At 46.2% G+C, this 118743-nt stretch overlaps 6 protein-coding genes and 1 long non-coding RNA gene across 8 annotated transcripts; 6 read left to right on the top strand and 1 right to left on the bottom strand.

Annotated features, from left to right (window-relative positions):
- The first annotated feature begins 13248 nt into the window (after positions 1-13248).
- Positions 13249-14382, top strand: LOC135389255 (uncharacterized). The gene has a single exon (XM_064619320.1). The coding sequence runs from the start codon at positions 13249-13251 to the stop codon at positions 14380-14382; it is 1134 nt and encodes a 377-aa protein (XP_064475390.1).
- Positions 14383-21224: 6842 nt separating this feature from the next.
- LOC135390149 (uncharacterized) lies at positions 21225-29062 on the top strand. 2 transcript variants are annotated; one of them, XM_064620137.1, is made up of 3 exons: positions 21225-21640; positions 25994-26210; positions 27116-29062. In XM_064620137.1, exons 1-3 carry the CDS (start codon positions 21366-21368, stop codon positions 27209-27211), a joined length of 588 nt encoding a protein of 195 aa, XP_064476207.1. In that variant the 5' UTR covers positions 21225-21365; the 3' UTR covers positions 27212-29062. The 2 variants fall into 2 exon arrangements, with proteins under 2 accessions (XP_064476207.1, XP_064476208.1); XM_064620138.1 differs by lacking the exon at positions 27116-29062 and having other exon boundaries at positions 25994-26451.
- Positions 29063-29250: 188 nt separating this feature from the next.
- Positions 29251-36577, top strand: LOC135390148 (uncharacterized). Its single transcript, XM_064620136.1, has 2 exons — positions 29251-32265; positions 36119-36577. The coding sequence occupies exons 1-2, from the start codon at positions 31991-31993 to the stop codon at positions 36357-36359; spliced, it is 516 nt and encodes a 171-aa protein (XP_064476206.1). The 5' UTR covers positions 29251-31990; the 3' UTR covers positions 36360-36577.
- A 6835-nt stretch (positions 36578-43412) lies between these two features.
- On the top strand, positions 43413-50356 carry LOC135390147 (uncharacterized). Its single transcript, XM_064620135.1, has 2 exons — positions 43413-43803; positions 49840-50356. The coding sequence occupies exons 1-2, from the start codon at positions 43529-43531 to the stop codon at positions 50078-50080; spliced, it is 516 nt and encodes a 171-aa protein (XP_064476205.1). The 5' UTR covers positions 43413-43528; the 3' UTR covers positions 50081-50356.
- A 10431-nt stretch (positions 50357-60787) lies between these two features.
- On the top strand, positions 60788-61708 carry LOC135389254 (uncharacterized). The gene has a single exon (XM_064619319.1). The coding sequence runs from the start codon at positions 60788-60790 to the stop codon at positions 61706-61708; it is 921 nt and encodes a 306-aa protein (XP_064475389.1).
- Positions 61709-62405: 697 nt separating this feature from the next.
- LOC135390146 (uncharacterized) lies at positions 62406-62889 on the bottom strand. The gene is made up of 3 exons (XR_010421732.1): positions 62762-62889; positions 62588-62652; positions 62406-62529 (listed from the first exon to the last, which is right to left on the bottom strand). It is a non-coding gene; the product is annotated as an uncharacterized LOC135390146 (long non-coding RNA).
- A 4012-nt stretch (positions 62890-66901) lies between these two features.
- On the top strand, positions 66902-71918 carry LOC135390145 (uncharacterized). Its single transcript, XM_064620134.1, has 2 exons — positions 66902-67387; positions 71461-71918. The coding sequence occupies exons 1-2, from the start codon at positions 67113-67115 to the stop codon at positions 71699-71701; spliced, it is 516 nt and encodes a 171-aa protein (XP_064476204.1). The 5' UTR covers positions 66902-67112; the 3' UTR covers positions 71702-71918.
- Positions 71919-118743: the final 46825 nt, after the last annotated feature.

The raw sequence follows: 118743 nt of genomic DNA, 5'->3' as shown, positions 1-118743 counted from the left end.
AGTCTCTGGTTTTTAAGTTATGAATCATATCAAGGATATCTTTGTTAGCATTTCTATGTTTCAAATGGGTTCAGGGCTCGGTGTCACCAACGCAAGTTAACAGTTGAACTAAGATTAGACGTCTCTAAACATGGTGTGTGTGTTACCAACGGCTCTGTGACTCTGAGGGAAATCTCGCTATCCAGCTTTGGTGCAACCGGGTTGACGATTAATAACAAGTTTAGGGAAGACTGATCTCGGTTCAAGTGTCAACTCTAGTTGGTGGAACTGAGCCAATATTATGTATCTTCACTCCAAAGTGTGGTAGATATAATTTACATATTTATTAGTAGGACCTGACTTTCGAGTTGAATCTGAATCCTCCAGATTATTCCTTCCAATATGTTCTGGACCAGTTCGACTTAAATCATACCCCCCCCCCCCGAATTCCAATGTCATTTCATACTATTTTGTAGTATTCTGTATGCACGCCTGACGCAAATTATGGGATGTAGGGGTCTTGGATAACAGAGACCGACGACGGACGAAGTGGACACAGATAGGGACTTACAAACGACGGCTGCCCGCTTCACGGATCCAGCAGCTCACTTGCATTTCACTGTTTTGTTCTTGGAGAATCTACTTGCAAAAGGGTACAGGAGCAATAGGTAGCCTGACGAAATGGCGTTGTACCGTGAAAAAATGGGATGTACCTATAGTCTTAGCATAGGAAAAAGAGGGAAAGGAAGGGTAGCAAGCTGGTCACGAACTGGGAACAAAGTCAACCGAGAGCAAGAGTTACAAAAGGTGTCGGTAAGCTGAATGAATAGCCACAGAGCAGGGGCCGCTGCTAGGGGTGTGCGGGGCCTGAGACAAAGGCACACCGCGTGGGCTGTTTCACACGATTAAGTGCACACTTTATATTTTAAAAAAAAGGTAATCCCTGGTTGAGGATTCGCCTCCCATCGCCGGCCCTGCCACACAGGCATCACTAGCACAGTTTCCCGCATTGCAGGTTGCCAAAGTCAGTATCAGAAGTTGCCTTCTGAGAGAGGCTTTGGCAATCATCCGAATTCCTTTGGCAATTAGAATTAACTCGACAACAACGTAACGAATGTGTTTCCTACTGCTTTTGGCGCGGGACACCAAGTAGGTCGATCAAAAGCCATTGTCTGCGTCATGTCGCTGGTTTCTGTGATCATCAAGCCGACGTCGTCAACCGCTCTGGGATGTCGGCCGCAAGTTGGCATTGTCAGAGTCATCTCGCTGCTGTCGGTCAACATCAAGCCGCCACTGCTAACTTCTGCTGGATGTCGGTCGGAAGTTGGCAATGTCGGCCACATGTCACTTCTTTCGGTCAACACCACGCCAACATTGCCAACTTCAACGTGATATCGGTTGCAAGTTGGCATTGTCGGCTATATGTCGCTTGTTTCGGCAAACACCGAACCGACATTGCCAACTTGGCGTCATGTTGCGTTTTTCCGTCAACATCGGGCCGACATAGGCAACTGTCTTGTGTCGGTGGGACACCCGGTATACTATGGAGGCTATGGTTTATCGAGCCAAAGATGCGGCAATAGCCGCAGTAGCCCCCTCTCGCATTTACGGTTGGGTCGCCGCGGGAGGGAGACCCCCACGTCTAGCTGTGCGTGGCCCTCCCGTGTCTGGGGAAAAGGGGATCCTGGCGGTTGAGTGGCCCCGGAGGATGTTTAGGACCCTTAGCGGCCCTCCGGGAAAGCAACACACCGATTTGGCCCCAGCTTCCCATAGACGGGTGGTCCTGGATGGCCCGGCCAGGGCTATCCAGCTTAGTCACTGCGGCGCCGGCATAGGTGGGGAAGTTACTTTTATTTTGTAGTGCACTACCGTTACTTACTACTTTTTCAAAAAGTAACGCGTTATGTTATTCGTTACTGTTGCGATAGTAGTTAACGCGTTACTAACGCCGTTACTTCTAATAAGTAATGCCGTTACTTTTGCATTACTTCACCAGTTGTCGTTATAATATGTACCATTTTGGTTGAGTTACAGTGTGCATTCCGCAAACCAATACAAGAAATGTTGCGCACAACCAAAAGTCACGCATGAACACAACTTACATGTCCGATTTATTGCAACGCAGAAGTAGTTGATGTTCAAAATTGAGCTTCGCCCGTTTGTCTGAGAGGACGCCTAATGAACAGTGGTGCTCCTTGTGAAGGTTGGTAGAGATGGTGACCTTTTATCTCACACAGTACAAATCCAGACAGCCAATGCCTGGGTACTTTGTTACTTGTTCAGAGGGCAGAGGCTATTTTTCTGTCGCTTTTACTCCATTCATCCGAGAAATACCAGAGGGAGTGTGGTAAACATAGGTGAACAAAACAAAACAGAGTTGACTAACAAAGGTGCCATCTCAATCAGGGTAGGTCAATAGCCTTTCTTTTGCGTTCTTCGTGGGTGCCGATGTGACCTTCTTCTCATTGTTGAAGATGAATAGAAAAAATCGGGGATTTTCCCGTATTCTGCAGGCACTATATCCTCACTCAAGCTTTCAAGTTTAGATGATGAACCAATGTTCCCGAACACGCAATAACGCATAACGCCGTTACGCGTTAGTTAGTAAAAATGTAGTGACGTTACGTTACTCGTTACTTTTCTCCCAAATGTAACGCGTTACCATATTTCACTACTCCAATGTTACGCGTTACTGGTAACGCACTACTTTGTAACGCGTTGCTCCCCACCTATGTGCGGCGGCAAGGGTCAACCTCGTGCAGATCTACCCGCCTGCGCCTGGGTATAGTGTGAGGGCACGTGCCACCGTGCGGAGCACGGTCCCCTGGTTGGGCTCGGTGGTGGGCGGCACGGCCTCCGCACTGAATCACACACACAACACATATGGCAAACAAATCCCTTAAAAAACCCCATGATCGGCGCCTGAAGAGGCGCTGCACCGAAGATAATCCAGCAACCGAGTTTTTCTACCAAAAACAGCCAGCATGGTTCCCCAAAGTCTTAGTTATACACGCAGATGAATCGACCCAGTCACTGTCAAAGCCATTCCCAGCTTTCGTGGACAGCGACGCCTTGCGCCCTCTCGCGACCATTGAGTGAAACTTGCCGCCAAGACAATAGAAAAGTGCTGTAGCAGCTGTTCTATCCAAGGTATCGTAATATTCCCGAGGATGCACGTTCAGACATCTATTCTAAGCTTATACAAACGAAAAATATCGCTATACATGAAATACATTTGGTTCCCCAGACGTCCCGCTTTTCGGACCGTGAATACATGGGAGGTATGGGAATTTTCACGCAGGAAACGATTTCATCGCATCGATATCTCTGACAATGTATGATGCACTGTAATATTCCCGTGGATATGCGCTGTAGGGTACCTCTAGATTCAACATTTAGCAGAAGTCTCAGAGTCACTCAATCGTCTGCGGTTCCCCTGCACGGCAAACTTGGCCCAAATGCCAAAATTCGGAAACAGTCAAAGTGGCTTCTCCGCGTTGCAGCGGTATGCAGCAGGGAAGTTACCTTTACGCGTCAGTTGAACTTTTCTCTGTTTATTTAGATTTAGAAACTGCTTTTGACCTCATTTCTTAAGTTAGATATAATTTTGAGAGCATGGTTGGTACATTATGCGCCCCCGGGTGGAACACGAATTTTGAAGCGTTATCTTTTGTCATATTAATTATTAAGATGTCGCTGTTCGATGAATTCGTTTAACGTATTTGAGAAAGTTTTAGCAGTATACTTTTTGTTTATCACCAATTGCCGTTCGGTTTTAAGAACATCTGACAACACAACAGTGCATGTTCACGTGATTATATTGCACACACTGATAATAACTTCCTAAAGCATTCCCAGAAGTGCGGGACATAACTTCTTAAAGTTGGCTTGACCGGCGTACTCACTGCCCTCCATTGAAGCAATGCATCCCATCTGGTTTTGTTAGAATATCTGGTGACCCTGAGCTTTAGAAAGAAATGCCCACACATGGTGTTGTTGTGAGAGGCCCCTCGATGGCGTACAAGTGGAATGGAAGCGCAAGAACGTCACGTTTTGTTCCTGGAGGACTTATTTTCGCCGTGTTGGCTTCGTGGCAGAATGCATTAGTGTACTATTTTTCAGTGATGGCCAGTAGTTCACTACATGTAGTTAAACTACTAGTTAAACTACCTGATTGTAGTTAAAAAGTAGTTATCAACTACTTGCAGAAATGTAGTGGCAACTACTAGTTAAACTACTATTTTAAGTAGTTAACTACAGTAGTTAGGTTACTGAAGGCGCCAACTACTTCCAATTTTGCCGTAACCTTTACGGCACGATTGTGCTTCCGACTTTTACCTTGAGCTACTTGTTTGATGAGAACGGAGGTGCAGAGCAGTTGTGTCGTGCATGTGTACTAAATCTTCACTTTTAATGCTTTAAAACAGGTTGCTTGAAAAACAATGTTTAAAACTCTGTTCGAAATGTCGGCGGCTTCTGTCCTGAGGCAACTCCCTTCCTTATGTTTAAAACAGGTTGTTGAACGTACACCATAGCTGATCTGTTCTGTTTCCCACCACTGTACTACCGCACATGCTTTATCTGTTTTTTTTTGTTGTTTTTTTGTAATGTCCGCAGTTTGATTCCAAAGCGTAAGGATTTGTGTAGTTTGTTGCAATCATGTGAATGTGACCCTGTTGCACTTACTGACACTTGGTTATCGCCAGATATAAGAGACAGTGAGCTGTTACCAGAGTGTCCTGGCTTTACCTTCTATCGCTGTGATCGCAAAATAGACGAGGAGGTGGTGTTTGACTCGTCGTTAAAAACTGTTTTAAATCATATGCTGTTCATTGTACATTTCCTATCGGAGTAACGTGGGTATTGATTGACTGCGTCACGTGTAGATTATTAGTTGGTGCATGCTATCGACCTCCCTCAAGCAATGCATTCATCTCAAAATTACACAAATCACTACATCATATATTTCACAAATTCCCAAATTCAAAGGTTATTCTTCTTGGTGATTTCAACTACCCCTCAATTAATTGGAGATCCACCTCAGCCTCTGGCAGTGAAGAACGTTCTTTCATTGATTTGTGTCATGTGTTTGACCTTCATCAGGTGGTTCATGAACCCACCCGTGTAACTCCCACCTCGTCAAACATCCTAGACCTAATCCTCACTAACGACTCAGATACAGTAGGTTCTGTATTTTCTTCATGCGCCTTGAGTGATCACAAAGTACTACACTTTACAATATCTGTCCCATCTGTCCCCAGCGTGCCCCGTCGTTTCTCGTGCAAACGCATAAGATTATACGATAAGGGTAACTACGACCAAATAAATTCTGAATTAACCAATTACTTGGCTAACTTTCTCGATAATTTTGAAGTACGGACAGTCGAGGAAAACTGGTATTTATACAAATCCAAGATTAATGCACTTATTGAAGCCTATATACCGTCCATTATCATCAAGACACATTGTCATGCCCCATGGTACAATCATGAAATCAAACTGCTCGCCCGTAAAAAGAAACGTCTGTACAGGCTTGCTCAGCGCTGTAAGTCTGCATCATCACTGCTAAAATATCAAGAGTGCGCCCGGAAATAAAAATCATTGGTGACTTCTTCAAAATGCATGTTCTATAGCGAGGGCCTCGTTAACCTCTTGAAGCACAACCCCAAAGCATTCTACAAAGCTATAAACCCAAAATCTCCATCGGCAAACATCCAACTGAAAAATCGTGATGGTAATTTTGTTAGAGATAACCAAAGTTCTCTTATCTTCAATAACGCATTTGCAAGCGTGTTCACCAACGACGACACAACTCCCCCTGCCGTGCCTCCCACATCCATCTTCAATAGCATGCCACCGATAGCGATATCTCCTGCTGGCATTGAAAAGGTTATCTCTTCCATTAAGGTTTCCTCCTCTGCTGGTTTCGATGGAATAAACAGCAAAATTCTTAAAAACACAAAGGCTCACTCGAGCAGATTTCTTGCTGCAATATTCCAACAATCACTTAATAGTTCATAGATTGGTAGAAATCCAGCGAACCGGTACAGATGTAGGAAGGGAGTTGCCTCAGGACAGAAGCCGCCGATATTCCGAACAGAGACTGTTCTTCTTCAGGGCACCGTCCTCATCATTGGCATGGTTTAAAGGGACAATTCGCATGAACCTTTAAACACGTCACACCTAACCCTTTATATACCATGCCAATGATGAGGACGGTGTCCAGAAAAAGAACAGTCTCTGTTCGAAATATCGGCGGCTTCTCTCCTGAGGCAACTCCCTTCCTACTTTATAGTTCAGTTCTGCCAGAAGACTGACGTCGGGGAATGATAATACCAGTGCATAAAAGTGGTGTCACTCATTCACCGTTGAACTATAGACCAATCTCCGTTACCAGCGTCCCCTGCAAAATCATGGAACACATTATATATTCGCAGGTAATCAACTTCCCAGAGTCAAATGCTTACTTTTCCCCCTGCCAGCATGGCTTCCGTAAAAATTTCTCACAACTAGCTGCTTTTATCCGCAACCTCCACTCAAATATGGACAGTTCTACTCAAACAGATGCCGTGTTCCTGGACTTTGCTAAAGCCTTTGATTCTGTACCGCACGCTAGATTAATGGTTAAACTCTCACAACTAGGCCTTGATGCACATGTTCTCTCCTCGATTCATATGTTCTTAACTGACCGCCTCCAGTCCACTTTCGTGAACGACCATTCCTCGTCCTTTTGTCACGTATCATCTGGTGTCCCCCAGGGTATGGCCTTTGGGGTATGTGAATAAATAAATAAATAATGCTTGTCTAGTGAAGCCTCATTTGCTGTGAAATAATTCTGCAATTTAGTTTATCGCGTAGGCACAAAAAGAATTTCGCCGCAAGCTTTGTATTTGACGATCGTAGCAATGGCTTGAGCCAAAGTTTATCATTGCTTGTGATTCATATTTAGGTGTCCAAGAACACTACAAGGGATTGGTGTTGATGGACAACGTTAAGTAGTTATAGATGTAGTTAAACTACATTGCAGTAGTTAAAGAAGTAGTTTTAACTACTCCCCTGAAAAGTAGTTGAACTACTAGTTAAACTACTCAATCGCAAAGTAGTTAGTAGTTATAGTTAAACTACTGTAGAAGTAGTTAGTGGCCATCACTGCTATTTTTCTCATACTTGGCCAAAACAATGGGTTGTGCATAAAATGCCCATGTCAGACATGAAAGCTGAAGTTGTCTGTTACGCTTTGCAACTTTGTGCGCAACTGTGGGCCGCTCCAATGTTGTTCCCACGACAAAAGAAGTGTTGACAAGCTCAGTCGAACAACAAGCTCAGTCGAACAAGACAACAGCGAAGCGTCTGTGTCTTCATTCCTGAAGGTGACAGCAACGGGCGGTGTTGGCCCACTGGCGACGATTTTGGTTATAGCTTTCGAGGGCCGTGGTTCGATCCGCGGCCTGCTTAGTGTTTATTATTATTATTATTATATTCATGTATTTTCTATTTTTAATTTTTTTGTAGTGGGAGTTACGAGAGTAACGGCAGGGCGAGAGCGTCAGAGTCTTGGCTTAATAATGTCGTACTGGCTCTATGTCATACTGCATGCTGTTCGTTTTGACTTACTTCACCGTTACAGGAATCTCCGTTTTGCACAGTGCCGCGCGTTTTTGTTATAATGTAGATGATTGTCAATCCTCTAACATGAAATTCGAACTTGTGGTTTAACTTGCATTATTCCCCAACTCGCCAAAACTTTCGTTCTCAGCATTGCGCAAGGCGGTAATCTCCTTACGGGTTAACTCGTTCTAGGTTCCAAAGTAATGAATATGTTAAAAATACATGCGTGCTTATTGTCATATATACAGGGTACGTGACGTACGACCGACTAAATTTTATTAAATCCGCGATTGAATTTTTTTTTCGTCAAGGTCGTTGAAAATATCTATTCCCGACGGAATCTACTCAATGGTGGTGGTGTATCAGTAAATAGCGCAGCCGTTAATTATCTTTCGTAATTAATCTTTGTAATTAATGAAAATACGTTGACTGCGTGATTGCTAAGATGTAGAGTACAACTCTGGAGGGTGTACCCCACAAGAACCGACACGACAGCGCCTTTTTGTGCTGTATTAAAAATGTGCGGAAATACAAAATAATTGAGCATTGTGCGGTTTTTGCGGCCAATTTCTCCTCTACCTGTCTCGGTGTCACTCCTTTTCAACTGACATCAGGTTGTTCCTGAAATCATGGAACAGCCCGCTTTGTCCACAGAAGTAAACGTGAGGGGAACTAGTGATGCCATTTCTCAGTCTACGTTATCCTAAAACATGCCGTCTTTGATCTTCTTTCCGTCATTATCTCCTTTGGTCTGCTCAGCGCCGTCCAAGGCAGTTCGCGATTTGATGTGACAACTGTCACGCTATAAAACTACGAATGTACCACGGAGATAACAAAAATAAAATCACCGATTCTGCTGCTCGATAAGTGTGTACGTTCTGCCAGAAAAGAAAAACGACGCTATCTATCAGGATGCTATAAAGCGGGGGTGCCCTATGTTTTGCGATGTCAGTGTTGTCAAAGGTTGACAGTGAGAGAACGACAGGAAAAAGCGGCCGCCGAACTCGCCCAACGCTCGACGATAGGGCATCTTCTCGTAATCTTTAAATGCACACAAAACTACTATACTGTTTCGATTCTTGCTGACTAGACTTCTCAGGGTTGTGCTATACAAATCTGGAATTGCGCGTTCAACTTGTTTTCAGGAATTGTGAAGATTCATTACACAAGTAGTTTTTTTTTTTACCCGTTCTTTTTTTTTACCCCTGTGGTTGTTTTTAGGTACCCGAACAAAAATAAAGTATTATTATTATTTACACGACGAAAGAAGTAACGGCTGCTGAGTGTGCGTTCCAAAGCGGTTGCGTCTTGGTCTCTCACGATGACAACATTCTGGGCTGGTGGTTCAGTGATGCAGATGTCGATTCTACCTTTCATGTTCCCTGGTTCGATCTGAGGGTCTTGCCTTTCTTCTTTTTTATAAAGAGAGTTTTAAGATTACGGCAAGGCAAGATAATCACAATTTTTATCCTGGATGGCCTATTTATTAGGCACTATGACATAACATGACTAGTATGTGAAAGGTAGACCACTTTTCATTGCATCCGAACCTACTATAGTCGACCCGCGTTTATCCGGACGGACTCGTTTCCTGTGAAAATGTCCAGATTCCGTGGGAACCGGATAAGTGAAACACGAAAATCCAGAGTGATCCTAAAAGGACATTCACCATTGACATATCTTTATTGACCATTACACATAAAACTATCCATTGTCATCTGTTTCATTCTAATACACGCTTTCAGTTCTTTCAAACCTTTGCTAATGGCATTAACTTGCAAAATATTGTTTTGTTGCTCGAAAAATACTAGCGCTGTTCTCAGTGCCGCCCGCGGATTTTCTACCGTCACAGCTGGTCCCCCCCCCCCCCCGCCCTATCCCCACTTCCATCATCAGATTCTTCTCGAACACAATCGCAAGCGACGACACCGACGATGTCGTCATCTGTGATTGCAGCGCAGGGGTCCTCGTTGCGGACCTTCTCAGTCTGAAATTATTAGACTGTTCAGTGGATTGCTTTAGTGTAATGTGCAAAGTCGGAAAGGGAGAAAATCCTTCATAGCAACACCCTCTTTGTGTCAGTAAAAAGGAGGCCACGACCAGGGTGCTCGGCCTCCCTTGACTAGGTGTGGGCCAGTGTCCTTCCTGGACAATGACCGGAAAACTGCCGATTGTTGGGTAGTAGTCACTTCTCTTCCCTGGAATTCTACTCCAAGTCCGGAAGCTGAAGTCCGGATAAACGAGGGCGAAATACATGGGGAAAAGTCTGTCCCATGCTTTTTTGTCCAGATAGCGCAGGATCCAGATAAACGAAGTCCGGATAAACGCAGGTCGACTGTACATCGTTATAGGAAGTCCCCTCACGAAGAAGTTATGAGTTGACCTTTCATGTCATCTACACTTCACCCACCTTCGTTATCTTATATTCGGTTTTGCTCCATCTTTGTGCTATATTTTTGTTTTAGGAATAGCAAGCCGACCTTCGATCAGGCTGACCTTTCCGAAATAAACGTATATCTATCCCCACCCCCACGCCCTCTGCAGAATGCCAAGGTGTTAACATTTCAGAACAGATGCAGACGGAGCACCTTTAACCGACATCGTTACAACAGCAAGGCGCGTGGGGTCGAACTTCTTGTTTCTCTTTTTAAATTGTATTTGTTCACCCTTAACAGTGTGCTCTCGTGCGCACCCACAAGGCTTCCCATGCATTTTAATCAAACTGTCATGTCAAGTCATGCACGTCCCACGGAGAATGCGGATTAAGCATTACAGTGCTTCCGACGGGTGAGAAAACTTGTACTTGAATCCGCGTTTTTCCTTACCGCTTCTCGCATATTATAAAGTGTCTTCATATGGGATTGCGATAACTGTCGTTGCTTGCTAGTTTGAAGTCTCTTATTTCAGGTTATCAATAGCAAGCGCGTAAAAGCAGTTTTAGCAGACCATTTATAAGGTTATCATGCTTATCGGTGCCAATTTGCAGTTATGCAAGACTCAGAATCTTATCCACTGGCAATCCATGTTCAGGCAAGGCACGTTATGAACGGTTTGCTAAAATTTTCTACCATGTTCACCTCATTCCACAATGAAGCGAGTAGGACGCCCACAAAAATTCCAGAAGAATGGCGATTATCTGCGCGGAACATCACGGACATTTGCGCGACTCTGCTCTCGGTGCGGCGAAATGAAACTTTGGTATGACGTCCGTTGCTCCCTACCATCTTATCTCCACAGTTTGCGATTGCACCTTTCTTCCTTTTTCTTGGTTTCGCGTACTTATTTGAGCAGAGTTTACCCAACACCTCCAAGATGAGGAGAAGGTCCGCGCCCTACGTCACACAGGAAGGCCCGCTGTTACTATTGTGGATGCTGTTATGAAGTACATGAAAGAGCGAACGAGAAGAAAGCTCGAAGCAGATCGCAAAGTATAGGAAAGTCCTCCATAGGTGACGTAAGCGCGCATCCCGACGCTATCTAGGAGCTGTTGGTTTACCAAACCGCTTGACACCTGCTGCCACCTATATAGATGTTCTGAAAATAAGCACTCTTCCGCTTGTTTGTTTCTTTATTTTAATTTTTTTAGGGGAGGGCGTTGGTAGCCGACAAGCCTTCTTGATGGTGTCGGGAAGAGACTGTAATACGTAAAATTTGGAATTAAGCATTGAAAGGCCCTCATGATAAGGCCGAGAACAAACTGAAGTGTATGACACAGTGATAACGGAGTAACAAGGTACAAGTAACAAAGTGAAGTGCAGTTACTGAATTCGTCTTAGTAGCCTATAGAGTATTTTTTTTTGTCATAATTTTGGGTAATTTCTGAGGTTTTCTTCCGACTCTGTCACACATACACAGGCACAGTCCCCTTAGAAGTCGCCACAGGACGCACATTTCTCATCGTCGACGGCATCCCCATTTCTCACAGAGAGAACAAAAATATATATTGACCAGCCTTACGAGTGCCGGTCATCCCGTTCCACACGCTACGAGTTGCAGCCCAGAATTATGAGCAGCAGTACAGCAAAGAAAGGATTGGCAAAAGTTATCAGAACTGATTATCACGTTTTCATTCTGCGTTAGGCAATTGCTGCTGATAGCCAGGCTTCGCGTGCCATATGTGATGTTCCCTTTCTCGTATGCCCACGCCTCTTTCCATCTTGATTGATTGATTGATTGAAAGAAAGAAAAAAATGGGGATTGTAGCCCTCATCACGAGGGCCGGCTACCCCAGATCACCTAAGCAAAGGAATGCCAGACACATCCACCCACACCCACTGGAGATGTCGCGAAGCGGCGACGAACGCCACAGACAGGTCATAGCCCATCTAACAGCTTGGTGTCCCTTAAAAACTGTGTAACGGCTCGCAAAGCTGGCAGTTGAGTGCTCATTGGCCATGGGCCCAGCACCTTCTGCACTCCGAAGGGTCGATTGTCAACCCGGCCTAACGCGGCTACAAGTCTGTCACGACACTCAGAGTATCTTGGGCACGTAACTATAATATGTTCGACGTCTTCGATTGAGCCACAGACTGGACAATTAGGAGAGTCCGCCTTCCCAAGCCTGTACAGGAGTCTTGCACTGTATGGTACATTGAGCCGGAGCCTGTGAAACAATGACGTAATCTGCCGTGGCATGGATGTTGGGAGGACCAGAGCTAGTTCGGGGTCAACCCGGTGCAGAAGGGAAGATCCAGCCTCGCCACAAAACCATTGATCTTTTGACAGCTTATGGCTCAGAGACTTTAAGGCACTCTTGGCGTCCACCTTCGTGAAGTAAACACTGCGGAATGTACTATTTCCATGTGCTTTCCCGGCGTTGTGATCGGCCGCATCATGTCCGGTGATCCCACAGTGGCCAGGTATCCACCGGAAAATCACGTCATGGCCAGCGATCACTGCTTTTTGGTGCGCTACTAGTATGTCATTCAGTACAGGAGCTGAGAGGTGGTGTGTACCCGGTGTCATAAGGGTCTGTAAAGCGGCTTTAGAATCACAGAAAATCACCCATTTTCCCTGGGAAGGCGCGCACGAGATATGCTCTATGGCTAGAAGAAGAGCGTGTAGCTCTGCTGCTGTCGATGAAGTACGATGCGATAGTCGAGCACTGCGCGCAGTATTCGACGCTGGTACAACGAAGGCACAGGCGGATCCTGTAGATATTGTGGAGCCATCCGTATATACCGCCGTGCGATCATCCAGACGTTGGATCAATTCTAAGCTCAGCTGTCGCTGCATGCAAGGGGGTGAGGACTTCTTCGACGAAAGGCCTGGAACTTCTGCATTGACTCTGAGAGGCACAACACTCCACCATGGCAAAGGCGATGCTGGAATGCGTTTATATGATGGTGAGATGCCTCGGTATGGCAGAATGGCCTGGTGAAAAGTGGAATTATCTCTCTTATTAATTGCTTCAACAAGGTGGTGCCGACGATGACGCGTTGACAGTCGGATGAAGTGACGAAGTGATTCCTGAACTCTTAGAGCTGGTACCGGAGGTTCCTTCGCTTCTCCAACTGTGAGCTGGTTAGAAGCTGACCGATGAACCCCCAAGCACATTTTTAGGCTCCTTGCAACCACACTCTCGAGGATAGATTCTGAGGTGGGTCTTTCCATCTTCCTTCTTCCTCACCTCATACTTTTCTTTCAAGTTGGCTTTCCTAGATGTTCTTCTGCTATCAGGCAGAACCTGCATCAAAGGAGGTGTCCCTGAATTCTGGTCATGTGTCTCCATTTGCAACTGCTAAAGTTCTGGAACAGACGATTGGCAAAAATTACACTGCTCGAAAGCTCCGCTGTGGTGACATCCAGGTGGAGGTCCAAGAAAAGGAACAGAGCGTATCCCTCCAATCCCTGAAGGCAATTGCCGCCATACCTGTCACAGTCACTGAGCACAAGACACTAAACATCGTAAAAGGCGTCATCTCAGAAGAAGAGCTCCTGATGTGCTCTGACTCTGAAATTGAGGAAGGCCTCAGAGAGCATGGAGTGGTCAGTGCACGGAGAATAATTATGCGTAGAGACAGCAAAGAAATACCAACAAAACATGTCGTACTATCATTCCAACTCCACACTCTTCCAACTACAATACATGCTGGCTACCTCAACTGTAATGTACGGCACTACGTTCCAAACCCAAGGCGCTGTTTTAAATGCCAGCGCTTTGGGCATGGCTCACAGACATGCCGTGGACAAACGACATGTGCAAAGTGTGCAGGGAAAGACCACGAGTCGCCAACATGTGAAAATGCCGTAAAATGCATCAACTGTAGTGGTAGCCACCCAGCATATTCCAGGTCCTGCCCACAGTGGAAGGACGAAAAAGGAATCCTGAAAGTTAAGGTTGAGCAGAATCTTTCTTATACTGCAGCGAAGGCACAGGTAGCATTTTCTAGAAAGGGCTCGTACTCCGAGGTAATGCGCAGGGGAGTGGCGCCACCTCGGAAATCTGTGGAGACTCAGACTGAGTCTCCACACAACACTCCCAACACAAACGTTGGGGACACAGCTGATGTGTCTCCCAAGGAAAACGTGGCCTGCCCAAGGGCTGGCCACAAGGAGGTCGCCAGCCCCAATCAGACTGGCAATACCTCTTCCGAAGGGAATGGGGGCGGTGAGGGCTCGGTCCAAACCGTACCCCAGTCGATGGATGTCGATGACTGCTGCACGCCGCAGAAGTTATCGCCAACCCCTCAGCATTCCCCAGACCAACAGAAGGGGAAACAGCCGGGTCGAGGCAGAGGACATTCGCAGAAGGTGCCACCGAAGGCACCTCCAGCCAGGGTGCAAGCACCCTAAGTACACAAAACATGCTGAATACGCAAAAGATTGATGATGAGATTGATGATTGAAGATTGATTGATTGATTGATGATTGAAATGTTGATGATGTGCATGACCTCCTGGAGGCGCACAGGCCAATTGGCGTCTGCCTCCAAGAGACGTATTTGAACTCTGGACACACAAATCCGTTCCAACAATACCAAATGTTTCGGAGGGATCGCCCGGTGGTTTCGCGATCCTCAGGTGGGGTGGCAATTCTAGCATCCCGGTCTGTTGCAGCAGCTGAGGTGCCGTTGACAACAACATTGGAAGCTGTGGCTGTTCGATTGAATCTCTCTACACCACTTACGCTCTGCTCCATATATCTTCCTCCCGCAGCAGATGTGCAGCGACAGGATATCGAAGATCTCTTAGACCACCTGGCAGCCCCATTCCTCATTATGGGGGATTTTAATGCACACAGCCGTTTGTGGGGATGTTCAGACTTGGACTCGAGGAGCAGACTTCTTGAGGATTTACTCCTCCGCGACTCCATCACACTCCTGAACACAACACAACCAACATACTGCAGCACATCAACACGGACTTTCTCTGCATTGGATCTTTCCATCTGTAGTGGGACCATAGGGTGAAACGCCTCGGCCAGGTGGCGTGCAAGTTCACTGCGTACAGCGCCACTCGCGGTGGCGGAGTAATTACCGTCTCGCGCCAGCCAGGCCATAGGCGCAGCTGTTTCCAGCGAAAGCAAGTGAACGGCTACTTCTGCGTTGTGCCGCAGTGCTTTCCTAGCTATGGCAATGTTGCGTCTATTTTGTGGATTCGGCAAGGTGGAGAACGTGGAAGCATACTTCACCGGAGCGTTAATTTTGAAGATGGTGCACGATGTTTGGTAGAATATCTAGAGCTGTGTGATGGACGGGTATCACTAAGGTATCAACATTGCTACTACACTCAAATCCAAGTTCAGTTATATGTTCTCAACCTCTCCAAGGGTGTTTTGTTTGTGTACAGTTCGAAGGAGACACAGACGGTGGTAGTCACTCGCGATGACTCGTTTCTTTCAGAATTAATCCCAAAGCTAGAGTATTTTTACTTCACATATCTCCTCAATGAGCTCAGTGAGACCAAATAAACTTGTGGCTTATATTATCTGAATATCAACATTTGCTTTATTCTGTAGCAATTGTTCTAACAACTGAATAAATGATGCTCAAGTGGAAGCCAAATGTGTGTTACAGATTTCAGTGGTTAAAAGGGCAGTCTCGTGAAAACACTGTTGTTTTAAAGCCCCACTGAAATTACGTTCCATGGGGTTTAGAGACATATTCACTGCACTGTGATACATTTATTTGACTGGAGTGCACGAGTTGACGATAGGACGCTCAGGACCTGTCCTCGCTACAAAAGCTATGCCGCTCCGGGGTTTTCACTGTCAGAACGAAAGACAGGAAGTCGCCCGTGCGGATGAAGTTTGGTGACAGCGTTTTTTGTTGGTCTTTTTCTTTTCTTTTTGTGGTCGTAATACCCTCTACTACAACAAAATTATTTTCTCCTGTATACGAAAAAACACCCTCGAGATTTTTTAATATGTTCTAGAGGAAGGCTCGTTCTATAAAACTGCGTTGGTTTCAGGCGTATCTTCCGACCTCTTCATTGCGTGTTACAACAATCGAGCTTACGCTCGATTGTAGCGAATTTTGGAAAAATCGCATACTTCCTCTTTTTTTCCTGCAATGACTATGAAAGTTACGTGTCTGGCGATTTTTCCTGTTGAAGTATTCCTTCGTGCCTTGGCAGGAAAAAAATGTTCACTAAAATTTAATGGTTTGATTGTCCACAAAAAAATCGCGAAGTAGGAGGAAAATTACGAAACTTCCGGCCTTTGTATACCTGCACCGATTACAGCACGACAACCGGGATATGGATGCTGTGTAGAGCATAGTTTCCTCTATCCGCAAAAGAAAACCACACAGTTCTAGGTGCTTTCTATGAGCCGCACCTGCCGTTCACGCCAGGCACGGTTTTCGCCAGCGCTGCGAACTTTGCTCGTGTCCAGCACCCGCCACATTGAGATTTGGGAAGAAATGTTTCGTGGTGTGTCGTTTTGCACTATTAGTGACTGCTAAAAAATTTTTCGTAAAAATTCGGGATCGTTTTGTAGGGGCCGAGCAGGTCAGCTGGATCATTTCGCGTGGAATCACCCAGCCGCACACTCCGGCACACACGGGACGGTAGTTTCGCCTTCCGTTGACAGGGGAGAAATTGGCGCTGACGTCGTTCCGCTAAACTCCAGGCGCGCGCCCCTAGTGGCACTTGATCCAAAACCCCTATGGCAGTGACCATTTTCCAACTTGGGTCGAGTATCAGTGTGATGATGCTGTGCTGTGTACGCGAAGACCCCGCTGGAGGCTGCAGGACGCGAACTGGGCGGTGTTCAGCGTGCTGGCTGACCTGACCCTACACAACACTGACAACATGAGTATCGACGAGGCCAACGAATTCATAACAAACACGATAATACATGCTGCTACATAATCCATATCCAACACGTCGTCCTCTCTGCCGAAGCGTTCAAAGCTTTGGTGGAACGACGACTGTAAACAGACGCGCAAGGAACAACAAAAGGCGTGGGCTCGTTTGCGTCGATACCCGACAGTTGACAACATGATCGAATACAAAAGGAAGCGTGCTATAGCCAAACGCACAAGGGAGGAGGCCAAGCACAATTCGTGGAAGGAGTTCGTGAGTACATTGAAGTCGCGAACTCCAGCCAAAGTTGTGTGGGACCGTATCAATAAGATCTCCGGGAAATACAAAGGGTTTACTGTGCCTTGTCTTTCACAGAATGGCGTTCCCTGTACGTCCTTGGAGGAACAGGCTAACGTGCTTGGCGGACACTTTGAACACGTGTCTAGCTCCTCACATTACAGCCAGCGTTTCCTGTTACACAAAACTGCTGCTGAAAAACGCATCATTAAACAGCTTAACCAAGATACAGCACCTTACAATGTACCCTTCAACGCACATGAACTTCAGAGAGCCTTACACAGAGGCGGAGAGTTGTCATTTTCCCAGGGGGGGCGAGGGGCCAAGGGCGCTCCGCGAAATAAGTTCTCTGGCGGGGGGGGGGGGGGGGGGGGCGGGGATATGTTTATTAAGAAAAAAAGAAAGGTAAGCCAGATGGATGACGGTGTGTTATTCCAAAAAAAAGAGTGAAATGGGGAAGACAAAAAGGCAAAGAAAAAAGAAAGCAAAAGGAAACAAAAAGAAGGAAAGAAAAGGAAAAGAAAAATGAAGAACACAAAACTAAAGCTGAAGAATCACACACTCTGGCGGAATCTTATGATGTATGCAGAACTGGTATAGAAATAAGAGGAAGGAAGAAAAAAAGAAAAAACAGAGAGAACGTAAACAGTGAACATGTGCACAACTGAAGTACGCCTTTGAAAACTGAGTGCAAAAGGAACAAAATGCATTGAATCCCCTGTGTTTGACTCGAAATGCGCGCAATATTATGAATATGGTCAATGAAATGGAGCAGCGGGAGTTGAACCCGCTCCCAACGGATATGCGTTCCGAGGATTCTACCGTTACACCTTACTGGCAGCTGCTGGTACCTTTTCGACTCCTTCGTTTCACTGATTTGACTGCTTCGGGCGAAATTCAGGCTATGTGTTGTGTCATCCTCTGTGTTTCTTCGCCTCAACTTCTATACTGTGATAATGAGTATGGTGGGCGGATACATATTTTACAAATTGCAAGATGCATTTTTGGGGTTGGTGCCTCTTCGCTCGTTTGACCCGGGCGCGCCCAGCCCCAAAGGTTGGTGTCAGTCTCTTAGCGGGACTTCCCGGGGGAGGCGGCGCCCCCCCTAGTTCATGTTCCGGGGGGGCAAGGGCCCCCCCCCCCCCCCCCGCAGTCGGCGCCTATGGCCTTACATGCACAAAAGAACACTGCACCTGGCCCTGACGGCATACACTATGACATGTTGCGGCATTTAACACCCCCAGTCGCAACATATCTTACTCCACTTTTTTAACCGTGTGTGGAAAGAAGGAACTCTTCCGTTGTCCTTGAAGCTAGCCGAGGTGGTTCCGGTTCTCAAGCCAGGGAAAGACCCGTCTACTGCTATTAGTTATCACCCCATCGCATTAACCAGCTGCCTTGGGAAGACTTTTGAGCGCATGGTAAATGCAAGGCTCGTATATGTTTTGGAAGAGGCAGGTATCTTTGACAAACACCAAAGTGGTTTTCGTTCCGGCCGAAGCACCCAGGACAACCTACTCCACCTAGAATCACAAATCAGAGAGGCTTTTGTTCGTGGGCAGTTCTGCGTGTCCGTGTTTTTTGATCTCGAAAAGGCGTACGATACCACATGGCGCTTCGGGATTCTGCAAGATCTACACGCATGTGGTATCACAGGGTGCATGTACAGGTGCATTGAGAATTTCCTTAGGGATAGAAAGTTTCGTATCCGTCTGGGCTCCACTTTATCTAACATCTTTGTACAAGAGAACGGGGTTCCACATGGGTCTGTGCTGAGCGTTACGCTATTCGTTGTGAAAATGAACTCGATAACGAGAGCCATCCCACCTGGCGTCCAGTACTCCCTTTACGTAGACGATGTCCAGGTTTCCTACTCAGCATCAAGTCTTTCGACAGCTGAGAGACAAGTGCAGCTCACGATCAACAGTCTTTCTAAGTGGCTGATGAAAACGGCTTCAGGTTTTCCGCGCAAAAGACAGCGTGTGTTGTCTTTACGAGGAGGTGAGGCACATTTGCTGAGCCCTCGCTGCTCCTCGGTGGCAGCACATTACCAGTTTCTGATGAGCAAAAATTTCTGGGGGTGGTGTTTGACAAGAATCTGTCTTTTGTGCCACACATAAACTACATAAAGCAGAAGTGCCTGAAATCCTCCAACATACTCAAAGTTTTATCCCATCGATCGTAGGGAGCCGACAAAGTCATACTGTTGCGGGTCTACGACTCGGTTGTACGATCAGTAATTGAGAAAGGGAGTGTCGTGTATGGCTCGACGCGGCCTTCAGCATTGAAGGTTTTGGACCCCATCCACCGCGAAGGCATCCGACTCGCCACCGGTGCCTTCCGGACGTCCCCTGTGAAGAGTTTATATGTTGAGGGCAATGAATGGTCGCTCGAGAGACGGAGACAATTTGAACATGTGAAGGCTGCGCTAAAGTACAGATGCCAGGGCAATGACCCAGTTGTACACTGTAGAAAAACCCCGCTCTGGAGCGACTCTTCCTTGCAAAGCCCTCTGTTGTACCCACGTTTCCGCTTCGCGTGCAGGCGGCGAGTTCCCGTGTAGGATTCAGCCCCTCAGGCGTTCCCCTGCAGCAGGCAGTCCTCGATGCTGCGCCTTGGCAGAGACATCTAATACAATCCAATTTAAAAATGACACAGTTTGACGAACAATCCACTGCACACACTGTCATTCTCCAGGAATTCCTGGAGATTCACCATAACTTCGGGAACCACCATGCAACCTACACTGATGGGACCAAAGTAAGCAATGGTGTGGCGGCCGTTGCCCTTGAAGGTGATTCCATTATGACGGCACGCCTGAACACGAACGCCGTAGTTTTCACCGCAGAGCTTTTATGCGATTCTCCTGGATCTGCGGCACATTCAACAAAACGACCTTCAAAATTCAGTAATTTATTCCGATTCGCTAAGCTCTGTGCGTGCGCTGCTTTCATGCTATGAAAGCAAGAATCACCTCGTCAAGCGAGTACGAGCGCTTGCGACCCAACTTTGTTCCCGAGGCTTTTCAATCTGTCTCTGCTGGGTCCCCAGCCACACTGGGATCCCGGGGAATGAACGAGCCGACCGTGAGGCTCGGCGAGCGTTGGCACAAGAGGAGTCAGCTCTAGGACTACCCTACCAAGACATCCTGCCAGTGTTAAAGAGAGCTGTCTGCACACAGTGGCAGCAGGAGTGGGGCATGGAAGAAAATAACAAGCTACACCTCACACAGACACATGTTTCGCCCCCGCATCGGACTGAACACATCAACAGATCCTCCGAAGTTCTTTACGCGAGACTGAGGATTGGACACACATGGCTCACGCATCACCACCTACTCAGAGGTCAGGATCCGCCAGCTTGTGCGCACTGCGGTGACAGCCTGACTGTCTTGCACGTACTGGCATCCTGCCCTCACTTCGAACACCAACGCCAACAGCATTTCGCCGCATTCTACAGATACCATGTCCCACTCCACCAAGCCCTTCTACTGGGTGACACTCCTCTTGTGACGTTTAATAATGTCATCCAATTTTTGACCATGTGTGGGTTAGTTAGTCAGATGTAGACGTTAGGTATTACTCCGCTTTTATCCAATATCACCGAACTCCTCATGTAAATATCTCATCCTGGATCACTTGATCGCTCACACTTGTAGATAGCTTTAACTGCCATACTCACTTGTTATCGTCAGCCTCCTCTCTCTCTTATCCTGGTCCATCTCATCGCTCATACCTGTAGATAACTTTTAACTACCACACACTCTCTCTCTCTCACATCATCATCATCTCTCACATACTCACCGTAGTTTTGGCGCTCTATGGACTTTGTTGCCTCTCTCCTTCCCATCTTGACAAGTGAGACACCAGTACAGGTGCAATAAATATTTTTCAAGAGAACAATGAAAACAGGAATGGCGACTCTATACATTGTCGTCACTAATCAATTTCTGTAGCCCACTGTGCTTGATGATCTTGTGACGTAGCTCTGATTTGCGACTCAGGAGAAAAAAACACGTCACTTTATTTCCACTTCTCATTCATTCACTCATGCCCACAGTCATCGCCATCACCTGAAGCACGTGCCTTTCAGCCTAATCCAGGTCCGAAACGTTCGATCCAGTACCGCCTCACTCGCCCACACTTGTTTATCGTGTCACGGTTCTACTGGCTCCGTTCCCCGTCAAACGTGTAGTATATTGCCGCATGATAACCACCGAACCATCGCTCCCCCATGTCGTCATCCCCGAAAGAAGAGTCTATGTCCCCGGAACTGCCCACGGGTATACAAGAGATCTCCGGGGAATATGCTACGGGCACCCTCTTCACCTCTGGCCTGTCCAAGGGCCCATCCACGAGCACAACGACGAGCAATGTACGCAACAAAATATCCTCTGCAGATGCCGAAGAACAATCCCCTGCGGCGTCCAGGCCTGCAATCAATCCCAGGATCGCCCTCATCACTGCCGCACTCATGGGACATTCAATCTACAAATCTAAAATCTTGCGGTATGTGTTTCTTTTCTCATTGCTTCTTTACTGAGGTACCCTACCTGGGGAAGCATTAAATATACTGCGGAGACTAAGACTTTACGCTTTTTTTCCTACAATCAAACTCAAACTTTACGCTTCTCTAAGACACTTTTCTGCAAGAATAGAGCTTGGCCGAACTGGGGGAAATCTTAACAAGAAAATACCGCAGATCGGCCCATTGGCATCACAGGGCTCGACCTTCCGGTAAGCGCGGAGTCGGCCTCACGCAGAATGGGCCATTTCATAAAATGTTAACGGAGCATGCCCAAGACAGTGGCGTATTCTATCGGGACTTTGACTAGACAATGAGGCTGTCATTCGTCATCTGCCATTCGTATCCACACGATATCGTGTGTGTGTGTGGGGGGGGAGGGGGGGAGGGATATGTTTATGTTATCGGGTTGCACATATTTGTGGTGAGAGACAACATTTCGTGAACTTATGGAGCGGAAGGATTTTTGATGCCAGTAGCATATTCGTTCAGCATTTGCGAAGATAAATGCAGCAAGGAATGTTTGGCTTTTTTCTTTATCTATGCAAACGACTGAACCCAGAGCAGAATTCCTCCCAGAATGAGTACCCCTCCCCCCCCCAGGTAAACTGTTGCATCCCGGACGGTCCATGAACTTCAGGTTATGTCCAGTTACCCTAATTGTTTATGGTTTTAGTTGACGCCATGATTGACAACCGTTCTACTAAGCCAGTTAGCCGAGCGGTGGCGCCAGCTCTCTGAAAAGGCGGGTTGATTGTGGCAGTCGATATGCGCGTCCCGCTTTTTTTTCCTTTTAGCTATTACCATTGGAGTAGGAATTGTAATGGAGTGGGCGTAAATCCGAGATGCGAGAGACGTGCATTTTTCGGCTGAAAAATATACGTTGATTTGCAAATTTCAGAATTCAATTCACGAACTTTAATCTAGCAATGGAGTAGATTATCGCCCCTGGCGATGAAACTCGCCATTCATCATCTCAGAATACAGTCATTGAATCTCTTTCAACTGAAATTTGAGAAAATTGCTTGTAGTATAGGACGCGAAAGTTCACAAGAGATAAATGCCGTGGGTTGCATATTTCTCTATAGCGTGCTTTCCTGTATGTATGTACATACAGGATGTCTTTTTTAGGCGATACAGATTTTTCATGAAAAACTATAAGGGCTATAGACATGCTGTTTTCACTTTTATCATCTCTAGGCCAGCGGGCGTTCTTGGCCATATGTTGCTCGACCGACAAATAATTAATTACCGAAAAATCGTTAATTAACTTTTTAATTATAGAAGCTGTCCCAGGGAGAACATCCGTTGCTTTCGGTGACCTGATATCGTAGCCGTTTTCAGAACAAAAACCCGGTCGGTAGATCGTCCGCCAAAAATTCGTGAAGGAACACCTGCTTTTTTTTTTTTCATTTAGTTTGTTGATTGCGCATCTTCGGAGACCAGGCTTTCCTTTGCCCCCAATATGAGAGGCGATCAGCCTCATCAGCCATATTGGGCCATCGTCAGCAGTGCGCAGGTGGGCCCACCTGCGCACTGCTGACGATGGCCTAATAAAGTCGGAACAGCTGTCCAGTGCTGATTTGGCGACGTTTGGGGCTTATAAACACATGTTCTACGTGCAGCCAAAGAGCTTCGGCTACATTTCCTCCCTATATATATATGGTTGATGAAACACCTAGTAAAGCTGTCACCAGAAACTGTGTTCGTTGACGTATTGTTGTATACTGTCATATACTGTCATACTGAAGTATTGCGCAACCCATTTTGAGACAGGTTACTAATTCCTATTAGACCTGTTTTGGATAATAATAGCAATTCTTGAGATGTTCGATTGAAACTGTTGCAACCTGTAAGAAATATCTGCGATGTGCGCCATCTGTTGGCCTTCCTCTCTCTCTCCCTCTCTCCGCGTCTCCGTATCGCTTCTCATCTACCGTTACCCTCCGCCCTGGCGTGAGCAGACAGCAGAGTGACCAGAAGATAAAAACTGTGGAAGTCATTTGACATCGCTGTAGTGTGCGAAACCTCGCGTCCAGGCGGTTTCTACGGATGTCTGGCTTACATTCTAGTATTCCGGAATGCACCAAACGTGCACGTTCGACCACGAAGCTCATATTGCAGTTTTCCATGACCTGCCAGATCGCTAGCCTAGCAGGGTTGCGGAGTTGCCACTTCGGAGTTGGAATGATTCCGGAATCATTCCAGATTTATCAGAGCCCGGAATGGAAGTGGAATGGAATGGCGGAAACTGTCCTGGGAATGGAATTAGGCATTTTTTCGCAGGCGGAATGGAATTGGAATGTAATGGTCTAGGTTCCACACGGTCAAGGGCGATGGTTTGGTTTGGTTTTAAGAAAAAATAACATGGAGATTTTGGCTTCACTAGTGTGAGGCCCGCAACCCCATATCACTTGCACCAGTTACTTTAGTGGAAACCACCTGTAATGATGATGCCAATGAAGAGGAGGAAGAAGAGGAGGAAGGCGAAATAACCTTGTCTTCGTGCTTCTTCTGTGCTGGGTAATGTCAATCTCCTCTACAGCACTACTGTACCGGCCCTAATTCTTTTATTGGTGGAATTAAAGGAATGGAATGGGGTTGCCAAGCCATTCTACGAGTGGGAATTGACCATACCTTTTCATTCCGATGAATTGAAAGGAATGAAATTATCACAAATCTTCATTCCTCGGAATGAAATGGGTGATCCCATTCCGCAACCCTGTAGCCTAGTCGCTTGCGTTTTCAATAGATGAAGGTGTGTGCTTCGCCTCAGGTCTTGGAGTCCGCAAATTTCGCTTGGCCCAGCAATCTTTGAAATTATTTTTCTAAAAAAAACGTAATCGCTCAGTGTACAGCAGAGCTGACGTATCTGAAGCTTTCAGAAAATCAAGGAGTTTCTTTCCCACTCACTTACAGTCCCTTTAATGACTAATTTTGACCCAAATGCGCTGTTCTCTCCTATATTCACTTGAAATTGTTATTTAGGAAATATTTAGAATAGGGGTATCAAACACTTTGGGGCGTGAAAGCAAAGCGTCGTCCCCACTCCGTATGCTTTGAGTTTTGAGTGCGCCCTGCGATTTTTCAAAAATGACGCGAAGACACTCCACTGGGTTGAGTACTTCTCCGTCAAAAATCAATGTGGGCGGGTCGTCTGCAAACAACCCAAAACATTGACGGCATACCAATTAATTATAGAATTAACGAAGCAGTGTCTTGACGATTTTTGTTATTTCTTTTTCTTTTCCAAGTCTTGGTTGTTAGCAGCGGTGCCGCAAGCGAGGACGCAGACCCAACGTTCTGCAGACCATATTCTACAAGGCGTGCGCGGGGAAAGGCCGCAACTTGTGTTAGAGCGCTTGAATTTTGGTCCACCTACGTAAAACTCTGTATTATCAACCACATAAAATGCGCACATATTGCGCAAGGTACGAACATTCATTCGCATGTTGCACCATATGTAGTTCAAGTCAACATGAAGAAGATACAGAAAGTACGCATTTTTTGTCCCATTTAATCAGCTTTTCGTTACGTATTACGAAATAAGGTAAACGAAACCTGAAATTGATTTGGTGATTTTATGATGATGTTTGTACAGCTAAAATCGCATGAAAGTTTACTATTGTGATCATCATCATCATCATCATCACTGCCGCCGACCAATCGTCGTCTTCATCGTGGCATCGCCCATCCACAAAAGCGATGGGCGCGAGCGAGGCCACGGGAGTTCATCGGCCAGCGTCGACATTAACATCGGCAAGCGTAACATTTATATGAACTCTTTGATTCGGCCGTTTACCAACCTGAAGCCTTAATAAACGTGTGTCTTGCCTTTGGTAAATCGCCTGATGTTCCTGCCCAAATGGGGCCGCCACTGGCCGATACCGACCAGCGGGGCCACGCCATCTTCCCATTTGTGCCTGACATGGCGCAGTCAACAGGATCAGCTGGATTCCATTCTGTTACGAGGCAAGGTCGCTCCATTTTCATTCGCCCTGGCATGAGGCATGTTCTAAATTCATGGGGTCCGATTCTCCCGCGACATCATTTTGTATTTTTCAGTAATCACTGATATGTTCATCTCCTATTCGGAGCATGATAGGACTTTCTCGAATTTGTCTCTGAAGCGGTAACCTCTGGGAGAACAGCGTCTTTTCTTCGTCATGTGGACCGCCACTTTGTCATCACAGGCCGTCATCGACCAGCGTCTTCCCATTTTTGTGCCAGACATTACAAGTCAACTTGATAGTTTAACGTGTCTAGTCCTGTGTCGAGCTCGACGAAAGGTGCTATGAATGTGGACCGACTATAGTTCTTACACTTTTTCGTTCCAGACTGTGCATGGCTCTCTCTGGAATATCGATCGTGACGGCAGCTTTAGCCTTTATCGCCGTCAAGTACATGAAGGACAGCGTCAAGCCTAACGTAGATTCCAATACTGAGGTGCGTAACGAGACTACCACCGCAGGAAACATCGAATCCACCCGTGGGAACCGAAGCAACGCATCTCTTCCGCTCGCAATCTTCAACCAGATGGAACATGGGGAGACGGTATATGTATTCGACCTCGACTAGGCCGCTTTTCACAAATCGTTTCAATAGTAATTGTAAATGAGAAAATGGGAAGGAATGTCTTTCCGTAGTTTTGTGCGAACAGTTTGTTTCGTTTTCTTGTATAGCATTCAGTGATGTATCACGCCGTCTGCCAGGCCTCTTACACTTGACAAAGCCGATTGGACCAAGACATATACATATGTATTTGCTCAGCAATACAAAATGCTTAATAACGTTATGACAATTTGCATTTTCGATGTTCCGTTGTGAGGTCTTCAATATAGTATACTGATCATCAGTGTTTGTCCTTGTTATGTAGTCGAGTTGGGGGTAGAAGGCGGTAAATGCAAACCGCAACACATCAAAAGCTTCGACCACGTCATTCGTGAATTCAAGAAAGTTAAGATGTCGGGAACATGTGTATGAAATATCTCGCTCCAAGACTGCGCATATTTCATTCAAACGTATTTATTACGAAGCGAGCGCTTCACCTTTGTGAAGCGAGAGGGCACTGAAAGCAACACAATGTTGACTAGCGTAACCTAGAAGACAGAGTAGGGCGAACGGGCAGCTTTTCGTGAAGCCGCTCCATGTAGACGCCGAGCGGTGGCGCGGTCATAGCGCCATAGCGGCGGCGCTGCGTTGCTTTTAAAGATCCTTGCTCCAGGTGAAGGCCAATCACTGACAACCAGTTCTGTTGGTCTTCACACGTGTCACGCTGCGGTTGCTTCCGGGATGCTCAGCACAAGTCTGAGCTGTGGAAACTTCACCCGTGTAGCAGATAGGAGAGAAATGCTAACGAACCTGTAGACTGATATACAGAGAGTTGTTAGATGCAGTCGACAAGCGCTGCTGCTGCTATATTGATTTATCATCTCGTAACAGTATATATGCCTTTGTAGGGCTGCCTCTGCGAAAGACACTACACACAGAGGCTGCAAACTTTTTTGAAGCATCATTTCTTTTGGATGCTGGTGGTGGTGGTGGTGGTGACGTAAACCGGCTTGCCGTTGTTGGCCTCACGAATGTGGGCTGCGTCACGACTGTACCCAGGATGAGCTGAGATGATGTGATAACAGATGAAGGAATGATGACGTGCGAAAGGCGGACGGATGTTAACTATTGCAGGCACATAACCAGGACCAGTCACTGACATCGCTTCTGCATAGTATAAGCACAGATCTTCTGGAGATCCTTTCTTAAAAATTATCTTTTATGAATTCATTTCATCACAGCAACTTTGTATTTGTGAGCTTTTTGTTTATATTCAGACAATATAGGCTACTACGTGGTTCCACAAGGATGACTTTTTTCATAGAAGCGTGCACTCTCGATATCCTGCTCATTTAGTTGCCAAGGTCACACGAGAAGATAAGTGAGCAATGGCGCACAAGGGAAAAAAATGCTTGCACAAGAGAAGTTGCTCAGTCGACAACCGCTTATGCCATTGTGGCGTCGTTGCGACCACGGCGGCCAAGGGATTTACACGGTGTGACATCTGAAGGCGCGCCCTCTCTCACGGCGAGGGTGGTGGTGGTGGACCTGATTTCCATGGTTAGCAACACTCAGGGGACGTCACGACTATCGCAGAGGGGAGCGTGCATCCTGGGACGACTTCACAGGGAGCTGTGCTGACATTCGTTGTGAAGCATCTCAGGAATTCAACCAACTCAGGAAAATAGGTATTTTCCCTAAGATATTCAATTCGTTAATTTCTGGGCGTTTGAGGCTTACGTGTCTGAGACGTCCCTAATTGCGATCTACCTCGGCCAATTCTTGTTGATTATATCTAAGCAATATGATTGCTAGAGGTATATGATTCTAAGTTATATGATTATATCAGGCAAAACCCCAGGAAAGCAGAGCCGGCGCCCGGATTCGAACCTGGGTCGCCTCAGAGTCTCAGTGTGGAATGCCATCATTGTAGGAAGTTAACTAGGCCACTGGACCTGGCCGTGGGATATCTCTCACGGCAGTTTTTAGCCGCGCTTGAACACGTGATCTAAAAGTCGATCTCCATTTGTCAGTTGAGTCTGGGGCTGTCTAGGCCTCAGAACTAGACCCCAGAAATAGAGATACCCTGATGTGCTGTTCGTGTAATTAGAAAAGAATACCCATAATAATCATATCAATAACGAGAGGATATAGAGGTAGCAAGCGAGCTGCTGGTATAGATCCATAACTTAAACCTCAACTATAACTTCGTTTTTTGTCCCCTGGTCTCTGGTTTTTAAGTTATGAATCATATCAAGGATATCTTTGTTAGCATTTCTATGTTTCAACTGGGTTCAGGGCTCGGTGTCACCAACGCAAGTTAACAGTTGAACTAAGATTAGACGTCTCTAAACATGGTGTGTGTGTTACCAACGGCTCTGTGACCCTGAGGGAAATCTCGCTATTCAGCTTTGGTGCAATCGTGTTGACGATTAACAACAAGTTTAGGGAAGACTGATCTCGGTTAAAGTGTCAACTCAAGTTGGTGGAACTGAGCCAATACTATGTATCTTCACTCCAAAGTGTAGTAGGTATAATTTACATATTTATTAGTAGGACCTGACTCTCGAGTTGAATCTGAATCCTCCAGATTATTCCTTCCAATATGTTTTGGACCAGTTCGACTTAAATCATATCCCCCCCCCCCGAATTCCAATCATATTTCATACTATTTTGTAGTATTCTGTATGCACGCCTGACGCAAATTTTATTTGACGAACAATATGAAGCACATCTGATGCTGATTTGAGGGAACAAATCGGATTTAAATCAAATCCGCAGTTTGCAGAGTGTGCTAAATCAAATCCAGTCAAGGCTTAAAAATGTCGGACGATCTCCCCTGACAAATCCGTGAGAAATTTTGAACCCGAAAGTCAGACCCTTATGTATGGGTTGTATGCAGTTATATAAAATTGTATGCGCAAATAGAAGTCTGAATGTATGCGACTGCACACACTATACGGTAAGAGCACGGTTTACGGTATAGGGTAAAAGGTTATAATGAGTCCATTGGCACCACACTGTGTTTGTCGAAGCTTCTGTATCACACTCCTCTGGTATGTAATAAATATTTCTTGTATTATCTAAACCCCTATACCCCATATACACATCTCAAGAATTGATATATCTTTCCTGTGATGTGATCATGAAACTTCATGCTCAGCAAAAATGATTATGAAATGCCATTTTAAGTTCGATTGTTACTGCCAAGTGTCAAAACAAGCGAAACAAAATGTCAATATAAAATTTATATCCTCCTACGTACGTCCAGCGACGGCGAAGTCTATAGTATTTCCATAGCTTCCAGAATGCCGTCTAGTTCTCCAGGACACCGGACTGCAAAAAAAAAAAAGAAAAAAAGAAGAAGAAATTGAACTTTAATCAAAGTAGAGCATTGCCACGCAGTGTACTATGCAGCGGGTTGACATGTCTCTCTATGAAGCATTGAGTGGTCCTAAAAAGTCCGTTCTTTTTTTTCTGGTAACATGTCTTGCGCTGAAGTGCAGAATGGTCAGAGTTCCGTGACATTTAATCGAACGCCATCATCGACGTTTCATCGACATGGAACCGACATTTCATGACGTTTCATCGAATTGGCGGCCGCCGCTTTTTCTTGCGGCAACGTGTGAAATACGTAAAAGGCTCGTCAGACTGGTCAGGTGTCGATGAAACGGCATTCGATGACACCAGTGGCCAGAGGTCAGCATCCGAAGTGGACACGTACTGCCTTTACTCCTGGAATGCAGATGGCACAAGCAAAGTGGAACTGCATGTACAAAATTGATCATAAGAAGTAAGCGACCCCGCAGAAGCGATGTTCACAAACCTAGCTTGTTCGGTGCTGTTCCACAGCTTGTGCAAGGGTTATTTTCACTGTACGTGGCTAAACATGGCGACAGGCCTTCCACAGCTGCTGCTATAGTTTTCGGCGCTCCTGAATGCTTCGACATCCAGCGTATCCAGTTGAATGAGATAACATGAGTCTGCCATGAAATTGTTCAAAGTCTTGACACATTGGATTTAAGAAATTGATAAGACGCATGTAATAGCTGAGTAACAAACAGAACCTTTTGAAGCGGGCAGCATTTGCTGGAGATGTAGGGGTCTTGGATAACATAGACCGACGACGGACGAAGTGCATGGACACAGATAGGGACTTACAAACGAAGGCTGCCCGCTTCACGGATCCAGCAGCTCGCTTGCATTTCACTGTTTTGTGCTTGGAGAATCTACTTGCAAAAGGGTACAGGAGCAATAAGTAGCCTGACGAAATGGCGTTGTACCGTGACAAAATGGGATGTACCTATAGTCTTAGCATAGGAAAAAGAGGGAAAGGAAAGGTAGCAAGCTGGTCACAAACTGGGAACAAAGTCAACCGAGAGCAAGTGTTACAAAAGGCGTCGGTAAGCTGGATGAATAGCCACAGAGCAGGGGCCGGTGCTAGGGGTGTGCGGGGCCTGAGACAAAGGCACATCGCGGGGCCTGTTTCACACGATTAAGTGTATACTTGATATTTAAAAAAAAGGTAATCCCTGGTTGAGGGCTTCGTGCGCGGGGCCAAACGCGGTCGCTTTACGCCCCCCGCGCAATCGCCGGCCCTGCCACACAGGCATCACTAACACAGTTTCCCGCATTGCAGATTGCCAAAGTCTGCCTCAGAAGTTGCCTTCTGAGAGAGGCTTTGGCAATCCGAATTCCTTTGGCAATTAGAATTAACTCGACAACAACGTAACGAATGTGTTTCCTACTGCTCTTGGCGCGGGACACCAAGTAGGTCGATCAAAAGCCATTGTCTGCGTCATATCGCTGGTTTCTGTGATCATCAAGCCGACATCGTCAACCGCTGTGGGATGTCGGTCGCAAGTTGGCATTGTCAGAGTCATCTCGCTGCTGTCGGTCAACATCAAGCCGCCACTGCTAACTTCTGCTGGATGTCGGTCGGAAGTTGGCAATGTGGGCCACATGTCACTTGTTTCGGTCAACACCATGCCAACATTGCCAACTTCAACGTGATATCGGTCGCAAGTTGGCATTGTCGGCTACATGTCGCTTGTTTCGGCAAACACCGAACCGACATTCCTAACTTCAACGTGATATCGGTCACAAGGTGGCAGTGTCGGCGTCATGTTGCGTTTTTCCGTCAACATCGGGCCGACATTGGCAACTGTCTTATATCCGTGGGACACCCGGCGTACTATGGAGGCTATGGTTTATCGAACCAAAGATCCTTCCCATCTTGACAAGTGAGACACCAGTACAGGCGCAATAAATATTTATCAAGAGAACAATGAAAACAGGAATGGCGACTATACATTATCGTCACTCATCAATTTCTGTGGCCCACTGTGCTTGATGATCTTGTGGCGTAGCCCTGATTTGCGACTGAGCAGAAAAAACACGTCACTTTATTTCCACTTCTGATTCATTCCTCAGACGCTTTCAGACATATGTCGGCACAGTTCCCTTAGAAGTCGGCCCAGGACGCACATTCCCCCAGGGCGTGAGTCGTGACGTTGCCCACATACGTGAGGCCGACAACGGCAAGCCCTATCACCACCACCACCACCACCACCACCACCACCATCTCATTCATTCACTCATGCCCACAATCATCGCCAACACCTGAAGCACGTGCCTTTCAGCCTAATCCAGGTCGGAAACGTTCGATCCAGTGCCGCCTCACTCGCCCATACTTGTTTATCGTGTCACGGTTCTACTGGCTCCGTTCCCCGTCAAACCTGTAGTATATTGCCGCATGATAACCACCGAACCATCGCTCCCCCATGTCGTCATCCCCGAAAGAAGAGTCTATGTCCCCGGAACTGCCCACGGGTATACAAGAGATCTCCGGCGAATATGCTACGGGCACCCTCTTCAACTCTGGCCTGTCCAAGGGCCCATCCACGAGCACAACGACGAGCAATGTACGCAACAAAATATCCTCCGCAGATGCCGAAGAACAGTCCCCTGCGGCGTCCAGGCCTGCAATCAATCCCAGGATCGCCCTCATCACTGCCGCACTCATGGGACATTCAATCTACAAATCTAAAATCTTGCGGTATGTGATTCTTTTCTCATTGCTTCTTTACTGAGGTACCCTATCTGGGGAAGCATTAAATATACTGCGGAGACTGTAAGACCTTACGCTTTTTTTCCTACAATCAAACTCAATCAAATTTTACGCTTCTCTGACACTCTTCTGCAAGAATAGAGCTTGGCCGAACTGGGGGAAATCTTAACAAGAAAATACCGCAGATCGGCCCATTGGCATCACAGGGCTCGACCTTCCGGGAAGCGCGGAGTCGGCCTCACGCAGAATGGGCCATTTCATAAAATGTTAACGGAGCATGCGCAAGACAGTGGCGTATTCTATCGGGACTTTGGCTAAACAATGAGACTGTCCTTCGTCATCTGCCATTCGTATCCACACGGTATCGGGTTGCACATAGTTGTGGTGAGAGACAACATTTCGTGAACTTATGGAGCGGAAGACTTTTTTATGCCAGTAGCATGTTCGTTCAGCATTTGCAAAGATAAATGCAGCAAGGGATGTTTGGCTTTTTTCGTTATCTGTGCAAACGACTGAACCCACAGCAGAAGAATTCCCCCTTAGAGTACCCCCCCCCCCGTCCCCCTTAGGTAAACTGTTGCATCCCGGACGGTCCATGAACTTCAGGTTATGTCCAGTTACCCTAATTGATTATGGTTTTAGTTGACGCCATGATTAACAACCGTTCTACTAAGCCAGTTAGCCGAGCGGTGGCGCCAGCTCTCTGAAAAGGCGGGCTGATTGTGACAGTCGATATGCGCGTCCCGCTTTTTTTCCTTCCAGCTATTACCATTGGAGTAGGAATTGGAATGGAGTGGGCGTAAATCCGAGATGCGAGAGACGTGCATTTTTCGGCTGAAAAATATACGTTGATTTGCAAATTTCAGAATTCAATTCACGAACTTTAATCTAGCAATGGGGTAGATTATCGCCCCTGGCGATGAAACTCGCCATTCATCATCTCAGAATACAGTCGTCGAATCTCTCTCAACTGAAATTTGAGAAAATTGCTTGTAGTATAGGAGGCGAAAGTTCACTAGAGATAAATGCCGTGGGTTGCATATTTCTCTATAGCGTGCTTTCCTGTATGTATGTATATACAGGATGTCTTTTTTTAGGCGATACTGATTTTTCATGAAAAACTATAAGGGCTATAGACATGCTGTTTTCACTTTTATCACCTCTAGGCCAGCGGGCGTTCTTGGCCATATGTTGCTCGACCGACAAATAACTAATTACCGAAAAATCGTTAATTAACTTTTTAATTATAGAAGCTGTCCCAATGAGAACATCCGTTCCTTTTGGTGACCTGATATCGTAGCCGCTTTCAGAACAAAAATCCGATCGGTAGATCGTCCGCCAAAAATTCGTGAAGGAACACCTTTTTTTTTTTCATTTATTTTGTTGATTGCGCATCTTCGGAGACCAGTCTTTCCTTTGCCCCCAATATGCGCAGCCTCATCAGCCTTATTGGGCCATCGTCAGCAGTGCGCAGGTGGGCCCACCTGCGCTGACGATGGCCTAATAAAGCCGGAACAGCTGTCCAGTGCTGATTTGGCGACGTTTGGGGCTTATAAACACATGTTCTACGTGCAGCCAAAGAGCTTCGGCTACATTTCCTCCCTATATATATAGTTGATGAAACACCTAGTAAAGCTGTCACCAGAAACTGTGTTCGTTGACGTACAAGAAGACGTGGTCGTTGTGTTTGACATCGGGGTTGATAAGCCCCAAGGTTAGCCTCGGACACCGCGCGATAGTCTAGAGTGACACTCAAATATTGCACGCTAGGTAGGCGTAGGTAGGCGTAACGCAGTTGATCGTTTACTGTAGAGTCGATTGAAACTGTACAGTTTCGTTAGTAACTGAACTCAATGCATTTGAAAGGGACTGTTGAGTGAAATATAACCACCAAGGTTTAGGATACCATCATGTAGAGCTTGCCTATCAGTTCGCCGTACTTTCCTTACTAATTATTTTAAACGCTTTTGAAACTGAACGGTGGCGACCTTCTGCATTAACTGAGGGAACTAATGGGAGCCAGCTCCGGATTGGCGGCCAGGTATCATGTCATACTGAAGTATTACGCAAGTCATTTGGTATCGCTGTAGTGTGCGAAACCTCGCGTCCAGGCGGTTTCTACCAGAGTTCGAGGTAACTCGTTACAAGTAACTCGTTACAAGTAACTCGTTACTGTAACTAAGTTCCTTTTTTCGGTAACTTGTAACTTAACTCGGTACTTTTGCGCCGTGGTAACTTTCAGAAGAACTCGTTCCTTTTTCAGGTAACTTTGCCAAAGTAACTTAGATTAAGTTCCAAGTTACTTTTAACTCGCTTTTCCCTCTTGTCCACATATTTTCTTGCTTTCTCTCTGGTTCCTTCATGGCATTTTTTGCCATAAAACAACATATTCAATCAATGACAGTATTTTATTCAGGAAGTAAGAACCTCTGCCATTGAAATGAAGCTGAACCATTGTGCGCCCACAGGGAGTAAGATGCAAAGGGTTCGAATAGACCTCTATCAGAGAAACGTCATCATGACATTGGTAGACAGACTGAAACCGAAACAAATCGGAAGGAGAGGGCTGGGTTCCACGAACGGGCACCTGTTCGCTGCCTCCCATTGAAAGAAAAGCAGGACCGAGGGTCGCGTCCCTTTAAGGGACCATATCGTAATCCCCTCAAGACCGTGGCCTTCGGGCGCAACCTTGTTCACCTCTAGCTTCGAGCGTAGTTCAATTCTACCAAATTTGTGGCGCTGTCGAACACTATGACGTCATTTGTTTACAAACAGGGAGAGGTCTATTGTTGGACATAAACTAAGCGTGTTGCACTCCTCGGCAGGCAACTCAATGTCTAATACCCCTGTCACACGGGCATTTCGATCCTTCTCGAATCCGATCTGCATCGAGCTTCCCGAGCACGCTCGAGTTTTGACGCTGCTACACGGCCACTTTCAATGCGTATTGAATGGTTGACCTGTGCAAATGAATAAACGGAACTCATTAATTTCGCGTTTCCTATATAACAGCGATATTAGTGGTAATTTATCGTATCCCGATGTAAGCATCATTTGTAGCTTCGCGCGCATGTCCGTCTTAAGTTATGACAGTTCACCGGGGTCGAGGATGCATCTGGCGTCCGTCGAGCCGTCTTGAAATTCTCAATCCTGTTATGGGAACTGTCTTGAGTCAAGCAGGATCAAAGTTCGATCCTGCTTGGAAGCGGCCGTGTAGCACCATCCGGTCTGCATTGGGTTCAAGCAGGTTCGGTCGAGCAGGATCGAAAATGCCCGTGTGACAGGGGTATAACTCAAGTGCTAACGCGCGCTGCACCTGCGTAATGCTATTTTGTGTCCGAAGTAACTTGGAAGTAACTCGTTCTTTTCTTTAAGTAACTCAGTAACTGCGAGTTACATTTCAGGCTAAATAACTTTTTTATTAACTTAGTTACATTTTGCACACGGTAACTTAACTTGTAACGAGTTCTTTTTGACGGGTAACTTGTCGATCTATGGTTTCTACGGGTGTCTGGCTTACATTCTAGTATTCCGAAATGCACCAAACGTGCACGTTCGACCACTAAGCCCATATTGCAGTTTTTTCCGTATTCGGAGCATGATAGGACTTTCTCGAATTTGTCTCTGAAGCGGTAACCTCTGGGAGGACAGCGTCTTTTCTTCGTCATCTGGACCGCCACTTTGTCATCACAGGCCGTTATCGACCAGCGTCTTACCATTTTTGTGCCAGACACTATAAGTCAACTTGATAGTCTAACGTGTCTAGTCCTGTGTCGAGCTCGACGAAAGGTGCTATGAATGTGGACCGACTATATATAGTTCTTACACTTTTTCGTTCCAGACTGTGCATGGCTCTCTCTGGAATATCGATCGTGACGGCAGCCTTAGCCTTTATCGCCGTCAAGTACATAAAGGACAGCGTCAAGCCTAACGTAGATTCTAATACTGAGGTGCGTAACGAGACCACCACCGCAGGAAACATCGAATCCACCCGTGGGAACCGAAGCAACGCATCTCTTCCGCTCGCAATCTTCAACCAGATGGAACATGGGGAGACGGTATATGTATTCGACCTCGACTAGGCCGCTTTTCACAAATCGTTTCAATAGTAATTGTAAATGAGAAAATGGGAAGGGAATGTCTTTCCGTAGTTTTGTGCGAACAGTTTGTTTCGTTTTCTTGTATAGCATTCAGTCATGTATCACGCCGTCTGCCAGGCCTCTTACACTTGACAAAGCCGATTGGACCAAGACATATACATATGTATTTGCTCAGCAATACAAAATGCTTAATAACGTTATGACAATTTGCATTTTCGATGTTCCGTTGTGAGGTCTTCAATATAGTGTAGTGATCATCAGTGTTTGTCCTTGTTATGTAGTCGAGTTGGGGGTAGAAGGCGGTAAATGCAAACCGCAACACATCAAAAGCTTCGACCACGTCATTCGTGAATTCAAGAAAGTTAAGATGTCGGGAACATGTGTGTGAAATATCTCGCTCCAAGACTGCGCATATTTCATTCAAACGTATTTATTACGAAGCAAGCGCTTCAACTTTGTGAAGCGAGAGGGCACTGAAAGCAACACAATGTTGACTAGCGTAACCTAGAAGACAGAGTAGGGCGAACGGGCAGCTTTTCGTGAAGCCGCTCCATGTAGACGCCGAGCGGTGGCGCGGTCATAGCGCCATAGCGGCGGCGCTGCGTTGCTTTTAAAGATCCTTGCTCCAGGTGAAGGCCAATCACTGACAACCAGTTCTGTTGGTCTTCACACGTGTCACGCAGCGGTTGCTTCCGGGATGCTCAGCACAAGTCTGAGCTGTGGAAACTTCACCCGTGTAGCAGATAGGAGAGAAATGCTAACGAACCTGTAGACTGATATACAGAGAGTTGTTAGATGCAGTCGACCATAGGTGGGGAGTAACGCGTTACAAAGTAGTGCGTTACCGGTAACGCGTTACATTCGGGTAGTGCAATATGGTAACGCATTACATTTGGGAGAGAAGTAATGAGTAACGTAACGTCATTACATTTTTACTAACTAACGCGTAACGGCGTTATGCGTTACTGCGTGTTCGGAAACATTGCTTCAGCGTCTAAGCTTGAGCGAGGACCGTACCTGCAGAATCCTGGAAAATCCCCGATTTTTTCTATTCATCTTCAACAATGACAAGAGGGTCACCTCGGCACCCACGAAGAACGCAAAAGAATGATCATTGACCTACGCTGGTTGAGATGTCACCTTTGTTTACCACCTCTATTTTTCACTCTCGCTGGTAAGCGACAGCAACATAGCCTCTACCCTCTGAACAAGTAACAAAGTACCAAGGGATTGGCTGTTTGGATTTGTACTGTGTCAGATAAAAGGTCACCGTCTCTATCAACCTTGACAAGGAGCACTCACTGGTCATTAGATGTCCTCTCAGCCAAACGGGCGAAGCTCACAGATGAAAAATTTGAACATCAACTACTTCTGCGTTGCAATAAATCGTACATGTAAGTTGTGTGCATGCGTGGCCCTTGTTTGTGCTCAACATTGCTTGTATTGGTTTGCGGAATGCACTTATGTGACTCAACCACAAATGGTACATATTATGAGGACAACTGGTGAAGTAATGCAAAAGTAACGGCATTACTTATCAGAAGTAACGGCGTTAGTAACGCGTTACCTACTACCGCAACAGTAACGAATAACGTAACGCGTTACTTTTTGAAGAAGTAGTGAGTAACGGTAGTGCACTACAAAATAAAAGTAACTTCCCCACCTATGCAGTCGACAAGCGCTGCTGCTGCTATATTGATTTATCATTTCGTAACAGTATATATGCCTTTGTAGGACTGCCTCTGCGAAAGACACTACACACAGAGGCTGCAAACTTTTTTGAAGCATCATTTCTTTTGGATGCTGGTGGTGGTGGTGGTGGTGACGTAAACCGGCTTGCCGTTGTTGGCCTCACGAATGTGGGCTGCGTCACGACTGTACCCAGGATGAGCTGAGATGATGTGATAACAGATGAAGGAATGATGACGTGCGAAAGGCGGACGGATGTTAACTATTGCAGGCACATAACCAGGACCAGTCACTGACATCGCTTCTGCATTGTATAAGCACAGATCTTCTGGAGATCCTTTCTTAAAAATTATCTTTTATGAATTCATTTCATCACAGCAACTTTGTATTTGTGAGCTTTTTGTTTATATTCAGACAATATAGGCTACTACGTGGTTCCACAACGATGACTTTTTTCATAGAAGCGTGCACTCTCGATATCCTGATCATTTAGTTGCCAAGGTCACACGAGAAGATAAGTGAGCAATGGCGCACAAGGGGAAAAAATGCTTGCACAAGAGAAGTTGCTCAGTCGACAACCGCTTATGCCATTGTGGCGTCGTTGCGACCACGGCGGCCAAGGGATTTACACGGTGTGACATCTGAATGCGCGCCCTCTCTCACGGCGAGGGTGGTGGTGGTGGACCTGATTTCCATGGTTAGCAACACTCGGGGGACGTCACGACTATCGCAGAGGGGAGCGTGCATCCTGGGACGACTTCACAGGGAGCTGTGCTGACATTCGTTGTGAAGCATCTCAGGAATTCAACCAACTCAGGAAAATGAGTATTTTCCCTAAGATATTGAATTCGTTAATTTCTGGGCGTTTGAGGCTTACGTGTCTGAGACGTCCCTAATTGCGATCTACCTCGGCCAATTCTTGTTGATTATATCTAAGCAATATGATTGCTAGAGGTATATGATTCTAAGTTATATGATTATATCAGGCAAAACCCCAGGAAAGCAGAGCCGGCGCCCGGATTCGAACCTGGGTCGCCTCAGAGTCTCAGTGTGGAATGCCATCATTGTAGGAAGTTAACTTGGCCACTGGACCTGGCCGTGGGATATCTCTCACGGCAGTTTTTAGCCGCGCTTGAACACGTGATCTAAAAGTCGATCTCCATTTGTCAGTTGAGTCTGGGGCTGTCTAGGCCTCAGAACTAGACCCCAGAAATAGAGATACCCTGATGTGCTGTTCGTGTAATTAGAAAAGAATACCCATAATAATCATATCAATAACGAGAGGATATAGAGGTAGCAAGCGAGCTGCTGGTATAGATCCATAACTTAAACCTCAACTATAACTTCGTTTTTTGTCCTCTGGTCTCTGGTTTTTAAATTATGAATCATATCAAGGATATCTTTGTTAGCATTTCTATGTTTCAACTGGGTTCAGGGCTCGGTGTCACCAACGCAAGTTAACAGTTGAACTAAGATTAGACGTCTCTAAACATGGTGTGTGTGTTACCAACGGCTCTGTGACCCTGAGGGAAATCTCGCTATTCAGCTTTGGTGCAATCGTGTTGACGATTAACAACAAGTTTAGGGAAGACTGATCTCGGTTAAAGTGTCAACTCAAGTTGGTGGAACTGAGCCAATATTATGTATCTTCACTCCAAAGTGTAGTAGGTATAATTTACATATTTATTAGTAGGACCTGACTCTCAAGTTGAATCTGAATCTTCCAGATTATTCCTTCCAATATGTTTTGGACCAGTTCGACTTAAATCATTCCCCCCCCCCCCCGAATTCCAATCATATTTCATACTATTTTGTAGTATTCTGTATGCACGCCTGACGCAAATTTTATTTGACGAACAATATGAAGCACATCTGATGCTGATTTGAGGGAACAAATCCGATTTAAATCAAATCCGCAGTTTGCAGAGTGTGCTAAATCAAATCCAGTCAAGGCTTAAAAATGTCGAACGATCTCCCCTGACAAATCCGTTAGAAATTTTGAACCCGAAAGTCAGACCCTTATGTATGGGTTGTATGCAGTTATATAAAATTGTATGCACAAATAGAAGTTTTGAATGTATGCGACTGCACACAGTATACGGTAAGAGCACGGTTTACGGTATAGGGTAAAAGGTTATAATGAGTCCATTGGCACCACACTGTGTTTGTCGAAGCTTCTGTATCACACTCCCCTGGTATGTAATAAATATTTCTTCTATTATCTAAACCCCTATACCCCATATACACATCTCAAGAATTGATATATCTTTCCTGTGATGTGATCATGAAACTTCATGCTCAGCAAAAATGATTATGAAATTCCATTTTAAGTTCGATTGTTACTGCCAAGTGTCAAAACAAGCGAAACAAAATGTCAATATAAAGTTTATATCCTCCTACGTACGTCCAGCGACGGCGAAGTCTATAGTATTTCCATAGCTTCCAGAATGCCGTCTAGTTCTCCAGGACACCGGACTGCAAAAAAAAAAAAGAAAAAAAGAAGAAGAAATTGAACTTTAATCAAAGTAGAGCATTGCCACGCAGTGTACTATGCAGCGGGTTGACATGTCTCTCTATGAAGCATTGAGTGGTCCTAAAAAGTCCGTTCTTTTTCTTTTTTTTCTGGTAACATGTCTTGCGCTGAAGTGCAGAATGGTCAGAGTTCCGTGACATTTAATCGAACGCCATCATCGACGTTTCATCTACATGGAACCGACATTTCATGACGTTTCATCGAATTGGCGGCCGCCGCTTTTTCTTGCGGGAACGTGTGAAATACGTAAAAGGCTCGTCAGACTGGTCAGGTGTCGATGAAACGGCGTTCGATGACACCAGTGGCCAGAGGTCAGCATCCGAAGTGGACACGTACTGCCTTTACTCCTGGAATGCAGATGGCACAAGCAAAGTGGAACTGCATGTACAAAATTGATCATAAGAAGTAAGCGACCCCGCAGAAGCGATGTTCACAAACCTAGGTTGTTCGGTGCTGTTCCACAGCTTGTGCAAGGGTTCTTTTCACTGTACGTGGCTAAACATGGCGACAGGCCTTCCACAGCTGCTGCTATAGTTTTCGGCGCTCCTGAATGCTTCGACATCCAGCGTATCCAGTTGAATGAGATAACATGAGTCTGCCATGAAATTGTTCAAAGTCTTGACACATTGGATTTAAGAAATTGATAAGACGCATGTAATAGCTGAGTAACAAACAGAACCTTTTGAAGCGGGCAGCATTTGCTGGAGATGTAGGGGTCTTGGATAACATAGACCGACGACGGACGAAGTGCATGGACACAGATAGGGACTTACAAACGAAGGCTGCCCGCTTCACGGATCCAGCAGCTCGCTTGCATTTCACTGTTTTGTGCTTGGAGAATCTACTTGCAAAAGGGTACAGGAGCAATAAGTAGCCTGACGAAATGGCGTTGTACCGTGACAAAATGGGATGTACCTATAGTCTTAGCATAGGAAAAAGAGGGAAAGGAAAGGTAGCAAGCTGGTCACAAACTGGGAACAAAGTCAACCGAGAGCAAGTGTTACAAAAGGCGTCGGTAAGCTGGATGAATAGCCACAGAGCAGGGGCCGGTGCTAGGGGTGTGCGGGGCCTGAGACAAAGGCACATCGCGGGGCCTGTTTCACACGATTAAGTGTATACTTGATATTTAAAAAAAAGGTAATCCCTGGTTGAGGGCTTCGTGCGCGGGGCCAAAGGCGGTCGCTTTACGCCCCCCGCGCAATCGCCGGCCCTGCCACACAGTCATCACTAACACAGTTTCCCGCATTGCAGAGTGCCAAAGTCTGTCTCAGAAGTTGCCTTCTGAGAGAGGCTTTGGCAATCATCCGAATCCCTTTGGCAATTAGAATTAACTCGACAACAACGTAACGAATGTGTTTCCTACTGCTTTTGGCGCGGGACACCAAGTAGGTCGATCAAAAGCCATTGTCTGCGTCATGTCGCTGGTTTCTGTGATCATCAAGCCGACATCGTCAACCGCTGTGAGATGTCGGTCGCAAGTTGGCATTGTCAGAGTCATCTCGCTGCTGTCGGTCAACATCAAGCCGCCACTGCTAACTTCTGCTGGATGTCGGCTCACCCTCGAATGGGTCCCTAGCCACATTGGAATAAGAGGCAATGAGGTAGCGGATCGGGCAGCTGCTGCAGCTCACCATCGCCGCTCAGCAGTCTCCATCATACTTTCGAATGGAGATAGGCGCTCCCTCTTGTCCGCGTTGACGTCGCCTTAGGCCCATCAGGAATGGTGTCATGACATCACCCGGTGGTCGCTTCTGTATACTGTTGACCCAACGCTTTCATTTGAAATGCCAGGCGGTTTCCCTCGCCTCTTTACGTCTCTTGTGCGTCGTTTACGACTTAGCGTCGCATTCACCCCTGCACTCCGGTATAGGCTGGGCCACAGCACCACGGTGCTGTGTACAACTTTTGGTTTCCCGGCAACAATCCGACACATTCTCGAAGACTGCAGCCAGTACGTACGCGAGCGACGGGCCTTTAAATCTCAACTTGAAATGCTGGATCAGAGGCCATTCAACATCACATCTGCAAAGTTCTCGGCCCATGGAGTAACCCTGGACACCAGTGCCGTGCACTTGGCGCTCTTCTTTCCTTTCTGAGGGCCACCGGCCTCCTTCACGATTTCCTTCCCTCGTCATCCTTTCATGTGAACCTTTTTGGAATGGGGTAGGGTCCTGCACTCAACGCAGGGAAACATCCCACATCATCATCATCCATTCATCTATGTTGTTGTTGTTGTTGGATGTCGGTCGGAAGTTGGCAGTGTCGGCCACATGTCGGTTGTTTCGGTCAACACCGTGCCAACTTTGCCAACTTCAACGTGATATCGGTCGGAAGTTGGCATTGTCGGCTACATGTCGCTTGTTTCGGCAAACACCGAACCGACATTGCCAACTTCAACGTGATATCGGTCACAAGGTGGCAGTGTCGGCGTCATGTTGCGTTTTTTCGTCAACATCGGGCCGACGTTGGCAACTGTCTTATATCCGTGGGACACCCGGTATACTATGGAGGCTATGGTTTATCGAACCAAAGATCCTTCCCATCTTGACAAGTGAGACACCAGCAGTACAGGCGCAATAAATATTTTTCAAGAGAACAATGAAAACAGGAATGGCGACTCTATACATTGTCGTCACTCATCAATTTCTGTGGCCCACTGTGCTTGATGATCTTGTGGCGTAGCTCTGATTTGCGACTGAGCAGAAAAAACACGTCACTTTATTTCCACTTCTCATTCATTCACTCATGCCCACAATCATCGCCATCACCTGAAGCACGTGCCTTTCAGCCTAATCCAGGTCCGAAACGTTCGATCCAGTGCCGCCTCACTCGCCCACACTTGTTTATCGTGTCACGGCTCTACTGGCTCCGTTCCCCGTCAAACGTGTAGTATATTGCCGCATGATAACCACCGAACCATCGCTCCCCCATGTCGTCATCCCCGAAAGAAGAGTCTATGTCCCCGGAACTGCCCACGGGTATACAAGAGATCTCCGGGGAATATGCTACGGGCACCCTCTTCACCTCTGGCCTGTCCAAGGGCCCATCCACGAGAACAACGACGAGCAATGTACGCAACAAAATATCCTCTGCAGATGCCGAAGAACAGTCCCCTGCGGCGTCCAGGCCTGCAATCAATCCCAGGATCGCCCTCATCACTGCCGCACTCATGGGACATTCAATCTACAAATCTAAAATCTTGCGGTATGTGATTCTTTTATCATTGCTTCTTTACTGAGGTACCCTATCTGAGGAAGCATTAAATATACTGCGGAGACTAAGACTTTTTCCTACAATCAAACTCAATCAAACTTTACGCTTTTCTGAGACACTCTTCTGCAAGAATAGAGCTTGGCCGAACTGTGGGAAATCTTAACAAGAAAATATCACAGATCGGCCCATTGGCACCACAGGGCACGACCTTCCGGGAAGCGCGGAGTCGGCCTCACGCAGAATGGGCCATTTCATAAAATGTTAACGGAGCATGCGCAAGACAGTGGCGTATTCTATCGGGACTTTGGCTAAACAATGAGACTGTCATTCGTCATCTGCCAATCGTATCCACATGGTATCGGGTTGCACATAGTTGTGGTGAGGGACAACATTTCGTGAACTTATGGAGCGGAAGAATTTTTGATGCCAGTGGCATGTTCGTTCAGCATTTGAAAGATAAATGCAGCAAGGGATATTTGGCTTTTTTCGTTATCTGTGCAAACGACTGAACCCACAGCAGAAGAATTTCCCCCCAGAATGAGTACCCCTCCCCCCCCCCCAGGTAAACTGTTGCATCCCGGACGGTCCATGAACTTCAGGTTATGTCCAGTTACCCTAATTAATTATGGTTTTAGTTGACGCCATGGTTAACAACCGTTCTACTAAGCCAGTTAGCCGAGCGGTGGCGCCAGCTCTCTGAAAAGGCGGGTTGATTGTGACAGTCGATATGCGCGTCCCGCATTTTTCCTTCCCGCTATTACCATTGGAGTAGGAATTGTAATGGAGTGGGCGTAAATCCCAGATGCGAGAGACATGCATTTTTCGGCTGAAAAATATACGTTGATTTGCAAATTTCAGAATTCAATTCACGAACTTTAATCTAGCAATGGGGTAGATTATCGCCCCTGGCAATGAAACTCGCCATTCATCATCTCAGAATAAAGTTGTTGAACCTCTTTCAACTGAAATTTGAGAAAATTGCTTGTAATATAGGAGGCGAAAGTTCACTAGAGATAAATGCCGTGGGTTGCATATTTCTCTATAGCGTGCTTTCCTGTATGTATGTATGTACAGGGTGTCTTTTTTTAGGCGATACAGATTTTTCATGAAAAACTAAGGGCTATAGACATGCTGTTTTCACTTCTATCATCTCTAGGCCAGCGGACGTTCTTGGCCATATGTTGCTCGACCGACAAATGACTAATTACCTAAAAATCGTTAATTAACTTTTTAATTATAGAAGCTGTCCCAATGCAAACATCTGTTCCTTTCGGTGACCTGATATCGTAGCCGTTTTCAGAACAAAAATCCGGTCGGTAGATCGTCCGCCAAAAATTCGTGAAGGAACACCTTTTGTTGTTGTTGTTGTTGTTGATTGCGCATCTTCGGAGACCAGTCTTTCCTTTGCCCCAATGTGAGAGGTGATCAGCCTCATCAGCCTTATTGGGCCATCGTCAGCAGTGCGCAGGTGGGCCCACCTGCGCACTAATAAAGCGGAACAGCTGCCCAGTGCTGATTTGGCGACGTTTGGGGCCTATAAACATATGTTCTACGTGCAGCCAGAGAGCTTCGGCTACATTTCCTCCCTATATATATGGTTGATGAAACACCTAGTATAGCTGTCACCAGAAACTGTGTTTGTTGACGTATTGTTGTACAAGAAGACGTGGTCGTTGTGTTTGACATCGGGGTTGATAATCCCCAAGGTGAGCCTCGGACACCGCGCGATAGTCTAGAGTGACACTCAAATATTGCACGCTAGGTAGGCGTAGGTAGGCGTAACGCAGTAGATCGTTTACTGTAGAGTCGATTGAAACTGTACAGGTTCGTTACTAGCTGAACTCAATGCATTTGAAAGGGACTGTAGAGTGAAATATAACCACCAAGGTTTAGGATACCATCATGTAGAGCTTGCCTCTCAGTTCGCCGTACTTTCCTTACTAATTATTTTGAACGCTCCTAGAAACTGAACGGTGGCGACCTTCTGCATTAACTGAGGAAACTAATGGGAGCCAGCTCCGGATTGGCGGCCAGGTATCATGTCATACTGAAGTATAACGCAACCCATTTTGAGACAGGTTACTAATTCCTATTAGACCAGTTTTGAATAATAATACAGTCGACCCCCGTTTATCCGGACTTCATTTATCCGGATCCCGTGGTATCCGGACAAAAGGCACGGGAACGGATTTTCCTCCATGTATTTTGTTCTCGTTTATCCGGACTTCAGCTTCCGGACTCGGACAAGAATTCCAGGGAACGAAAGTCGAAAATTCTTGTAATCCAGCTTCAGATATCCGGACTACCGTGAGTAAGAGGAGACGCTGACCCCGCTTCGTCACCCTTTTCGCTGTGTTGGGGTTATTCCCGTCACACGTCAGGGACCTACATTCCTCCGTAGGGGAGACAACCGTGCACGATGACCCCATTTTCTATTAGTGTGCGTTGGGTCACGTTGACCAGTCGAGTCATTTGGAAATATCTCGAGCAACTGTCCCGTTCTAGAGGGGAAAACTCCAACCCGAGGGCCTGCTGCTTACGGCCCGTTGGCGGATGAAGGCATTCCCCTAGCTGAGCTGCGATCCCTGATGCAGAGGCTCACTGCGACTGCCGTACATGATGCTGCGGTTTCTGATTACGTTGACAAGGATGATGACGCGTGTGCAGCTATGATTGATGACGGTGTGATTGCTGCTGTTGCCTCCAATGATGTGCAGCAAGACAGTGCCGATGACGCCAGTGAGAAACAAGGCTCCGACATTGACACTTTGCGTCCGCACTGACATTCTTCGAGCAGCGCAACAGCGTGGCTCAACTCTATGCAATTAGTAAAAGTTTGCAGGAATCGAGTGCCTACACTACTATATAACAGCTGTCATTGACGAGATTTCTGTGTTTTATTAAACCTTGCTCTGTAGGACGTTTCTATTCGGTCGTTTCATTTATCCGGATGCCCCGGTATCCGGACGATTTCGCCGGGAACGGCACCGTCCGGATAAACGGGGGTCGACTGTAGCAATTTTTGAGATGTTCGATTTAAACTGTTGCAACCTGTAAGAAATATCTGCGATGTGCGCCATCTGTTGGCCTTCCTCTCTCTCTCTCTCTCTCCGCGTCTCCGTATCGCCTGCTCGTCTACCGTTATTCTCGGCCCTGGCGTGAGCAGACAGCAGAGTGACCAGAAAACTGTGAAAGTCACTTGGTATCGCTGTAGTGTGCGAAACCTCGCGTCCAGGCGGTTTCTACGGAAGTCTGGCTTACATTCTAGTATTCCGGAATGCCCCAAACGTGCATGTTCGACCACGAAGCTCAGGTTGCAGTTTTCCACGACCTGCCAGATCGCTAGCCTAGCAGGGTTGCGGAGTTGCCACTCCGGAGTTGGAATGATTCCGGAATCATTCCAGATTTATCAGAGCCCGGAATGGAATTGGAATGAAATGGCGGAAACTGTCCTGGGATTGGAATGGGAATGGAATTGGGCATTTTTTCGCAGGCGGAATGGAATTGGAATGTAATGGTATATTGTACCACACGGTCAAGGGCGATGGTTTGGTTTGGTTTCAAGAAAAAATAAAATGGAGATTTTGGCTTCACTAGTGTGAGGCCCGCAACCCCATATCACTTGCACCAGTTACTTTAGTGGGAACCACCTGTAATGATGATGCCAATGAAGAGGAGGAAGAAGAGGAGGAAGGCGAAATTACCTAGCACAGAAAAAGCACAAAGACAAGGTTATGTCAATCTCCTCTATAGCACTACTGTACCGGTCCTAATTCTTTTATTGGTGTAATTAAAGGAATGGAATGGGGTTGCCAAGCCATTCCAGGTGTGCGAATTGACCATTCCTTTTCATTCCGAGGAATTGAAAGGAATGAAATTATCACAAATCTTCATTCCTCGGAATAAAATGGGTGATCCCATTTCGCAACCCTGTAGCCTAGTCGCTTGCGTTTTCAATAGATGAAGGCGTGTGCTCCGCCTCAGGGTTGCCGCGTCTTGGAGTCTGCAAATTTTGCTTGGCCCAGCAATCTTTGAAATTATTTTTCTAAAAAAAAACGTAATCGCTCAGTGTACAGCAGAGCTGACGTATCTGAAGCTTTCAGAAAATCAAGGAGTTTCTTTCCCACTCACTTCCAGTCCCTTTAATCACTAATTTTGACCCAAATGCGCTGTTCTCTCCTATATTCACTTGCAGTGGTTCTTTAGGAAATATTTAGAATAGGGATATCAAACACTTTGGGGCGTGAAAGCAAAGCGTCGTTCCCACTCCGTATGCTTTGAGTTTTGACTGCGCCCCGCGATTTTTCAAAGATGACGCGAAGACACTCCACTGGGTTGAGTACTTCTCCGGCAAAAATCAATGTGGGCGGGTCGTCCGCAAACAACCCAAAACATTGACGGCATACCAATTAATTATAGAATTAACGAAGCAGTGTCTTGACGATTTTTGTTATTTCTTTTTCTTTTGTAAGTCTTGGCTGTTAGCAGCGGTGCCGCAAGCGAGGACGCAGACCCAGCGTTCTGCAGACCATATTCTACAAGGCGTGCGCGGGGAAAGGCCGCAACTTGTGTTAGAGCGCTTGAATTTTGGTCCACCTACGTAAAACAAACAAACAAAACAAATATATACATAAAAAAAAAACCTTTGCTGGTTCTGGTATTTTCCCCGCGTAACCACTAACCTCCTTATCTTTCTCTATGCTTGCCAATTCTTGCCTGTTGTCCCGTTTCGTCCACGTGTTCGTGAACCTTCCATTTTTCTGTAACCGGTCTGTAGCCTAGATCACTACGTTCACATAATCCCCTCCACACTCTAACAAAGCAGCCATTCACTCCGGCCGTAAAAACCCGTACGGAACCTTTCTTCCCTCCGGGCTGTTGACCCACAATTCGCATGAACCTTTAAACACGTCACACCTAACCCTTTAAATACCATGCCAATGATGAGGACGGTGCCCAGAAGAAGAACAGTCTCTGTTCGAAATATCGGCGGCTTCTGTCCTGAGGCAACTCCCTTCCTACATTCTACCGGTTCGCTGGATTTCTACCCATCTACGTAAAACTCTGTATTATCAACCACATAAAATGCGCAAAAAAACCACATATTGCGCAAGGTACGAACGACAAACATTCATTCGCATGTTGCACCATATGTAGTTCAAGTCAACATGAAGAAGATACAGAAAGTACGCATTTTTTGTCCCATTTAATCAGCTTTTCATTACGTATTACGAAATAAGGACAACGAAACCTGAAATTGATTTGATGATGTTTTTATGATGATGTTTGTACAGCTAAAATCGCATGAAAGTTTACTATTGTGATCAGCATCAGCATCATCATCACTGCCACCGACCAATCGTCGTCTTCATCGTGGCATCGCCCATCCACAAAAGCGATGGGCGCGAGCGAGGCCACGGGAGTTCATCGGCCAGCGTCGACATTAACATCGGCCAGCGTAACATTTATATGAACTCTTTGATTCGGCCGTTTACCAACCTGAAGCCTTAATAAACGTGTGTCTTGCCTTTGGTAAATCGCCTGCTGTTCCTGCCCAAATGGGGCCGCCACTGGCCGATACCGACCAGCGGGGTCACGCCATCTTCCCATTTGTGCCTGACATGGCGCAGTCAACAGGATCAGCTGGATTCCATTCTGTTACGAGGCAAAGTCGCTCCATTTTCATTCGCCCTGGCATGAGGCATGTTCTAAATTCATGGGGTCCGATTCTCCTGCGACATTTTGTATTTTCCAGTAATCACTGATATGTTCATCTCCTATTCGGAGCATGATAGGACTTTCTCGAATTTGTCTCTGAAGCGGTAACCTCTGGGAGGACAGCGTCTTTTCTTCGTCATGTGGACCGCCACTTTGTCATCACAGGCCGTCATCGACCAGCGTCTTCCCATTTTTGTGCCAGACACTATAAGTCAACTTGATAGTCGAACGTGTCTGGTCCTGTGTCGAGCTCGACGAAAGGTGCTATGAATGTGGACCGACTATAGTTCTTACACTTTTTCGTTCCAGACTGTGCATGGCTCTCTCTGGAATATCGATCGTGACGGCAGCCTTAGCCTTTATCGCCGTCAAGTACATAAAGGACAGCGTCAAGCCTAACGTAGATACCAATACTGAGGTGCGTAACGAGACCACCACCGCAGGAAACATCGAATCCACCCGTGGGAACCGAAGCAACGCATCTCTTCCGCTCGCAATCTTCAACCAGATGGAACATGGGGAGACGGTATATGTATTCGACCTCGACTAGGCCGCTTTTCACAAATCGTTTCAATAGTAATTGTAAATGAGAAAATGGGAAGGAATGTCTTCCCGTAGTTTTGTGCGAACAGTTTGTTTCGTTTTCTTGTATAGCATTCAGTCATGTATCCGCCGTCTGCCAGGCCTCTTACACTTGACAAAGCCGATTGGACCAAGACATATACATATGTATTTGCTCAGCAATACAAAATGCTTAATAACGTTATGACAATTTGCATTTTCGATGTTCCGTTGTGAGGTTTTCAATATAGTGTACTGATCATCAGTGTTTGTCCTTGTTATGTAGTCGAGTTGGGGGTAGAAGGCGGTAAATGCAAACCGCAACACATCAAATGCTTCGACCACGTCATTCGTGAATTCAAGAGAGTTAACGGTACTGTAAAGCAGTAGGCAAGCAGGATATGCTGGCGACGTGGCTTGAGACTTTGTTGCTTGTAAATCCCTTATGCGAAATCATACGGCCGACAACGCTCTCTAAATATTTTTAATTTATAATTAAAAATCCGGCATTGTGCAGTGGCGCGACGCCTGGTGTCGAACGACCCCCTGTGCAGCGGGCAACACTGTCGAATATGTATTATGTATGCAGCACTATTTGTCGCGTTTTGTTCTTTTGGTGGCTATATTTCGTATCATATTTCAATAGGAATGCAGAGACCCCACTTTAGTGTGTTTTTTTAGAAATAAAATCAAAAACAAACGCAGCGCTGTTCGGCTGTCGGGCCCAGTGTTATACGCATGCAACGTGGTTGCCGCCGTATGCGGCTGAGAGTACGGATCCCTTCCGAATACTAATACAGTGTTGCCCGCAATCTTTAGTTTGAATGAAATTTGCACCGTTTTTGAACTGATGGTTTGGACTATCGAATAGCCACGCTAAATGAAATTCTGCCTCTGCTGCTTTACAGTTCCTTTAAGATGTCGCGAACATGTGTACGAAATATCTCGCTCTAAATCTGCGCATATTTCATTCAAACGTATTTATTACGAAGCGAGCGCTTCACCTTTGTGAAACGAGAGGGCACTGAAAGCAACACAATGTTGACTAGCGTAACCTAGAAGACCGAGTAATGCGAACGGGCAGCTTTTCGTGAAGCCGCTGCATGTAGACGCCGAGCGGTGGGGCTGTCATAGCTTTCCCTTGAAGGTTTTGCGTTGTCGTCCGCCGCGCGGTCGCTCTGTTTCTGCGATATTTCGCGTGCTTGTGATGTTGGGACTGTTGTATTGACTTTTTTTTTTGCTTTCTAATGATGCTGTATTATCGCCCTGAATCAGTGAAAAGTACAAGGAACGAGGACAGTTACGGGACACAGGTCGGAAGCGTGGGTCTACGTAACACCGCGGCATAGAAAAACTACAACTTTGTGTAAAAATTTATGGTCGCCAGACGGAAAAGATCCGTTGCTGAGGATCCAATATTGTTGTAGCTTTCCCTTGAACGATTTCAGTATGACGGTCCCCGTTTGTCGTACTCTGGGAGTGATTTTATGTTCCGTAATGACTTCTGTTACCCGTAATCACCACTCACCAGTAAAGACGTTCTCGGCAAGGCTATATTGACTGACGTGGAATTAAGCAATGTTTTTCTCATGGATTTTCTGAAGCACTGCTGGGAGGCACTGGCACTTTCTTTTTTTTCCATGGGTGTAGCTGGAAACTTGTAAAACCATTGGTTGTGTGTATAATTTTTGAGAGGTGGTGAAAGCCGGCGACAAAAACGTGCCAAGGGGCCCCGACGACGTTCTCCCGCTGGAGGAACAAGAAGACGACGACATCGATCAAAGCTGCGGTGTTGGAGCTTACTGAGCTGGATCACGACAAGGAGGCGAACAGAGATTTTTAATCATTACCAGACCTCCTGTGCTCTTCTGGCTTTTGATTAGACAGCCAACCTACGGCGGAGGCCCTATATGCAGTGGCTGAGCTTACCTACGTACCTCGCAGTAGCGCGCTTAGCTCCCGTGCATTTGTTCAGTGCCTTAGTGCCAAAATGCAGTCGAATTACAATGTAGAACGCCACAATCTCTGATGTCAGCCACTCGCGATGATCCAAGCAGCCAACGGCTCGTTGGGACCTTGACTTGATCATGGTGAGACTTTATCATGGTGAGAATGTCAAATATGCTGTCGCGATACAGCACTTGGGTGCTGAAACAGCTGGTAAAGACACGCCCTAGGTCGTTCACAAAAGTGGAAAGGTGTATACGGAGGGATATAGAAGTCCGCCTCTATTACAAAGCGATGTAAACGTGGATTCACTGACGTCGTCTGCCAGTCCTTTCTCCGCGGTGAGCTGTGTTATGCACTCGTCACACTTAGTGCTCAGAATGGACCTTAGCGCCACATAATATGCTCAGTGTCACAGACGTTCCTTCCATAAAAGTCCAACTTTTCCATTTCTGGCACCACGTATATTTTGTAGAGTGTCAATTCACTCAATCCAGTACAGTGAAATTTTCTGTGTGCTACAAAGCCTGTCGTGACATCCATAATTTCAATATATAACTCAAAAAATTGCGTGTCAGATCCTTCTTACCCTCTCCCCTTTTTCGATCGCTATTCATTAACTCTTATAATTTTCCCGAGTGCTCTGAAATTTTCCGCACAGTTTTTGATCATTACTACATGAAGTGTGGCAAGGAAAAATCCAGTCACCTGAATTGGCAACAGTTGATGTGCACTACTTGCTGTGGACAACGTCATGTGATGGCACAACAGATTTCTGCAACCGTTCAGTCGATCTCCAGTTACAGTGACAAAATTCGCAGCTCGTCATTCCACCCGTGCATAGGAATGCGGCGTCAGCTTCCTGCAGGACCCGCTCTGCCTGCGAGACTGTGAGCCCAGTCCTTTCGTCAAAACACTTTCTCAAATAGTAGCAGTGTGCATCGAATCCCTTGTCATCGTTTGCGCAGAAGGACACAACCTTGGGATTCGTGATCTCGTGCGGGTGCTTGCTTACTTCTGATGTCACATAAATAACCCCATCATGCAAGTCCACTATGCTGAGCTTCGACCAGTGCTCTGGTACCCTCAGTTGCCCTGCTAGCTCCAAAGTCAATTTAGTGTCCTCATTTGTGCTGTAGTCGTCCTGTCCCATATGCGACGTCTCAGCCTCCGCCTCATCAAAACCTCGCCTGGATCTTTTTCTTGAGCTTCTGGCGCACTAGCTTGCAGTGTTTCTTGTTCTTTCGGGACGCGGACGTGGCGTTTTCTTCGAGTAGTGCTCGAGTAAGAAAATCTGGAAGAAGTGTGGGGACAGCACCCGGAGCTAATGCGGGCTTGCCGCGAAGAACTCTCACTTCTTGCCCGTTCACGAAGTGGACGTAATCGCGCAGTATAAACCTCGGCTCGAAACGTCACTCACATACCGCTGATATATCTTTCAGCGGCTTGTCCAGCCGCTTTAAGTTCCTCTCCCATTCCTTTCTGAGGTTCTCCTGTTTTGGGACAGAGAACAGCGAAGAACTTATGTTCGTGATGCGTGCGGGCGTAGCCGGTGCTGCAGCCGGGTGCAAAGCAAAACGTCCGTGTTTTCTTTTTCCGCTCCGCCGTTTATTCTGGCACGTGGGACAATATACTAACTGTCGTTCATAAAAGGAACGAATTGGCGTTCAAAACTCACAAATGTAACAGCCATCACACAGCAAGCGCGCAAAACACCGCGAAATCAGAGCAACGGAGCAGACGACAGCCAAAATCTTCAAGTGAAAGCTACCGCAGCGCCGCCGCTCGGCGTTTACATGCAGCGGCTTCTCGCGCTCCATTGGAAAACCGGTCGCCGTACTCGGTTTTCTAGGTTACTGTAATGCTGACATCATCCCGCGGAATGCAGGCTTCGTAGCAGACGACAGTGCGGGGGACCAGCTCCGGTGGCGCAGCGGTGGCGCAGCGGTAACGCGTGCGCTTGGAGACTGGGAGGTCCGCGGTTCGAATCCACGGGCCGGCTGTGCCGTCTGGGGTTTTTCCTGGGTTTCCCTCAGATGTGTAATAGGCGTATGCCAGCACAGTTCCCCTGAAATCGGTCCATGGACGCAGCTATCCTCCCCCCGAGCGGATTCCGCTCGGTCTTCCACTTCACCCTTTCCTCTCCTCCTCTCCACCATGCCGCCTAATCAGGCAGGCAGACCTCTCGGGTTCCTCCCAACGACACTCCTCCCCCTCCTCCTCGACAGTGCTGGGTGACATGACGGTATCCTCCTCCGGACGAACCGCCGTTGTATGGAGCTCTGTTTTCTCCTCTTCGCATTTCGGTTTCGGTTTGGTATTGTCATCATTTACGAATTAATTACTCGCACAATGTGTATTCGGTATCGAAGGGGTGGTTCGTTTTCGGTATGATGCTCACCTTTTTTATCTTTTTCGGATCCTTGCCAAATCTCCTTTTAAGTAACCCCTGACACAAATCCAAAGACGTCCGTGATTGGCTCATGTACGCATGCGATGCCTCCAAGTCACGGCGTATCGTGACGTTAGTCGGGCGTTAGTCGTGACGTTGCCCACATTTGTGAGGCCGACAACGGCGAGCCCTTTCACCATCACCACCACCACCACAGCGTATCGCGCCAACGTGCTTCGAACGGCTGTGTGTTTAATTAATTATGTATTAAATGAATATGAACAATGGAATATGTGTTAAATGAACAACGTTTTGAATGAAATTTATAAAAGATAGGAATTTCGAAAAGTTTTCGGAAACATGCGTAGCAATATATTTTGCCGGCTGCAAAAACAAAAGGTAAATGACTTTTCCGCAGCAAAATCGCAGCGCAGTCATAATCTGCTATACCATAACATGCCGCTCTATGTGACGTCTGCAACAATCAAACGAAAAACCAAACATGGTTTATAAACGAAATCCTACAGATATTATTGAACTGTTTTCTTTCGGCACTACGTATATTAGGAGCATAGCGATAGTGTTATAACGTAATGACCGATGCGCCTAGTTTCTACTCACTCGGTGACATGAAAGGATGTCGTCATTAGTAATGGGTTCATTCAGTTTTTAACATATCGATTTCACTAGTTCCATGACGTCGTCCTCGCTGCTTTCCGGAACACCCTTGATATCGATATTTGAACGTCGGCTGTACTGCTCAGGGCAGTAATTCTTAGTTCTTTGTCTTTTATTTGTTCTTTCAGCGTAGTGCATTCTTCTGCCAGAGATCTGTTAATTTTCTTTAGCTCATTATTTTCCTCAAGTAGCCCAAGTAGTTTCGAGTTGATTTCATCGAGTTGCTTTTTCATGTGTCCTTTCATATCGCGCGTGTTTTTACGCACTTCTCTGTCGAAACCTTCGCGGAGTTGTTTAAATTCCGCGGGAATCTCTTAGCTCAGTTCAGAGCACAATTCGTTGATGTCTTTAGACATGTTTCTTTGGACCACACAAAGTGTCTCAGCAGCAGCACTGTATATATATAACAGAATAAAAAGGTATAGACAGGCTTGTAGATTGATATACACAGACTTGTTAGATGCAGTCTACAATCGCTGCTGCTGCTCAATGAAGTGGTTCGGAAGCTGCGTTGCTTTTAAAGATCCGTGATCCAGGTCAAGGCCAATCACTGACAACCAGTTCTGTTGGTCGCCACACGTGTCACGCTGCGGTTGCTTCCGGGATGCTCAGCATAAGTCTGAGCTGTGGAAACTTCACCCGTGTAGCAGATAGGAGAGAAATGCTAACGAACCTGTAGATTGATATACAGAGACTTGTTAGATGCAGTCGACAAGCGCTGCTGCTGCTGCTATATTGATTTATCATCTCGTAACAGTATACGTATATGGCTTTGTAGGGCTGCCTCTGCGAAAGACACTACAGAGCCTAAAAGAGGCTGCAAACCTTTTTGAAGCATCATTACTTTTGGATGCTGCTGGTGGTGGTGGTGGTGGCGACGTAAACCGGCTTGCCGTTGCTGGCCTCGCGAATGTGGGCTGCGTCACGACTGTACCCAGGATGAGATGAGATGATGTGATAACAGATGAAGGAATGATGACGGGCGAAAGGCGGACGGATGTTAACTATTGCAGGCACATAACCATGACCAGTCACTGACAACGCTTGTGCATTGTATAAGCACAGATCTTCTGGAGATCCTTTATCTTTTATGAATTCATTTCATCACAGCAACTTTGTATTTGTGAGCTTTTTGTTTATATTCAGACAATATAGGCTACTACGTGGTACCACAAGGATGACTTTTTTTCATAGAAGCGTGCACTCTCGATATACTGCCAGTTTAGTTTATCCATATATCCATTTAGTTGCCAAGGTCACATGAGAAGATGAGTGAGCAATGGCGCACAAGGGAAAAAAATGCTTGCACAAGAGAAGTTGCTCAGCCGACAACCGCTTATGCCATTGTGGCGTCGTTGCGACCACTGCAGCCAAGGGCTTTACACGGTGTGACATCTGAAGGCGCGCCCTCTCTCACAGCTAAAGGTGGTGGTGGTGGACACTGATTCCCATAGTTAGCAACACTCAGGGGACGTCACAACTATCGCAGGGGCGAGCGTGCATCCTGGGACGACTTCACAAGGAACTGTGGTGACATTCGTTGTGAAGCATCTTAGGAATTCAACCAACTCAGGGGAAAGAGGTATTTTCCCTGAGTTATTGAATTCGTTAATTTCTGGATGTTTGAGGCTTACGTGTCTGAGACGTCCCTAATTGCGATCTACCTCGGCCAATTCTTGTTTATTATATTGTCACGAAGCGAAATGGGCCGGCGAGTCGTCGAATAAACAGCAAACGGTTTATTAAACTACTTGGTAGCAAATAGTCTAGCAAATAGTCTAACACAAGAGTGATAGCTCTCTGAACACAACTAAGTCCAAAGCATGAATGCTCCAGCCTGGAGCGCACTAGCATTTAAGCGTCGCGCCGAAAAGTCTAGAAACAGCACGTGCGTTTGCCAGAGAGCGGGCGATGTGTCTGGAAGCTTCTTGCTTCTTCTTCAGCATGCGCCGGGATGAGATGTACCGTTTAGTGCCTGCCCTGGAAGTTTCGCGAAGATGATTCGTGGCATTGCCCCCTCCGTAGACGGGGCATCGTCTCGATGCCGTTTCTTCTCCTTCTTTTTCTTTCTTTTTTTTTCATGAATAAACATCGCGGTCACCACGGAACACGAGGCCGAACATTTCGACGTAAACTCTCAACTCAATACAACTCAAAAGCAAACCCTTCTCCAGATGCTCAACGATTTCAGTGACTGCTTCGCTGCATCGTCGAAAGTAAGACAAACGCCCATTGCGAAGCACCGCATCATCGTCGACGAAAAGGCCCGTCCAATTCACCGCATGCCGTACCGGGTCTCCTGCAAAGAGCGAGAAACGATCCGAACGCAAGTAGAAGAGATGCTAAGAGATGACATTATCCAGCCGTCGACCAGTTCGTGGGCATCGCCGGTGGTACTAGTGAAGAAGAAGGACGGAACACTCAGGTTCTGCGTCGACTACCGGAAACTCAATGAAATAACGAAGAAGGACGTCTACCCGTTACCGCGCATCGACGACACGCTCGATCGCCTTCAAAACGCAAAATTTTTCTCTTCCATGGACCTCAAGACGGGGTACTGGCAAATTGAAGTCGACGAACGGGACCGTGAGAAGACTGCCTTCGTCACTCCGGATGGACTTCACGAATTCAAGGTTATGCCTTTCGGCCTTTGCACAGCACCAGCGACGTTCCAGCGTGTTATGGATACAGTTCTCGCCGGGTTGAAGTGGCAAACCTGCCTGGTGTACCTCGACGATGTTGTCGTCTTCGCAAGAACATTCGAAGAACATGTTGAACGACTAAAGCAAGTCCTCGAGGCTATCAGAACTGCAGGGCTGACGTTGAAGCCTCAGAAGTGTCGATTCGGCTACAAGGAGCTCAGATTTCTCAGCCATCTCGTGAGCAGTGACGGCGTAAGTCCCGACCCCGACAAGAGGGCGGCCATCGCAAATTACCGTGTTCCTTCTAACGTGAAAGACGTTCGAAGCTTTCTTGGCCTTTGCGGCTACTACCGACGGTTCATTCCGAACTTTTCAAGAATTGCGTCACCCCTGAATGCCCCGCACCTCCACCAGAAGTGTCACGAAGCGAAATGGGCCGGCGAGTCGTCGAATAAACAGCAAACGGTTTATTAGACTACTTGGTAGCAAATAGTCTAGCAAATAGTCTAACACAAGAGTGATAGCTCTCTGAACACAACTAAGTCCAAAGCATGAATGCTCCAGCCTGGAGCGCACAAGCATTTAAGCGTCGCGCCGAAAAGTCTAGAAACAGCACGTGCGTTTGCCAGAGAGCACGCGATGTGTCTGGAAGCTTCTTGCTTCTTCTTCAGCATGCGCCGGGATGAGATATACCGTTTAATGCCTGCCCTGGAAGTTTCGCGATGATGATTCGTGGCAATATCTAAGGAAAACCCATGCAAAACCCCCAGAAAGCAGAGCCGGCGCCCGGATTCGAACCTGGGTCGCCTTAGAGTCTCAGTCTGGAATGCCATCATTGTAGGAAGTTAACTAGGCCACTAGACCTGGCAGTGGGATATCTCTCACGGCAGGTTTTAGCCGCGCTTGAACACGTGATCTAAAAGTTGATCTCCATTTGTCAGTTGAGTCTGGGGCTATCTAGGCCTCAGAACTAGACCCCAGAAATAGAGATACCCTGGTGGGCTGTTCGTGTAATTAGAAAAGTATACCCATAATAATCATATCAATAACGAGAGGATAGAGAGGTAGCAAGCGAGCTGCTGGTATAGATCCGTAACTTAAACCTTAACCATAACCTCGTTTTTTGTCCCCTAGTCTCAGGTTTTTAAGTTATGAATCATATCAAGGATATCTTTGTTAGCATTTCTATGTTTCAAATGGGGTCAGGGCTCGGTGTCACCAACGCAAGTTAACAGTTGAACTAAGATTAGACGTCTCTAAACATGGTGTGTGTTACCAACGGCTCTGTGACCCTGAGGGAAATATCGCTATCCAGCTTTGGTGCAACCGGGTTGACGATTAAAAACAAGTTTAGAGAAGACTGATCTCGGTTCAAGTGTTAACTCAAGTTGGTAGAACTGAACCAATATTATGTATCTTCACTCCAAAGTGTGGTAGGTATAATTTACATATTTATTAGTAGGACCTGACTTTCGAATTGAATCTGAATCCTCCAGATTATTCCTTCCAATATGTTTTGGACCAGTTCGACTTAAATCATACCCCCCCCCCCTTCCCCGAATTCCAATCACATTTCATACTATTTTGTAGTATTCTATATGCACGCCTGACGCAAATTTTATTTGACGAACAACATGAAGCACATCTGATGCTGATTTGAGGGAACAAATCGGATTTAAATCAAATTCGCAGTTTGCAGAGTGCGCTAAATCCAATCCAATCAAGGCTTAAAAATGTCGGACGATCTCCCCTGACAAATCCGTGAGAGATTTTGAACCCGAAAGTCAGACCCACATGTATGGGTTGTATGCAGTTATATAAAATTGTATGCATAAATAGAAGTCTGAATGTATGCAACTGCACATACTACACGGTAAAAGCACGGTTTACGGTATAGGCACCGCACGCTAAAGTTTTCGGCCGACGCCCGCGCCCCCACCAGGCGGAATGTGGCGTAATCTCCCGGTACCTGCTGTGCAGGCTTGTACAGCTGCAGCCATTTGGATCGTTGCACGAAACGCTTAAAGCTGGTTGCGATACCAAGGCAGGACGCAATAAGAGTCAGGTGGCCCAGGGAGTTTTGTCTTCACATACTGTGAATGGATTCTAGGCGAAAACGGAAGAACGGCAGTTATTGCTGCGTAGTAGGCTGCCACAACAACTGGGCTGCCGCCAAGGGAAAGCAACCTGCCTTGAAGTTTTATACTTTCCCTACGAAGTGGTATGAACAAGAACGCCGTCGGTTGTGGATAGCTGCTGTACGTCGGGTGAAGTAAGTGAAATTTCCAATTACATGTCATTCCCTTGCTTTTCGTTTCGCTGCTCGTCTCATCAAATGACATATTTGTGCAGCGAAGATGGCACCCCGTGGGAGCCGACATGCAGCACGGTCATATGCAGCGCGCACTTCGTGGGAAATGCCAAAAGTTCTGAACAAGCTCACCCATCGTACATTCCCACAATATTTCCTGCCGTCTACAAGAAGCAGTCAATGGCTGTGTGCTCAACGTCCGTCGACCGCTACGAAAGGTAGGCAGCTGTCTGCCTTCGCCGTATTAACTGGGGTCCGTTGCGTTTGCTTTCGCTGTCACTTGTTACCTTGTAGTGCCCTGATGTTAGCCATAAATTACAGGTCCAAGAGGCGGTCACAGCACATTGATAGAAATGCGGTGTACGCGAACACGGGTGACTTTGGCTGTGATGATCTGTCCGATAGCATGCAAGATAACAGCAGTGGTGACACTGCTCCTCTGTTGCCCGATGGTGAAACTCAGTCTGGCATATTATCAGTGGTAAGTATGCTCCCTAATCGATTTAACAGAGAGATGACATCTTTATTTTTTATTTTGCAAGAGTAACAGGAACAACAATAAAGATTTTTTTTTCTTATGTTTTGCAGGGAACACAGACAGAGGTGGCCAGTGATGATGCCAGGAGTGACTTCACAGTTCTCATCTGTACAACTAGCAACGGCACCAGCTGCACACAGATCAGCCACCGTACCCAGACTGACAAAGAAGTTCAAGCTGTCCCCGACATGAAGTCAAGTTTCGCTGGACCCTCTCAGCGCACTTGCCTATTTCAGGGCTATGAGACAGTTCATGAGGACTCCACTACACTGCAGGACTTATGTGGCACAAGCCCACAGGCATTTGCCCTGCTCCTCAGTCTCCTCAGCAACCTCCGTGTAAGGGAAGTGGACGTGACTGTACCCAACAAGCTGCTGCTATTTCTTATGAAACTGAAGCTGGGGATAACATTTACCAGCCTTGGTGCACTGTTTGGTGTCCGACGCTACACAGCAGCAAGGATATTTTTCCTCATCCTGGCAAACTTGGTAGAAGCTACAAGGAAACTGATATTTGCACCTTCAAGAGACACCGTCCGAGCAACGCTTCCCCAGTGCTTCTTGGAACACTATCATACGTGTAGGTACATTATTGACTGCACAGAAGTCAGGACCGAGTCTCCAGCTTCAGTAGAAAAACAGCGAACCCTCTACTCCAACTACAAGGGGGGCATGACTCTCAAGTTTCTTGTTGCTATTGTTCCCAATGGACAAATCGCATTTGTTTCGGGGGCATACGGAGGACGTGAAAGTGACACTGCAATAACCGTGCAGTCTGGCTTTCTGGACCTTATTGAATCAGGGGACCTCGTTCTAGCTGACAAGGGATTCCCTGGCATAAACTCACACCTAGGTGATAAAGGTGCAATTCTTGTAATGCCCCCATTCTCATCGGGAAGTGCACAGTTCAGTAGCTCGGAAATGGATACCACATATCACATTGCCCAAGTCAGAGTCCATGTGGAGCGTGTTATTCAAAGGTTAAAAATTTACAATATTCTTAACCGTACTGTGCCTGCAGACCTTGTCCCGTACATGCCTGACATTTTCCGCATCTGTGCGGTGCTTGTTAATTTGCAGCCACCAGTTTTTAAACATGAAAGCAATTAGCATTACCATTTCCATATTTGACATGTAAGCTCGTGAAAATTTTAATGGTGGTTGCTTTGTGATCGGATAGAGGTGAACAGTTACCAAAGAATGCTGGGATAGTTGTGATCCTGCTCAGGGACAAGACAGTGATGACGTGTGGTATTGTTAACTTTGCTGAAGGTTGTACAGTCTGTGTACTGGTGTTGTGAGGTAAAAGTTCTAGTTATCAGTGTTCATTAATGACTGCACTCAAGAAGTTTGAAAGGAGTTTCAGTTGACGCCAACAAATTATGCAGGGAACCGTATATTTACATGATCAGACGACAAGTCTATTCACATTCTACTATGTACAACAGTCTGTGAAAATTCAGGAAAACAGATTCAGGGATATAGAGGAGTAACTTGTGTGCACAGACAAATGCCTGATACAGCTAAATTTTGTTTTTACACCTCTGCACAATCCGTGGTAACATAAATGTGAAGTAGAATGTCTCTAGCTTGGGAATCAGTTCACTGAGGAATTCATCATCTCGTTCAACCATCACGTTAATGGACTGTGCCTCGGAATATACAAAAAAGAAAGTTTCTGCTACATTCATGACATACATTCCTATCTGTATCTGGGTGTAATACTGATGAGACTTCTTCAAGCAGAGATTGCCATCATCGTAGTACAGATACTGGACGTAGCTGGTGGCACTCGTATGGTCGATAATTGACTGTCCCTTCCGACCAAACGGGCATTTCACTTCCAGAAGGTACAGCCGGTCGTCCAGTCGCACTACGCCATCTGGGCTTGCGCAGAGCCATTGCTGTCCAGGATGAATCAGAAGCCCAGCCTGAAATATTTGATGAATCTGATGTACTCTCCATTATTAAGGTGTGTGACGTTCATACCTGATATACAATTGCAGGAAACTTCTTCTGAAATTCTCTCACTGCACTGCTTTCCATCTGCGTGCCTTTAAAAGATTCCAAACACTAGGTAGACAGTCACTAGGCAGACACAATGACAGTCACCATCAATACTATCCATTCAAGTACCCAATGTCCACAGTCGGATTCACTTACCGTACGCAGTGGCTGCCGTTTTCAGTGGCCGAGCAGTTTTCAAGCTTGCGGCAAGTTTCTCGAAATCTGCTACTCTTGTGCGGACCCTATGGCATTCCGTGCTGGTGAGACGTGTCAACCTCTCCTGAAACCACGTGCGCATGTAAGCGTTGCTCCCTTAGTGTAATTTGAGGCTGTACAGCTGTACACACTAAACCTAACACGTACACAGCAAAATCACTGTACTTCATCAGAGATGAGCAGCAAATACATGAAAAGACGACATCATGCACACATAGTTCACCTTCCATTTGTCCTCTGCCCACGTGTGTTCATGCCCACAGTAACTGGGTTATCAGCGGCTACAATATCTCTGTAAAATGTGGCTCTCTCTCTAGATATTTCTTCCAACCAATTTTTCCTCACAAAGAGGAACTTGTTGTCCGGGTAAAGCCTTACAGCCGTCATTGCATGGAACTGTGCTCTCCCTGCATTACTGCTCGAAAGCAGCTCGGTCAATAGCCCCTCGTCATGCATGTCAACAGCACTGTCAACAAGGGAAGCTAAAACGCTTCTGCACGCCTTTTCGTCTGGATCTTGGTACTCGAACTCCGCGTTTTGGCTCAGTGAAGTGCACATGCCTGGAAAGTGCCTGAGGACGTACGTTGGGGACACTGGTCTGCAGCTTGCTTTGGATGATCCAGGTGGTTCTTGAACGTTGAGAGAATAGATTAAATCTTACAACATGCAATCACAGGGTAGGCTCTTGAAACAGATGAAAGTACTGGAACATAATACACCTGGTTTAATGGCCCTGAGAGCTCCACATGTAAATTAGTTCACGTAGACACTGCTTTCCGTCGGCATTAAATTAAAGCATGCTGCGTGATATCCGTGTTTCGCATTTGACATTTAGCTAAGTTTACAAAGCAGCTCATTCCAAAGTGCGGAGAAACTTAGTCGGGTAAACCTCTTCAAATGGTCGCCGCAAGCCGCTGTCCGCTGCCCTGTACCCAGGTCGACCCCACGCCTGCGGTAGTCCAGTGCACGAATCATCTTCAGGGCAGTTCACCGTCGCAACAACAGCCGCAACACGTTTGCAGCGGCCGTCAACACCACCCTTGCACGTGCAATGTGCAGAGTCGATCACACGAGGAGTAGAGGGTTGAAGCTGGATAATAATAATTTAACGTTAATGTGCTGCATTCAACGCATGCAACGGCAACTCACCTGAAGCGTAACGCCGTACGTACGTATACTCGTCTGCGCCAGGCATTGAGCCGTCAGTTTCGACCTTCCGTCGCTAAACACTTCCTCGCGTACAGCTTTCACGTGGTTTGCGTTCCGCAGAAGATTTCCTTTCTTGACATTACTTCCACGGAGGTGGATTCCGGGATCAATGGGAGGAAACCCACCGTATAAAACTCGCGTGACCATCGGTCCGCACGCTCTGAAAGCCTTCTCAAAGCAATGGCTGGCTCGTTGGTACAAAGTCAAAATGCGCGGAGTCACCACAGAGGGCGCGCTCAGGCAAACGAACAGGGCGCCCTCAAGCTAGCGTGCGGTGCCTATAGGGTAAAAGGCTATAATGAGTCCATTGGCACCACACTGTGTATGTCGAAGCTTCTGTATCACACTCCTCTGGTATGTAATAAATAATATTTCTTGTATTATCTAAACCCCTATACCCCATATACACATCTAAAAAATTGACATAACTTTCCTGTGATGTGATCATGAAAGTTCATGCTCAGCAAAAATGATTATGAAATACCATTTAAAGTTCTCATTGTTACTGCCAAGTGTCAAGACAAGCAAAACAAAATGTCAATATAAAATTTATATCCTCCTACGTACGTCCAGCGACGGCGAAGTCTGTAGTATTTCCAGAGTGCTTCCAGAATGCCGTCTAATTCTCCAGGACACCGAACTGCAAAAAAAAAAAAGAAAATAAGAAGAAACTCAACTTTAATCCAATTAGAGCATTGCAATGCAGTGTACTATGCAGCGGGTTGACATGTCTCTCTATGAAGCCATGGGTGGTCCTAAAAAGTCCGTTCTTTTTCTTTTTTTCTGGTAACATGTCTTGTGCTGAAGTGCAGAATGGTCAGAGTTCCGTGACATTTAATCGAACGCCATCATCGACGTTTCATCGACATGAAATCGACATTTCATGACGTTTCATCGAATCGGCAGCCGCCGCTTTTTCTTGCGGCAACGTGTGAAATACGTAAAAGGCTCGTCAGGCTGGTCAGGTGTCGATGAAACGGCGTTCGATGAAATGGGCGGACACCAGTGGCCAGAGGTCAGCATCCGAAGTGGACACGTACTGCCTTTACTCCTGGAATGCAGATCGCACAAGCAGAGTGGAACTGCACGTACAAAATTGATCATAAGAAGTAAGCGACCCCGCAGAAGCGATGTTCACAAACCTAGCTTGTTCGGTGCTTGTGGAAAGGGTTCTTTTCACTGTACGTGGCTAAACATGGCGACAGGCCTTCCACAGCTGCTGCTATAGTTTTCGGCGCTCCTGAATGCTTCGACATCCAATGTATCCAGTTGAATGAGATAACATGAGTCTGCCATGAAATTGTTCAAAGTCTTGACACATTGGATTTAAGAAATTGACAAGACGCATGTAATAGCTGAGTAACAAACAGAACCTTTTGAAGCGGGCAGCATTTGCTGGAGATGTAGGGGTCTTGAATAACAGAGGCCGACGACGGACGGAGTGGACACAGATAGGGACTTACAAACGAAGGCTGCCCGCTTCACGGATCCAGCAGCTCGCTTGCATTTCATTGTTTTGTCCTTGGAGAATCTACTTGCAAAAGGGTACAGGAGCAATAAGGAGCCTGACGAAACGGCGTTGTACCGTGACAAAATGGGATGTACCTATAGTCACAGCATAGGAAAAAGAGGGAAAGGAAAGGCAGCAAGCTGGTCACGAACTGGGAACAAAGTTAACCAAGAGCAAGAGTTACAAAAGGCGTCGGTAAGCTGGATGAATAGCCACAGAGCAGGGGCCGGTGCTAGGGGTGTGCGGGGCCTGAGACAAAGGCACATCGCGGGGCCTGTTTCACACGATTAAGTGCATACTTGATATTTTAAAAAAAAGGTAATCCCTGGTTGAGGGCTTCGTGTGCGGGGCCTTAGGAGGTCGCCTTACGCCCCCCCCCCCCCCATCGCCGGCCCTGCCACACAGGCATCATCAGGCAGTTTCCCGCATTGCAGATTGCCAAAGTCTGCCTCAGAAGTTGCCTTCTGAGAGAGGCTTTGACAATCCGAATTCCTTTGGCAATTAGAATGAACTCGACAACAACGTAACGAATGTGTTTCCTACTGCTCTTGGCGCGGGACACCAAGTAGGTCGATCAAAAGCCATTGTCTGCGTCATGTCGCTGGTTTCTGTGATCATCAAGCCGACATCGTCAACCGCTGTGGGATGTCGGTCGCAAGTTGGCATTGTCAGAGTCATCTCGCTGCTGTCGGTCAACATCAAGCCGCCACTGCTAACTTCTGCTGGATGTCGGTCGGAAGTTGGCAATGTCGGCCACATGTCACTTGTTTCGGTCAACACCATGCCAACATTGCCAACTTCAACGTGATATCGGTCGCAAGTTGGCATTGTCGGCTACATGTCGCTTGTTTCGGCAAACACCGAACCGACATTCCCAACTTCAACGTGATATCGGTCACAAGGTGGCAGTGTCGGCGTCATGTTGCGTATTTCCGTCAACATCGGGCCGACATTGGCAACTGTCTTATATCCGTGGGACACCCGGCGTACTATGGAGGCTATGGTTTATCGAACCAAAGATCCTTCCCATCTTGACAAGTGAGACACCAGTACAGGCGCAATAAATATTTATCAAGAGAACAATGAAAACAGGAATGGCGACTATACATTATCGTCACTCATCAATTTCTGTGGCCCACTGTGCTTGATGATCTTGTGGCGTAGCCCTGATTTGCGACTGAGCAGAAAAAACACGTCACTTTATTTCCACTTCTGATTCATTCCTCAGACGCTTTCAGACATATGTCGGCTCAGTTCCCTTAGAAGTCGGCCCAGGACGCACATTCCCCCAGGGCGTGAGTCGTGACGTTGCCCACATACGTGAGGCCGACAACGGCAAGCCCTATCACCACCACCACCACCACCACCACCATCTCATTCATTCACTCATGCCCACAATCATCGCCAACACCTGAAGCACGTGCCTTTCAGCCTAATCCAGGTCGGAAACGTTCGATCCAGTGCCGCCTCACTCGCCCATACTTGTTTATCGTGTCACGGTTCTACTGGCTCCGTTCCCCGTCAAACCTGTAGTATATTGCCGCATGATAACCACCGAACCATCGCTCCCCCATGTCGTCATCCCCGAAAGAAGAGTCTATGTCCCCGGAACTGCCCACGGGTATACAAGAGATCTCCGGCGAATATGCTACGGGCACCCTCTTCAACTCTGGCCTGTCCAAGGGCCCATCCACGAGCACAACGACGAGCAATGTACGCAACAAAATATCCTCCGCAGATGCCGAAGAACAGTCCCCTGCGGCGTCCAGGCCTGCAATCAATCCCAGGATCGCCCTCATCACTGCCGCACTCATGGGACATTCAATCTACAAATCTAAAATCTTGCGGTATGTGATTCTTTTCTCATTGCTTCTTTACTGAGGTACCCTATCTGGGGAAGCATTAAATATACTGCGGAGACTGTAAGACCTTACGCTTTTTTTCCTACAATCAAACTCAATCAAATTTTACGCTTCTCTGACACTCTTCTGCAAGAATAGAGCTTGGCCGAACTGGGGGAAATCTTAACAAGAAAATACCGCAGATCGGCCCATTGGCATCACAGGGCTCGACCTTCCGGGAAGCGCGGAGTCGGCCTCACGCAGAATGGGCCATTTCATAAAATGTTAACGGAGCATGCGCAAGACAGTGGCGTATTCTATCGGGACTTTGGCTAAACAATGAGACTGTCCTTCGTCATCTGCCATTCGTATCCACACGGTATCGGGTTGCACATAGTTGTGGTGAGAGACAACATTTCGTGAACTTATGGAGCGGAAGACTTTTTTATGCCAGTAGCATGTTCGTTCAGCATTTGCAAAGATAAATGCATCAAGGGATGTTTGGCTTTTTTCGTTATCTGTGCAAACGACTGAACCCACAGCAGAAGAATTCCCCCTTAGAGTACCCCCCCCCCCCGTCCCCCTTAGGTAAACTGTTGCATCCCGGACGGTCCATGAACTTCAGGTTATGTCCAGTTACCCTAATTGATTATGGTTTTAGTTGACGCCATGATTAACAACCGTTCTACTAAGCCAGTTAGCCGAGCGGTGGCGCCAGCTCTCTGAAAAGGCGGGCTGATTGTGACAGTCGATATGCGCGTCCCGCTTTTTTTCCTTCCAGCTATTACCATTGGAGTAGGAATTGGAATGGAGTGGGCGTAAATCCGAGATGCGAGAGACGTGCATTTTTCGGCTGAAAAATATACGTTGATTTGCAAATTTCAGAATTCAATTCACGAACTTTAATCTAGCAATGGGGTAGATTATCGCCCCTGGCGATGAAACTCGCCATTCATCATCTCAGAATACAGTCGTCGAATCTCTCTCAACTGAAATTTGAGAAAATTGCTTGTAGTATAGGAGGCGAAAGTTCACTAGAGATAAATGCCGTGGGTTGCATATTTCTCTATAGCGTGCTTTCCTGTATGTATGTATATACAGGATGTCTTTTTTTAGGCGATACTGATTTTTCATGAAAAACTATAAGGGCTATAGACATGCTGTTTTCACTTTTATCACCTCTAGGCCAGCGGGCGTTCTTGGCCATATGTTGCTCGACCGACAAATAACTAATTACCGAAAAATCGTTAATTAATTTTTTAATTATAGAAGCTGTCCCAATGAGAACATCCGTTCCTTTTGGTGACCTGATATCGTAGCCGCTTTCAGAACAAAAATCCGATCGGTAGATCGTCCGCCAAAAATTCGTGAAGGAACACCTTTTTTTTTTCATTTATTTTGTTGATTGCGCATCTTCGGAGACCAGTCTTTCCTTTGCCCCCAATATGCGCAGCCTCATCAGCCTTATTGGGCCATCGTCAGCAGTGCGCAGGTGGGCCCACCTGCGCTGACGATGGCCTAATAAAGCCGGAACAGCTGTCCAGTGCTGATTTGGCGACGTTTGGGGCTTATAAACACATGTTCTACGTGCAGCCAAAGAGCTTCGGCTACATTTCCTCCCTATATATATAGTTGATGAAACACCTAGTAAAGCTGTCACCAGAAACTGTGTTCGTTGACGTACAAGAAGACGTGGTCGTTGTGTTTGACATCGGGGTTGATAAGCCCCAAGGTTAGCCTCGGACACCGCGCGATAGTCTAGAGTGACACTCAAATATTGCACGCTAGGTAGGCGTAGGTAGGCGTAACGCAGTTGATCGTTTACTGTAGAGTCGATTGAAACTGTACAGTTTCGTTAGTAACTGAACTCAATGCATTTGAAAGGGACTGTTGAGTGAAATATAACCACCGAGGTTTAGGATATCATCATGTAGAGCTTGCCTATCAGTTCGCCGTACTTTCCTTACTAATTATTTTAAACGCTTCTAGAAACTGAACGGTGGCGACCTTCTGCATTAACTGAGGGAACTAATGGGAGCCAGCTCCGGATTGGCGGCCAGGTATCATGTCATACTGAAGTATTACGCAACCCATTTTGAGACAGGTTACTAATTCCTGTTAGACCTGTTTTGGATAATAATAGCAATTCTTGAGACGTTCGATTGAAACTGTTGCAACCTGTAAGAAATATCTGCGATGTGCGCCATCTGTTGGCCTTCCTCTCTCTCTCTCTCTCCGCGTCTCCGTATCGCTTCTCATCTACCGTTACCCTCGGCCCTGGCGTGAGCAGACAGCAGAGTGACCAGAAGATAAAAACTGTGAAAGTCATTTGGTATCGCTGTAGTGTGCGAAACCTCGCGTCCAGGCGGTTTCTACCAGAGTTCGAGGTAACTCGTTACAAGTAACTCGTTACTGTAACTAAGTTCCTTTTTTCGGTAACTTGTAACTTAACTCGGTACTTTTGCGCCGTGGTAACTTTCAGAAGAACTCGTTCCTTTTCCAGGTAACTTTGCCAAAGTAACTTAGATTAAGTTCCAAGTTACTTTTAACTCGCTTTTCCCTCTTGTCCACATATTTTCTTGCTTTCTCTCTGGTTCCTTCATGGCATTTTTTGCCATAAAACAACATATTCAATCAATGACAGTATTTTATTCAGGAAGTAAGAACCTCTGCCATTGAAATGAAGCTGAACCATTGTGCGCCCACAGGGAGTAAGATGCAAAGGGTTCGAATAGACCTCTATCAGAGAAACGTCATCATGACATTGGTAGACAGACTGAAACCGAAACAAATCGGAAGGAGAGGGCTGGGTTCCACGAACGGGCACCTGTTCGCTGCCTCCCATTGAAAGAAAAGCAGGACCGAGGGTCGCGTCCCTTTAAGGGACCATATCGTAATCCCCTCAAGACCGTGGCCTTCGGGCGCAACCTTGTTCACCTCTAGCTTCGAGCGTAGTTCAATTCTACCAAATTTGTGGCTCTGTCGAACACTATGACGTCATTTGTTTACAAACAGGGAGAGGTCTATTGTTGGACATAAACTAAGCGTGTTGCACTCCTCGGCAGGCAACTCAATGTCTAATACCCCTGTCACACGGGCATTTCGATCCTTCTCGAATCCGATCTGCATTGAGCTTCCCGAGCACGCTCGAGTTTTGACGCTGCTACACGGCCACTTTCAATGCGTATTGAATGGTTGACCTGTGCAAATGAATAAACGGAACTCATTAATTTCGCGTTTCCTATATAACAGCGATATTAGTGGTAATTTATCGTATCCCGATGTAAGCATCATTTGTAGCTTCGCGCGCATGTCCGTCTTAAGTTATGACAGTTCACCGGGGTCGAGGATGCATCTGGCGTCCGTCGAGCCGTCTTGAAATTCTCAATCCTGTTATGGGAACTGTCTTGAGTCAAGCAGGATCAAAGTTCGATCCTGCTTGGAAGCGGCCGTGTAGCACCATCCGGTCTGCATTGGGTTCAAGCAGGTTCGGTCGAGCAGGATCGAAAATGCCCGTGTGACAGGGGTATAACTCAAGTGCTAACGCGCGCTGCACCTGCGTAATGCTATTTTGTGTCCGAAGTAACTTGGAAGTAACTCGTTCTTTTCTTTAAGTAACTCAGTAACTGCGAGTTACATTTCAGGCTAAATAACTTTTTTATTAACTTAGTTACATTTTGCACACGGTAACTTAACTTGTAACGAGTTCTTTTTGAAGGGTAACTTGTCGATCTATGGTTTCTACGGGTGTCTGGCTTACATTCTAGTATTCCGAAATGCACCAAACGTGCACGTTCGACCACTAAGCCCATATTGCAGTTTTTTCCGTATTCGGAGCATGATAGGACTTTCTCGAATTTGTCTCTGAAGCGGTAACCTCTGGGAGGACAGCGTCTTTTCTTCGTCATCTGGACCGCCACTTTGTCATCACAGGCCGTCATCGACCAGCGTCTTACCATTTTTGTGCCAGACACTATAAGTCAACTTGATAGTCTAACGTGTCTAGTCCTGTGTCGAGCTCGACGAAAGGTGCTATGAATGTGGACCGACTATATAGTTCTTACACTTTTTCGTTCCAGACTGTGCATGGCTCTCTCTGGAATATCGATCGTGACGGCAGCCTTAGCCTTTATCGCCGTCAAGTACATAAAGGACAGCGTCAAGCCTAACGTAGATACCAATACTGAGGTGCGTAACGAGACCACCACCGCAGGAAACATCGAATCCACCCGTGGGAACCGAAGCAACGCATCTCTTCCGCTCGCAATCTTCAACCAGATGGAACATGGGGAGACGGTATATGTATTCGACCTCGACTAGGCCGCTTTTCACAAATCGTTTCAATAGTAATTGTAAATGAGAAAATGGGAAGGAATGTCTTCCCGTAGTTTTGTGCGAACAGTTTGTTTCGTTTTCTTGTATAGCATTCAGTCATGTATCACGCCGTCTGCCAGGCCTCTTACACTTGACAAAGCCGATTGGACCAAGACATATACATATGTATTTGCTCAGCAATACAAAATGCTTAATAACGTTATGACAATTTGCATTTTCGATGTTCCGTTGTGAGGTATTCAATATAGTGTACTGATCATCAGTGTTTGTCCTTGTTATGTAGTCGAGTTGGGGGTAGAAGGCGGTAAATGCAAACCACAACACATCAAATGCTTCGACCACGTCATTCGTGAATTCAAGAGAGTTAAAGGTACTGCAAACCAGAAGACAAGCAGGATATGCTGGCGACGTGGCTAGAGACTTTGTTGCTTGTAAATCCCATATGCGAAACCATACGACCGACAACGCTCTCTAAATATTTTTAATTTATCATTAAAAATTCGGCATTGTGCAGCGGCGCGACGCCTGGTGTCGAACGACCCCCTGTGCAGCGGGCAAAACTGTCGAATATGTATTATGTATGCAGCACTATTTTGTCGCGTTTTGTTCTTTTGGTAGCTATATTATTTCGTATCATATTTCAATAGGAATGCAGAGACCCCATTTTAGTGTGTTTTTTTAGAAATAAAATAAAAAAGAAACGCAGCGCTGTTCGGCTGTCGGGCCGTGTTATACGCATGCAACGTGGTTGCCGAATACTAATACAGTGTTGCCCGTAATCTTTAGTTTTAATTTTCTAATTAACTGCACCACCGATTGGAACGAAATTTGCACCGTTTTTGTACTGATGGCTTGGACTATCGAATAGCCACGCTAAATGAAATTCTGCCTCTGCTGCTTTACAGTTCCTTTAAGATGTCGCGAACATGTGTACGAAATATCTCGCTCCAAATCTGCGCATATTTCATTCAAACGTATTTATTACGAAGCGAGCGCTTCACCTTTGTGAAACGAGAGGGCACTGAAAGCAACACAATGTTGACTAGCATAACCTAGAAGACCTAGTAATGCCAACGGGCAGCTTTTCGTGAAGCCGCTGCATGTAGACTCCGAGCGGTGGGGCTGTCATAGCTTTCCCTTGAAGGTTTTGCGTTGTCGTCCGCCGCGCGGTCGCTCTGTTTCTGCGATATTTCGCGTGCTTGTGATATTGGGACTGTTGTATTGACTTTTTTTTTGCTTTCTAATGATGCTGCATTATCGCCCTGAATCAGTGAAAAGTACAAGGAACGAGGACAGTTACGGGACACATGTCGGAAGCGTGGGTCTACGTAACACCGCGGCCGTAGAAAAACTACAACTTTGTGTAAAAATTTATGATCGCCAGACGGAAAAGATCCGTTGCTGAGGATCCAATATTGTTGTAGCTTTCCCTTGAACGATTTCAGTATGACGGTCCCCGTTTGTCGCATTCTGGGAGTGATTTTATGTTTCGTAGTGACTTCTCTTACCCGTAATCACCACTCACCAGTAAAGGCGTTCTCGGCAAGGCTATATTGACTGACGTGGAATTAAACAATGTTTTTCTCATGAATTTTCTGAAGCACTGCTGGGAGGCACTGGCACTTTATTTTTTTTTCCATGGGTGTAGCTGGACACTTGTAAAACCATTAGTTGTGTGTATAATTTTTGAGAGGTGGTGAAAAGCCGGCGACAAAAACGTGCCAAGGGGCCCCGACGACGTTCTCCCGATGGAGGAACAAGAAGACGACGACATCGACCAAAGCTGCGGTGTTGGAGCTTACTGAGCTGGATCACGACAAGGAGGCGAACAGAGATTTTTAATCATTACCAGACCTCCTGTGCTCTTCTGGCTTTTGATTAGACAGCCAACGTACGGCGGAGGCCCTATATGCAGTGGCTGAGCTTACCTACGTACCTCGCAGTAGCGCGCTTAGCTCCCGTGCATTTGTTCAGTGCCTTAGTGCCAAAATGCAGTCGAATTACAATGTAGAACGCCACAATCTCTGATGTCAGCCACTCGCGATGATCCAAGCAGCCAACGGCTCGTTGGGACCTTGACTTGATCATGGTGAGACTTTATCATGGTGAGAATGTCAAATATGCTGTCGCGATACAGCTCTTGGGTGCTGAAACAGCTGGTAAAGACACGCCCTAGGTCGTCCACAAAAGTGAAAAGGTGTATACGGAGGGATATAGAAGTCCGCCTCTATTACAAAGCAATGTAAACGTGGATTCACTGACGTCGTCTGCCAGTCCTTTCTCCACGGTGAGCTGTGTTATGCACTCGTCACACTTAGTGCTCAGAATGGACCTTAGCGCCACATAATATGCTTAGTGTCACAGACGTGACATAAAAGTCCCATAAAAGTTCCCATAAGTATTCCCATAAGTTCCCATAAAAGTAAACTTCCATAAAAGTCCCACTTTTCCATTTCTGGCATCACGTATATTTTGTAGAGTGTCAATTCACTCAATCCAATACAATGAAATTTTCTGTGTGCGGCTACAAAGCCTGTCGTGACATCCATAATCTCAATATATAACTCAAAAAATTGTGTGTCAGATCCTTATTACCCTCTCCCCTCTTTCGATCGCTATTCATTAACTCTTATAATTTTCTCGAGTGATCTGAATTTTTGCGCACAATTTTTGATCATTACTACATGAAGTGTGGCAAGGAAAAATCCAGTCACCTGAAATTGGCAACTGTTGATGTGCACTACTCGCTGTGGACAACGTCATGTGGTGGCACAACAGATTTCTGCAACCGTTCAGTCGATCTCCAGTTACAGTGTCAAAATTCGCAGCTCGTCATTCCACCCTTGCATAGGAATGCGGCGTCAGCTTCCTGCAGGACCCGCTCTGCCTGCGAGACTGTGAGCAGAGTCCTTTCGTCAAGACACTTTCTCAAATAGTAGCAGTGTGCATCGAATCCCTTGTCGTGGTTTGCGCAGAAGGACACAACGTTGGGATTCGTGATCTCGTGCGGGTGCTTGCTTACTTCTGATGTCACATAAATAACCCCATCATGCAAGTCCACATGCTGAGCTTCGACCAGTGCTCTGGTACCCTCAGTTGCCCTGCTAGCTCCACAGTTAGTTTAGTGTCCTCATTTGTGCTGTAGTCGTCCTGTCCCATGTGCGACGTCCCAGCCTCCGCCTCATCAAAACCTCGCCTGGATCTTTTTCTTGAGCTTCTGGCGCACTAGCTTGCAGTGTTTCTTGTTCTTTCGGGACGCGTACGTGGCGTTTTCTTCGAGTAGTGCTCGAGCAGGAAAATCTGGAAGAAGTGTGGGGACAGCACCCGGAGCTAATGCGGGCTTGCCGCGAAGAACTCTCACTTCTTGCCCGTTCACGAAGTAGACGTAATCGCGCAGTATAAACCTCGGCTCGAAATGTCACTCACATACCGCTGATATATCTTTCAGCGGCTTGTCCAGCCGCTTTAAGTTCCTCTCCCATTCCTTTCTGAGGTTCTCCTGTTTTGGGAGAGAGAACAGCGAAGAACTTATGTTCGTGATGCGTGCGGGCGTAGCCGGTGCTGCAGCCGGGTGCAAAGCAAAACGTCCGTGTTTTCTTTTTCCTCTCCGCCGTTTATTCTGGCACGTGGCACAATATACTAACTGTCGTTCATAAAAGGAACGAATTGGCGTTCAAAACTCACAAATGTAACAGCCATCACACAGCAAGCGCGCAAAACACCGCGAGATCAGAGCAACGGAGCAGACGACAGCCAAAATCTTCAAGTGAAAGCTACCGCAGCGCCGCCGCTCGGCGTTTACATGCAGCGGCTTCTCGCGCTCCATTGGAAAACCGGTCGCCGTACTCGGTTTTCTAGGTTACTCTAATGCTGACATCATCCCGCAGAATGCAGGCTTCGTAGCAGACGACAGTGCTGGGGTACATGACGGTATCCTGCTGGTGGGGGAGAGGCGTGCATTCGGGCCGCCATGTTGGGAGGCCCTAAAGCGCAGTGTGTGCCCATAGAAAACAATAGGAGCCAACGGAGATTGTGAGTATTTATTGCGCTGCAGGCGTTGATCGTTGTTTGTCATCACACAATTTTGTAAGGTGCCAGTATACTGGTGTATCCTAACAGTGTTTCACAGGTGTCCTGCCATTCGACTCTTAATTACGTTATGTTTTGCATTCCGAAACTAGACCGTCACTGCAGTGCAACGCTGGGGATTGTACTATAGCACGATTCCCAGCCAATATTTCAATAAGAAACGATGTGAGGTTAACAACAACCATGTAAATAATATCCCGTGTTGCGTTCTGGACAAAAACTGTTCCACAAAGAACGGTCCCAGAAAGGATATACCCGCATGGTAGAAAGCCATCGCCCCGTAGAATCACAGCCGTTGTTTTAGACAGGCGTATGCGTTTAGTGTGATTTATATCAAGCAAGAAAGGGTCTTTCAGTGAACGACAGTGGTGTCTTCGACGTAATGCCTCGCAAATATGAACACACCGAAGCATCCCAAACAATTACTTCAGGCAATTAGATCACGCTTAGGCCAGTTAATCTAGGTATTGATGTAAACTTAAATCAAGTTACTTGGTAGTGATAACACCTCCCTGAGACACAAGACTTTTGAAGTACAACACTTCTTTTTCTTTTTTTCTTCCTTCATTTCCTCTGATTATTTGCAGGTGAAATTGAATGTCCTTCTCGCGTACTCACATGCTTTTGCTGAATAGAACTGCAGCGTGAACAAAGCTGCGTAGGGACGGGGGCTTGCCATCCACTTGCTATGTGGAGCACGTTGCAAAAAATGCTGCTGCACATCTGAAACTCCAATCATTATCATCGTCATCTAAAAGGGAGTGTGGTAACACTGCCCTGAAACCAGCACGATTTCTGAAGATCTTCTCTATGACACTTTCCTCAGTTTGCACACTTTTCTTCTGCGTCAGTCTCTCTCATAGGAGTCACTTTGCATTAACAATGACTCCCATCTTACATTTTAATGTGCGAGGGCTCTCTTGCACTACACATGTACGGTTTTCAAACTGCAACATGACGATTTGGAGCTTGAATCTGGAGCACTGGTGTAGCCTGTCTATGAAATGATATCAACTGAATCATGTCAAACGTAATGTTTAGTGGAAGATGGCTTTCTTGGTTGTGCATTCTGCGTGACAAAGATGTAACACGATATGCTCTTCTAAACAAGATAAGTGATGTTATGCTCTATGAATAAAGAGAACATACATTTTTCAAGTTCAACATTTATTCTTGCATATATGCATTTCAAAATACAATGAATGTGCAGGGAGGTGGCAAAACAATACGTTTATTGTTTTGTGACCTCCCCGCAATCACAATATATATCTCAGGAATGACAATGTACAGGTACACTATGTAAATTTGTTGCACCCAATTTTCATACATGCTGAATTTTAAATTTTTGTTTTGCTGCCTATGTGTTCAGTGTATTACAAATTGCTTAATGCAAACAACACTTTGTTAATTTCAAGCTTTTTGCTCACATCTAAGATATTCCTATCCTGAAGGAACCGCCACTTCGACACCCTGAAATATTCAGTAGGTTTCACTCTGGCAGGCCCTGCCACTGCAAACTTCCTGAATTCAAATCCTTCAAACTGTGTCATAATCTTAAATACGTCAATATTTTTGCAAGTAGTTGACATGCTGGAGGACACTCCTCCTGCAGCTAAGGCAACTACAGAGAGTTCCAAGAGGCCGAAGGTAATCCTACAGCTGCATGAGTGTGATCAACAGTAGTGCATTCTCAAGAAATAATTTTCTTATAGCATATATGTGCATGCCTATTAACTGAAACAATTATCACAGTTCCCTGACAAGTTTTAATTTCTGAGAGTGTACTGTGGAAGCTGCTTAGATCTACAACAGTTCATACAAGGTATTATATACTGTGAATGCCTTTAAAAATCCCATGTGACACATATCCCTTTACTTCCTGGAGGTGCTGTGGTAGTCAAAGTTTGTGGGCACTACGCAGGTTCTGCACCCATTTTTTGAGTATGTCGAGGCAGCTGTGAAGTAACCTGTATTGATGATGATTATTCCAACTTTTATGGTGCATCGACAACAAAGGAAATAATACATCAGAACATTGGTTTGGGTGCAACCAGTTAAAAATGAATATGTTGTTTAATAAATGCATTGGACACATGTTAAAACACCAGTTTAAAACAGGGTTCACAATCCCTGTATCTTCTGAAAATTGAAAAGATTAAAAACTATTCTAAAAGGAATATGGGGAACTCTTCTAAAAAGAATTATAATCTCTAATTATTATATTGCTGGGTGAACGAGCCTAAAGTGTAAGGTGTGTTTCTGATGTGAACATGTAAGAAAATATGCAAAACTGAGAGAGGCTAACCACAGTGCGTGCACTGAGGTTGTTCCTTCCTGTAAAGTAGAAACCAGTTGATGAGGAACGTGATACTTACCTGTACACCCAGCCGTATCACACTGCACAGATTATTCACTGGGCAGCCCTCATGAGGAAACCTGTATTGAGAGACCACTTTTGCCTTAAAACTGTTACAAATAGCACGACACGCTACAAATTATTACTATCGTAACAAGCTGGCGATACAGCTCAGACACAAAGGCGTTATTCAAGTCGCGCCACACCACCGTTACGTAGGATTCTTTGTCACAAATCAAACCAAGGCACAAAACAATACCAATACATGAAAAAATGTGACAATCGTGGTCTTATTATGACGTAATACCGAACTTGTGCGCGAAAGTAATTCAACGAAATGAATGTGGCACTTGCTTCCGCAGAGAACACCGTGTACCATTCTAGCAATGCATGCAAAAAAGCGCTCGAGTGCTCGCACATATATTGAAGACAACACTAACTGTGTAGTGTAACATGTTCTTTCAAGCATATTATGCACTCAAACTGTATTTGCCGCCGGGTAAAATGCAAGTGTGCTCGATTGAACGTCGGAAGAGCGATCAAGCAACCTGCATCCAGTGCTCGTTTTGGGCAAAAAAACACTTCATAATGGTCAAACAAATGTACAGAATGGACGCCTATTTATTCCTTGATGAAGAGTGACTCACCTGTATAAATTTAGGCCCTGTAACCTTGCCAGTACGGTTGGTACGACCGTAATTGTAAGAAGTTGCCATGATCGCTGCTGCGGCTGTTGTGGGCACCGTAAGATGGCGGCCTGTTTCTTCACGCTCGCGCTCCCTATCCGTGATCCAGCCTTTTACAATCGAGATCAGTGGTGCTAACAACATGCTGAGTGACAGGAACCGGAAGCGTACTCGGCTCTGTCTATAATCTTACGTATTACTGGCAGACCGGGCGAATTGCTATATTAAAAATATGCATATTGGATTAGTACACACATTATTCGCGCCTCCGATCAAATTATTTTTGTTTACCTTCGTAGTTTGCCCCTCAACCACGCTCGCATGTGTATAATGAAGGGCGCAGGGTTGCTAACACAGATTTGGATTTTTTTCTCGCCTTCGCTACCATTTATATGTACCTTGGATCGCCCGCAGCCTTCTCCTTGGCATAGCGGGAAAATCGCGGAAGACGGCCGCTAGGAGCGCTGTTCTACGGATGTATGCTACGTGCTCCGTCTTTTCCATGCTGTCTGTTGCGCGCTGGTCTGCTTATTGCAAGGATATCTATATATTTTTAATGATTTCAGCGTGCTCCTTTGGTGGCTGTGACTGATGAGTGATACCGAAAGAACATCTACCCTACCTGTGAAGAAAAAGGAAAGCGCAAAAACTTGTTTTGCCGTGAGATCCAACACTGGCTACCGCACGTGTGAGCAGGGTTGTTTTATCCAGTAGATTCTTCGGATTTTATGCACACAATTTTATCCGGATGTTTTAGAGATTTTCTTCAGGAGTGATGTGAAAGTCAATCTGAATTCAATGTCACACGGACAACCCCCTGTAATTATTTTCCTGTAGCGTTGACTGTTTGCAAAAGCCCAGGTACGCGCAACATTAGGTTTTAACCGTTTTAACTTTGTAACTTTTCAACTAATTTTTTAAACTTATAAGTTTTCAGATTAAACTTTTTCCCGCTTTCTTCAACTTCTGCCCATTCAGGGAGAGACTTTCTTCCGCTTTCTGGAGGCACTGTAACTGAAGTCGAAGCGCCGAAACACGACGGCTAATACAGGCGTGTAGGATCCACGTCATTCAACCACGCGTGCGTGAAACTCAGCTTTTCAGAAAACAATAGGAACTGATGGAATGATGGGACAGGGAGTTCCGTACACAGTAACTGAGAGGTCACCCGAAATCAAGAACAGCAAAGCACATTTGTTTTTACTCTCTGTCACGTTTCTAGCCCACTGGAGAGGATTTTTTTAAAACACTGCGTGTGAGAAAAGGTATGGTTTGTTCGGTGTGCCGGACGATCTCGACCTCTTCAAGAAATGGGAGAAGAATCTGGGTCGCATGAAGCGAGAAAGGCCGAGGCTAAAAGCCGGTGGGACGTGTAGGATGTGGCGACCACAGTGTCCACTTAGCACTGAAAATAGTCATATTCTATGCCGTAACAAGAATGCACTTCTTCAAAAACCGCGCTTTGCTGAACGTAGCAAAAAGTGTAAACTTGCTAAGGAAGCGAAGCTACAATGAAACTAGTTTGTATGTATGTTCATTTGATTTGTAGAACAGTATTGTATATATTATGTTCTTTATAGTGGTGTCCAATATAGCGTACATGTTAGAAAACGAATGCTGTGAACCACGAAAGGGAAGACAGACGCGAAAGAAATTAGATGAGGACTGCGAGATAGCAGAAAAAAAAAAGGACGTTTATTAGCGTTAACCACAGAAGAGAGGACGACATCTAAGCAGTCAGCGCTGCCAAAATGTTACTGTTTGTTGCCCGTTGCAGTCTTTGTCTGTGATTAAAGTTGTATATGGGTCTTGTTCATGGGCGGGTGTATGTGTGTTACGCACAATAAATTCCGCGGTCTTTGCTTGTCATTGGGCTGAAGTATGTTAGTGAATAGCCATTGTACGACGATGATGTATCTGCATGTATCTCTATATTTGTTACGACAGCACCGCATCTGAAATCGCAATGCTCTGTGCACGATCTCCCGCGTGCTCTTACGAACTAAGTTAGATGCAAGAACTCTCAGCCAGTAAACTGGAACCAAAAACAGAATATAATATATAGAGTGTGTTATAGTAAGGTTAAGCTGTATGCGACGTCTTCTGTGACATCTCCCTCCCACAAAAAGAATCCTTCGCTGCACATCTCATTCATGATTACAAGTGAAAGGGATAAAAAAAAGTTTATTTCGAGTCAGGGTGAAAACCGCGCGCTTGCTTTGTCATAACATTTTCATGAAAGTATGATGCTGTCGTTCCTCCCAAAAATTACTCGTGCATGCGCTGCGCTGCAGCCGCTTTTCCATTGCATCTTCACGAGAGGTTGGCATACTTACGTATTGGCGCGCCACCTGTCGCCGTCTTCCGCGGTCGTCCTGCCTCAAGGCGCGCGCCTCTTACACCAGGCATACAATATCTAGCCACCATACGCCCACGGAGGAGAAGTAAGGAGACGGACTCTGCCGCGACGCCGTTGAGAAAGCGTGATTCCGATTCCTCAAGTCTATTTGTGGCCGCGGGGCGGCACTCGCGCTCCATGAGGTATACTTGCTCCTATGAAATGACGTTCCTGTAGTGCGCTGTTTCAGATGTACTACTGTGTCCAGTGCAAGCAGGAAAAAATATTTTGATAAATAATCACGATTGTCGTGTATCAAGGAACGATCTTTCTCTGAATTTTTCGCCTACAGTTTTTGTTTGTGCAAAGCGAGAAGCTTTTATGTTACAATGTGGGAAAGCCGCCGTCAAGGGCTCCTGGCTTGAAAGCTTGAATGTCTGCATAAGCGCACTGCGATCGCAGTCAAGATGCTGTCACGGATCGCGGAAGTGCGTTTTGTATTTGAGACAAAAAGGACACCCGAAGGAGCCGTTTTGTGTGCCGAGCGTTTAGGGAAACGGGAGCTTTTTGTCGTAATTGTGATGATTCCGCTAGGATAGAGTTACATTTCGCATGCCACCATACACGAATTTAATACCAAGGTGCCAGAACTCACTTTCTCTCACAGGTTTCTACACGTGGTACAGGATTCAGTACATGTACTTGATCCCGAGGACGATTTTCATCTTGGTGTCCCGTGGGGGTGTGAAACCCACATCTAATAGATTTGGCTGTTTTTGGCTTTTCTGGCAGGTATCTTGGGGTTGTTGGAATATTGCTTTTTTTATGGGGGGTACCGGGTAAAATCCCTGGTTTAACGCTTTGAGCAGCATGCTTGTGCTGAAGTAACTTGACACTGTTAACGGGACTATCGCATCCGGGAACGTATGTATGATACCGATAGGGTAATGTCCGTCGCCGCTTCAGAGTCAACTTGGCCAAATTTCTCTTCCGAAAACAGCTTACATACTAAATAAACGAGTTTTATTTCGCATTCCATCTGCAGCCAACTCGATGATGACGTAAGCCAGGCACACGAATGGGAGCGCAGCGCAGGCGATTGTCTCCGAGGTCGTCTGCTTGGCGTTTGCATCGCAATATATTAAGTGAAAATCCTCGGTAAATACGCTGACTTTGGCTTACAGTGTCAGTCCTGACGTACCATTTTGCGTGAAACACGGTGTTACGTTCCTGGCTGTACAAACACGTTCGACGCCAACCAGAAACAATATTCCGCGAGCCGATCACAGAAACGACGCCGTCCCCTAGCTTTCCTGCTCGCCAGCCCGCCTGTCGGTCGGTCGCCAAGGCTACCAAGATCCCTCCGGCCGCTCCATGATTGGTCTCGACAGTGCGGGGAAATTGTACCGGGTTCTGTGTGGTTTTATATCACGTCATGTGGGCGGGGGGCTCAAGGGGACTGTGTAGGTGCTTGGAGTGCAAAAACTAATTTGTAATGTTCATTACCACGGCGTGTCTCATCGTGCCCCACGCAATGTCTCGTCTTGCCCCGAGGGTTGAGGCAAGATGAGCCAAACTGTATTTCTGAATTTCTTGTTCTGTGTTTATTTTAGAACCGGCTTCTTCTTGATTTACAGATCAGAAGCTCTAGACCTCTGAGGGGAAAAAATCCATACTCAATTGCAAATTTTGGTCTCATCTTGCCCCACTTTCCCCTACTCTGAGCTCTTCCCACTCAAAATGTCGTCGCACGTGAACGATGTTTCGGAAGAAGCATCAGGCCCTAAACACTGCCAGCGGTCACAAACGTACGTGAATGCGCTTGTTCGCCGCGACCTCTCTGTATTCTACATAGGTCACGGCGAAAAGTCAAGTCTGCAAGAGAAAAGTTGACTTTTACAACATTAAGCACTTAAAATATAAGTCACAGAGAAAGAAATGAGACTTACGGTCTCCAGCGCTCTGCTCAGGTACTGCGACACAGCTGTAAGACGGGTGTGTGTAGCAGAATGGGAGTCCTGTGCTCCCCTAAGAAGAACGTTGTGCAAGGGTAAGTGCTAAGAACCAAGACAGGATAACAACAGAAACTAACAGTTGAGTGGCAAGTCCCGTGGCGATGAATTCTCGGTGTCGCTAAGCATGAAGTAATTCGTGGTTCAGCTTTCGTGCAGCTAGAAAAAACAAACCAATCAAAATGCTCAGTTTTAGCGTAAAGCGGAAGCTATTCGTGACTGACGATAATTCAACAGAGCAGGTGCATTAAGGCCGTTCTATGTGAATTTCAACTGACAGTTAAATGACGGAACTCGAATGGATGTCAAAGGCAACGGAGGTATCTACCTCGTACCTTCAACGGTCTATTTGAACTGCGTGTGCGCAGTAGAAATCACGTCGTTGCATCTCTCCGCGGCGGCACTGTCCTGTGCGAAAACTTCACCGCAGTGCACGTGGCAAACCGCCAAGTGAGCGAGGACAGAACGGCGCCAGCTGTGCGTAGAAAGCATTGACTGGCGAATGGGGATAGGTCGGGAGAGAATCCGATTTCTCTTCATTCTCTTATTCCTCTTCACTCATGCTATTGGGAAGTAGCCGGGAAAAGGTTCTCGATACGGGCCAGTTCTGAGCCAGTGGTCCCGTTGCGGTCGATGGTACCATAGAGTAGTAGGTCTGGTCCTGGGGATGTGAGATTTCGTGATGATAAAGATCTGAGAAGCTTCAAAAAGCACTTGCGGGCACGCAATGTACCGAGATGTCAGGTAATATGAGAGCACAACCTACTTTGTGAATTACAAGTAGCCTTCTCAATAAACTTCGTAAAGGTGGTGGCCAAGAACATCACTTTTCTTAGTGGTATGTCCAAAAAACTTAACCTTAAGCTGTACACCGACATTCGCCAATGAATACACCGGTTCTCGTCCGATCACCGAAGCGTATAGCACACTCTTAAAAATGAACTTCAGTGCATAGCACGCTCCTAGCCAACCATCATTTCGAATGATATCGTTATCTGCCCTGATTTGTACAAAACGAGAGGCGCACGCCTTTTTTGTGACACTTATGCTGTTCATAATTATCACAGAAAAGGCGTACGCCCCCTGTTTTCAACAAATCAGGGCAGATAACGATATCATTCGTGGCAATGGTTAGCGCAGAGCGTGCTATGAGGTGAAGTTCATTTTTAAGAGTGCAGCATTGGGCTCGCTCAGTACTTGGGAGGGAGACCACCTGGGAACACCGAATGCCGATGGCATCACGTTTGTTTGTTTGTTTTTGGTCGTCATCGATTGTGTCCCCACGATTCCCTTGTCTGCAACTGTGTTGTGCATCAAGCCGTGAAGAGGATTGCAAGAAGAAATGTACATTATGCGCTCGAGCTCGCGCGGTTGCCGTACCTATAGTCAGTGGCAACTTGGGTCCTACAATTGGGACCGCCCACTCATCCGTGCACTCTAAAAACGGAACTTCACCGCATAGCACGCTGTGCGCCAAGCGTTGCCGCGAATGATAATGTTGTCGCTTCTGATTCGAAGAGAGAGGTGGGAGTACGCCTTTTTGTGGCAATCTGGATATACAGGGTGTCCCAGAAAACGTGTCATTGAATTATAATAAAAAAACTACACCACCTAGAGTTATGCGGTCAATTGCATTTGTTCTTACTGGGTTTTTGCCACCTCCTCGTGTGAATGTCATGTAACGTAAGTTTAATTATGTAAATTTTTGCGAGCTTAAGTCGGAAATTTGCCTAGTAAAGGTCACTTTTTTACCCCACCATTGTGAAGAGCATGTCTAATTTAGTCAAATTAATGACAATTGACAGGGATATTCAGAAGCTATCCCATCGGAAAAAAATACACTCTTAAAAATGAACTTCACCGCATAGCATGCTCCTAGCCAACCGTCATCTCGAATGACATCGTTATTTCCCCTGATTTGTTGAAAACGGGAGGCGTACGCCTTTTTTGTGACACTTATGCAGTTCATAATTGTCACAAAAATGGCGTACGCCTCCCGTTTCCAGCAAATCAGAGGGGAGAACGATGTCATTCGAGATGATGGTTGGCTAGGAGCGTGCTATGCGGTGAAGTTCTGTTTTAAGAGTGTATCATGCTGTACGGAGGTCGCACAGAATAGCGCACGATGAATTTTTCAGCGCAATCTTTGTTAGTCCGACGAAAGGAGGTTGGAAACCCAGCCCTCCCCGACGTCGCAGAGGGAGATAAAACAGGCACTGCTTATCACGTCCGACTTTCGCTGGGATAATGCTTTCCCTCTCCCAATTTAGGAACTGTTACTTTTTCTATTATCACTCTGTGGGCTGGCTTCAGAACCTCCTTTCGTCGCACTGCGAGCGATTGCGCTCAAAATGTCATAGCGCGCTATGGTCCGGTGCTCCGAAAAGCATGATATTCGGCTATTTTTTCCGATGGGATAGCTCGTGAATATCACTGTGAATTATGATGAATTTGAGTGAATTCGGCCCGCTCTTCATATTGGTGGGGTAAAAACGTGACCTTTACTTGGCAAATTTCCGAGTTCAGTTCGCAAATATTTACATAATTAAACTTGGAGTACATGACATTCCCATTAGGAGGTGGCAAAAACCCAATAAGAACAAATGCCGTTGACCGCATGATTCTAGGTGGCATAGTTTTTTTTATTATAATTCAATGACACGTTTTCTGGGACACCCTGTGTGAAAATTGCCACAAAAAGGCGTACGCCCCACCTCTCTCTTCGAATCAGAAGTGATAACCCTATCATTCTTGACAATGGTTGGAGCACAGCCTGCTATGCGGTGAAGTTTTGTTTTTAGAGTGTGGAAGGCTCCTGCGATGGGCCACACTCTTAAAAATGAACTTCACCGCATAGCACGCTCCTAGCCAACCTTCATCGCGAATGATATCGTTATCTACCCCGATTTCTTGAAAACGGGAGGCGTACGCCTTTTTTGTGACACTTATGCTGCTCATAATTGTCACAGAAAAGGCGTACGAATCCCGTTTTCAACAAATCAGGGGGCTTAAAGGGAGAATCCGCATAAGGTCCCTTCCGAGATTTTCGAATATTCGTCACCTTTAGCCATCAACGACCATGCCTGTAAAATATCTCCTTCGAAAACTGAGTCAAACTTGATAAAAATGATTTTCTTCTATGACGCGCTCGGTGACAGGGTAGTGCGAGCCACGAGCGCTTTTCTGCAAGAAACACCGAGCGTGATGTAAGTCGCGAGATATCCCGCGCCGTCCGCCTTGCTTTGCTGTGTGTTTTGGCAGTTTTGACGAAGGAAATTTTCCGTAGCAATTGTGTTCGTTACGTCGCACACTGATCTTACACCCACCACGATGGCCGGTAAGACATGCTGTATAATCAGTTGTGGCAACAGGTCGGATACAACAACAGACGTAGCACCTTTCCAGTTTCCGACGGCCAAACAACGTCGTTTGGAGTGGGAAATGGCGCTGCGCAAAATCAAGTGGAGGAAGACCAGCTCGAGAACGATATGTTCTCATCATTTTGAGCCAGGAATGGTCGACACGAAAAGACGGCTCATGCGGGAACTCGGAGTGGCACCTGCGGGCACCTGCGGGATGCACCGACCGCATGTGCACCTGCAACATGTTTCATATTACGCGTGCACCCGTGGCACTTATACAGGGTGTCCCAGAAAACGTGTCATTGAATTATAATAAAAAAACTACGCCACCTAGAATCATGCGGTCAACAGCATTTGTTCTTATTAGTTTTTGCCAGCTCCTAATGTGAATGTCATTACTCCAAGTTTAATTATGTAAATATTTGCGAACTGAACTCGGAAATTTGCCAAGTAAAGGTCAGTTTTTTACCCCACCAATATGAAGAGCGTGCCGAATACACTCAAATTCATGATAATTCACAGTGATATTCACGAGCTATTCCATCGGAAAAAATAGCCGAATATCATGCTTTTCGGAGCACCGGACCATAGCGCGCGATGACTTTTTGAGTGCAATCGCTCTCAGTGCGACGAAAGGAGGTTCCGAAGCCAGCCCACAGAGTGATAGTAGAAAAAGTAACAGTTCCTAAAATTGGGAGAGGGAAAGCAAAATCCCAGCGAAAGTCGGACATGATAAGCCGTGCCTGTTTTATCTGTTTCTGCGATGACGGGGAGGGCAGGGTTTCCAACCTCCTTTCGTCGGACTGACAAAGATTGCGCTGAAAAATTCATCGTGCGCTATTCTGTGCGACCTCCGTAGAGTATGATGTTCGGCTATTTTCTCCGATGGGATAGCTCCTGAATATCCCTGTCAATTATCATTAATTTGACTAAATTAGACACGCTCTTCACATTGGCGGGGTTACAAAGTTACCTTTACTAGGCAAATTTCCGACTTAAGCTCGCAAAAATTTACATAATTAAACTTACGTTACACGACATTCATATGAGGAGGTGGCAAAAACCCAGTAAGAACAAATGCCATTGACCGCATGACTCTAGTTGGTGTAGTTTTTTTATTATAATTCAATGACACGTTTTCTGGGACACCCTGTATAAGAATGTGCGACAACCTATTAGAAACTCATCATTAGTTACTCCGAGTTCGACAGTCTTCAGTGTATGGGTCCGAGGCCTCGGTTTCAAGCGACGCGCGCACTGGTACAGGGTCCGTCGAATACGGCGAGTCGTTGTGGTTTATGGTGGCGGTCAAGTCATTCTCCTCATTAGAATACACGTCTGAATCGGGCTGAAGTCCCGTGGAGTTCTATTCTGATGCGGAGTCGGTTTCCATGACTGCACGTTGACCGTAACTTGCTTCCTGGCGTCTTCAATGCAATACAACACATGGGAATCACGGCAGACGAATCTCGCTACTGACGTCACGGCGTGGCGCTCCTCGATTCCGATGCCACCGCCTGCTCTCATAGTTTCGGTTTCGCTTTATCGTTTTCGCTGTTTATAACTTATACGCGCACATTTATACGAAACGGGGGCTGTTGTCAGCATCTGGGGGGGTGGCCTCTGCTGAAATCAACTTTCACTTAATTTTGGGCACAACCGTTGCGGACCCTCCCTTTAATCGCTTCATCGTCGTTATGGTCGTTACAAGCTAACGAGAGGCGGGAAATTCAAAAAGGTGGGCACGTGACACATTGCGCGTGACGTGAACCACGGCCTTCACGTATCTCGCGAAGAGCGCCGTGCACGTGTTTTATCACGTGCCCACCTTTTTAAATTTCCCGTCTGCCTTTTTTTAATTTCCCGCCACTCGTTAGCTTGTAACGACCGTAACGACGATGAAGCGATTAAGCCCCCTGGGCAGATAACGATATCATTTGAGATTATGGTTGGCTACACTCTTAAAAATGAACTTCACCACATAGCACTCTCCTAGCCAACCATCACCCCGAATGACAACGTTTTCGGCCCAGGTTTGTTGAAAACTGGAGGAGGAGCCTATTTTGTGCCGTGCATAATGGCACAAAATAGACTCCTCCTCCCGTTTTCAACAAATCAGAGGCGAGAACGTTGTCATTTGGAGTGATGGTTGGCTAGGAGCGTGCTATGTGGTGAAGTTCATTTCTAAGAGTGTAGGAGCGTGCAGTGCCGTGAAGTTCATTTTTAAGAGTGTACCAGCCTTTGCACGACGCACCCGCTTGGCCGGCTCTCTCTCTCCCCCAGTCCCGATTTGGCCGCGCTGCACTACATTCTCGCGCGCGAAGTGATCCTCGTGTGGGAACAGGGTCAAAGGTATGACTTATGTTGTCACTGACTATACGGCAGCTCTACCTAAATTATGGGCTACAGAAACGCATCCTTGTGAAACGATTGGATTTTGCTGATCCACTGTTCAACAGCTTCTTGTGGTAACGAATTCCCATCAGTACAGGGTTGGAAAAAATGAATTTTTGAAACAGTTAGATCGAAAGCGGTACTGTTCCATATGTTTACTATGTTCGTTGCGAGAGTTTCCTCTACGCGCCATGATCAATGTACCGTAAGACAAAGATTTTGTCATCGCAAATGTCACGTGGTCTTAAGAGTTTTATATTAGGCACTAAACAGGCGTGACTGCTTTAGGCGTGAAATCCGCCCCTGGATTTCAAGCCAGGGCCGGGCTTGAAATCGCAAACTCGCCTAACGAGCTGAAGTGTCATAAAAAGACGGTCGGCACACCATCGACTTTTAACGACTTTTTTTTTTATTCTTTGTCGGTGGGACACTCACACTTGCTGTGAAGATGTCACTACGTCGTACTATGTACGCGTCGTCTGAGAAGTGCATCGAACGCACACGAGACATTGTTTTCAGTTTTATCCCACGACTGATAGCACGCAATCGTATGTTGCCGCGGTCGCTCCGTACATCGTCGTCTTGGGGATGGTAGAACGAAATGTTCGGATTCCTCATTAAGGTATTCTTGCAGTAAGACACACTGCAGACATTATCACCCGGCATCCTTGACAAAAAAATGCCGCGTAGAGCAATTAAGAACATTTTGAAGATTCGGGAGCTGCACAGAAGCAGACGGGAACACTAGCCGTACGTCGTCTGGCCGGGCACCATCCGGGATCTCTCAAACAACCAATCAGCTGGGATTCCCTAGAACGTAACTGGTACCTGTTGTTGCCAGCCGACTTTTGTGTTGACAATGCGCTGTGCACGATTGAAAATTAATTTTCTCGATAACAATGCCGATTTTTTGCGGCATAATTTGTAGGCTTGCATATCAAGCTACGGGTAATCGAACTGATGCCTCCCAAAGCAAGTTGACATTTGAAAGAGTTGGAGCGCGATCAGTGACCCTTTTGCGTTCCATTTACAGGTCAACGAATATTCTCCAATTAGTATGCCGAATGAAAGAACGTAGCTCACGATATCCAAATATGAAATTATCTTGCTTCCAGCGAATGTCTTTAACACGAAATAATGCCATTCAAAGAGCATAAACCGCGCGAGTCTCTCCTTATCCGTGGAACCGGATCGCGTCACCATGTTCCACCATATAGCAATACCGAATTCTAGGCGCTGGAGGTGGGGGAGATTTCGCTCTCCTAGCCAGTGACGGACTCCACTGAGACTAGAGTGTTTCGTGAAGCTCATTCACACATGCGTTTCGGAAAGCGGCGCCGCTCAAGCGTTTGCGTTGGCGTCTTGGCTAACCTGTCACACATGGGAGAAACGCATCCGCAAACGCCTTTTCTCCCTCACGAGTATTCTCGAAGAGCACGAAACTCATCATACTTGGTAGCCATCTTTTCAGAAATATCCAATCAAATGTTTTTTTTATACTTGTTTTAAGTATTTTTAAATATGCCAGGGCACCGCTTCCCTGAAATTGAACTACATGTGTCATCGATCGCCACGAAAACGGACTTTCCTCGTACTTACCGCTGATGCCGCATATCTTTCCAATTTGCCCCCATGCCTCCTCTTTCAACGGAGCATTCTTGAAGTCCCTGGGTGTCTCTTATAGAACAGGTATTGATATCCTCGTGTGCAGTAGAGAAGTTTTTCCGAATTGAACCTGGCGCCGCCATCTTATCTTGTGCCCGGCGACGGCCGGATTAAGCTATTGTGGGCAGGAAGTTAGCATGACATCCGCTCCTCCTGCTGCGATTAGATGTAAGGAAAAGCGTTCCCATTTCTTCCCTTCGAAGCTGCAGCACGGAGCGGTTCTCGAAAAGTGACAGGAAACACGCCGATGCCCGCGTTCGCGGCGCCGCGAACGCGAACGAAGGCGTCTTACGCCACAAGAGGGGTGAGTTGAAGTATGAAAGGCTACGAAGGACTGGACATTAAGAATGAACTCCATTTGTGCAGGGAAAAGGCATAGGTAGTACAACGACACATGCACCATGTAATGCAGAGCGACCTCCAATATGTTGCACAGATTCTCATTATGGCATTCAGTTAAATAGGCAGTGGCCAGTATTTATCTGTGCTAATAACAGAAATTGAGATCTCGAGGTCTTGAATACACTACGTGTCAGAGGGGCGGTTACGGTACCTGTGAACCGCTTTATTTTTTTTTCTTTAATAAATCTTCATGTCCCCCCTCCCGGTTTATGTAAAGATCCGCCACTCATTTTTGAGATTGAACGTGCAAATGCTCCAAGAATCTGTCTGTGTTGTCCAGAAGGGGACAGATTTCTACGTTCACTCTCACGAATTTCTCTTAGTGCAGGTAACACATTAATTGGCAAGGAAATTGGCTGCCATATGTGTCATATTTCAACTGTCCATACTTCTAGGAAATCAGTCACTTCACATATGCCGAGTCTCAGCTACCATAACCGCCACTCTGACACAGAGCGCGTACTCAAGACCTACACTCTCAGACAAAAAAATAAAAAAAACCCGGATAGTAAGCGTCAAGAAACGATCAAATTCTTGACCTTTATTCTATGCGTCATGGGCTTTCACTTAGTGCTTTCACGGATAGTAAAGGTCAAGAATTTCATCGTTTTCTGACGGCTATTTTAGAAGTAAGCCATTGACTTCTATATTATGCGTAGAATCTTTATGCTTATATATACCCTTATTACGGTCGTATACCACTAGCTATACCGGATATTATACGTCAACACAGAACGCTGTATAGGCGTAACAGACCACTTTGTGCGACAACAGACCACTCGCTGCGAGGTAAACGACTTTGTACCAGCGCAACAATCAGAACAAATTCCATGCAAAAAAAAACGCGAGAATTGGAAGGAACGTACAAAAAGCGACACTCGATCTGCTTCTCAATGTACATAAGTTCATATATGCTCAATGCTCATGCATGCTACATTGTACTGTACTGTTTGTACAAGGTACTGTACAGTACAGTGCTGAAGAAAGTTCACAGGATGCATTGCACAATGTACATGCTGTTCAGGAGCAGGATCTAAGGCAGCTGAGGGTGTATGCTAGGTATTGAGCAGGGGAGCATGGCTAAAAGGAGTGTCTCCTGTTCCTGGGGATGCATTTGCTTCAACACATCATGCTTAGCTATAGTCTCCAATAATAATTTGCAATGCAATTACAAATAAAGATTTTGAAACTGAATCACTAACACAGACGCTCCAACGGCGGGAAACGCATATCAAAAAAGAAAAAAGAAGAGGCAAGAGTCACCTGTGCCAAAATGCCACGAAACCTTCTTACCAATCCAAAAGACTTTTGGAAGTACGTTCGTGAACATAAACGAGACAACCATAACCAGGTAATTGCCTTGAGAGAACAATCATCTACAGTTAGATCCAGATAGGGTGAGCAACATTTTTGCAGCTCACTTCAGTTCGTGTTTTTCGAATACCGATAAGAGTGAATACGACTTAGATCGTATTAGTGATTGCTTTACCATCCAGCCTGTTAGTGAGGCCGACGTTCTTTTAGCGATAAAGAAATTGAAACCTAAGTCGTCTTGTGGGATAGATAGAATCCCGAACTTCATTGTCAAGGGTTGTTCCGAACTGCTCGTGCAATCACTTGCTCACATCTTCAATATATCCTTGTCTTCTGGCGTTTTTCCTGAATGCTGGAAGACAGCTATAATTGTCCCTTTGTACAAGTCAGGTGACCCTTGTTTGGTGAATAACTATAGACCAGTTTCATTGCTATGTGCCTTTTCAAAAGTTTTTGAGATCATAGTTCACGATAGATTATACACGCATTTTTGTACACGAATCTGTCCTGAGCAGTGTGGCTTCATGAAAAGCAGATCTGTCGAAACTAACTTATGCTCTTTCTTGAATTACACATCTCCACTTCTTTGTAATCGTTATCAAGTTGACACGGTATATTTTGATTTCAAGAAAGCGTTCGATCGAGTTAACCATAAGCTGTTACTTTCAAAGGTTTGTCAGTTTGGATTGTGTAATAGATATTGTCAATGGTTGAAAAATTACTTGTTCGGAAGGAGGAACGTGGTACGAGTTGCCGGAACTTTTTCCGTTCCGTTCGAGTCTGTATCTGGAGTACCGCAAGGAAGTAACCTAGGTCCTCTCTTATTTTTGGTCTTTGTAAATGATCTTGCCGGTGTCGTGAAACATTGCCAGTTGTTAATGTTTGCTGATGACGTTAAGATTTTTCGTTCCATATCTTGCTACGGCGATCACCTGTCCATTCAGGAAGACATAAATGCAATCAGCGACTGGAGTTACTTAAACGGCATGTCTCTAAATGTGAAAAAAACCAAAGTTGTATCTTATACAAGGAAAAAATCGACATTACTGTTTGATTATGACATTAAAGGCGTCCAAATAGAGAGAGTGGAAACCATTCGTGACCTTGGGGTCATTTTCGATTCGGCACTGAATTTCAACAACCATGTGTCATTCCTGTATTGCTCCGCAATGAGAATGATGGGCTTCATTTGTCGCATATCCAAGAATTTTAGAGACTTTCATACTGTTGTCTGCTTGTTCTATTGTCTAGTACGAAGCAAGTTGGAGTTCGCATCCGTCGTTTGGAACTGTCTCTCTAACACACTCTCAGATCGCATCGAAAATGTGCAAAAGAAGTTTGTGCGAATTATTTACGATAGGTATTCACAAAGAAAATGGTTTTATGAATACAATCACCTCCTTGCGAAGCTTAAGATGACATCACTGAAGCAACGTCGTTATATTCGGGATATGACTTTCTTGTTCAATGTCGTGCATGGTAAAATAGATGCTCCTTTATTGTTAGCCAGTGTCGATTTTCACGCTCCATCTAGACATTGTAGAGTTCATCGTACTTTTTATCCACGTTTTTGTCATCCGTCTTCTCCTTTGGCGCGCATGCAGTGTTGCTTTAATGACATTGAGAACACTAGTGTGGACATTTTTGCTAATTTTACTTTATTTTTATCCTCTTTGTAACTTTTTTATCGTTTTGTAAGTTAATCTTCTTTCCGTGCACCTCTATGTAGGCTCACGCTGTCGGCGGGCACGTGAAACTAATAAATAAATAAATAAATAAATAAATAAATGATCTGTTATAGATTGCCATACATAAAGGTACCAGCCCGCTGAATAACGTGCGTACGTTTATAAGTTTGCAGCGTGGAGATGGCCGGGACAATCACAACTCTGGCCGACGTGCTTGCTGGCCGACGGCATGCTTGGCTGACTAAATCGTGCCAAGTTGTCTCGTTCGATGCCGTTTCTTCCCGCCATACGTTTGACATGAAATAATTCGGTAAAATTCCGTTAACCGAAGACACCGAGCCCAAAACGTGGCGACTTACATTGCTGTTGGACAGATGCATGATTGAGGCCATGAGACGCCACACGCCAAAAAAGTGTCGGTTATCCCAGAAAACGCTTAGCAGTTTGCACACGACACCACAAACGTGCACGCGCTCTCAGATAGCAGGGCCCGTATAACATTTGAATTAAAATATGCGTCAATATAGCCGTAAAAGACTGATATTGCAACGCAAAGCCTGAGTTTATCCGTCAAAGCGAAATATTATGCGTCACAATGTCAGAGTCAATCGTGTTACCCGTGCCATTTACGCATAAAACTCCGACCTTTACGGTTACAATGGGCAGGTTGACGGGTACCATGAATAAAACTCAGCTTGACAGACACGGCGTCAGCAGTTTTGTCGAAATTTACGCTTAGTAAGGGTAAAATATGATGTAAGCGTAAATTTATCGGTTTCGTTTCTGAGAGTGTAGATATCCACTTCTCTCATTGGTACAGAGAAAGACTAGCCACTGCCTAACTAACCAAATGATATAAGGGGAATCTGTGCTACATATTGGAGGCCGTTCTGCACTACGTGTGGCATGTGTCGTTGAAGGCGAAATGGGGACGCATTGAAACATTGGGTGCACTGAAACAGTCAAAGTTTTTGGGTCCCTTCTGCCGTATGTAGCCCCACCTGTCAACAGTAGCGTCGTTCCACACTTCTGCTCCCTTCAGAAGAGCCTAACGGTGCTGCATAGTGCGGATCGTCCCCGAGACAACAAAAAGTGGTTCCTGGCCTCAAAGGCAAAGTTTCTCTTACTACACTTATTTTCTGTGTGCTCGAGAGTGCTCGCACGAGGACTATTTCCAAGGTTGGAGAGAAAGTTCTAAGGTCGGGGCACGAAAGCAGGGAGCTATTGCAATCCAGGAAGATTAGAATGCTTCCACGATTTACTCCTTTACTTTCTTCCGGTGCAGGCAGATCGTTCGGCAGCAACACGACACCGACCAACCCACTGTAACCATGAAGTCTCTGTTCCCAGGTTGAAAGAAAAATAAATAAATAACTGGATCTGCCAGAGATGCACGTATTTCTTGTTATCATAGCTGCATGGCGCAACGTGTTAGAGGTGTTGTGAAGGGCACGCATTTGGGGGAGATGCGCACGGAGAGGTTTTCTCCCATTACGGATGCCAAAAAGACAGCTCAAGCTGTGATTTCTGTATCATAAGGGACTGGTAGCGCTAGAAAAGAAAAGAGAAAAGTTTCCGCAATGAAAGAGCGGGATACTTTCGTCACCCGTGAGGAGAATTAAAAAGTTGACTTCAAGGACGACATAACTGGACTTGAGAAGGAAGCGCCAGAAGGCAGCCAGTCGGCTCGGCACGATTCTTCTTCATTTTTTTAAACCCGCGAAGCAGGGAAAGATTATTTTAGTGCCGCAGAAATTGAAATTCGCTTCGTGGTTCCGAGGGGCGTACTCGCATGCTTCGGGACACGTTTTTCTGAGTCACTGCTGGTACCGTAGCGCGGGTTTATGTCATCTTCCTCCCAAACGGTGTGGGCGTAATCTACAAGCATCGTCGGTGAGAGATGAGCGGGTCCGCAAGGCCGAGATGCATTCCCCATAACGATTCTCGGTATCCGAACAAGTGGAGATAAATAAAAATGAAAGCGACGCTTTAAAGGGCAATAGAACAGAGAGAAAAATGTGGAGCATGTGGCGCATGGATAGGGGACAAGTTCAATTTCTTCAAAGCCTTATGTGTGTCACGCAAGCGGAGACGGAAAGTGATAGGGCTTGGCTCGCGTCACCCTGAGGGATTCCCATGTACATGCTATCCATGAACAACATCAATTTTGGTTTAAGGATGATGATATGATTGGGAAGTTTCATCGCCAGGAGCGATACTCGTATAACCCATTGCTGGCGGTAATATTGTGAAATGGAAAAATGAGTCGCATTACCGTGTATTCACACGAGCGACATCCTCCGAGAATATTCTACTGGAAGAAAAAAGCGAAAAACTCTGCTCACAGAGCCGAAGTTCCGTCCCGTGTTTTGTTGAGCATTCACACGATGCGCAGTACCGGGTGTCACTTAGCAGACGACACCGTCAGCGTCTTTTCCTGTCGTCTGCTACGGAATATCTAGTGACTGTGTCGCAGGATATTCCCCACTGTTAGCAGTGTACGTGAAGACACGACAGCAGAAAGCTATGACGCTTTTCGCATCTTTCGCTTCTGGGGGAATGTCGCTCGTGTGAATACAAGGTTAAATAACGCTAATTGACGCAGACACGCAAGCCTCACACTCCCAGAAATTAACGAATCAAACCGACTCAGGGAAAAGAGGTGCTGACTCCAGGAATCGAACCTGGGTCTTCTAATAGATGATATGCTAACCGCTTCACCACACCTTAACGTATCTGACCAGAGATCGAAACACCCAGGTTCGACTCCTTTTCCCTGAGTTGGTTGAATGAGTCGCCTCCTAGAGAGGACCGAACTCGTACGGTGTCCAAAAAGCTTAGAAGTGCTTTTATGTATACCGGCGGTTTCCGTTAAATCCCCGGGCTAAATAATTCGTATAATAATAATAATAAATAAATAATAAAAGGACTTAATTCATTGGTGGATAAGGGAGTGGAAGAGCGTCCTTTTGCGCTTCACTGCGACCAGCCGCGACAAAAATATGTAAACCGAAACCAATTAATTACTGCTTCGGTGGCAGATTTTTCTCTAAAAGGTGTCCACCGAGGGTCCCAAAAGGGGTAGTACCCAGTTTAATGCCGACAGCGCCCTGCTTTAGAATTTTTATTTTTTTTTTACGGAACTCGTAAAAATCTGGTATCGGACAGATACTTGTAAAAAAGAAAGTTCGTCGATTGGTGCACCCGTTCGCGAGTTATTTAGCCCAGGGATTTAACTGAAACACCCTGTATAAGGAAAATATATTGCATTGATCTGATGGTATGTACAATGAAACCAGTGAAGTGCCTTTAGGACAGAGTATTGGTAGGTTGGATTTGGTCGTTTGGACCAATCAATTTTCACATAGAGTGAGAGGGCAAGAGTCCAGCTGATTGAGAGACACAAGTGTGATTCCGAAAGGATTGAGCGGGTAATGGAGAATACTGTGCTTTAGATGTTCCAGATCACCGTAGTAACGACATCTTGGTAACCGCCTCCTATGAATTAATATCGCGTCTTCACGAGAAGTGTTTCGTGACATTCGGAAAGGGACTGTTGAATCAACTCTTGCACGCATAGATGGGGGAGAATGTCAGTTGTTCATTGGCGGGAAGCCAGGGGCGCCACTAGACGTCGGAGACTGGGACGACGGTTTCCCCTCAGTAGTGCCAATACTCGTTCGTCTAGATGACAGAGCTGGTTCTGCTTCGCCGCCGTAAGTTCTGCAGCTGTTCATAAGGTCGGATGCAAAAGGCGTTGTCCTTGCACTATACGCCTTCCAATTGCATTATAAAGGTCGATGCAGACTTTACATTCCTGATTGGTTGGTAAAAAAAAGAAAAGAAAAATATGCTGGATGCGGCATGCGTGTATAATACTGCACACTCTTAAAAAGGAACTTCACCGCATAGCACACTCCTAGCCAACCACCATCTCGAATGATATCTTTATCTGCCCTGATCTGTTGAAAACGGGAGGAGTACACCTTTTTTGTGACACTTATGCGGTTCATGATTGTCACAAAAAAGGCGTACGCCTCCCGTTTTCAACGATAACGATATTATTCAATATAACGATCAAGATAACGATATCATTTGAGATTATGGTTGGCTAGGAGCGTGCTACGCGGTGAAGTTCATTTTTAAGAGTGCAGAAGTGGAAATTTTCTCTTCTAGCAGAACACAAAAATATGCTCTAAGGGTTTGGGGAGGGGAACTTGGTCTCTTCGTGCCCTAAGATCCGGAAGACTAATGAAGATGGACCGAACCGGTAGAGACCAAGGGGCTTCCGGTGGTGTTATGTTCTTAGTTACGAAGCCAGTGGGCTTCGGGCGTACCATCTGCGCCAATTGATAAAAGTCACATTCGGGGCGCTATCGAATTTTCCTGAGGAACGGGTGACGACGATTGTGCGGACGCGAACGAAAGAAGTGTCGAGCTGTTTCGCGTTCACGTACAACCTCAATCGGGAGTTCTCCAGATTCAGTAGGTGGAGCTCCACGGGGAGCTTCACTATATAGGTGGCACACATGTGGAGTGGGGCCAGGTGGGGGCCTTTTTGGATACTCTTGCGCAGCAACGTCTTCTTGTGTTTAAAAATTACTCAGTGTTGTTATATCAGCGTGGCGCTTTACATTCAAGACACAAAAATATACGACAATACGCCGGCGGTAAGGTATTTCTTTCAGTTCGTCGAGTCTTCGTTGTACTCAAGGACTATTGCCTCCCAAAAGCACTTCTCGTGGATGACGAGAAGTCCTAATTGCTGAATTAACAATGCGATCATAATCAACTCGGTGCCTCAGTGACGAGCTGTCTTTATTTTCCTGAATATTTCAATCATTTCGCTCGCAGGACGCGGATATAAATGCTTGGGACGTCGATATCCTGTGACATATACAGCACAGAAGAATGACGACATAATACTCCGCATAATCGCATCTATTTTTACAGATAAGATTTCCATCTATTTGCGATGGTGTACATTCGGTCGAATAACAGGCAAACTATTTTCGGTACTTGAATCGGTTTTCGTGAATATTTTTCTTTACGGTAACTCTGTCCCACGGACGTCCATCGCTTATACTTTCACGGAGATACGGATATCCGCAGAATAATGAAATTTATCCAGCGGATATTCTACCGAGATCCACTTGGACGGGCTTCGAACTTCCTATGAATGTCCACTTTGCGGACGTAAGCAGGAGCTTTCTCTGATGCAGTACATGTATCTTAAGCGAATGTTACCTTTTATTTTTTAGATGTAAGGGCCAGTTCTCACTTGGCGACGCCCGACGCGGCGTCGTGAGCGGGAGGAGGAGGAGGAGGAGGCTAGGAGTGTCGTTGGGAGGAACCCGAGAGGTCTGCCTGCCTGATTAGGCGGCATGTTTCTCGGGAAGGGAAAGGTGATGGAGAGGAGGAGAGGAAAGGGTGAAGTGGAAGACCTAGGGAGGATAGCTGCGTCCATGGGCCGACTTCAGGGGAACTGTGCCGGCATACGCCTATTACACATCTGAGGGAAACCCAGGAAAAACCCCAGACGGCACAGCCGGCCCGCGGATTCGAACCGCGGACCTCCCAGTCTCCAAGCGCACGCGTTACCGCTGCGCCACCGGAGCTGGTCGTCGTGAGCGGGCGGCGGAAATAGACGGGCATTTCCCGAGTCGGGAGAGGAGAGGCGTCGAGCCAAAAAAAAAAAAAAAAAACTGCCATGACGAACTTCTTTCACGACGTCGGCGAGAGCTGCCGAGAACGACAGCTGGCGACCAATTAGGTGACACAGAAAGATCACGCCTCCTCATTTTTCGTCTGCTTTGGACGACGGAATGCCATTGTGGTGGGAACATGAAAATCGTGCGCGCTGACGCGGCGGCGGAAATGCGCTTCTACTTCCACCGCCCACTCACGACGCCGCGTCAGGCGTCGCCAAGTGAGAGCTAGCCCTAAGTATACGCTCTGTAGTAGAATAATCAGTGTCTTTCTGCCATTTTTTTTAACGTCTGCCACCATCGCCGGTCGCTTCATTTTCTCTTGTTCCGCTTTGTTTCCCATCAGGGAAAATGAGCGCGGCGTTTCAAAAATAGAAAAAGAACAAAAACAAAAATACACGTGATTGAGCCACCCAGCGAGAGAGCTTTGGAAATGAAGCGGCATTTACTTCCAAAAAGAAAGCAGATACTATACGTTGGTGTTCTCGCGAGCTTCTACACACTCGAGAGCCCTGTTCGCCAGTGAGTCAAAATGAAGGGTGAGATGTCTAAATTTAGTTCGGTTGCGTACACAAACAACATTGAAATGAGGAACTAAGTCACCATCGAGATAACATCCGTGTTTCTTACTCATTCGGTTTGAGAATGTGAGTTGGTCCATGAAAAGTCGAATTTATGCAGTGCTACATCGTCCCGCGTTTATCTCTCCCTTGCAATACATGATCCATACAGCTCCCCACAACGGAGCTGAATGAGACTATCCGTGAAACAGCCGCGACAGGACCTACCGCGGATATACGGCTACAGATGTATATACCTCCATGAATAACCCAGGGAAGTCCCACGGAGGATGATTTCCGGATATGGACATTGGGATCTATTTCGGACGTCCGTAGGAGATGGTGTTCTGTCTGGGATCCTACTCAGCGTCATCGGAGACACTGGCGTGAAAAGTGTGAGCAAAGTTATCGAACATGTCTCCGAATATTTACCCGTTGAATTATGTAAAACACGTAATCTGAAAATCTGGTTCTCGCATCCAGCAAAAAAAAAAAAAAGTACGTTCAAGAAAATACCGCATCAACTTAAATCCGACTGCCGGGAAACTAGAAGATCTGGAAAAATCACACTCGTAACACGTCCACTTGTTTTCGATAATGTTCTGGCGGTGCGCCTAATGGCAGCATCCCGATATGCATTGCAATCCAGATTTAGGGGCTCTTCTCAAACGTCACGCGAGTCGGATGCCAATAGAAAGAGTAAATAGCTTTAATTTTAGCAGTGGAATTATTAAAAGAGTTTTGGTTAGGGCAAGAATAATAATGATAAGTCGTGCCAGTAGAACTGGGTGATTTCACGCCGAATAATGCAGGGTGGTCGGTCGACCTCTCAATTTTTTTCTCTTTCAAACATACAGGGTGTTCAAAATTAAGCTTTCACGAGCGCTACGCAAACACAGCGATGACAGGAAACCGGATGATAACTTTACGCTACTTGTGTAAGAAACAGGTGCTGCTAATTATGTAGCACCTGTTTCTTACTCAAGGAACAGAAAAATAGCACCAATTTTCTTTTGTTCGCTTATTTATAAAGTGCAAGTGAAAGCTTAATTTTGAACACCCTGTATATTAAGGCCTTGTCCCTATAGGAGGCATATTGGCGCTGAAAGTAGTTGAAAAGAAGTGGTGGTTATTTTTTAATCAGCTTTCAGATGTGGGCATTTCGACTACTGCGGTTCCTACGAAGTTTCACGCCACGTACCTTCATAACTATTCAACATTTGGACTGATATGTTTTTTCTTTCTTTTTTTTTCACATATTGTCAGGGCCGGGTAGCATTGCATCCTAAGTTCTGAAGATTCTAAGGGCTGCCTTTGAGGAGATTAAAAAATCGCAATGTTGTCTCATTTGTAAAATATGGAACGTTTTGAGTACCTCACTACTCGTCTTCCAATTGTGATACCCGAAAGTGATCTACATCATTGTGTTCGTCCCGAAATGCCCCTTTTTCTCTTGGCAAGTACATCGTATTGTGATTCGGGGCAACGCACCAACAGTCTTTTTGTGAGGGGTGTCTACCGAAAATGCGTAAATTCGACAGCGCGCATCCCATATATTCCCACTCGTGACATCGTTCATATTACTCACAAACGCTCTTCATTACGAGTCAAAACAGCACATAAAAAAAAATTGCTTCAGAGATGGGCGAAGTTGCGTTCCGAACGACGTTGCGTTACGAACGTAACTTCGTCCATCTCTGAAGCAAAATTTTTCTATGCGTTGTTTTGACTCGTCATGAAGAACTTTGTGAGTATGAAAAAAAAATTCACTTGAAATGTTGAATAGTTATGAAGATACGTGGTGTCAAAGTTCGTAGGAAGCGCAGTGGTCGAACTGATCTGAATGGTCTGAATCTGAATGATAATTAATTTAAAAATAACCACCAATTATTTTCAACTACATTGAGCACCAATATGCTTTCTAAGGACAGGGCTTTAATATATGTTTCACGAAAAAAAAAATTGCAGAGGTCGACCGGACCATAGTGCCTGATTGAGCGTGAAATGACCCAACTGCGACTATGAGCGACGCCACTGTGGTCGGTCTTCGGATTAATGTTGCAAACCGACGGGTTCTTAAAGCAGTGTTTCCCAAACTTCTTCGTGGGTGCCGAGGTGACCCTCTTGTCATTGTTGAAGATGAATAGAAAAAATCGGGGATTTTCCAGGATTCTGCAGGTACGGTCCTCGCTCAAGCTTAGACGCTGAAGCAATGTTTCCGAACACGCAGTAACGCATAACGCCGTTACGCGTTAGTTAGTAAAAATGTAATGACGTTACGTTACTCATTACTTCTCTCCCAAATGTAATGCGTTACCATATTGCACTACCCGAATGTAACGCGTTACCGGTAACGCACTACTTTGTAACGCGTTACTCCCCACCTATGCGTGGAACCCCGCGAACGCCCTCAGGGTTATGTTGGCGGTACAGTTTAACAGCTTATTGCTCGTAAACCCAGTACAACAAGTTAAGGGACAGGGACAACATGTGACAGGGAGCGCTAAATATTTTTTTTAATATGCTAATAAGTTCACTATAATCGCGGCAAAATGGTTCGGGGCGACGCCTGGCGGGAAATAATCCCCAATTTGTCAAGCAACGGTGATCTGCTTGCTGCTGCTGACGGCTACATAGCCATCGTCTTTCGTTTTAATAGAGTATGTATACGTGTTATGCGCATGCAATGTAGTTTGACCGCCGTAATTGACGAGCAGTACGCAGTTGGTGGGGAATTCGACACAGTGTTGTCCGGAATTTTCAATTTTCATTTTCTAAAAAAAAAAAAAAAAAAACTGTGAGCGCGATTTGCACGAAAATTGTGACGTAGGAGTACTGACGCCTCGGGCTATCGAATAGGTACATTTTCTGATATTGCAGCTCTGCTGATTTACACTAGCCTTAACTTGTCCGAAAGCCCACACCTCACACAAAAGGCACGAAAGGCACAAAACGCTCCTTCCGCGCTCACTTGCGTTGCTGGGAATGTTACTCGTATGACTGTGCATTCCAGACAGCGTAATCGCAAACGAGCCATAAAAGGCAGCTCTGAGTGACATTAAAAAATATTAAAGGTGAAAGTACCCCAGATAGGCAATCTCAGTTGTCTCTGAGCCGTTACTTGAACCGGCAACAGAAATTTACTGAGTCGCTTCAGTCTCGGTTCAACTGCAAGATGGCGGCAGCAAGATCGGTTCGGTTCAGCTGGGAAATAACGGTGCTTTTCGGTTCGGTTCGACACTCTAGTCCGAGAAGCGAGGGCTACAACCATGCCATTGGCAGCCGTAAGCACTGAGCCGTGCAGTGATGCGAGAGCCGGATGTATAAATCTACTCCAATTATATCACCGGATGAGTTTCACGATTTTTTTTTTTTTCGGTGCTACAGAATATCGGCATACCCGCACCTCTGGCCGTGTCATTCTCTTGGAGACGAAATGACGGAACACCTCTACCTCTACGAAATACTTATCTACAGAATTTTGCATATATTGTTCCAACGAATTTATTCCCGGAAGCGGGCGGTTCTGACAGCAACACGGAACGCATGTCATCGGGCGACTTTTCCTAGCACTTCATTCGTCCTGCCCGTTGTTTTATTGGAAAACAAGCTCTTTCTGAAGCGTATAAGTGTTTATCCTGTTGAAAGCTACACCATAAATAGCCGGATCAGATGCATAAGTGGTTCCGGCAAGAGATCTTGTACCATGATGACGGAAACAGCGACTACCTCGATCGTACTTTCGTTTTGCTCAAAGCAGACGACGCCGCAGGGTGACGGTACGGTATCCTGTTCTGTACGAATTACCGAAGTAGTCAGCCCTGGTTTTTCCTCTCCACGTTTTGGTTTCGGTTTGAGAATGTCGTGCTAGGTATCTATCGAATGGTTGGTACTGGTTCGGTACGATGCTCACCTCTTTGTTTTTTTTTCTTTTTTTAGTGTCGCAAAGCCCCCCATAAAGACCATAACCAATATTCAGCTACTCATTCGTCACTGTGCATCGTATGTGTTCTAGTCAACATGGCAGTTCCGTAGGCATCCGGAGCAAAACTATAGCTTAGTGGAGCTCCTTCCATGTAAGCTGATGCGTGTACACCAGTGGCTACACGAATGGGAGATCTACATGGGAACGCACAAGGAAATTTTACAGCTTTTGGTCTTTATTGGGAAGCGCTGGCAATCGTTCAGAATTTTGACCTGGCAACAGTGCTGCTGAGCTACATCACGTGGCGCTCCTCATCTTCATTGAATCCCATCTAACACCTCACCACTAATAAATGCACCCCAACAACACCGAAGGAATGCCTGGGAATGCCTGTTGGAATGCCAAATACAACAAGCTGTAGTTCGTGCGTGCCGGGCGCCGGCATGGTCGGCCGCGAGCAAGATTTGTCAAACAATACAGCAAATTTTGTTGCTTATCGAACCTAGCAACATTCGGTAAGAGCTGACATTATTGTCTCACAAAAGGGACTCTCACAAAAGTATCTGTAGATTTGAAAATATTTTATGTATACGAATACCACCTGTCAAGTAAGTTCAGTCACGCAAGGCAACAGAAGAAAACGGAACCAAAACTGTCTTCGTACCCGTGTCACTATTAATTAAACGTATTTTGCCAACAGGCCTTGCTAAATATAATTCTAAAATGATACAGGGGTAGTTTTTGTTCCCTTCTCCTGCACTACTGCTCAAATTTATTTCCAAGTTCAATGTAGTGGCCCTGAGGACACTTGACGTACTGACATAAATAGACAAATAAATAAATAGCCTTCCACATAAACGGCCAAAACAACTAGAATATGTGCAATGCCCACGAAACATTCCGCCACCGCCCGCTTATTGTCTCTGCAGATAGCCGTCGGACGTCCCTGCGGACTCCTAGTTTCTCTCATCTGGACCTGTGAGCGTACATGTTATGGACGATGATGATGATGATGATTGAAAGAAAAAAAATGGGGATTGTAACCCTCATCACGAGGACCGGCTACCCCAGATCACCTAAGGAAAGGAATGCCAGACACATCCACCCACACCCACTGGAGATGTCGCGAAGCGGCGACGAACGTCAGAGACAGGGTCATAGCCCGTCTAACAGCTTGGTGTCCCTTAAAAACTGTGTAACGGCTCGCAAAGCTGGTAGTTGAGTGCTCGGTGACCATGGGCCCAGCACCTTCTGCACTCCGAAGGGTCGATTGTCAACCCGGCCTAACGCGGCTACAAGTCTGTCTGTCAGAGTATCTTGGGCACGTAACTATAATATGTTCGACGCCTTCGATTGAGCCACAGGCTGGACAATTAGGAGAGTCTGCCTTCCCAAGCCTGTACAGGAGTCTTGCACTGTATGGTACGTTGAGCCGGAGCCTGTGAAACAATGACGTAAGCTGCCGTGGCATGGATGTTGGGAGGACCAGGGCTAGTTCGGGGTCAACCCGGTGCAGAAGGGAAGATCCAGCCTCGCCACAAAACCATTGATCTTATTGCTTATGGCTCAGAGACTTTAAGGCACTCTTGGCGTCCGCCTTCGTGAAGTAAACACTGCGGAATGTACTATTTCCATGTGCTTTCCCAGCGTTGTGATCGGCCGCATCATGACCGGTGATCCCACAGTGGCCAGGTATCCACCGGAAAATCACGTCATAGCCAGCGATCACTGCTTTTTGGTGCGCTACCCTACTAGTATGTCATTCAGTACAGGAGCTGAGAGGTGGTGTGTACCCGGTGTCATAAGGGTCTGTAAAGCGGCTTTAGAATCACAGAAAATCACCCATTTTCCCTGGGAAGGCGCGCACGAGATATGCTCTATGGCTAGAAGAAGAGCGTGTAGCTCTGCTGCTCTCGATGAAGTACGATGCGATAGTCGAGCACTGCGCGCAGTATTCGACGCTGGTACAACGAAGGCACAGGCGGATCCTGTAGATATTGTGGAGCCATCCGCATATACCGCCGTGCGATCATCCAGACGTTGGATCAATTCCAAGCTCAGCTGTCGCTGCATGCAAGGAGGTGAGGACTTCTTCGACGAAAGGCCTGGAACTTCTGTATTGACTCTGAGAGGCACAACACTCCACCATGGCAAAGGCGATGCTGGAATGCGTTTATATGATGGTGAGATGCCTCGGTATGGCAGAATGGCCTGGTGAAAAGTGGAATTATCTCTCTTATTAATTGCTCCAACAAGGTGGTGCCGACGATGACGCGTTGACAGTCGGATGAAGTGACGAAGTGATTCCTGAACTCTTAGAGCTGGTACCGGAGGTTCCTTCGCTTCTGCAACTGTGAGCTGGTTAGAAGCTGACCGATGAACCCCCAAGCACACTTTTAGGCTCCTTGCAACCACACTCTCGAGGATAGATTCTGAGGTGGGACACAGACCTTGTAGAAGTGGCAGGGAGTACGCCAACATCTGACGAATTAGTGAATGACGAATAGTAGTTATGGACGAAAGACATCATGCACAGGATATCCAAATATCCAAATATAGAGGATGTGCGTGCTGTGCCAGATGCTTCTCGCGCCCACAGTCAGCCGCTCTGGTGGCTCCTTCGTGAGAGCTCATGTTATCGTTGCACAACACGCGTAGCGGAAAAGGAACAAGATATACAGGGTGTCTCTGTTAAATCCTCGGGCTAAATAATTCTCGAACGGATGCACCAATCGAAGAGCTTTCTTCTTTACAAGCATCTGCGCGATACCACCTACAGGCTGCGCACCGTGTAAATGTGTGGGAAGCACTCATTATTTAAATAAAAATTCAAATGAGTTTCGTGAAAAACATAACTTTTAAAGCAGGCCGCTGTCGGCATTAAAATGGGTACTATACCCCTTTTGGGACCTTTGGGAGACACCTTTTAGAGAAAAATCTGCCACCGAAGCGGGTTATTTGTTGCAGTAATTAATTGTTTTGGGTTTACATATTTTTGTCGCGGCGGGTAGCGGTGAAGCGCAAAAGGACGCTCTTCCACTCCCTTATCCACCAATGAATTACGTGTTCTTGAGCTTACCGCGCAACAGGGAGCGCTGAAGAAAAAGTAACAGCGGTCAGACAGGCTACGCCAGTCCCCACCCGGCTTATCGGACTGATATGCGCCCTTTCTCTGTTATGATCGCACGGACGAAACACAGTTATTCACACAGTGCCTTGATATCACATGCTTTCCATTTTTTCTTCAGCACTCCCAATAGCGAAGTAAGCTCAAGAACACGCAATTCATTGGTAGATAAGGGTGTGGAAGAGCGTTCTTTTGCGTTTCACCGCGACTAGCCGCTACAAAAATTTGTAAACCGAAACCAATTAGTTACTGTAACAAATGACCCGCTTCGATGGCAGATTTTTCTTTAAAAGGTGTCCACCGAAGGTCCCAAAAGGCGTAGTGCCCATTTTAATGCCGGAGGCGCTTTAGAAGTCCTGCTTTAGAAGTCATGTTTTTCATAAAACTCATTTAAATTTTTATTTAAATAATGAGCCCTTCACACTCATTCACATGGTGCGCGGCTTGTAGGTGGTACCAGGCAGATACTTGTAAAAAAGAAAGTTATTCTATTGGTGCGTCCGTTCGCGAATTATTTAGCCCAGGGATTTAACTGAGACACCCGGTATAGGCTGACACACCTTAGGTGTAAATATACTCCAATTGCCTTACCTGAAAGACATAGAGGGGCACTTCACTCCTTCAAGTAGAACTTTACCTAAAAGCCCGTTGGTCGCCACCACGAGTTTTTTGCCAACTGATATTCCTTCAGCACTGACCATCAATTTCTCCTGTGTCAGATAGAAAGGAAACAGGAACCATGTTAGAGTGCAACGGTCTTTCGTCGTATACTGTCACTGTATACTGTCGTATACTGTACGTAGTGTTCCCTGTTTCCCATGCAAGCTTCGTGGTACGTTCCCGGGGGGGGGGGGGGGGTGAAAGCTAGGACTGTGTCTATGAATCATCAGACGGCAGCATTGGCAGCATTGTGCAACTACTTAAAAGACTCCCGTATCATCGCCCGTTGCTAACACGTATGTAAATTAAATTACAACAGCACCGGGATGTACCTCACATCCCAAGTCACACACACACACACACACACACACACACACACACAAAATACATATGTACTGTAGGGGACACGGTTGTCTAAAATCAGTACTTTGTGGTTTATCGCATATGAAATATCCAGGTGTTGCAAGACTATTTCTTTTGAGTAAGAAGCACGCGCTGCACATGGTCCACCTTCAAATACAAAATTGGCACAAAACTTTCAAGCGCAACCAAGGTAATATGGGACGGCAAAGTACTGACAGGCGATTTTAGCTAACCGTGTCCCCAACAGTACATATGTATTTTGCGTGTGTGTGTGTGTGTGTGTTGTCGCATGTGTCTCCTGTTTTGTATGTCTATTATTTTATTCGTGCGTTATTGAAACGCTTTCAAGAAATGGAGCAGCAGACCCCTGATGGGTGTCACTCAGCTCCAATGTTTGTAAATAAACAGGTAATTTCTCTCTTTCTCTGTTTCCTATGCAACATTCTGCTAAATGAAAACAATAATCTCAGGTTCAAGATGAGGGCGGTCTCCCGCCTCGTCCCTTCATTGACATTTTACATCTCATGCAGTCCCGTCGGCATTGGGGTAGTGGGTCACAACCCAGGAGGCGAATTTCCCCCATTCATCATCATGTGCATTTGTTGTTGTTGAGGGCGGTCTTTGGTTTCAACAAGCCCGATGTCGGTTTAGTCGTTTCCATCCCTCGTTTCTTTGGCATGCATGTAAACCTTCACTTTCGCAGGATAGTGCATCTCATCCACTGCAACTGCTTCTTCCAATGCTGTTGCCCACTTACGAGACTATGTTACGCCCTCAACATATGTCCTTTCCTTTACACTAACAATGTAGACCTTGGAACGGCCTCGCATTCACGCGACTATCCCGGACCTTCCTCGAAAATAGGCAACCATGCCCTGTGGTGGCAAAACGACTCGCTTTGACCCACCTCACCTCTTCTCATCCCCATTGCCGATAAATCTTCACCGATAACTCCGTAATGCCTGACACATCGGGCGCAGCCCTTTTATGACACCGATGTAGATCATGTGCAGGCCTGGAAACTGCCCTGCCCCATGCATGTCGTCCACCGAGGCTGAACTCTTCGGCATCCTGACCGACCTGCACTCTTAAAAATGAACTTCACCACATAGCAGGCTCTTAGCCAACCATCACCTCGAATGATATCGTTATCTGCCCTGATTTGTTGGAATCGGGAGGCGTACGTCTTTTTTGTTACACTTATGCTGGTCTTAATTGTCAGAGAAAAAGCGTGCGCGTCCGCGTTTTCAACAAATCAGGTCAGATAACGATATCATTCGAGATGATGGTTGGCTAGGAGCGTGCTATGAGGTGAAATTCATTTTTAAGAGGGTGGGGTACATTGCTAACTTGCCATATAGGAAATGGGTTGTCCTCACCGACAGCAAGGCGTCCCGGTCCTCCTGATGTCGTCCCGCCCTAACATCATACCGTGTTCTACTTGGACATATCACTTTGTGAGCAAGGACCCATTCAACTCAGCGTTCCCGAGGTGTCGTTCTGATCCTGCGAGAAGCACCCTTAAGGCAACATGGTTTCCATCCCAAAACACATACTCCAACCACATATTTCGTACCTCAGCTTTTCTGATTTGCACGCAAAACTTACCGTATTTTCCGCTTGCAAAATGCAAAAAAGGAGCATTTTATATATCTATATGTGACGTAACGACGAAGAGACCGAACTCACGCTCGTGCATGGGCAGGGATATTCATTAAACTGACATTGCTCTGGACGGATGTTCCTGTGTTTATCACATATACCGGGTGTTTCAGTTAAATCCCCGGGCTAAATAATTCGCGAACGGGTGCACCAATCCACGAACTTTCTTTTTTACAAGTATCTGTCCGATACCACCTACAAGCTGCACACCGTGTGAATGAGTGGGAGGCGCTCATTATTAAAATAAAAATGCAAATGAGTTTCGTCAAAAAGCGTATCTTCTAAAGCAGGGCGCTGTCGGCATTAAAATGGGTACTACCCCTTTTGGGACCTTCAGTGGACACCTTTTAGAGAAAAATCTGCCACCGAAGCGGGTCATTTGTTGCAGTAATTAATTGGTTTCGGTTTACGTATTTTTGTCGCGGCTGGTCGCGGCGAAGCGCAAAAGGGCGTATTTCATTGGTGTAATTCATTGGTGTAATTCATTAATGTAAGGACGTAATTTATTGATGGATAAGGGAGTGAAAGAGCGTCCTTTTGCGCTGCGCCGCGACCAGCCGCGACAAAAATACGTAAACCGAAACCAATTAATTACTGCAACAAATGACCCGCTTCGGTGGCAGATTTTTCTCTAAAAGGTGTCCATTGAAGGTCTCAAAAGGGGTAGTACCCATTTTAATGCCGACAGCGCCCTGCTTCAGAAGTTACGCTTTTTTACGAAACTCATTTGCATTTTTATTTTAATAATGAGCGCCTCCCACTCGTTCACACGGTGTGCAGCTTGTAGGTGGTATTGGACAGATACTTGTAAAAAAGAAAGTTCGTGGATTGGTGCACCCGTTCGCGAATTATTTAGCCCGGGGATTTAACTGAAACACCCGGTATATACAGGGTTAGTCTAGCAAACGTTACACATTTTTATCGCATCGTTAAAATAGAAGACATGGTTTATCCAACCTCAAACTTTGCGTACTGGCAGCCATTTGTCTGAAGTTTTGTTCGATTTTTTTGTGAACGTTATGGTCCTCTAGAAGAAAAATTAAAAATCAAGCAAAAATTCCGCTCTATGCATTTTCTATGGCCTATCTCACTCACAAGCCGCCATTTTCTCCTGTGTGCGCTTCATTTTCAGTGTACCACGCACACAGGTGGCACCAGTATACAGAACAAGACTGGAACAAGAGGATTGGTGCATAACATCAGAATCGGCATGTAACATCGTTGTAGGCAGCGCTACCTGTGTGAAGTGATATGAATGTGAAGCTGACACAAGAAAAAATGGCGGTGTTTCTGCGGAATAGGCCATTGAAAATGCATGGGGCGAGATTTTGTTTGATTTTTAATTTTCTTTCTGCATGACCATATCACTTACAAAAAATTTGAATGAAACTTCAGACAAGTGGCTATCAGCCTACAAAGTTTTGGATGGGCCAAACCCAGTCTTCTATTTTTATACTACGATCGAAATGTGTAACGTTTGCTAGAATAACCCTGTAGGTATATAAGGTTTTTATAGCTCAGTGTCGAGGACACATCCGGTACGTAGAATACACCAGTGTTATACTCTCGTTTGTGTGAAGGAATAAAACAACGTTTTCACTGAACTGAACAATGGATTTTCATTGCACCTTTGCAACGCTCCCGCCAGCGCAGTTCTCGCCCGGCGCCGCATCATAGCCTGTCATTCTCTCTCTTTTTTTCCCCTTTTCTCCTTTCCCATTTTCATTTATTTTCTTTTGTTCTTTTTCTTTTCGTTTCTTGTTTTTCTTTTCCATTTCTTTTCTTTTCTTTCCTCTTTCTACTTTTTTTTGAATAGCAAGCCGACCTCCGTCTGGCTTACCTTTCCTTTATTTTTTCTTAATAAACATATCCCCCCTCTCATTCCGTCTGACATTTTGTCTTTTTTCTTCCAATGCCCCAACACAGGGCAACACTTACCGTAACACAGTGCGAAAATGGCAAAACCGATAAAAATTTCGACTTAATTTCAAACAACAACTTTATTACAAAATGATGACTGGAGAGTTTCATCGCCAGGGGCGATACTCTATTACATTGCTGGTGGTGATGCGGGGAATGAAATAATGAGCCCCTTCACAATAGGGATCGAAGTCCTATGGTGTCCAGAAAGGTGAAGAGAGCTTTGAGGGCAGAGCGCTTGTGGGCTGTATGTGGCCAGGGACAAAGCAATTTTGTGAGAGACAGGGGGCGAGAGTCTAGCTCGTTAAGGGATCCGGAGAGTACGGTTCGGGAAGGTTTTTTGTATGGGCGAATGGAGAAGAATGTACTCTAGATCATCTACAGCACCGCAGTGACTGCAGTGGGGAGAGTCAACTTGTCTCAAGCGGTAACGCCACTGTAAAAGCCACATCGAAGCTCATTCGATGAACTAATGCGGCGTCTTGACGAGAAATATGTCGAGGCATGCGGAAAGCGAGCGCTGGATCAACTCTGCTCAATATGGCTGGTGGGAGAATGTCAGCGGTCCATTGGCGGGTATCCAGAGGCGTCACGAGGCATCGAAGTACGGACCGACGATCTCCTCTCAGCCGCGCAATACGCATCCGTCTCCGAGACGAGAGCTGCTTCTGCGTCGCTGTCGGCGTGTTCATTCCCTTCGACACCGCAATGGGCTGGAACCCATTGGAGAACCAGCCTGTGCCCTGGTTCGTAGAGTTTCGTAGAGAAGTTTGTAAGCCATTAACGCATCCATAACCAACGGTGCGGATGAGCCTTGGATGCCAGAATTTTCAATCGCTTGCAGCGCGGAAGTTGAGTCAGTAAATACGACCTGTGGCCGTGAAATCGTACTTTATTCTGTAGCGCTGCGGGGAAACGGCCCGTGATGTGACGAAACGTGACGTGACGAAACGTAACGTGACGGATGGCGGAAGTGAATTCTGAGATGAACGACATATGCCGGAGTTCACGTGGTGAATGGTTGGTGGAGGTGGAGGTGATGGCAAAGACTAGGGGACGGTAGTCAGTGCATATGAAGAACTTGCGGATGGCGTCCACCTTGCGTGGCAGAGGCCGAATACCATCGGAAGTGACGCGGTGGCCGAGGAAGTTAAGTTCTGAAACGCCGAACTCGAACTTGGCGTGGGGGGGGGGGATATGTTTATTAAGAAAAAGAAAGAAAAAAGGCGGGGTTGATCACAATGCCATAGTTGTTCAAACGTTCAAAAAGCTGACGAAGATGGATCTTGTGTATCTCCGGGTCCGCACTCGCTATGAGGAGATCGTCGAGATAGGCGAAGCAAAACGGAAGACCACGGAGCGCTTCATCTATAAACCGCTGGAACGACTGGGCGGCATTTCGTAGCCCGAAGGGCATACGCACGTATTCAAAAAGCCCAAACGGCGTAGTAATGGCGGTCTTGGGGATGTTCAACAGGGATCTGGTGATATGCCTTAATGAGGTCGATTTTGCTGAAGGTTTTGCAGCCATGAAGGTGCGTGGTAAAGTCCTGGATGTTCGGGAGCGGGTAGCGGTCAGGAACAGTGATGTTGTTGAGCGCCATGTAATCACCGCATGGCCGCCAATCCCCTGCTTGGGCACCATATGTAGGGCTGACGACCACGGGCTTGAAGATGGCCGGACGAAACCGAGCTGAAGCAGGTGTTCGAACTCAGCGCGAGCTACCTTGAGGCGCTCGGGGGCAAGGCGCCGGGGTCGACAGTGGATAGGCGGTCCTGTTGTCTGAATGAAATGGGTAACATGATGTTTCACCGGGTGGTCGACGTGCGGGGGTCGGATAACGTCCGGAAACTCATGCAGAAGCTCCTCGAATACTGTTTTAGGCGGTGGAGGGGAAAACGTGGGATGCAAAGGTGATAAAGACGACACCACGCCGTGGACGCTAAGGAGCGTAACCGCGTCAATCAGGCGCCTCCGGCCGACGTGGACTTAGCGTCGACGTCGACGTCCAAAGCGTTGCGGGAAATCGCCGCCGATAATAGCATGTCGCACACGCAACCCAAAAGAGCCACTGGAAACGTCGACGAAGGCCGAAATCATTCGTTACAGAGCGCTGACCGTACGAATTGCAATTGGGGAGGAGTTGACAGCTCTGAGGGGTGTGGACGGCTGCCGGTCTCTTTTGTCACGGAGCTTAGCCGGTAGGATGCTGACTTCCGCTCCTGTGTCAACTAAGAAGCGGGTCCCGGCAAGATATCGGCAAGAGTTCCGCAGAGAGTGGATGAGGTTTGATGCGAAAGGCGACGTCCTTCCACTACGCCTTCCGATGGGATAACGAATGCCGACGCAGACATGCCGTTTCGAGATGCGCCGTCAGTTTATGCTGCGGCAGATGTAGAAAACTTCGCGTCTACCAGAGCATAAAAATGGGACTTGAGGGGGAACCGGATCTCTTAGGTCCTGGAGGTCCGGAAGACGTGCGAAGGTGTGTGGGGGAAGGTATAGGCAGAGACCAGGGGGCAATCGGCGGTGTGACGTCCTTAACCATGAAGCCAGTGAGAGCCTGGCGTGTCCTCTGCGCTGCGCGATGGAGATCACTTTCAGGGCGGTATCGAAGTTTCCTGAGGAGTGGGTGACGGGGAATGTGCGCACGCAAACGTAGGAAGTGTCGAGCCGTTTCACGCTCACGAAGGACCTCCACCGGGAGTTCACCAGCTTCAGCTAGGACTTGCCGTGTTTCAGCCAGTCTTGTAACTCCAAGGCAGCGACGAAGGCTTCGGGAAAACAGGGTCCGAAGGGTATTGTAGAAATCCTGTGCAAGATTGGAAGGCTGTAAAGCAGAGTCGCCCTCACCAAAGCCGCGTGAACGGCTAGAAGGAAGCGTTGATCACAACCCCTTCCTAAGTCAGAAAGATGTTGAATTGCAGGAAGCCATGGCTGCACTTTGGTTTCAAGGTGCTTAATGTGGTGAGCCCAGCGCGGGTTCGAGTCCAGGACCACACCAAGTAAGCGATGGGAACGTACAGGCTCGAGCTTCTTTGCACCAACCCAAAGAGGGAAATTTCTCATAGCCTTGTGAGTGAAAGGGAGCTCGACGCGCTTTTCGGGCGAAAGGTCCATTCCAAGTCGCGTGAGGTACAGATGGGCGTTATTTAAGGCTAGCTGCAAACGGCGCTGAATGGTTAGTCGTGACTTGCATACTGTCCAAAGGGCAATGTCATCGGCATACACAGAGAATGCTACTTTGCGAGGAATTATCGATTACCATATTAAAGAGTGTAGGACTCAGTATGCTTCTTTGGGGCATGCCTTGTGCTTAGGGCAGTTCGGTCCGTAAGGAAATCGTGGAGCCAGCTGAAGAGTCGACCAGATACTCCAAAAAACCGCAAGGCGTGAAGCACACAAATGTGCGAGGCAGTATCAACGATCCGTCGATTAGCAGGAGCATGTTGGACTGTAGAGACTAGGTCGAGAACTGGACCCATGGAGCTTCGGTGGCGACGATATTCAGCCACTTCTTGAGGGAACACACCTTGTTTTTCGAGCCACCAGTCGAGGCGATGCAAAACCATTCTCTCCATTAGTTTTCCCGTACAGCTTGTCAGGTTCACAGGGGGAAAGGATGATAGGGCATTTTGGGGGTTTGCGTGGTTTCCGGATGGGAACAAGCAATCCCTCCTTCCAGATCGGTGGTACGGATCCCTGTCGCCAAGACGTATTATAAACATGAAGGAGAGCTTGGAGTGACCGCGCGTCAAGGTTTCGCAGTGCGGCATAGGTGATTTTATCTGGTCCTGAGGACGATCGCACATTCACAAGTTACAACGCAGTCTTCAGCTCGACTAGAGTGAAGTTGCGGTCCATAACCTCCAGTGGACGGGGCCAGTCTTTGTGAATTTCTGTCGTCAAGCTCTGGACAAAACTGCTGTGTACCGCAGTCGTCGAGGCAGCCGCCGGTGTCGTTAGGACGACGGAGAAATTTCTCGGCAACGTGTTTTCGTCTACACCATTAAGGATAGCTAATGCCGCGAGAGGACTCTGTTGTGGGGGTGCATCCTTCAGAGCTCGAATTGTCCTCCAGATCTTTATTGTGGCCGGGTGAAACGGTGAAAGGCGTTGACAAAACTTACGCCAAAGCTTCCGGTCTTCTTTCTGAAGTTCTCGTGTTACATTAGCTTTTATCCGGCGGTATGCTACAATGTCAGGGAGTTGCCCAGTTCGGCGAGCCATTCTGTCTGCTCGGCGAGGTAATGCTCTATGGTGGTTGATTGCTGGAGAATGACCGACGTGACCTGCTACTTCACAATTACCTTTTTAGACAGGACCAACGCGACCTGAATGGTGCAACGAACGCATTAATTTCAAGATGCCACAACAATATGCAAAGAACATAAGTAATGTTATATGAGATGCTTACACCACATTACGTACGTTGCATATTGTATGCATATCGCAGATGTATAAGCGGAGTTGTAAATGGGAGATAAGGGTAAATGTAAATGGAAGTAAATGACATGAAATTGCAGTATTTAAAGGCAATTAAGAGTAAGAGGTAAGAGTAATTAAATGTAACTAAAGCAAGAAGGTTGAGGTTACAGGTGATGAATGTAAGATATATGCAATTTACAGAAAGATTAAATGGAATTGAAGTCTACCAAAGGTAACCGCAGGTTACTGGAGGTAATTAAAGGCTATTAAGGGTAGGTTAAGCCATGAGGCTATTAGAGGTTAATTAAATGGACCTACATATAGTAAGTGAATGTGACGAACCGAAGTCGAAGTCGAATTGAACCGAAAGTGGGTACCGGAAGTCAATTATAGACCGGAAAAGGCACTTAATGCTAACGCATTTCTCTCGCATTTACCGCAGTCGCCACTGAATCTTTCCTCGGTTTTGCCATTTAAGCCCTGTGTTCGCGCCGACTGACAGTCATAGCCATCAACATTAATTATTTTCTGTTGTGTTGTTTTTAAAGAATAAACAGATGACTGCTGTGGTGCACACAGCGACATTCAGCACAGAATGAGCAAACTGACCTGCCTAGCTTTTCCTCTAACAGTTGGAGTCGGAGTTGGAGTTCGGAAAGAAAAATATGTACCCTAACAATTATTGCACTGTTTTATGATTGTAGTATTGTAGAACTCGTTATTACCAACCGTTTCCGCGCTCAAACACTCGTGTGACCCTTCCGCTTCCTGAGTTATGTCTGACCGCAGGAGTGGCGCAAAATAGCAGGGGGAAGTTGCTCGACATAAGGAACAGTTAACTGTTTCTTAATAGTTAAGTTACAAGCTAACAGTCAAGTTAGCAGTTAAGTTAGCAGTTAACAGAAGTTTGCTGTGCCAAGAATAGAACTAGGTTACTATCGAAGTTACACGTAATGAAGATGACATGGGCCATTCCACGCCAAGTGATCCAGAGGTGCCGATCGACCCCCCGCCCCCTAGAATTTTATGTGAATTTTTTTCGTTGTTCCTTATGAGTCCGAGAGCAACAGAACATTGGTCTTTTTAAGGGTTTCCGGTTTTCGGTAGTTACCGAAAAGCACCGATAAACGTACGTCGGTAAAACTTTCTCATGTTCGGTGGAAACGGATTTGGCACCGATTGCCACCGTAAATGACCTTCTCGGGCTTCTCGGTTTTGCACCAAAGAAGGGAATCACTCAAGCAACTGATGAACTCCACTTCCCTCAAAGGTAAGAAAGCTGAGAAAATGCGGAACCTGATGTTGGGAGACTCTGCAGTACTGTATGCTAAGTTGAACTTTCTGTCAGAAACCTCAAGCATTCTTGTTGAAATCATTGAAACTGATTGAGTCAGAGCGTACGCTATAGCAACTGACGTTTTCTGCGTGCTTTGACTGCGATTGGAAGCGAAACTGCAGACGTGGTGTGAAGCAACACCGTGTTCGGATTTTGGAACAAGAACAACAACCCTTCTAGGAGACGATGACGGAGTTACATCGAGGACAGTGCGTGACAGCATTCAATAGATTTTACGAGACTGTGCGCACAAAGTGGATCTCTACAAGGGAAAGGAACCTGCCTTCACAATGGACATTTCAGATGACTCCTTCTGGTACAAAGTGAGGGTTATTGATCCCACCAACAAGTCCGAAGTAGGCGGTGAGCACATTCTTCACGCTTTTAAGTGTGTCGTGTCATCCAGTGACCTACCACAACTCCTGGACGAGCTGGCTGAATATCTTTTATCTAACATTTTTGCAGCGAAAACAGCGGTGCGCGATGTCTGCCAAGTCTCTTAACATGCACCTGGTCATCTATTACGATAAATTCGGGCCATAGCCGTTATAAATCTTGTAAAATCTGAAAATAAAGTGCTTTGTTATTGTACGTATAGCTAGCGCCAGTGTCGTTCCAGGCCGATTTTCACCGAGTGTCTTGACGTTTAAAATATTTCCATCGAAAGCCACCGCTTCGTGGTGAGCGGAATAACCACCGTTTTTTTTTCACCGTTTCTAAAAAAACAAAAAAAAACACCGAAAACCGGAAACCCTAGTCTTTTCTAACGAAATTGAAATTTATAGGGTGCAGAGCCCCTCAAAGATGCAGAGCTTGGCGAAAACCTATGTCGGTTTAAGCAGGTATTACGGCCCACGTAGCACGTTAAAAAGCATCTTATTTGATAGGGGAGAGTTCATTTTACTGTATGTAAGCAATTTTCACCATCGCACTCGACGGGCTCGGCGCTTGTGGCCTGCACGAAATTTGCAAAGTTTGTGCAAGTTTACCAATTTTTCGCAGTATAAAATTTTAGAATGTCTTCTTCAAAA

The sequence above is a fragment of the Ornithodoros turicata genome, chromosome 3, assembly GCF_037126465.1.
Source record: "Ornithodoros turicata isolate Travis chromosome 3, ASM3712646v1, whole genome shotgun sequence".
Lineage (NCBI taxonomy): Eukaryota > Metazoa > Arthropoda > Arachnida > Ixodida > Argasidae > Ornithodoros > Ornithodoros turicata.
The sequence above is the reverse complement of the archived record's forward strand: the minus strand, read 5'-3'. Positions and strand labels throughout refer to the sequence as shown.

Bases quoted from the DNA above. Each gene is read 5' to 3' on its own strand.
- LOC135389255 (XM_064619320.1), top strand. From the start codon at position 13,249: ATGTTCTTCTGCTATCAGGCAGAACCTGCATCAAAGGAGGTGTCCCTG.
- LOC135390149 (XM_064620137.1), top strand. From the start codon at position 21,366: ATGTCGTCATCCCCGAAAGAAGAGTCTATGTCCCCGGAACTGCCCACG. The intron at 21,641-25,993 runs GTATGTGTTTCT...TTTTCGTTCCAG, and splicing joins TACAAATCTAAAATCTTGCG to ACTGTGCATGGCTCTCTCTG. The intron at 26,211-27,115 runs GTATATGTATTC...ATGCCTTTGTAG, and splicing joins AGATGGAACATGGGGAGACG to GGCTGCCTCTGCGAAAGACA.
- LOC135390148 (XM_064620136.1), top strand. From the start codon at position 31,991: ATGTCGTCATCCCCGAAAGAAGAGTCTATGTCCCCGGAACTGCCCACG. The intron at 32,266-36,118 runs GTATGTGATTCT...TTTTCGTTCCAG, and splicing joins TACAAATCTAAAATCTTGCG to ACTGTGCATGGCTCTCTCTG.
- LOC135390147 (XM_064620135.1), top strand. From the start codon at position 43,529: ATGTCGTCATCCCCGAAAGAAGAGTCTATGTCCCCGGAACTGCCCACG. The intron at 43,804-49,839 runs GTATGTGATTCT...TTTTCGTTCCAG, and splicing joins TACAAATCTAAAATCTTGCG to ACTGTGCATGGCTCTCTCTG.
- LOC135389254 (XM_064619319.1), top strand. From the start codon at position 60,788: ATGAAGTCAAGTTTCGCTGGACCCTCTCAGCGCACTTGCCTATTTCAG.
- LOC135390145 (XM_064620134.1), top strand. From the start codon at position 67,113: ATGTCGTCATCCCCGAAAGAAGAGTCTATGTCCCCGGAACTGCCCACG. The intron at 67,388-71,460 runs GTATGTGATTCT...TTTTCGTTCCAG, and splicing joins TACAAATCTAAAATCTTGCG to ACTGTGCATGGCTCTCTCTG.